Source organism: Ascaphus truei, chromosome 1, assembly GCF_040206685.1.
Source record: "Ascaphus truei isolate aAscTru1 chromosome 1, aAscTru1.hap1, whole genome shotgun sequence".
In the NCBI taxonomy this organism is placed as follows: domain Eukaryota; kingdom Metazoa; phylum Chordata; class Amphibia; order Anura; family Ascaphidae; genus Ascaphus; species Ascaphus truei.
This window is the reverse complement of record NC_134483.1, coordinates 341398967-341537456: the sequence shown is the minus strand read 5'-3', so window position 1 is coordinate 341537456 and position 138490 is coordinate 341398967. Positions and strand designations below refer to the sequence as shown.

Sequence of the window (138490 nt, the reverse complement as noted above, 5' to 3'; positions counted from 1 at the left end):
GTGTGTAGTTGCATGTACTCTGCAACATATGGTGTCAGAAGTGGGATTTTCAAAAGGCCCCTGCAGTTAAAGGGACACACACACACACAAGAATGAGGAAAATGGAATAATTTTTTAAAGAGTTTCTGTGCGAGCAGACCAGACAGCAGGGACAGTTAATGCAGGAGCAGGCAAAAGTTTTTTTGAAACAGCCAAGGGATCGTGACTCCCGTTTTTTTTTTTGGTTGATACAAGCAGAAAGAGATGAAAGACTACAGGCAGCACAGGATGAGCGGATGGCCAGGCTGATAACCCAATTCCAGGGGTCTGCCAATCCAGAACATGCAAACAAACCCCCGGTTTTCCTAGCTAGCTACCACTCCTACATCACAACTCACTGACAAACTGGCAGTTATGATGACCATACAGTAGTTCATTGATAAAACATTAACCTAACTATCCTGAGATCTGGAGCGTTGAGTCTGTATCACCATACATCTGGACATACATTATTTATTATTATATAAAAATGTATTAACTCAGAATGGTCCTTATACCGGATCGCGGGAGATTAGCCAATGAGGAGTGCCGTAGACTATTGACACGCCCCCATTCCCGCCCCCAGGTGGGTATAAATACCCTAGACCATAGGAGTGAAAGGACGCTACTCCCCCCTTGAAGAAGCGCCAAGAGGCGCGAAACGATCGTCGGGCATCAGGCGACGCGCAATTTGATGACGTCAGCCGGTTTCGCTTTCGGAGCGGATGGAGTATAACGCCAATTTGGATACACTGTAGCAGAACGGTTGTATGAACTCTGGGCCCAACTCTGTTACTATGCAGTCATTGCATTCACCATATACTTACCATATAAAGTAACATTTGTATCATGGGCAACATTTATATCAGAATAGCCTAAACTGAATGCATTACGGTGACACACTTGTTATTTGGGGTATTGAAAACTTATTAATGCCCCAATATTGGAAAGTTGAACTTTAGGCTCAGTGTGGCTATTGTGTTTGGAATATAAGATATAGCACATAGCAGACACCGCAGACACGGTATATACTTACCATATGGAGTGATAACCTTTATTATGGATAACACTTGTGTCGCAATAGCCTAATCTGAATTTATTACGGTGACACACATATGTCTTATTTGGATATAAAAAACCTATTTGTGTTCAATGTGTGAAAATTGAATTTCAAACTCAGTGTGGTTATTGCAGTAATAATACAAGATATAGCAGACAATATACCTATACACATGGATCGTTGTAACATCACATTGATTCTGTGAAAGCTGAATTAAAGACCCGCTGTGGCTATCACGGTCACAACATAACATACAGCATATGAAGTGCCTAAATGATTGCTGCAACATCACACTGATTGAATGTGTATTGCCAGATTATACATGTACGTTCACATCTATTGAGATATAAGATAGAATTGCATACTCCAGCGCCATTCATTTTTTAGTTGTTTTTAACCAACCCTATACTGTTGGGGATTTTGTCCCTTTGGTGATTGTTATTATTGAGTAGAGTACAACAAATTGGGAATTCTTTTGGGTGGTCAATCTGGATCACCTGTTTGTAATAAATATGTCTCCATTTCCCATGCACCTCTTTGTGTTTACCTATAGGGCGTAGAATAATAAGGTAGAGCAGTGATTACTATTACCTATGCTACCTGCAGTATATGTATGAAGCTATTTACAGTCCCTGAACTTCTTACATCTGACTCTGAACTCTTGAGCAAAAAGGTAAATAGCACTTCAGACCTGACAGATATAGTTGACAACGGCTTGCATATTTTATTGGTGCACACTTTGATACATCTTATTATACTACAGGCATACCCGGTTTAAGGATACTCACTTTAAGTACACTTGCGAGAAAGGACATATCACCCAATATACAAACGGCATCTCATGCATGCGCCTGTCAACACGTCCTGAACAGCAATTCCGGCTCCCTACCTGTACCGAAGCTGTGCGCAAGCGGGGAGACTATAGAGCCTGTTACAAATGTGTTATTTACATTAGTTATGCCCGTATATGATGATTGCAGTACAGTACATGCGTGGATAAGTGGAAAAAAGGTAGTGCTTCACTTTAAGTACATTTTCGCTTTACATACATGCTCTGGTCCCTTTGCGTACGTTAATGCGGGGTATGCCTGTATTGCTCCAAGGAACTCTTCCCAAAGCTTTTCCAAAAATCATTCCCCACATTGCTAGCTTTTTGACAAAACTGATGCAAAGCAGTCCTTGGTACATTACCTCACATCTAAGTACATAGCACCCAAAACAATTCTCAACAACCTCTTCTTACATTCTCCAGGGTTTACAAAACCTCTCACTTGGGGAATGGATTATTGGAGCACAGACCATTTTAAATTGTGGCACTTCACACAGATGGCAAAATGACCGGAAATTCACTAACGTCAAGAAATTAAATAAACAATGATATTATTAGTGTTTAACAACAATTTTGCTTATCAACCTATTCACTGAAGCCATATCACCACTGTTAAAGCAGTGATTCAGTGCTTTTAACCATGGCATTATCTCAGAGTTTTTTTTTTTAAAGCTGTGTTTGCAACTGAGTATGTGAATTAGTAAATAAACCCACATTACTTATTCACATGCTACTCTCGAAACTTTGATGCATGAGATATCGGGCTACCACCAAAAAATATTGCCAATTTGTATCACCTACCCCAGGCCTATCTTGGCCTATCTTGCCTATGTATATAATGGCCACTGTATACATAGGCAACATACAGTAAGACAATTATTAAACAAGGTACATATTAAGATTATATAACATATTAATACATAATCTTTAGAAACCACAAGTGGCCAATTACTCGTGGTCAACCCATGACTAGGCTGGCTACTTGAGTTACAAAAGCCTTAATATTTGCACATAGGGATTTTATGCCTCTTGTGTTTTATTTGTGGAGTATTTATGTTACATGTTAACTTTACTAGTGCCTTAATGTATTCCTTTGAAATGCATTGGCAGCCATAGGCACTAGAGGGCTTAAATAATTGTCTGACACATAAACAGGTTACATACTGTAAACCTTTGATAGAAAAATGTGATACTGTACCTCCCTTCCACACAACTACATCTCTAAAAGATGATTAATGCTGATATCAAGGATTTATCGTTTATTTGTATCGCTAGCCTTATTTACAGCAGAGTTTTTATTTTTAATAACGCCAAATGTTAAAGCAGTGATATATTGGTGCTTAGTTAACCTAGCCCAAAGTCCATACAGTGGGGATTAATATTACCAAAAGAAAGATAAAAAGCTATGATAGTTTTGCATGCTAGGTTTGGTATGTGTGAAGAAAATATAAATGTAATGTTGTCTCAGTTTGTGCCAATTTATCAAAGGGATTTTTGTCAACTTACCTTAGTATGCACCAGGAGGGAATTGTTGGTTTCTGGAGCAGTCAGAGGAATAGTTGCTTGGGACAATATTATAATTGGATGTATCAAGATGTGTATCTATAAATGGTGGCGTTTTTTTCTCTTTACACCTTTTTATCAATGAGGTATAAGGTAGCTTCTTTGCTTCATAGATTAGCTGCATATTAGCTAAACTGAAATGACAACATTTCATACATTTGCCACTGCGGCAACGCTCCAAAATAAATAGCTTTTTTTTTTTTTTTAAACCATGTTGTGGAGAAAATCTAACCTAATCTGGATATGTACTGTATCTAATAAAAAAAAATCTTCTAGTGGCGAATCTCTTAGCTTCAGGACAACCCCAAAATAGCTCTGTCAACAAAAGCAAAGCAGTGATACCTTGGGTAGCTACAGCCCTTATATGTAAAGTAAAGGGTTAACTGGCAGCATGGGAGCAACTAGAAGGAAACCAGAAATGTATCACCTTACACCCACAGGTCTGTCTACTGTATCTGTATCCCTCTCTAGTAAGCACCTCGCAACACCCTTCATATAAGGATTTGACCTGCTCAGGCGCATTCAGTCCATCTGTGTTATACTAGCCCTGTTAACTGAACAAGGGAGGCTGGATTCCTGGCTACAGATATGTGGATCTTCTATAGTTATTAATGACCCTTTCCTCTCACAGTGGTGTACATAATATTTTGCAGTCACAATGTGTGTATGCCCCAAAGAACGTACAATCTAATTTTGGTGTCTGAGACACAGGGAGCTGAAGTGACTTGCCAAGGTCACAAGAAAATCTGAAACTGGGTTTTGAAGCAGGTTCCCCTGATTCAAAGGAAGTGACATTATCACTATGCTACTCCTTCCTACAGTATGTGAAATAAAAAACAAAAAAAAAAACATTTAAATGTGCCAATTACTTAGAAAGTCAAAAATGGTGTACATTGTATCTGGTGGATTACAACATATGTGCCCTTATTTAATTCAATGTAGCGCCAAATATGAAATGCTGCTGCACAATATATTTGATATCTCTTGCACATAGCTGTTTTTTTAGAAGTAGTACAATGTATTTCCACACTACCTCAAACAAGAATATTGGTCAACCACATCTATCAAACTTGGAAATTTACCCCAAAGAACTCTGCTGTGTTAGCAATTTAAAATGTGTAAAAATACAAGTGCTCTTATTAAGTAAATATGTAAGTTTGGAAATACAGGGTCCATGTTTATTCCTACAGTGCATGTTCTCTGGCCCTGAAATAAAATACCGTTACAGTGCTGTGATGCCAACATTTTGTATAAATGCTGAGCAAGACAGATATGGTCAATTCAATACCAATGTTTGCTTTGAACTTTTGTATTTTTTACTAAATCCCCCCAATCAATGTATAGTTCACAGTTACATTTAAAGAATGATTTCCTAAATATGGTCACTGTTCCACTCATTTCCAGTCCTTTGTGCTTCTATCAAATTCTGTCACTTTTGTTTCTAGTTAAAAAACCATTAACATGGCATCATGCAGTAGTTCAAAATTACTTGAGTGCAAATATTCATATTAAGTTTTGCAAATATGCACACAAAATGTTAAGAATTTTGCCTGATATTTGCTTTATGTTTGTTATATGTTTATACCATGAGGGCGAACTCCTGAGGAAGCCGTTCGATGATTTGGCGAAACGCGTGGAGTGGATCACCCAGACGTTTGATGTGAGGCGGGGAGACACACTGTTGAGGATGGGCACGCCACGGAAGCCTAAACCAGAAGTGACGTACCGGTTGAGAGTCCGCGACAGAGCTGAGCTACCCGAGTGAATCCGGGAAGCAGAGAGCCAAAGCAGACAGCTCAATTCATTACAGTGGACATCCCAACGAAGGCGGAGTGGTGAGCCACAGCATCGAGTGGTCTTTCCGGCTAGCACAAACTAAATGCTGTTTTAAATTTGTTTTCTTGTAAGTGCACAATCTTTGAATATATAAATATTTATTTTTTATCACATTGATTTGCGCTATGGGTGCTTTCCTGTTTTTCTGCATCCCCTTTCCCTGCTGAGTTGCGGTGTGAAGTAAAAGCAGTCCCGAACAAAGAAGTACACATCCCAGTTCACTTTTGCAGCCCTGAACTTCAGTTCATTCTCGTGAGTAGGACACACAGAAGAGCCAAGATTTGAATTTATTCACATAAATTTATCATCTGCACTTAGATTTTTGCACTGTTGTTTTTTCTCCCTACATGATCCGCCTGGATTGTGAAAACGGATGTAGGAGGAAAGAACAGGGGGGGCAATGGAGATAAACAGGGGGCTGCGTTTCGGGGAAAACCCCTTCCTTAGGCCCGTTCCCTCTTGTTCCCAAAAAGGGACAAAAAGTACTTCCCTTACCCCAGTACCCACAAATACAAAACTGTGCCCCTAATGTATAGGATAATTGGTAACCATCTAAGCAATTAGTGCTACAAGAACATGAAACAGCAGTAGAAAAAGAGCGTATATTAATGTCCAAAATAATTCAAAATTAAACCACTGGGAATCTGCCAGCAAATGCTGTGTCTAACACTCTCCTCTCCTGCTGCAGGGGCTGCTGCCTGCATCTGTGTGATCCAGTGTAGATAAGGGCTGACTGCGTGACGTCATCAGGGGGCGTGAGGTGAGTCCATTGCAAGCAGCTGATGAGGTTGTCATCAGTGATAGGAAACAGCTGAGTCTCTCCACGTAGCCTTATGTAAACTGCTCATGTCCCTCTGTGTACAGGTAAACCCCGTTATAACGCGGTCCTCGGGGTCCACCCCGAGACCACCACATTAGTAACAAGGTCGCGCAAAAACAAAATGGCCGCCGCAAAAAAATTAGTTAGAACAGTGTTTCCCAAAGGCCTGAGTTCCTTTCCCTCCCGGCCAAAACCGCCACCCCCCGGCAGCATCGGCGCATCATCACCCTCCCCCCCCGCAGCACCCTTCACTCCGCGGGGCAGGAGATGGGAGCAGGGATGTCCCTCGGGTTCCCGCTTCCCCCTGTCACTGCGTGACAGCCCGCGGGGCAGGAGATGGGAGCGGGGATGTCCCTCCGGTCCCCGCTTCCCCCTGTCACCGCGTGACAGCCCGCGGGGCAGGAGATGGGAGCGGGGATGTCCCTCCGGTACCCGCTTCCCGCTTCCCCCTGTCACCGCGTGACAGCCCGCGGGGCAGGAGATGGGAGCGGGGATGTCCCTCCGGTTCCCGCTTCCCCCTGTCACCGCGTGACAGCCCGCGGGGTAGGAGATGGGAGCGGGGATGTCCCTCCGGTCCCCGCTTCCCCCTGTCACCGCGTGACAGCCCGCGGGGCAGGAGATGGGAGCGGGGATGTCCCTCAGGTTCCCGCTTACCTCTGATCCCCCCCACGTGCCCGGTGCTCCCGCTGCCTGCATGGAGGTGGTAGCGGGGGGGTTTCTTCTCCCCACCGCTGTCCCTGGCGCTCCCGCTGCCTGCGCGGGAGGAGGGGGGGAGCGGGTGGTGGTGCTGGTCGCAGCCTTTCCTCTGTTCCGATCCCCCCCCCGTCTGTGTAGAGTGAGAGAGTGTGTGTGTGTGTGTATGTATATATGGGAGAGAAACTGTGTGTGTGTATATGGGTGTGTGTGTGTGTGTGTGTGTATATGTGTGTGTATATGTGTGTGTGTGTGTGTGTGTGTGTGTGTGTGTGTGTGTACATATGGGTGTGGGTGTGGGTGTGTGTATATGGATGTGTGTGTGTGTGTGTGTGTGTGTGTGTGTGTGTGTGTGTGTGTGTGTGTGTGTGTGTGTGTGTGTGTGTGTGTATATGGATGTGTGTGTGTATATGGGGGGGGGGTGTATATGGGTGTGTGTGTGTGTGTGTGTGTGTGTGTGTGTGTGTGTGTGTGTGTGTGTGTATATATGGGTGTGGGTGTGTGTGTGTATATGGATGTGTGTGTGTGTGTGTGTGTGTGTGTGTGTGTGTGTGTGTGTGTGTGTGTGTGTGTGTGTGTGTGTGTGTGTGTGTGTGTGTGTGTGTGTGTGTGTGTGTGTGTGTGTGTGTGTGTGTGCAGTGAGCAGTGTGTGCAGTGAGCAGTGTGTGCAGGGAGTGTGTGCAGTGAGAGTGTGAAGTGTGCAGTGTGCAGTGAGAGTGTGTGCAGTGTGCACTGTGCAGTGTGTGCAGTGAGAGTGTGTGCAGTGAGCAGTGTGTGCAGTGAGCAGTGTGTGCAGGGATTGTGTGCAGTGTGCTGTGTGCAGTGTGTGCAGTCAGAGTGTGTTCAGTCAGAGTGTGTGCAGTGTGCAGTGAGCACTGTGAGCAGTGTGTGCAGTGAGAGTGTGTGCTGTGAGCAGTGTGTGCCGTGAGCAATGTGCAGTGAGAGTGTGTGCAGTGTGCACTGTGCAGTGTGTGCAGTGAGAGTGTGTGCAGTGAGCAGTGTGTGCAATGAGAGTGTGTGCAGTGAGCAGTGTGCAGTGAGAGTGTGTGCAGTGAGCAGTGTGTGCAGTGAGCAGTGTGTGCAGTGAGCAGTGTGTGCAGGGAGTGTGTGCAGTATGCTGTGTGCAGTGTGTGCAGTAAGAGTGTGTGCAGTGAGAGTGTGTGCAGTGTGCAGTGAGCAGTGTGAGCAGTGTGTGCTGTGAGCAGTGTGTGCAGTGAGCAGTGTGTGCAGTGAGCAGTGTGAGCAGTGTGTGCAGTGAGCAGTGTGTGCAGTGAGCAGTGTGTGCAGTGAGAGTTTGTGCAGTGTGTGCAGTGTGTGCAGTGTGTGCAGTGTGTGCAGTGTGTGCAGTGTGCAAAAAAAATAATTTTTAAATGTAAAAAAAATATATATTTTTTTAAAAACGGGAGCCACGTGAAAACCGCATTATAACCGATTCGCATTATAATGGGTCGCGCTATAACGGGGTTTACCTGTATTTTCTGATGAAAGGAGGATCGTGTCCACGCATCCATTGCGTGCACCTGTGCAGTACAAATGAACATAGAAACCATTGTAAACAGAAGTGTCAGACGAGCGCCCCCGTCCATTCACTGCGCATGCATACTACACATCAGCATGAGCCCCTCTAGAGAGGTAGAAGGCGTGCGTGTGCATCAAACACGAGCGAGCGTGCATGAGCACTCGCGCGCATGCGCACTGCAGGAAAATTAAGTCCAGATAGCAAAGGCTGGAACATGATCTTCCATGGGCGGGCCTGATCGGAGACACACCCACATTTATCCGTGTGTACTCTATGCTCAGTCAAATAAACCCCTTAGGCGTCTGTTTCTCAGTCCCACACAGGATCATAGGAAAATGAGGTTGAGGAAATCCAATGATGCAGGTAGCCCAGTTGAACTACCTAAAGTAAAATGCAGTAAAAAATAGAAATAAATAATGTTAAAACTGTTTTGAGGTGTGAAACTTTGTCCAAACATAAAAGCATATGAATAAAGAAAATGCACAAAAGTATGTACTGTATAGGGGAGCATCACCTGATAGTTGTATAACCAACAATCTATACGGGTAGAGAGATGTCCTGGGATAGAGGTGCGAGGAGACAACCATACATGAGGAATGGATCACTACACAAAGATTGCCACTAGTGACCCCTATTGGACCAGCCACATCCCTCAGATGGAGAGGCAACAGAATCGATGTCGTGCTAGGTCACTGAGGAAAATCATAGAGGCTGCCGGTCATGAGGTGCTATACATACACCATAGGAACAGGTAAGATCAAAGGTAACCAGACATAACATCACACATTAAAAATAACAACTTCGGGCCAGTTCTTTGTTCATTCCCCTTGGGGGTCATGTTTCCTAGAAGCCTGATCCACCTGGATTCCTTCTGGAGTAACAACATTTGTGTGTCTCCACCCCTGCGACTCGTCCTCATGCCATCAGTAACCTGGTGCCGTAGCTGGCTAGCATTATGCCCAGCAAGTGTGAAGTGATAGGCCACAGGTGCTTCTGGATCACATCTCCAGATGGCAGCCTTATGTTGTCTAATCCTATCCTTCACTAACTGTGTCATCTCCCCCACATATCCCAGACCATAGGGACACTTAATAAGATAAACGACCCTTCCATAGAAACATCTGTTTAGGACCTGTACCCCCTATATCTGCTCTAACAAAACAGTCACATAAGTTTCTTCCTCTTTTGTAGGAGAATAAGGGTGGTTCAGAGAAGATGGGGCCAGTAGAGGGTCACTCCGCAAAAGAGCCCAATGGCGCTTAATGATATTTTTGATTCGTCCACTATTTATGCTATAAGTTGACACAAAAGGGACAGAGAATGTTTTACTACGAGGAATCACAGGTGCGTTCTCTTTCCATGATTCTGCCGTTATATGCTGGTTTCTAAGCAATTCATTGGGATAACATCTCCGTAGAAACTTATCCTGCATATTATTTAGGCTGTCCTTGACTTTGGTGGGTGTGCTAATAATGCGCTTAGCTCTCAAAAATTGGCAATATGGTAAGCCAATAGTAGTGCCAGGTGGGTGAAAGCTCGATCCTACTTTCATCAGAAAATACACAGAGGGACATGAGCAGTGTACATAAGGCTACGTGTAGAGACTTTGCTGTTTTCTATCACTGATGACAACCTCATCAGCTGCTGGCAATGGACTCACCTCACGCCCCCTGATGACGTCAAACAGTCAGCCCTTATCTACACTGAATCACACAGATGCAGGCAGCAGCCCCCTGTAGCAGGAAAGGAGAGTGTTAGACACAGCGTTTGCTGGCAGATAGTCCTTGGTTTGATTTTTAACTATTTTGGACATTAATATACACTCTTTTTCTACTGCTGTTTCATGTTCTTGCAGCACTAATTGCTTAGAAGGTTACCAATTATCCTATACATTAGGGGCATAGTTTTGTATTTGGGGGTACTGGGGTAAGGGAAGTACCTTTGTCCCTTTGAGGACAAGAGGCAACGGGCCTGAGTAAGGTGGTTTTCCCCAAAACGTTGCCCCCCTGTTTATCCCCATTTTTTCACCCCTGTTCTTTCCCCCTACACAACCTTGTTTTCCCACTCCCTGTCCCTGAGTTTTGTCCATTCTACCTATTTTTGTGTGTTCTGGTGCTATATCAGTTTGTTTGTTTCACATTGATCCATGTATATAACTTGTGCATATATTAAATCTATTTTTTGATTTGGCATTTTCCCGCTTTTGAGATTTGTTCCATTAGTCAGTGAGTGCTGGAACTATTATTAATATTTTAGTAATTGTTTAGGAGGAAATTGGGTCCTCCTTTTGTTCCTCATTTGCACCCTGCACCTAGACTAAAATTATCGGTCATTTAGAGTGCGGTCTGTCCCTATTTTTGTTTGTGTATAACCCGTGGATAGACCTGCCTGCACCTATATGGTTGACCTTATGTCTATCACAGGTCAACACTGCCCCTCAGATTGCTGCAAATACATTTGTGTACACAGATATTGACGCCAGTTGCATTGCCACATTGTGTGTGGTAGTAAGTATTTTCTTTCAGAAAATAATCCCTGTTAAGTCCCTAAAGATCTAGGAAAAAAAACTGAAGCACAAGTTAAATCTGGAGCTGCATGCGACAACACTCGCAGAATATTTTCGTGTGAAACGAATACCAAGGGACCTCAGATGCAATTTGAGACCACTCTGTTTTCAGATAACAAAGATTATTGTACTAAGTGGGAGGGTATCCTAAATAAGTGTTCATTAGACCTAATAATCTTGACGATTGAACAAATTCAGAAAGAGTTGGTAGAGTCTAAGGTACAGATCAGCAAACTACAGGAGGCATACTCCACCACATTATCTGAGACCGACTTTAATAAATGTAAGCAGGAGTTAGATGAAAATTTGGCAACCTTTGGTAATGAAATTGAAACCCACAAGAGAGATAAATATCTCAGAGACGCTCGTGACTATACCAACAATAGGGTTTACAGTTGGCAATGGAAGGGTCAACAAAGGGAGGGCAGACACTGGAAAGTCGTGAGATCCCAAGAGGGTTCCCAATTAGCACGAGAGATACCAGAATCAACAGAAAGGGACTCCTCTACTGGTGTACCCCATTTTTTAGAGCAGAGACCACCCCGCGGGCATCGCAGAGGACGTGCCGGGCCGGGCGGAAACACCACAGGGCAAGGATAATCCTGGAGGGGGGTGCAAACTCGGTCCAAAGTACATTGGTAATTAATATTTGTGACAAAGTATTGAATGAGCAGATTGAGGTACTTAAAAAGGGGTTGTCTTTCATACCGACCAATTTTACAAATGCCTTTGACTTGGAGGTTGATTTGGCATGCTTCTTCAGAACTCTTAGGCTTAAGGGGTTCTTCACCAAGCATCCATCAACTGCCCGACTCATGAGCGATGAAGTAGAACTTGACACCAATTTTCATCTGTTGACCGAGGAGTGTAAAAATAGAAGTAAATTTAATCCACCCGCTACTAATCATGTTATAGAGACATTCATTACTCGAGTTCAACATGACATGGAGGTTCTCAAAAACAGGAAAAGAACATATAGGCCTATGAATATCACTAAAAGACAACAAAATATTATCAAGGAATTGGAATCAGATCCCAATATAATTATTAAACCCGCTGACAAAGGCAGAGCTGTAGGCGTCATGAATAAGGATGACTAGGTCAGAGATCCTTAGGCAACTAGGGGACGTTAACAGTTACAGGCAGGTAGATCAAAATTCTTCACATGAGGTTGCTAGAAAAATCTTATATCTTTATCCAAAAAGCAAAAATAATTCCTAATTAAAAAAGATCATATAACACATGTATTATATATATTACCCAAAGTTCACAGAAACATCTCCACCGGTAGACCAATTGTGGCAGGGATTGATTCAATCTTTCAGCCGTGTGCTGCCTTTCTTGATAAATTACTGAGGCCTCTAGTCACCAACACCAGATGCTACATCCAGGACACCTCCCATTTTTGGGATAAAATTAAACATTTACCACTACTGGAGGAGACAGCCATTCTTGTGACTTTAGACGTTAATAGTCTATATACATCAATCCCCCACGTAGATGGGATAATGTCAGTAAAAGAGACTCTGAACCAGGAAAATATGTTTACACCAAGGGAAAGGATGTTAATTGTAGATTTATTAGAGATCATCCTGCATGTGAATTTTTTTCTATTTGAAAATAACTTCTATGTACAAATACAGGGGACGGCCATGGGTTCCAATGTCGTACCCACATACGCCAATATCTACATGGCTAAATTCGAAAACGAGCATGTATTTTGTCAACCAGCGTTTTTGGACCATGGGAGTATGTGGGTGCAGTTCATTGATGATATGTTTATGGTGTGGTAGGGAGATGTGTATTGAACTTTGTTGCAGACATCAATATGGCCCGTAGGACCATTGGATTCACATGTACACATGATTGTACTATGGTGAACTTTTTAGATACCACGATCAGACTAGTAAACGGTAGACTAGAGTCAGATATTTTCACTAAGGAAACAGAACAATTTGTTCCACTTTTCGAGCTTTCACCCATCTGGCACTTCTATTGGCTTACCATATAGCTAATTTTTGGGAGCTAAGTGCATTATTAGCACAAAGTCAAGGACAGCCTAAATAATATGCAGGATACATTTCTAAGGAGAGGTTATCTAAATGAATTGCTTAGAAACCAACATATAGGCTGAATCATGAACAGAGACCGCACCTGTAGTGCCTCGTGTAAAACATTCTCTGTCGCTTTTGTGTCAACTTATAGCACAAATAGTAGACGAATCAAAAATATCATTAAGCGCCATTGGCCTCTTTTGCGGAGTGACCCTCTATGGACCCCATCTTCTCTGAACCACACTTATTCTCCTACAAAAGATGAAGAAACCGTTTGGTTAGAGCAGACTTAGGGGGTACAGGTCCTAAACAGATGTTTCTTGGAAAACCTAAATAATGTTGCTACAAATGCTTAGGCTGTAGCCAGTGTGGTAGCATCCAGGAAGGCTCCACATTTCAGTATCCACTTACGTGTCAGGTCTTTCAGTTAAAAGATTTTCTCACATCCTTGTCGAGACATGTAGTTTTGTCTTATTAAGTGTCCCTGTGGTCTGCGATATGTGGGGGAGACGACACAGTTAGTGAAGGATAGGATTAGACAACATAAGGCTGCCATCCAGAGATGTGATCCTGAGCATAGAGTACACACAGATAGGCCAATGGAGGAACATGTTCCAGCTTCTGCTATCTGGACTTCATTTTGCTGCTGTGCTAATGTGCGATCGCTCGTGTTTGATGCGCACACACGCCCTCTACCTCTCTAGAGGTGCTCATGCTGATGTGTAGTACGCATGCGCTGTGAATGGACGAGTGCGCTCTTCTGACACTTCTGTTTACAATGGTTGCGCGCACACGATCCTCCTTTCATCAGAAAATACACAAAGGGACATGAGCAGTATACATAAGGCTACATGGAGAGAAAATGGAAGCATGCACACGGTCTTCTGAAGATGCAATTTAATGTGCCACGAAAGGGTCCAACGTTTCGGCAAAAATTGCCTTTATCAAGGAGAGGGCTACAGGATGCACATAAATCACCACTATATATACACTGATAGGTACTCACATCTCCACAATTACTGCTGCCATGCGCCTGTATGTCGACGCCCACATCGTGACGTCAGGACGCCAGTGCGACGTGGCGCATGACGTCATCACGCCACATCGCGCTAGCATCCTGACGTCACGATGGTGGTGATTTATGTGTATCCTGTAGCCCTCACCTTGATAAAGGCAATTTTTGCCGAAACGTTGGACCCTTTGGTGGCACATTCAATTGCATCTTCAGAAGACTGTGTGCCTGCTTCCATTTTCTTTGCTGATCTCCTTTGGGATGTCTGGACCTCCCTGGACACAATGCACCGGCAGATAAGTACCCCCCTCCAACACCATTTAGCGGTGTGCATGCACTTCCACGTATAGCTACATGGAGAGACTCAGTTGTTTCCTATCGCTGATGACAACCTCATCAGCTATTGGCAACTCACCTCATGCCCCCTGATGACATCATGCAGTCAGCTCTTATCTACACTGGATCACACAGATGCAGACAGCAGCCCCCGCAGCAGGAGAGGAGAGTGTTAGACACAAGGTTTGCTGGCAGATACCCTGTGGTTTGATTTTGAACTATTTTGGACATTAATATACGCTCTTTTTCTACTGCTGTTTCATGTTCTTGTAGCACTAATTGCTTAGAAGGTTACCAATTATCCTATATATTAGGGGCACAGCTTTGTATTTGGGTGTACTGGAGTAAGAAAATAAAAGATATCAATCAGGGATGAATTGCAGACAAATATTGGCCCGGACAATTACACTCAGACCGGCCCTTCTCCTCCTACGACGCTATGTCATGACACCGCATTATCATTGTGACGCAGCACCATGTGATGTCATCCTGTTATGGCAATGCATCGTCAAGTGATGTTGCAGTGTCATTCGAAGTCGGGTCTCCGTGACTATACAACATTACAGGAGGAGATGCTGCTCCGGAAAAGGTAAGAGACAAAGAGACCCTGTGTTCCTCCCTGGCAATTAGTTTAATTGTTTTTGGGAAGAGCTTGGGGTCCTCTGTAATTAAGCGCCCCTTACACTCCCCCTCTCTCTTCCCCTCACTCCTGTACCACTCGCTCACATACCAACACACCCACACACCCAACAATATTATCTTTGGGTGAGCAGGTCTCTTAAATGCACAGAACACAGATAAGTCTGTCAAATTATCTCTGCTTCTGTTCCCACTATAATGTAATATCTGAATCTGCTCTTATTCCTATTTAAATCAGTTCCTTTCAGCTCTAATACAATCACTTGGTCCAATTTTTAAATATTATTCTTTTAACTTTAACCTCCAGTCCTCAGTATAGAGTTCTCACACACATTTTTGGCAGAAAATAAAAAATATTGGGTTATTCTTTCTCAAGCATTCACCGCAAATTCAATTAGTTCACCAAGAGTTTCCACATAAAGTCCTAAACTCTCTCACTAGAATTGCCCCCTAAAACAATACCACTCTCTATTAGACTCTATAACTAAGAACTTTGCAGTCAATAATGCATTGCATACATTAACTGATGCCCAGGCATGGAAGAAACTTTTGTATACTGTAGGGATGGCTACTTCTGCAAATTCAAGGCACAGCTTCAACATTATTGATGTCCGGCCTAAGCTAGGAGGAAAGAAAGAGAATTGCCTGTGATGGTAGGATAATAAAATAAATAAATATGTACTGTATAACATAATAAATATAAATATAATAAAGATTAAGCCTAGCCATTGCCCCATCCACCTTGATGGATTTTCAGGATTTTTCCTGTAAATGTAATTTATTATGGCTCATCTGGCCCAAACCCTAGGTCTACGAATGTCTTAAATGCATATTGTAAAACTTTATTTTATGTAGTGTCTTGTGGTTGCAAGGTATAAAGCCTTTATGTGTTCCCTGGAAATGCAGGACTGGTAAAACTATTGTTCATACATTAGATGAATCCTGGTCAGAGAAAACCAGGAGAAAAGGCCTCCAATGATTGCACTCGACTTAAAAATGATCTATCATATAGTCAGCAAATTGATAATTAGTATAAGGTTGTGAACTAAGTCACTAAGGCTATGTAGTACACAATATGTGCAACAAGACTGATCAAAATCCTCAATTACAACAAAAATAATACAATTGTATTTAATCCACAATAAAGGTGCTAGATATATACATAGTGAAGTTAAAACAGTGTGTAGTGAGATAAAGAACTACGGACATGAACTCAATTGGTGTCAGGGTACTACTGACACATCATTGAGGTACTCTTTGCCAAATCAAATTGGCTTGAAATCATCATAGAAATGATAAACCTTAAATGTATATAACACGGGAATAAAGCATCTGAAATTGCTCAGAGATACATGTCTGTTATTCTAATTTATGTTATGAACAGACTATGAAAAAAAGGCTGAACAGAAAAATGATATACAGCACACACTAGAAGGCAAAAGAATATTTGCAGGGTGCAACGGACTACGGAGGACCCAATACCTCCAATATACAATATAAATAACACAAAGCCCAGCACACACTGTCTTTAGATAATAGAACAAATGAAAAGTGATAATGCCAAGAAGAAATGTAATGACATTTAATATGTAACACAAACCACCAGTATAAGAACCACACCCACTACTGTACATCAAAAATTGATAACATGCAATAATAAAACAGGCAAAAACAAAGGGAAAAATGGTGGGGGTAGAGGGCAGTGAATAAGGTACAAACACACTAGGGTCAAGACAACACATAGGTGGGTACAAACAATGGGGAAGCAGCAGGGGGGCAACGTAATATTTCGGGGAACACCCCTTCGTCAGGCCCGTTCAACCTCTCTTCAATGAGGGCCCTCGGCCTCTGACAGGAGCAGGATTGCTGATTTTCACTAGACTGCCTGTGGTTTGCATTTTTGCCTCACATCATTTATCCTGCTCCTTCTGACTTTGCTATATACTCACCATTTTGGTTGTTCACTAATACCCTATTGAACTGTTTGTGTGGGGGTTATTCAGTCTCTTTGTGGGACTTGATGTTTATATTGTGGGTCTGGGGGACAGGGAAGTACCCCTTTGTTCCATTGGAGAGAGGGGAATGGGCCTGACGAAGGGGTGTTCACCGAATCGTTACATTGCCCCCCTGCTGCTTCCCCATTTTTTGTACCCACCTATGTGTTGTCTTGACCCTTCTGTGTTTGTACCTTATTCACTGCCCTCTCCCCCCTCCATTTTTCCCTTTGTTTTTGCCTGTTTTATTATTGCATGTTATCAATTTTTGATGTAGTGGGTGTGGTTCTTATACTGGTGGCTTGTCTTACATATTAAATGTCATTACATTTCTTCTTGGCATTATCCCTTTTCATTTGTTCTATTATCTAAAGACAGTGTGTGCTGGGCTTTGTGTTATTTATTTGAAAAAAAGGCTTTACGGCTGCTTTCTGATTCTGTATCCTGCAAACTGGGGGGGAGGAAAAGGTACTGGAGAAAGGGGAAGGAGAACCCTCGCTACAGCTAGAGATATGTAATAGTGGTGGTGCTACAATCAGATGTGGGTAGGTAGTGAGCAACAAGAAACAGAACCCCAAGGAGAGCACTCATGCACTGTGAGCCACAGGTACAGATTAAAGTGTAGTGTATGCTGGGTGAAATAATGAAATAGTTAAAACACTTTATTGGGAGTTGTTACTCAAATAAAATAGAACGCTGTGGAGTCAGGATGGTGACTCAGTGAGAGCCAATATGACAGCGAATAATAAAACTGGTCGGATGCACAGTATAGTAGCCAAGTAACTACCCCTTGCTCGGAAGGAGGTACAGGTAAGTATATTGGCTAGGATATTAGCAAGTGTCTGAATACATACTGAAAGAACCTGCGGTCGGTCCGGCCACTAGGGAGTACTAGTATAATTATTGTAGCCTCCTCCCAAATAAAGTGGCTGACCTGTGGTGGTTGGCTCTATATACAGTAGATGTGCACTTATAAGGTCTGGAGTGTGGTTCAGTCTAGGAATGACTGAACTCCAATCCCAGTGTGATCAATAGTAAAGTAATAATGCACAGAGAATCAGCACATAGGAATAGAGTGCCACATCTAGCTAATCTTCTATTTTAGAAGTAGACTAATTAGTCAAACTGCTAGTGTGGCATGCAGTGTCTGCTATGCATAAGTATGGTGAATTGCTGACCTCACTACAAATAGCCCTGGAATAACGAAGTTAGCAGAGGCAGGTGAGTAGGATCACAGGCTAATATCACAGTGTACAAGTAGTGCCTCTTTTAACATGGTGACCCAAGTAGTGGACGCTACAGAGTGCAACCGATCGTGCAATATGCCCCTGGTACTCACACTTAATAGCGGTGCACCATCAGGCTGTTGCAGGGTCCCTGCATGATCAAACAATAGGACCAGTAGGTACTTATAAGGTTAAAATCAATATACTGCATAATGCATATACATAGCTCCACACGGAGTGCTACTGGGAGCGGAGGTGCTCCGATCGCGAGCACTGGTACCGCCCCTTAGAAGTTTTAGGGACAAAAAAGACTTTGAGAAAGAGAAAATCTATAGATTCCATTTAAAAAAAACTGTAGTCCGGCCAGAGGTCTCAGAATCATCTACTGACTGGTAAAACTCAGGTCCCGAAGAGGAACATCCTACCACTTATAAAAAAACACCATATGAAGACACGCCATCAGGGACCACATCTTCCTCCTTTTTTAGAGGATCCCAGGGCGTTATACAGCCAACAAGGGAGAGGAAAACCAGTAGGGGGAAAAGGAGGTTGGGGAAGGGGAAGAGGTACTGGAGACCAGACTCACTGTCGACCGATGCCGAACAACACTAGTGGTGACACAGATCCGGGTCTTATTATTAATATGTCTGACCACCAACTCAATGAATACCATATAAGTGTGTTACTCAAGGGTCTGTCTTTTTCGCCCACCTCCAAAATATCTGAACCTATTCGCAAGGAAATTACTCCTCCACAAAATGTTCAAAAGGAAAGATCTCATGATAACTACTAATCTAGGGATAGAACCCCTTAATGAACTAGATGTTGAGAATCTTAGGTTGCTTACAGACCTTCAGGAGGAATCACAAAGGACAGAGGGTGAAGGCCCTTTTACTTAACTCAGACCCAAATCGAAATGTATGCCACCACTTGATGCTAATTCAAATATAGCAGTTTTCGTTGATCTAGTTACTCTAGAACTGGAAAAATTTAGACACACCCAACAAAGTGCCCACCATAATCTGACACAAAAGGAAGTGGAAGCTTTAGCCGAACTAGAAAAAGATAAATAAATTACCATCAAACCCTCCGACAAGGGGGGGAATCTTGTCATTCTCAAAAGTGAGGACTACGTCAAAGAGAATGTACGGCTATTAGCTGACAGGACGTGCTACGAGGTCCTTACCAATGACCCCACGTTAGAATATCAAAGTGAATTATTCACAATTCTGTCAGAAGCTTTACAAGCCAAACTCATCTCACAGAGAGAAATGGACTTCATACTGATTAGGCACCCCAAAATTGCAACCTTTTATTCCCTACCCAAGATTCATAAAAAAAGGAACCCTCCCCCCGGACGACCGATAGTCTCAGGTATAGGCAATTTAACTGAACATGCCAGTAACTACATAGACCAGATCCTGAGACCTTTTGTGACAGCCCTCCCATCGTATCTAAGGGATACTAAAGATATCCTAAATAAACATGATAACATCACAGTTACAGAGGACACAATTCTGGTATCTCTAGATGTGGAGGGGTTATATACATCTATACCCCACCACACAGGAATAGAGGCAGTGTCATACTTCCTGAAAACTCAGGGATCCTCCTTCAAGGAACACAGCAAGTTTGTACTACGGCTATTATTCTTTGTGCTCACCAAATACTACTTCATATTTAACAAGAAACTTTACCACCAGACCCAGGTAACAGCAATGGGGACTAAATGTGCCCCATCTTATGTCAAACTGTACCTGGTCTGGTGGAACGCAGAAGTGTTTTTTGGTGATGATAACGAAGCCTTTATGGACCACATTGAGTTATGGTATAAGTTCATCGATGATGTGCTTCTACTTTGGCGAGGGCCACTTGCCCTCCTAAAGACATTCATCGATGGACTTAACCATAACACCAATAATGTAAAACTGACTTACGAGGTTGGTCCTAATCAAATTACTTTCCTCGACCTAATCATCAGAATTGAACCTACAGGGAACATTAGTACCACAATATACAGAAAAAGTACCACGACCAACAGTATTTTAAGGGCCAATTGCCACCATCCATCTAATCTGATTAAGGGCATCCCTGTAGGTCAGTTCTTAAGGATAAAATGGAACTGCACCAGTGATTTAGAGTTCGAGGATCAAGCCTCACGGATGAAGGATAGGTTCCTGGCATGTGGATATAGTAAGCATATTATCCATAGAGCATACAGTACAAGCGAGCTAATAAACACACCAAGGATAGATCTATTAAAAGACAGAATAGAGGTAAGACCTCACGACACTATCAGATTCATTGGAAAATTTAATCAACAGTGGGACCAGGCTAAGAATGTTTTTCAAAAACATTGGCACATTCTTAGGGCTGATGAAGACCTCAAAGAAGTGCTAAAACCATACCCCGAGATGACCAGCCGTAGGTCTAGGAACCTACGTGACAGTCTGGTTAAGAGCCATTCCGAGGTGGATGTTACTAAAACATGGCTGCCCAATAAACAATCTGGCTGTTTCAGCTGCCATAGCTGCAAAGCGTGCAAAGTCATCGTAAATGCAAAAACTTTCAATAACTGGGACGACACAAGAACTTTTAAAATCAGAAAGTTTATTAATTGCAAGACATCAGGCTTCATATACATGGCGGAATGTGTATGTACAAAAAAATACATTGGGAAGACCAGACGCCCATTTAGAACTCATGTCCTAGAGCACCTGGGCAACATTAGAAATGGCATAGACACGCCAGTGGCAAGACATGTTAATGAACATCACCATGGGGACCACACTGTACTCACCTTCAAGGGGATCGATCAGCTCTCCATGGGCATAAGGATGGGGAATTGGGACCAGGAACTACTTAAAGTAGAGTCGCGCTGGATCTACACACTACATACTCTGTCCCCTAGGGGACACAATGAGGGATTTGTGTTTAGCCCTTTTATTTAACTGGCCCATTTTCTCCCTTATCCCACCATATTTCACCAAATTGACTGAATCGTTGAGCCCCAATTTGCAATATGGCACCCTTAGATCCTATCCCAACAGCAGGTTTAACTTTTGGCTGTTTATTCAGTGCCTCTATGGAACACTTCGCTCCTTGTTTAAATATGCTAATACACATACCAGCGTCGTCTGCATAGAACGCAATCAACCAATCAGATCGGACTCCCTCTGATATATACTGGGGGCAGTACAAGTGCTCCCGTTCTGCCTTGACAAAGCCCAGCGAAATGTACATCGGTATATGACGTCATCACGTCTAAGGGGCGGTACCAGTGCTCGCGATCGGAGCACCTCCGCTCCCAGTAGCTCTCCATGTGGAGCTATGTATATGCATTATGCAGTATATTGATTTTAACCTTATAAGTACCTATTGTTTGATCATGCATGGACCCTGCAACAGTCCGATGGTGCACCGCTATTAAGTGTGAGTACCAGGGGCATGTTGCACTATCGGTTGCACTCTGTAGTGTCCACTACTTGGGGCACCATGTTTAAACAAGCACTACTTGTGCACTGTGATATTAGCCTGTGATCCTACTAACCTGCCTCTACTAACATTTCGTTATTCCAGGGCTTTATGTAGTGAGGTCAGCACTTCACCATACTTATGCATAGCAGACACTGCATGCCACACTAGCAGTTTGACTAATTAGTCTACTTCTAAAATAGAAGATTAGCTAGATGTGGCACTCTATTCCTATGTGCTGATTCTCTGTGCACTATTACTTTACTATTGGTCACACTGGGATTGGAGTTCAGTCATACCTAGACTGAACCACACTCCAGACCTTATAAGTGCACATCTACTGTATATAGAGCCAACCACCACAGGTCAGCCACTTTATTTTGGAGGGGACTACAATAATTATACTAGTACTCCCTAGTGGCCGGACCGACCGCAGGTTCTTTCAGTATGTATTCAGACACTTGCTGTACCTCCTTCCGAGCAAGGGGTAGTTACTTGGCTACTATACTGTGCATCCGACAGTTTTATCATTCGCTGTCATATTGGCTCTCACTGAGTCACCATCCTGACTCCACAGCGTTCTATTTTATTTGAGTAACTATTCCCAATAAAGTGTTTTAACTATTTCATTATTTCACCCAGCATACACTACACTTTCATCTGTACCTGTGACTCACAGTGCATGAGTGCTCTCCTTGGGGTTCTGTTTCTTGTTGTTCACTGATTCTGTATCCTACCAGATGCTTAAAAAGACCCCATGAAAGAATATGTTCAGTCTTTCAAAGAATTGTTAGATAAAGCTGTTGGAAGTGGTGTATTGATGAAAATGAAATTCAATTTCTTATTTGATCCCAACCCAAAAATACCTATTACGTACCATTTACAAAAAAATTATAAAAAATTGGACAATCCCCCAGGATGTCCCATCATATCTGGGATTATGTCTTTAACTTCAAACACCTTCCAATAAGTAGACTCTTTTTTGCAGAAACATGTGTATAAATTACCCTCTTTTGTTAAGGATTCTACTTCTTTCCTTAACAGCTTTAAGGATTTTAAATGGGAACCTGAATTTAGATGGGTCACGTGTGATGTTCAATCGCTCTACACCTACATCCCCCACCCCAGGGGTACAGAATTGGTGGAACAATTTCTGGTTCAAGACACTACACTTCACTCTTCCAATATTACCTTTATTATTGACTACATCCGGTTTATTTTATCACACAATCATTTTTTGTTTCCGAATCAATTTTATTTACAGGTCTGTGATACAGCGATGGGCTCACGCTTTGCCCCCAGTTAGGCAAATTTGTATATGGGGCATGGGAACATCACTGTATCTGGCATAACAATCCTTTTTCACAACACATTATTATTTAGACGTGCTTCATCGATGATGTGCTCCTGGTGTAGAGGGGTGATGAGTTGACCCTCAATTCCTTTCTTCAATATATCAATTGATTTTCTTGATATTCATTTGGAGGCCTTGAGTGATGGGTCTGTTATATCTAGTACACATTTCAAGGAGGTAGATTCCAGGTAGAAGGAGGAACAGTTTCCTATTAGCTACAAGCAATCACAACAAACAATGGATAGGAACATACCTCTAGGACAGAGAATGTTCAGTCCACGCTCTTGCTTCCTATGGATATGGAAAAGTGATTCCTCTCTTTCCTCTTGCAGCTCCTGTGATTCGAAGTGTCTCCCCTCACTTCAAAGATGGATCCCGGCGGAGAACTCCATCGGCAGAGCCAGGCAACCAAAAAAGAAAACACATGTGTGCACCAAGGTATGAGTAATATAGTGTATTACAACAATAAAAAAGTAAACACTTACATATAATAAAACTTTAATTCATCAGGGTCTGGGCGATACAGTATCCTCTTCTATTAGGCTCCATTATAGATTGTATGAAGGGGCGATGTCAAATTCCCTCCAGATGGCAGTGCCGCGCGCTGGGGCTGGCTCTGTAGCACTGACTGCAATCCTGCCTTCACGGGTGTCGGCGTGGTATGTGGCATGTGTAGGAAAGAAGCCCTCTGTAGCCGTCTGTGGATGCCTGTCCGTTTCAGGAATCGCGGCCGGAATAGATACACTTGTGGAGACAGGATTGCAGTCAGTGCTACAGAGCCAGCCCCAGCGCGCGGCACTGCCGTCTGGAGGGAATTTGACATTGCTCCTTCATACCATCTATAGTGGAGCCTAATAAAAGAGGATATCGCCCAGGCCTGGATGAATTAAAGTTTTATTATATGTAAGTGTTTACTTTTTTATTGTTGTAATACACTATATTACTATTACCTTGGTGCGCACCTGTGTTTTCTTTTCTTTTTTGGATACCTCTAGGACAGTTCATTAGATTGAGGGGAAATTGTAGTAGAGACATAGACTATCAGAAACAGGCTAGTGATTTACGCATGAAATTCTAAGAGAGGTTATAATTCAGATTTAATTCTCAAGGCATGGGAACAGGCAGGGTCTATGAATAGGAAACAATTACTGATACCAAAGATAAAGCCTCAACCAAAATGTGGTCTTTTGGAAACAGGTTTAATATCTGTTCCTTTTGTTACAACGTTTAATTGTAAGACTGTAGACATTCAAAAAATTATACATAAAAACTGGAAGATTTTGGAGAATGATCCTATTTTGGGTTGTAGCTTGCTAGCAAAACCTAGTGTGATCTTTAGGAAAAGCCTTCTTAAAAATTCACTTGTACCATGTGATATCAGTGGGAAAATCACCAATGTTAATACAGTACTAACATGTGAGAGAGAAAGAATAAATTTGGCGCCTAGATATAATCACTAATTTAAATTATACAAACAAATAGAAAATAATAAATATACAACCATGCGATGATGTTGAACACAGGATCCTTGGGAATCCAATGGAAATGACGTGGTCAAATGACCAAATACATGAAAAACAAATAAGAGAAAACATACATAGTGCAACACTGCTAGAAATGTCTATACAAATGACAACCACGAAATGAACTGAAAAACACTTAAAACAATGAACAACACTAATGTGAATAGACGTAGAAGAATCACAAATAAAACAGGTGATTTTAAATTAAAAAAAAACCACATTTATTATAAAAATATATAAATCAATAGCAATTTGTAACAAACAGAATCCCTATAAAACTCTCAGCTGCATTAAGTGCAATTCCCACTTACTAGATGGAAGTGGATTGTAGACAGTCGATAGTTTTAGAGAGTATCCCCTCTCATTCCCGGCACATCTACTGCGAGGCGGCAAATGTCATCTGCAGTGCACGGTTTCTCAGCGGGTGTCCCGTCTGATTTGGTTCCTGGATTGGTAATCACCTCTCACGGTGTGGAGCCCAAGCTGGCAGCCGAATCCATAGTCTCCTCTCACGGACTGGGAAAGATGTAAGCAGACATCAGACTGTTTGCATCTTCTGTGTGTGATTCACTGCCGGTCCTTAGCGTCTCGCGGGAACAAATGGCGGCACTGTAGAATAGTGGTTCCAGTCTGAGACTGTAGCAGAATGTCTTAGCTAGTTTGTAAAGCAGCCAATACATAAAAAATAAAACAGAAGGTGCTGAGAGAAAAGAGTAGGATTAGCCCTACGCGTTTCGAAAGACAAGCTTTCTTCGTCAGGGGTATATCCCTATATATATATATATATATGTGATAAAAAATCACTGGCACTCCAATAGAAATTCAATAATGAATAGGTGCATGTCCCATATAAATAATAAAAGTATAGATTACCGCATAGCAGCAAAAAGGAGACAGCACTCAGGTGAATGAAAATTAATGTATTAAATACAGCACATAACTCCAATGTTTCGATCCTACAGGGGGATCTTCCTCAGAGTGGTGCAACAGACACAGGGGTGTTGGGGTATTGGGGTATATAAGTCACTTACTGTCCTGTGTCTGTTGCACCACCCTGAGGAAGATCCCCCTGTAGGATCGAAACATTGGAGTTATGTGCTGTATTTAATACATTCATTTTCATTCACCTGAGTGCTGTCTCCTTTTTGCTGCTATGCGGTAATCTATACTTTTATATATATATGTATATGAGACTTCTACGGCTATTCATATTAGCGTTGTTCATTGTTTTGTGTTTTTCAGTTAATTTTGGCTTTGTCATTAGTGTAGACATTTCTAGCAGTGTTGTACTATGTATGTTTTCACTTATTTGTTTTTAATGTGTTTGGTCATTTGACCACGTCATTTCCATTAGATTCCAAAGGATCCTGTGTTCAACATCATCGCATGGTTGTATATTTATTATTTTCTATTTGTTTGTATAATTTAAATTAGTGATTATATCTAGTTGCCAAATGTATTCTTTCTCTCTGGCATCTCTCTGACCCGGTGGTCAGTGGTCAATTTGGCAGCCTCCCTCTATTCACATATTGTGAAGTGTTAGGGATTATATCGCTATACAATCAATCATTGTGGCGTTCTTAGGTTTTTAGCGCTACCTTATTTTCCCACCAATACTAACATGTGGTTACCTTCTAAACCTACAGGTAATTTTATATGTGGGAAATGTTTAGCTTGCAAGCATATTCATAACAATCGCAAGAATTTTTCTGGAATAAATTCAGATAAAATCTATAACATCAAAGATTGTATATCACGTAATTCATATGTGGTGTACCTCCTTGAGTGTCCCTGCTGTCTCCTATATGTGGGTAGGACCAGCAGGCACTTGAGCAAGCGCATCTGGGAACATATTTGCAATATTAAAATTGTATTTCTACAACATAATGTCTCTAGATATTTTAAGACCCATCACTCTCAGGACCCTACATATCTTAAATATAAAGGTATTCAGGCTATATCCACTGACAGGAGGGGTGGAGACATAGTACTATCTAGACAAGAGAACTACTGGATATACCAAAATAACACCATGGTCACTATGGGGTTAAATGAAGAGCTTGATATTATGTCACTCCTATAATTTATTTCACGTGTTTCTATAATAGCCTATCTATAAGAAAAAATTATATTTTATTTCTTTATATTCGTTTATACCTGCCGTTAATATTTTGGACCATAATAAAAAAAAAATTCAATTTATGTCCAAATAATAACATCAATATTGGTTCTCTAGTTCTAAGTAATCCATTTGACTCTAATGTTGACTTTTTTTTGTCATTCTAGACTCCCAAGGTTACAATATCTCTTTGCTATGGAATCTTCCAAGTTACTGTATGAAAAGTTAGAATTTTCAGCCAAATGTATAATTTCTGTGATTAGTTCTTTATAAATTATTTTTGTAGGATGTGATGTTGCATGTTCACTTTGAAGTAATTACTACTGTTTGTTTAATTGCTTAATAGATCCACCAATGGGCTATGTGGTGGCTTAATTGTCTTGAAACTCTACGCCCATTTTTAAGTTGCATTTGGGTTTAAATAGCACACATTTCCAGTATCAATAAATCCTGATGAAGTATCTTTAATGATATGAAACGCGTTGGATAGGAAATAGATTGTGTTTTTTATTCCATTTTTACTCTACATATATTGTATGTCTTTATTTATATAGCGCCATTAGTGTACATAGCGCTTCACAGTAGTAATACATGTGGTAATCAAATAAATAACAGATAATATAAATAACAGATCATGGGAATAAGTGCTTTAGACATAAAAGTAACATTTCGGAAGAGGAGTCCCTGCCCCGAGGAGCTTACAGTCTAATTGGTAGGTAGGGAGAACGTACAGAAACAGTAGGAGGGAGTTCTGGTAAGTGCGTCTGCAGGGGGCCAAGCATTATGTATCGTGTTCCGAATATCCACAGTGCTATTCATATGCTTCTTTAAGCAAGTGTGTCTTAAGGTGGGTCTTAAAGGTGGATAGAGAGGGTGCTAGTCGGGTACTGAGGGGAAGGGCATTCCAGAGGTGTGGGGCAGTCAGTGAAAAAGGTTTAAGGCGGGAGAGGGCTTTAGATACAAAGGGGGTAGAAAGAAGAAATCCTTGAGAAGAACGCAAGAGTCTGGATGGTGCATACCGAGAAATTAGGGATGAGATGTAAGGAGGGGCAGAAGAATGTAAAGCTTTAAAAGTGAGGAGAAGAATGGAGTGTGAGATGCGGGATTTGATCGGAAGCCAGGAGAGGGATTTCATGAGGGGAGATGCTGAGACAGATCTAGGAAAGAGTAGAGTGATTCTGGCAGCAGCATTTAGGATAGATTGTAGGGGAGACAGGTGAGAGGCAGGAAGGCCGGACAGCAGGAGGTTACAGTAATCAAGACGGGAGAGAATGAGGGCCTGAGTCAGAGTTTTAGCAGTCGAACAACAGAGGAAAGGGCGTATCTTAGTTATATTGCGGAGGAAAAAGCGACAAGTTTTAGAAATGTTTTGAATGTGAGGGGCGAATGTGAGAGAGGAGTCGAATGTGACCCCTAGGCAGCGTGCTTGGGCTACTGGGTGAATGATTGTAGTTCCAACAGTAATGTGGAAGGAGGTAGTAGGGCCAGGTTTGGGAGGAAGTATGAGGAGCTCTGTTTTAGCCATGTTGAGTTTAAGGCGTCGGAGGGCCATCCAGGATGATATAGCAGAGAGACATTCAGAAACTTTGGCTTGTACAGCACGTGTAAGGTCAAATGTTGAAAAGTATATTTGTGTGTCGTCGGCATAGAGGTGATAATTAAACCCAAAAGATGTTATTAGGTCACCTAGAGAGAGTGTGTACAGAGAAAAGAGAAGAGGTCCCAGGACAGAGCCCTGGGGTACCCCCACAGAGAGATCAATAGAGGAGGAGGAGGTGTTAGCAGAAGATACACTAAAAGTACGATGGGAGAGGTAGGATGAGATCCAGGATAGAGCTTTGTTCCGAATACCTAGAGTATTGAGAATGTGGAGGAGAAGAGGGTGGTCCACGGTGTCAAATGCTGCAGAGAGGTCGAGTAATATGAGCAGAGTGTAATGACCTCTGTCTTTGGCAGCATGGAGGTCGTCAGTTATTTTAGTGAGGGCTGTTTCGGTGGAGTGAGCAGTGCGGAACCCAGATTGTAGAGGGTCTAGGAGAGAATAGGTGTATATATCTAGCTATTTAGTACTTTTTATAATAAATACCCTTTTTGGTGTTTTTTTCCACTTATTCATTCCAAGATTGGGTGGAGCAGTGCAGTGTTCTATGTTTGCAGCTTTATTGAGAGTCTGTGAATCTTTCATTGTGAAGCCACGTGACCACTGGAAACATCATACTGGGAGCGGGTGCCTTACCTGACCGGTACAAGTTGAGGACAGTTAGTCGGGAGCGGGTGCATTCACTATCTGGTGGTGAGTGGAGCAAGATGTGAGGTGCATCAGCTGGTCTACACTGCAAACTACTGAGGTCAACATCATCCTTGACAGTCTAGGCCTGGGTGAGGAGTTCAACCAACTCCTGGGTGGTGATTTCTCCCTCGGTCTCACGGTGCAGTCACACAAGTTGAGCTGCAGGGGGCCATAGACACTCGACTTGTTGGAGGGATCGGGGCCTAACTGGGGCCTTGGGGCAGAGTCCTGACCTAGTCCAGGGGCTTACTAGCACCCTGGACGCGTCTATCCTTTCTGCCGGCTCCCTCAGAACTGGCGAGTGCTCTCTTTCACACCATACTCCTATTTCCCTCTCCTGGAGGATCCTAGGACTTGTAGTCCTTCAATGCCGTGTATGTGGCGCCGTCGACAAGATAGCCGCCGCACTTAACTGACTGCACATGCGCACCGCTCCTGACACTGTGCATGCGCGATATCCTAGATGGTGGCACCCGTACCCATGACCCTGTGCAGAGCTCTGGCGGCACCCTGGTAGTCTGGTAACTCACCCTCCAATACCAGAGGTACGAATGGAGCCCAGCTACACAGATACTAAATGTCACATTAATACACATTATGTATGTAACGGCAGAACAAAGTTCCATAAAAACGGTGCTCCAGAAATTGGTAACCAATCACGTAAACGTAGTATAATGAAAGTAAACTTACTAGTAGAGAAAGAATAATTTTAGCGACATAGAGTCCATCCAACACTTACTAACCACAGGTATATAGCTCATATTAAAGAGGTATAAATCTAATGTCCTGGTTGATAATACAGATTGGTAATGATGTGTCAGCTCCTCTGGTTCTTTTCCTGTATGGACTGCCTCCCTAGAGCCTGAATGTCCCTGTGGTATCCATAACAGTGATTCCCATAATGCTTCAAAGTATAATAGGATTGTGAGTACTCACATATGGTCGCTGTTTCTTCCTCTGTTGGCATGCCTCAAGGAGATGTGACGATGCAGGTGATCCGAAGAAGGAGAGAAAAACCGGAGCACAGCCATGCAAAAAAGTCGATGTCCAGGGCTACAGCATAATGCTAACAAAAGTCTTTAATAAATCGTTGACAACATGGTACAGATAGGCTAAAAAGTTTACTCTTACACATTTCACGCTACATGTAGCGCTTCGTCAGAGAGTACATATAATCCTATTGTCAGTGTCCATTTTTGTAGTCTTTTCCCTGAACCGGAAGTGACGTATCGGCAATAGACCACATGAAGATTGGCTGTCGGACTTGTAAACAAGTCTCTGAACATTCACATCATACACACACTCCTTCTTCAGATTAATACACATTAATATCAGCACCCGAGGCCCCCGGCTATAATCCGATACAATAAAAATGCATTTACAGGCAACTTCTGTAACTTAGCGGCTAACCGCTAAGGCAATGAAAGGGTTAACTACCAGTGCCATGTTGATTGTGGGTGGCGGGTGTGGGTGAATGTGGTATTTGGCCCTTGGTTGGTGTTTAGGCCTTGCGTGGGTTGCGGGTGGAGTTAACCACTTCATTACCTTTGCAGTTACTATTGCTAAGGTAATGAAGGGGTTAACCTCTCCTGCTACCCATCAGGTAGGTATAAACACCCACCAAGGGACAAATACCAACTTCACCAATCCTCGCTACCCATAGCAAAAATGCAAAAAAAAAACAACACTAACCTCCTCTACCCCCAACAACCCCACCCCTCAACACATACAGTACAGTAATGGGCAAAATAACTATTATCCAGCTATGTATACTAGCTCATTTGCCCATTCTAAAGCAAACATTAGCCAGCCAGCAGAAATAAAGTAAATACAACTTTCTACTTACCCCTGCTATCATGAAGGGCATACTAATCACCATACTGCAGGTTCATGTCCTCCGTTGCCAGAAAGAGTACATGAAAAAATACAATCTAATGGTCCCAAACCCCTTAATCACCTTAGCGATTAATAACCGCTATAGTAATTATGGGGTTAAACCACACTACCCCGCAACCCACCCAGGAGGCCTAACCACCCACCCAAGGGTCACTAAAACCACCCTCTATCCATTGATTAACATATCCATATAATAGGGGCATGATAAGCCACTATAGTAGTCAATGGCCAACCTATTAAAACAATCAAGCACAACACTACACAACAATTAAAGAAATAAACAAGCACCTGAACACCACAACAATAATAGAACTAAAAAAGCCTCATATCAATAAAATATGTGCCCCCTCCCCTCCCCCTGAATAATCTTGCACCCCCCAGTTTGCACACCCCTGGGTTAAAGAGCGAAATGAGCAACTTAGGGAATACTGAAATAAAAGTTCAATGACATGAGAGTCAAACACTCTCAGTGGGGAATGCTATAGTACAGAGTACATTTATTTAACTAGGCTTGGTACAGACTGCAGAGGGTTGTTTATAAAGGACAGCACAACGTTTGCTGTCTGTCTGTGTACTGTGTACTATAGCATTATCCCACTGAGTCAATTAGGGCCAACATCCCGGGACAAGGCCACAGGTAAAACTGCATTTCCAACTGCTGTTTGCTGCTGACACCTGAAACCTGTAAGACATGGCAACTTACAGTATGTTTTCAAAGTTAAGAATGTCTAAAGGTAATTTTATGTTAATTGTTCTATTTAGCTCTTTAACTAAAATAAAGGTTTGCAATACAAAAAAAACTTACATCTACATCAGGTAAAATAAATCGATCAAGAAGAAATACAGGTGCAGTATAGGACAATTTAAATAATTTAGACTAAAAACAACTAATTTGGTACGAAAAGTCAGGACACATACAGTAGGGGCTTATTTAGGTAGCTTTGATGTATCACTGCAACATCCAACATTTTAGAATGTTCCTACCATACGGTATGAAATTTGTGAGGAAAAAAAAGGTTTTCAGTATGATATATAGCATTTTAGATACTGTGTTAGAAAAATAACATACCGCACTAGTTTCTAGTTGCTTTCAAGTGATATGCCCCTGAGATTTCCCTCCATCTGAAAGAGCTGTGGAAAGAGAAATTGTATCTCCCTTACAGCGCTTACAGGCGATCGCCCTGTTTTTATTCTAATTTTAATAACAGTGTTGAAGAAAGCAGTCTCCCGAGATGCACCACATTAATTTCAGGCCTGGGGACCACTGTGCGAGAAAAGATGTGTGTACTAGTGTACACACACCTGAGTGCGTAAGGTATGCGCTAGGCAGACATACAGTATAAGGAAATTCTTAGTTGATCTTAAAAAGGACTATTACTGTCTGTGTCTGGGGGGGGGGGTGAAATCACCAATTTATACCCTGCAATAGCACACAATTAAACATAATAATACAATAAACAGTTAATGGGGAAAAAATAATAATAATGTGTAACCACAGATAGCTATGTCCCTAAAGATGCAGACTGATAGCTTGCACAGATAATGGCTTCTTGTCAGTTGTTTGAGTGGAGGTTGCTGAGTCTCCACCCAAAACAATTTGACATATAAAAGAGGATATTTGGAATTGAGTTAAAGTCCTCTTGCGTGTAGAATTAAATCCTATGTGGTTGTTAGTTGATGCTGCCCCAAATGAGAGGATACCGCTCCTCTTCAAAACAAAAACCTCCGGAAAAAGAGAAAAATGTGAAGGTCGCAATCCATATAAATACTTTTATAGAATGTAAATATGAAATATACATATACAATACAATGTGCACTCATACAAAAAATATAAAAGGTATATTCGTCTGATATAAAAGCTCTCAAATCTCTCTCCTCATGCACTTGCTGTTGGCTGGATGTCAAATGTCATACATTTATGTATCTGTACTTGTAACCATGTATTATTTGTTTTACTCTGTGCCCAGGACATACTTGAAAACGAGAGGTAACTCTCAATGTATTACTTCCTGGTAAAATATTTTATAAATAAATAAAATGGGAGTGTTTCCCCTGGGTGTCCTCTGTACTGTCTAGTGGTCTCAGTGTTGAAGCACCACCGGAAATGGTGCGTTCCTATCAGCGGTTCAGTGACGTCAGATCCGGAAGGAGGTGGAACAGAACAAAAAAAACGAATATCAGCTCCAAAAGCAAAAAGGTAAGTGAAATCAAATAACAGTCTTTTAAATTGATAATAGCAATGTCCGGTACATATAAGTATAGATGTAGGCAGAGGGGAGAAAAACCAAGGGGTTAAGCAAGGTATAAGAAGCGGGGGTACTTACAGAGAGGTTGGATTCCCACCAGGCTGTGTGACCCCCTGAGAAACTTCACCTTACCCCCGTCTCCTTCCAAATGAAGTGGTGTAGAGCCGCACGCTCACAAGGTGTCACCACTAATCCATTCCTCCCGCAACAATGGTGAAACCGGTGGTGTCCTCCGATCCAGCCAGCAACAGAAATAAAAAATGATCGAGTGGACTACCGCTTGCTATGAAAAGTAGTTGGGCCACTATGGCGCTTTTTCAAGCGGGCGTAAAACATGTGGGAGGAGGAGTTTTGTCATTTTATATAGTTTTTATTAAAGACTTGTTTAACCTTCATATCTGGTGAGTTACCCAACTTCTTTTCATAGCAAGCGGTAGTCCACTCGATCATTTTTTGTTTCTGCATCACCAAGGACGCCGGAGAGGAGGAAGAGGCAACTGTGGAGCAGAGCTGAAGCCCCAGCCAGAATACAGAGGTTTGCAGATCCATAAGCGGCAACACTGAGACCACTAGATCAGATCGGTGGATGTACCATATGTCTGTCAAATGTGACATCACAATTCTTATTTAAGGCCATGCACATCTCATTTGACAGGAAGAAGACAGCGTGTCAACATTTACTGGATCTGTTCAAAAAATAAGAGAAGTAAAGAAAAGGAAGAAAACATACAGTAAGAAGATCTACACACCAGTGACCAATCTTCATGCACCAGAGGATCGTGGACTTGTGCGCATGATGCTGTACTTCAAGCTGAGGATCATTGATTTATGGGTCAAGAGTTGTTGGTGCCACAGTTGGATGAGGAGGATGAGCCTTCATCCCAGCAAGGGTAATAAAATCTTTGATTAATTATAGGGTGCCCATTGATTGCCAATGTGGTAACTTCTGCCCTCGTTGAGGGCATGGAAATCACAGTGACAATCAATTAATTTTTCGGCTAGAGTTTTTCATGTATTGGTATTTTTATTTCATTTAAATGTGTAAAATTGTTTTACTTTGCATCACAATTGGTCAAAAGCACTATTAGGTAAATTTTGCTGCTAGGCCTTTTGCACATTTGAATATGTGGTGATGGTGGTAGAGGCGGTGTGGGGTCACTTAGCCGGGTCATGGGTAGGACAGAGCAGGATAAGAGATAGTAGCGAAGTTCAATGCAAATGAGGCAAGGCAGGGTGCTTGCGACCAGCAAATGTCACAAGGTTTATGCTCTGCAAACTTCCTGGTTGAATGGCAGAGCCTAAATTGGATGACCAGCGAATCAGATGCCGGATTTCTGCTATACTGTAGGCAGGTGATAACCTGGAACCAACTAGGCGACTGAGCCTTGGCGGGGGCGGAGCCTGCTTCGGATCCTTAAACATTCAATATTTTCTGAAGTGGTCAGGTCACCCCATCAGCCTCAGAAAACTGCCATTCAAATCAATTGAAGATTTTGGTTGATCGCAGTGCCTTCTCGAAAATAATGAATCCATGCCTGAGTAGCTTACTGTACTGCACTGTGCAATTCTAAATGTATCACTACCAGGTAACTTCCAGTTTATGTCACAAATTCATGAACTTTGAATATTATATTGTTCCACCACAATATACCTTAAATAGGTCCCTTAACACCTTGAAGAAACAATACACTGATTTGCAATTACCCCATAACAATTCTCAACATTTAACAGGCACTTACTGTATATGATTATTTAAGAATCTTGTTTTTCATGTGTGTTCTTTATCACTTGTGTATCACTTTGGCTAGAAGAGCAAAACGTAGCAAATTCCCCCTAAATATAGGAAACTTATTCACACTATTATTCTGAAAAACATAGCACTTATAAAACGCCTTGTCTTTTAGCATTATTTTAACCAGCCCCTTACACTTTTAAACAGCAGCCGCCAACTACCCATCACAATTTGTCTTCTTTTTTTATGTTACCCATGTATTTACTTCCACATACTGTATCATCAATCTCCTATGCAGATATCCCACTCTATTCTTTCAAAAGCCATTACCTATTTCAATGCCAGGGCGAGGATGAAGTTCAAGATGCGACCTATTGTGCTCATCGGTGCTTTTTCTTACACTATCATACCATGTTATTATAGACTGACAATCTCCAATCCTTCTAATTGCATCTTACTATAATACTTATTTCCTTCATTGCTACTGTATGCAATAATTTTCATCACACAAACTAATTTCTATTTCTATTTATCACCTGGTATTCAACACATTTATTTAGCTGCAAGACTATTATTCTATGGGGTGTGCGTGCCGGCGATGTGTGGTGGTCTTTCAAATACCAATGGGCATCGGAAAGTCACCTAGCTCTGCAGTTGTGTGGCATGAATTTCCATTACTCACCCTACACTACATTAGACAGAGCTCTGATTAGCAGGAGGAGAGCACTCTGAGCTTGAGCCAGGTGAGGAGGCAGCGCATGTGACATTGTGAGAGGAGCACAACCATGGAGGAATCACTCAGAGAATCCCACCAATCAACCATCAACAGGGAGAGGGAGAGGGAGAGGGAGAGAGGGAGAGAGGGGGAGAGGGGAGAGGGGAGAGGGAGAGAGGGAGAGAGGGAGAGAGGGAGAGAGGGAGAGAGGGAGAGAGGGAGAGGAGAGAGAGGGGGAGAGGGAGAAAGAGAGGAGAGAGAGAGAGAGAAAAGAGAGAGAAAAGAGAGAGAGAAGAGAGATAGGAGAGAGAGGAGAGAGGAGAGAGGAGAGAGGAGAGAGGAGAGAGGAGAGAGGAGAGAGGAGAGAGGAGAGAGAGAGAGAGAGAGAGAGAGAGAGAGAGAGAGAGAGAGAGAGAGAGAGATGAGAAACATCCAAAATCATCTCTCGCTCATTAGTAGGACTTGCCCCAGACACATATTTAATCTAGAGTATGTATATTCCACTCAAGCTGTTAGACTGAAACTGAATCACGTCCGATGCAAGGTGCAACATTGTATGCTAATTGTCCCCTTTTCCACAGAATTCTAATGCTTATAGCCTTTCCAGCCTGTCCAAAGAATTAAATAGTGCAGCATGTTTCTTTCAAGGGACTTCGGTAAAATGTTTCTACCTTATGCAAGCAGTTGCCCTTTGCATTAGGTACAAGGGTCAGCAAAAGTGGCCTTACTCTCAAAGGTAACCCTAGAGACAAGCAATATATTGTTTACACCTCTTGCTGCAATAGTATAGTGTTACTTCCCCATGCTCCCCCTGGATTTCTTGTCTCCTACACCTCTTGCTGGAACATGGTCAGTAGGAGAGGTAATTAAATTATTCAGATCATTGAGCATCAAGGAAGTTTTGTGTCAAATTGACACTCCTGACGCTGCAGATGATGTAGATTTGTATTCTTACCGGTACAGCCAGGCATTTAAAAGATATGAGGCAAGAACTCGTGTGTCTCGGGGTACTTGCCCGATTTTTTTCAATTTATACCAACACCACAATCTGTACTACTGAACACTGAACAATAAACTGACCACAGAATATACGTCCTGCAGTAGTACGGCACTGACTAGTCTGAACTTGTTTCCGCATCTTGTCTCTCGAGTAATTTGCTGGAGATAGCTAATGTACGCCAAAGGCACAAAAGCATAAAGAGAGCTCATGGTCAGAAAAGTCTCAGAGTCATCCACGGTTATAACAGACACGGCAGAGCAGTCAGTGAAAGATATGTGTGTCCCTGAAGTGGATGTTTGAGAATCAGCATTGGTTACACTAGGTACTGCAAAGGGATCTGAGAAATTTACGCTGGTCTCTGAAGTGGCTGTCTGAGGATCAGCAGTGGTTACACTTGGTGCTGCAAAGGAATCAGAGAAAAAGATACGCTGGTCTCTGAAGTGGTTTTCTGAAAATCAGCAGTGACTATACTAAGTACTGCAGAGAGAGCAGAGAAAGATACGCTAGCCTCTGAAGTGGGGGTCTGGGAAACAACAATAGGTATAGGAATTATTGTGGAGAAGTTTAAGGGAAAAGGCTAAAAAAAATCAAGGATATGTGTTTCAAACATAGCAGGGAACTCTGATAAAGAGAAACTTGACTTAGAAACAGGATCCTTAGATGCAATAACAGGGAACTCAGCAGTAGGCAGTTGTCTTAGAAGATTCAGAATTAGGTATATTTAGCAATGTGGGAACATCAGTAAACGGTGAAGTTGGTTTTAAAGCAGGAACCGTAGAATCAGTGAAAAGGACCTCAGACACTGCAGGGGGATCACAGAAAGGGAACCCAGACAATAACGCAGAAGTCTTAGGGGCCTATCCTAGTAGCTATCATAAAACATCTCGCTGGACCTGTTACACCACCAGTTTTGTCAGTGTAGTTATTATGGTATTCAGAAAGACTCTGAGAACGGCGATAGCAAAATTACAAAACTGGCGAGGAGCTGATGGTCGCCTCTCTCAGAAGGCATCAATCGTCTACCTGCAGTGATGTACTGCGATCTGGCCTGCGCTTATCTCACCAGCGATCGCTGCATTTTAATAACAATTTGAATACTAGTGTACATGAGCAAGGGGTCTCCGGAGCAGAACCGCATTGATTTTAGGTCCGGTGACCCCCTGCTTCCCAAGATACAGGCCCGTTATGCGGTGCCGGTATCCCCTATGCATTTAAACATCTAGCATCACGTGACCATGACTATTACTATTATCCATATGGATAATAGCTCATTTGCCCATTCTAAAATCAAACATTAGCCAGCCAGCATAAATAAAGTAAATACAATTTCTACTTACCCCTGCCATGACAAAGGGCATCCTCATCACGATACTCCAGGTCCATGTCCTACGTTGGCAGCAAGAGCACAAGAAAAAATACAATCTTAAGGCCCCTAATCACCTTGGCAGTTAATAACCGCTACCCACCTGGGAGGCCTAACCACCCATCCCGGCCCCACTATACCCACCCTCTACCCATTGATTGGCACAGTGGTACATCATGCCCATATTATATGGGCATGATAAGCCACTATAGCAGTCAATGGTCAACCTAATAAAAATCATTAAGGCCAAAAAGACACAATAATAAAAAAAATACACAAGCACCTAAACACCCGAACACTAAAAGAACTAATATTGATACACATCAATAAAATTAATCTATGACCAAAACAACAAAAGAATTTAAAAAATGTTATTCCAAAACATAAGAATACAATTAAATAAACACATATCCAACAAATCAATTAAAGAAATAAAACCACTAGCCAATAAATCAATTAAATATATTATACAGCTAACCAACAAAACAATTAAATACATAATACCGCTAACCAATCCTAAAATGCACTAAAAACAAGCCATCTAAATACCAAACAATTCAGTGAAAACAATAAACAGAAATAGAAAAAATAACATCAATTAAAAACAAGCATTTGTCAAAAAATGCATTGCCTGTCACTTACCCCTGCCATGACAAAGGGCATCCTCATCACGATACTCCAGGTCCATGTCCTACGTTGGCAGCAAGAGCACAAGAAAAAATACAATCTTAAGGCCCCTAATCACAGAAACAGAAATAGAAAAAATAACATCAATTAAAAACAAGCATTTGTCAAAAAATGCATTGCCTGTCACTTACCCCTGCCATGACAAAGGGCATCCTCATCACGATACTCCAGGTCCATGTCCTACGTTGGCAGCAAGAGCACAAGAAAAAATACAATCTTAAGGCCCCTAATCAAATAAAAATAAAAATCATTAAGACCAAAAAGACACAATAATAAAAAAAATACACAAGCACCTAAACACCCGAACACTAAAAGAACTAATATTGATACACATCAATAAAATTAATCTATGACCAAAACAACAAAAGAATTTAAAAAATGTTATTCCAAAACATAAGAATACAATTAAATAAACACATATCCAACAAATCAATTAAAGAAATAAAACCACTAGCCAATAAATCAATTAAATATATTATACAGCTAACCAACAAAACAATTAAATACATAATACCGCTAACCAATCCTAAAATGCACTAAAAACAAGCCATCTAAATACCAAACAATTCAGTGAAAACAATAAACAGAAATAGAAAAAATAACATCAATTAAAAACAAGCATTTGTCAAAAAATGCATTGCCTGTCACTTACCCCTGCCATGACAAAGGGCATCCTCATCACGATACTCCAGGTCCATGTCCTACGTTGGCAGCAAGAGCACAAGAAAAAATACAATCTTAAGGCCCCTAATCACAGAAACAGAAATAGAAAAAATAACATCAATTAAAAACAAGCATTTGTCAAAAAATGCATTGCCTGTCACTTACCCCTGCCATGACAAAGGGCATCCTCATCACGATACTCCAGGTCCATGTCCTACGTTGGCAGCAAGAGCACAAGAAAAAATACAATCTTAAGGCCCCTAATCACCTTGGCAGTTAATAACCGCTACCCACCTGGGAGGCCTAACCACCCATCCCGGCCCCACTATACCCACCCTCTACCCATTGATTGGCACAGTGGTACATCATGCCCATATTATATGGGCATGATAAGCCACTATAGCAGTCAATGGTCAACCTAATAAAAATCATTAAGGCCAAAAAGACACAATAATAAAAAAAATACACAAGCACCTAAACACCCGAACACTAAAAGAACTAATATTGATACACATCAATAAAATTAATCTATGACCAAAACAACAAAAGAATTTAAAAAATGTTATTCCAAAACATAAGAATACAATTAAATAAACACATATCCAACAAATCAATTAAAGAAATAAAACCACTAGCCAATAAATCAATTAAATATATTATACAGCTAACCAACAAAACAATTAAATACATAATACCGCTAACCAATCCTAAAATGCACTAAAAACAAGCCATCTAAATACCAAACAATTCAGTGAAAACAATAAACAGAAATAGAAAAAATAACATCAATTAAAAACAAGCATTTGTCAAAAAATGCATTGCCTGTCACTGTATTTATCTGTACTCTAAAGGGGCACAAATAAATACATTAGCAGTCAATGGGCAATGAAAAACATAAAAATAAATAAATATAATCAAAAAAACCTGAAAAAAGACAATTACATACATTCAATATTTATCTTACTTTTAGAAGTCTTCACCCACCGAATCCTGGCGTATCTGGAATCTCTCGACCCGCGACGTCATCCACTGCAATCCGACATCATCCTCCTTGGAATCAGCATCAGGTACAAAAATCTTCTTGCACCTTCTATCTTCTTCTGCCATTCTTTTCTTCTTTTCTTTAATCTTCTATCTTCTTTAGTTGTAATCCAAAGTACCTCATGTTAAATCCAGCAACGGAAGTTGCCTGTTGCCTTCTTGAGCTAAAATGAGATGGAACAGACCTTTAATAGGGCCTGTGATGTCACATTTTATGGTCAGAGGGCACAGCTCAAATTCGATTGGATGCTGTATCATGTGAACAAACTTCCAAGGGAGTATGTCACATCCTTACAACCACATGGCTTATATCACATGGTATTACAGCCAATGGGATTGCAGACAATCCCATTGGTTCCTGTACCATGTGATATGTACCATTCGTGTTAAAGGATGTAACATCACTTTAAGGGATGATGTCACATCCTTTAAAACTAATGGCACATATCACATGGTACAGGAACCATGGATTGTCTTAAATCCCATTGGCTGTAATACCATGTGATATGAGCAATGTGATTTTAAGGATATGACATACTCCCTTAGAGATAACGTCACATCCTTAAAAAGAAAAAAAAAAGCTGGTCACATGATACATCTATTGGTAATCCAATATCCTAATAAGGACAGACCAAAATCGTTTGTTAGATATGGTCAAACATAAAGAGGGGGGAGGGAAATATTCCCCTCACAGTTGTTACTGTAGTAAACCTGTCGAAAATACAGGATAGCCTATTATTACAATACAAGACTCGTATGTCTCATGTATATTGGACTCTGGATGTTTATACCCCCATGCATATTAGTATATGTGTTTCGCTAATGATTATCACCCATTCCATATGTGCAGAAAAATACATCGAAAGCCTCAGTGTTCAAAAAGGCACGTTTGTAACAGCAAAAACAGACGGCTGTCTGCCAGTGTGTCAGAGAAACATAATCTGTCCCCCATGTTGAGGAGACTCATCATATAAGTATCACCATTCACCATGAGATGCTTAATCAACATAAACTCATATTAATTCATTAAAAAAGAAAACGATTCCTGTGCTCCTACCAATTAGGCTAAAATAAAATAATGCTCTCATGAAAAAGGGTAATTTTGTTAAACCCTTTGGCCAAAGCTTTTATAAGCCTGCATGCCACGTCAAGGCATACCCATATGCAGGTACCTACACTGAATATATGTAATAATTGTCCCATGGACTAATAATAAAATGTCACAAAGCCCTGAAGGGTTTAATAACGCATATACTTATGTGAGTAGTGCAAAAAAAACTGGCCAAAGTCAGTATCAAAGTTACCTTACTGTAGAGGTAAACATATTGCTTTCTGTCAGCCTTGTACATTCACCTACTCTTCAACTATATTAAAATGCCCTTAGGGAGTATGCAGCAAGGAAAAGGATTGCCTAATATTTGTGAGAAACTGTACATAAAACCGCGCTCCTCCCTATAGAAGTTTGCTGCTGGTAAAAAGATAGGCTTTACATATAGCAAAACAAAAAGAAAGTTCCTACGCTCCTACCAATTAGGTTAAAATAAAATAATGATCTCATGAAAAAGGGTAATTTTGTTAAACACTTTGGCCAAAGCATTTATAAGCCTAACACATTCTTACCATGGCTGAGACCTGCGTCGCGCTTGTGACGTAATCGCCACTGACGTCATCACCCCTCTCTGAGTTATCTGCCAACGGGAACCTCCTGGGCGTTCCAAAGCCTGTAAACCAAAACCAGAAGTGACACAGTACTCACGGAAGTGACGTGGCGGAGGCTGCAATCGAAGCCAGCAACGAGGCTACCAGCTGGGGAGGGTTACCCAGACTACCAGCGTCACAGAGGAGACTGAGGTGGCGAACGGTTCAACTCACGATGTCCAGATATTTGTGATAAATGCCTTTTAATATCGTACAATCCGTAAGTGCGATTTGTACTTTTTTTTATAATATAAAATACTTTGATTTACTGATATGCGCTATAGATGCATTTTCTCTCCTGCCCTGAGGTACATCTCTCCTGAGAATCTACACATGCACAGACTTAGTCACAGTTTTGGAGTTGCGTGTTTATTTTCTACACACTATGAGTATGCACTTCATACTGTATGAGCCAAGACTCACATAGTCTTCCCAGCTTTATGAAAACATCTGCACTTAGATATTGTTTCTTGTTGATTTTCTTCCATGCGCCGCCTGGATTGTGAGAAGAATATTAACCTTTCCCATGTCTTGTACATTTTGTATTGATGTGAGTGAATATCGTACCACCTTTTATCTTGATTGAAACTTTATTTTATTACATTAATACACCATGGAGTTCGTACTTTCTATTTTTCTTATATACAGTATATATATTCTGTATTTATATAAATATATATATAATATATGTAACGGGTGTTCGTGTCTGGTCTGACCCACCCAATCTCACATTGGCCCCTGTGGTCTATCCAGCCCCGTTACATGTCTGTGTTTGGTGGTGCACCTGTAGGCAACAGGACTCCTGAGTCTCCCACTTGATGATATTGGGGGATGTCAAGGTGGACAGGTAGCTGAGGTAGTGTGTGCGAGTCCTACTTATATCCAGTGCAGTGCCTCCACCTCATCAGGATCTCTGCGTCCGCAGGAAGATGGCTCTGATGAGGAACTCCTCTGTTGGGCCTTCCTCTGTGGAGTAACTTCACACTCACACATGGGGGTTGTTGTGAACCAGGGCATCTTTGTTGGCATGATGCAAGGCAAGCTGCCCCTCACAGCTAACAGCTCAGCCGCTCATCTCTTTGCAGCACTCCATTAGGAAGGTCCCTTCTCCTCTAATATAGCTGCTTTCCACCTCTCCTCTCAAAGAGATTCCTCAGCTTCTCTCTGTCTGCTGTGAGCTGCACAGACTCTCAGCTCTTTCTACTGCTCCTATCTCTCTGTCAGCTCCTTCTAACTCTGCTGCGTAGGCTCACTGACTCACAGCTAGCATGAGACCACTGCAACACTGTTGCAGACCCTCACGTGCCTCTCACTGAACAGAGGCAGAACATCAACAGGAAAATGATCTCCTAACTTTAGGCAGTGCTGTGTCTTATATCACCCCCAGAGAACAAACACTCTCTGTGTCACTAAGGGTGGACATAAAGCATGTTGTCACTTCCTTGGGGATATATGACACCTCACCAGGGTTTGAGGGCAAACCTCCATGATTGTTGCTGGCAATCCTGCATACTTACCAGGTTTACTGCCAGCATGAGAAAGAGATATGTACACCACTTTTACACATGGCCATATATATATATATATATATATATATATATATATATATATATATATATATATATATATATACGCACACGAATTTTGTAGCGACTATTGCTCTCTCAACAAGAACATTGTCGTTTGGAGTGTGTTCGCTCCATGCTAACATTAATTTTAGATGCTCTCTGGACTATTTCCATCTGCCTGTGATATAATTCTCAAGCGCCCCTGCATGCCGTCTGTGAGGATTCATGGTATTAGCATGGATGCTTCCTGACTTCACTGGGTGCACCAAAATGGCCACCAAAACAGGAAGACAGCCTCAGATTGAAATGACAATTGGATGCAGCTGACCTTATCTCTATAAGGCTCTCTTTCTCACACTGTCTTTGCCTGTGCAAGGTTCTCATTACCTTGCTCCTACTGAATCCTTGCCTGCCGTTTTTCCTGTCTTAGAACCCTCTCTACTTTGGATTTCCCTGCATATCTCTGGCCCTGAACTTGGAACCGTGACCTCAATCATTCTACCTCTCTCCTGCCCTGACCTTGGAACAATGATTTTGATTCATCATTCTCTCTCCTGCCCCGACCTTGGAACTGTCACCTCAACTAAGCACCGAACTCTGGAATTGGACCCCTCTATCCATACTCATTTAGGATAGATATCCAGGTATGGGTCGGTCTACACACTCCATCTCTGTCTAGCAGGTCTGTCTCATAGACAGCAACAAGCGATGTACTCAAATGTAACACATTGCACAGGCCACGGAATGGACCCTGCAGAGGTGGATAAGGTTGTGTCCTTCCAGGGCTAACTTATGGGGACCCACTACAACAACCTGGCTAAATTGGGTATGAAATTAAACACCACTCCCACCACCTTGCAAACATTCAGTGTCCAATTTTCTCCCCATTCCCTTTTTGTTCATCTTTTTCACCTTCACCTCTGGTGGTGGAGGCTGCACCAATTCCGATTGTTCTCAAGGAACCAACTATCCCCAACCTTGAAAGTTATTCTGGCTCCCTCTCTGGCTGCAGGGGGTTCCTGAACCAGTGCCAGATCCACTTTCATTTTCAGACATCCTCCTTAATTTCCCATTGCTCTGAGTAGGCATTTACCATGTTCCTCCTGGATGGTGAGGCCCTGGAATGGGTGTTGCCATTGTATGAATAGAAATCTTCCTTTCTTGACAGTTCAGCTTCCTTCATCCAGGCTTTACAGAGGCTTTTGATGCTCCAGATCAAGCGGCCACTACTGAGGCCAGCCTTATGTGGATTCACCAAAGGAATAGCCCAGTGGGCCGCTAAACGGTCCAATTCAGGATGTTGGCTATTGACTATGACTGTATAAGGGAGCCCTAAAATCTGCCTTCTGGATGCACATACTTGCAAAGACATCCCTGCAGACCTAGAAGGGCCATAGACCCCACAAGTTCCTCCGGAATTTTGTTCCCTTATTCTCCTTCCTAATTCACATATGGATATAGCAGAACCCATGCTATTGGGAGGTTTTCATCTCTAGGAGGAAGTGGAGCACCTCCGATGTACTACTGGGTTGTGTCTTTACTGTAGCGATAAGAGGCATCTGGCTCTATCCTGCCTGACGACACCTAGAGAAGGTTGGAGGATCTTCTCTGAGCACAATAAATTCCATTCCTCCATCTTCCTGCCATCTGATGTTGCCCATCCACCTCTCCTTGCAGGGGCACTCTTTGTCAAGTCTGGCTCTCATGGACTCGGGTGCTGCAGGCGCCTGTCTGAATCAGGCCTTTGCCATTTGAGCTGGTATTCCACTCAAGAAAAAGTCCTTGCACCTATCCAACATGACCCCAGATGTAAAACAACTGGGTTCTGGCATTATACCTTGTGAGACCTCTCGGCTCCCAGCTACCATCAGGTGTTTCACCAGAAGTTTTTGCAGCTGGATGTCATTAAGTCCCCAGTCGTTGATACCATCCTTGGACTCCCATGGCTGTGAGCACACAACCTACAGATCATCTGGGCCTCGGGTGAGGTAACAGCGTTGGCTCCATCCTTTATGTCCAAGTGTCTGGTCATTTCCCCGCTCACTGGGGAACCCTCGTTATCGAACCACAGGACATATCGACCTTCCTTCCTCCCAAGTAGTTTTTCTAAACATCTTCAATAAAAAGCAGGCGGAGGATCTACCCCCTCATCGTTCTTTTGACTATCCATGTGATCAGCTCCTTGGGATTCAGGTTAATCACCTAGCTACGTTGGACCAGATGCTGGACACCATCACTGCATTTGCCAAGTACAATAGTTGGTGTATGACAGCAATGCGCAAACTGGGGGGTGAGATTGTCTGCGGGGGGCCCAGGGTTTACAGAGGCCCCGCGCACTTCCCAAAGGCACTTAAATTAAGTGCCGGGGAAGCAGTGAAGGCTTCTTAAACTGCACTTACCTTGGCTCAGATGACTTTTGGAGACGCGTCACAATGGCAACGCGGCGTCAAATGGCACTGTGGGGTCATGTGACGTCACATTGCCATGGCAACGTGATGTTATGTCACCGACAAGGATCCGAGGTAAGAGAGGGTGGGGGGGCGCGGAGAGAGACAGGAACAGCCAGCAGCGGAGTGCGGGGAAAAAAGATTGAGCTCCCTGATCTAGCACTACAGAACTGATTATTATTATTTTTAAAACATATAAGATTTCACGTTTTGCTGCTTTCAATGGACACTCCGAAAAATAAAGAAGTGCTCTTGAATTTTTGAGTAGTTGCTCGCATAGCCCAAACAAATATTTCAAACAAACCAGGAGACTTTTCATGTAGTTCTTCTTAGAATCTAATTGGAATATCATATAGACATGTATAACATTACTATTTTATGTTGCATAGTTTAGATCAAGGGTGCACAAACGGGGGGGTGCAAGTCTTTTCTTGGGGGGCACGGTGTTTACAGAGGCCCCGCAATGAGAGCGTGAGGCCTCTGTAAACTTACTTCAGGCACGCATCTCTATGGCAACGTGGCGTCAAATGACGCCCGCTGGCAGAGACGTGACATCAAATAATGCCGTGGGTCATGTGATGTGACATCACATGACCCTGCAGTGTCACTTGACGCAACATTAGAGGTGAGAGGGATGCGACCGAGGAGGAGAGCAGGCAGGCGAGGCTCAGTGCAGGGAGTTTGCACAGCCCTGGTCTATGAGTGCGGTCAGGTAGGTTTACAGATGTCCAGGAGAGACGCATCCAGCTGCTGGTAAATCTTGGCATGGGTCCTCTTGTGGAGTGAGGTAGCCATATCAAGAGCTGCTATGACTTTGGTCCACAATTACGATAAGCCTGATTTTATTTTTCATTCTGTATGTGCAATACTTACCTCTTTTGAATGCTTCTCTTGAATATATAATACTTTACTTTGAATCGTGCATGCTTTTTTTTATATGTACAAATACAATGTATGTGACTGGATCTGACAAATATCTGCTTTATCAGAGTGTGTATACATGGTATATGTAAATCTTTATATGACACAGGGATCTGACTGCAAACTTACAATAGCTGCTGTATTTTAGTATTACAAATAATTTAATTTATTATTATTTAATAATAGATTTTTTATGTGAGGGGGTAAGGGTGTGGTTAGCAAATAATAAAGATCAAATAGGGTCTGAGGTTTTAAGCATATACAGTAGGTAAATGGGCAGACTAGGTGGACCAATTGGTTCTTTGTATCTGCCATCAAATTCTATGCATCTATGTTATTTATTCAATATCAAAAAGGATAAAATATATATATAATATATAACCCTTTCAGAATTAATACCACAATAACCCACCCCAACAGGCACCAGGACTAATAGATCAATTGCAAAAGAGCAATCAGATTACCTAATACTGCTACTAGATCTCCATACACCGCATAGACCATTACATTAATATGTACGGTATGTGTGTATATATGAGAATGCTGTGTGTTATTGCCTGCTCAGATCAATACTACAGGGTTTTACTTCCACACATCTCCTTTCCCCTTTTTCTGTCCTAACCTTATCATGACTTCGCCCATGCTCTACACTTCTCCAGCCAGTGCTTATCTATCATTTATTTCCACTAAACATACCCCTTTTTGGTTTGACAACAGGTCATTTGAATCAGCAGACATGCCACCCTTCATTTATTGGCTCCAGGGCTACCTGTCTTTACAGAAATCCGGGCTGCCATGAGCCTGGCAGATATGTATGTACAGTTGTGTGAAAAAGAAAGTACACCCTCTTTCACACATGACTTCTCCATTTTGGCTTTATTTTGTTAAATAAATCATGACACGGTATAATATGTCATGTGTTGTTGTTCATCTGAGGTTGTATTTACCTAATTTTAAGACCTGCTAAGGAACAGATGATTGTTATTATGTCCTGATATGTAAAACCATAGAATTCAAAGAGGGTGTACTTTCTATTTCACACCACTGTATGTCTTTAATTATATAACGCCATTAATGTGCATAGCGTTTCACAGCAGTAATACACGTGACAATCATATAAATAACAACACATAATGGGAAGAAGTGCTTCAATCATAAAAGTGACACTTAGGAAAATGAGTCCCTGTCCAGAAGAACTCACAATCTAATTGGTAAGTAGGAAGAACATACATAGACAGTAGGAAGGTGTTCTGGTAAATGTGTCTGCAAGGGGCCAAGGTTTATGTATGAGGTGTAAAGTATCAGCCACGGAGCTACTCATATGCTTCGATAAGGAGGTGTGTTTTAAGATGTCTTAAAGGTGGATAGAGAGGGTGCTAGTCAGATATTGAGGGGAAGGACATTCCAGAGGTGTGGGGAAGTCAGTGAGATAGGTTTAAGGCGGGAGAGGGCAGTCAGTGAGATAGGTTTAAGGCGGGAGAGGGCTTTAGACACCAAAGGGGGTAGAGAGAAGACATCCTTGAGCAGAACGCAAGAGTCGGAATGGTGTACAGACAGAGAATAGAGCTGAGATGTAAGGAGGAGCAGAAGAGTGTAAAGATTTAAAAGTGAGGAGAATTGAGTGTGTGATCCAGGATTTGATAGGAAGCTAGGAGATGGATTTCAGCATGGGAGACGCTGAGACAGATTTAGGAAAAAGTAAAGTGAATATGAGGAAAGCCTTAATTGTTCAGTAATTAGGTTTTTAGAAAATAAAGGAGACTGAATAATGAAATTATTCATTACTTGTTATGAACTAGTAGACCATGGACCGCATTCATTTGATATGATTTAGGTTCTTGTTCAGAAAAAAAAAACAATTTCCACACTCATTAGACAGCATACAGTAAAGTTACACATTTTTTTTATATTTATTTTTGTAAATTTCACATTGTTGGTGGAATTAAAACTTTTTTAAACAAGGCGTTTCTAACTCTATACTGAGTCAAAGGAGAATTAGTTAACATTCACAAAGTGTAAATTGTCATCCTGGGTTGGAATTAAGTTTTCCAGTGTTACCATACAGTGCTTTGCTTTAAGGGCCAGAATTATGGAAGTGCAATCATGCAAAAAAAAATAACAAATCATTTAAAATAATTCATTGATTATTTATGAACTATGCAGAAATAAATGATCATGCTAACGTGACTTGTGGTTCTTTGCATGGGTGACAACAAATCAGTACTATTAAATGGTGTTGTGAAATGAAAAGCCAAACGGTGTCAGGATTGTGGAAAGGCAAGTGGAGTTTGTTACTTCTTGACAGCACAGTTTTATAGCCATCTCAAATTCTGAAACTGAATTCAGCATGACATCCAAAGTTTGTCTTCTGTGTCTTCTTGTATATTCATAAGTATACCTGCAAGATTTAAATGATATATGGGTTGTTTATACATGTATTGAAAGAATCGCTTATCTTGTCTTAAAGCTAACTCTTTAGTATAAACTAAAGCTACTAAAATGCTTGAAGATAATTTGCAATAAGTTGTGGGAAGGATTTAGTGACTGTTGGTCTTAATATTTTTTTCTAACATACCATCATCATGATATAATTCCAAAAGTACAAAGTGAACAATGGTTGTTTGTTTAATTGCATTCCACGTAAATCACTTATCAGTTGTTCATTGAACTTCAGATCTTGAAAAACAGTCAATATGTATTCACTAGTTTATACTTGCACAACGAAGATTTCAATAAACCAAGGTTAACTAGTTTGGCATTACAACTAATCAAAATGTGTGGATGTGATAAAATGTGTTGTGGAAGCAAGTTCTTCTGCTATAAGGCACTTGTTCAGTTTCTTGCTTTGAAAGATTTCCAAGAGATATTCACTACAGCAGACTTCCCCACATTTGCATCGTTCCGAGTCTGTTCAAGTGATTGTTTTATACTGCATTGTTACACAATATCGTATTTATAATTTCATGGTCTGTACTCATTGTCAGGAAGAGATGCTCTTTCAGTCAAATGTGCAGATCTAAACATAGATCAGAAAAGTTCCTCTTAAGAACCATGTACACTACATACTTTTGAACTAAGTATTTGAAACTGTACTGTACATGGGCATTGCTTTTGACAAAAACAGAATAGTTCAAAAGTGTAGTAGTTTCACGAGAGTCTAAGAAGAGAGTAGAGAGGTTTAAAAGCTTTGTACAGACTATCTACAACTTTCTTTTTGACTAAAATGTGTAACTACACTTCTATAGGGACAATAATGTTACAGTACTCATACTCCCCAACACCCCTATTCTATGAAATTCATTAGTAAAGGTGTAAAAAGGTTGCTATTTACTGGCCTACACTATTCACTGTCTCTCCTGTGTCATTTAATTAGTTCCAATGAATATTGGCAGAATTCACTACAGTGCTTGGTCAGATTTCTACTGTGAAGACTGCTGTTTGCAAATTTATTTTGGTCTCAGGCAACTTCAAATGTGCGCACAGATGGAAAAAACATGAATCAATGTTTGTGACTGTTGCTGTTTTAATATTGTTTATTTGTATAAATGTATGATATACAAGCCTTTTTCTGTATCATGTGTTATCAAAATGCATTTTAGCAACTGTATTACAACATATATTACCAAGCAGTAAATATTGAAAAATAGTAATTGCTAACCATACTCAAAATCACATTGCATTATAAACAAGGCTAAGATAGCCATACCCAAAAATGATAAACACATATGTACAAAGGAAAGGAACATATTTGATCCAATAATATTAACTGAAAACAAGTCTATCTTTGATTGGACATATTGCTTTGGCTCTTAGTAGGAATTTTGTTGAACCTTCACAGTCACAATCCAGTTACATTTAATAGTAGTTATTATTGTTTAACCCTTTGGGTGTCCAAGGACATCCAAGCAACTACATCACAGGGTCTGGCACTCGAGGTGCATCATAATTTAATAGCTGCTTCATAATCTAATTGCTTGTCTTCTATTCCATGATCAGTGTCAGAGCGAGCATGTGATCAAGAGCACCAGGGAGGCCTTGACAAACCCTTAGTTGCAATCGCAGGTATAAAGATTTTTTTTAATCCTACAATGTCCTGGGACCCCCTAGTTCTGGAGAGGCAAGCTCGGGTTAGACTGTGGGTCCGGCAGGAGTCCCCAAGCAAACTGAGGAAACATATGGCCACTGGGTTATGGCGTTATGGCTCGCTCTGATGACCAAAAGAAAAGCTGCAACGTCATCGGGAGATAACGCTGTGACTGTCCACCACCATATTTGTACGGTTTATTTTAATCAAAACTAGCACACAAAAAACTACAAATACCTTCAGTCCACAGCAGGACTTCAGGGGACCATATATCAGCTTTGTGTCAGGTAAGATAAAAAAAAGAAAATTGTGCTGCTTTAACCACAAAAATTAGCAATAAAGTCACAATAATTATAATAAATGTGTTAATTATATTGTTTCAGTTTACAAAAATGATAATTATATGTGATAGTATAAATATTTAGCAACAAGACTTTTTCCTCCTGGAGGAGAGCGGAAGGAGTGACACAGAGTAAGAGCAAAAGAGAACCCCGTGGCGTGCAGTTGCTGTTTCCATGCGGCCGCAATAGGAAGAAGCACCAGCCCGACATCGGCGTTCATCTGATCCATGCGAGGGGGTGGTGAGATCGCCGTCGCTCCATGATTGATTTTATGTGCCCTTTTATACTGCTCTAATTGTAAGTGCTCACTTTGGAGGGATTATTTTTAACTAATATTTTATTAAATTGAGTTCAGATAGTCTGTGCTATGGTGTCTCCCTCTCTTCTACTTTAAGTATACCCACACAGCGTCCTACCCAAGATGTCATCTTACACAACACTGGATCCTTTCTACACACCCGAACTTTAAGTGTGATATGCTCTACTTACTCATATCTATGTGAGCATAAAGTTTGAAGATTAATATAACGGTCTCTACATTTTTTAATCAGCAATACTACTCTACATTTTTCTTTTACTGATATTTTACATATTACGTATCCCGCTCCTTCATCCTCTTTGACAACTCCCCACTATTGATGTCAGGCTTACAAGTCTGCAATTCCCTGGTTTTAATCTAGCTCCCTTTTTAAACATAGGCACCATGTTTGTTTTACGCCAGTCTTGTGGTACTGAACCTCTGAAAATGGAGTCCTTAAATATTAAATGTAATGGTTTGGCTATTACTGAACTTAGCTCAATGAGAACCCTTGGCTGCATGCCATCGGGACCAGTTGCTTTATTTCACTTAATTTATATCAAGCTGCCTTTGCACTTTTTACTGTGCTAACCAAATGTGATTTACAGGCATACGGGACGCGGGCTGGCCCCCCCCTCCCTCCCGGTGCCTCATGGTTCCCGCAGCCATGGGGCTGGCGGCGCTTGCGCTCCTCCACGTGGAGGGGGGAGCTCTATGGAGAGGCGCACGCGGTCGGGGGAGGGGGGAGCAACCAGCCATGTAGCTGGAGAGGCGGCTGCTCCCGCGGTTCCCCTCTTCACTCCCTTCATTCAGGGGATCGAGAGGGAGTACAAATACTATAGGTATATGGGTTATATATGTGGGCATACATGGGTACGTGTATGTAGATAGGTGGATATCATGCATGTATGCTTTTGGGTAGGTATATATATGTGTGTTGTATATATATGTATACGGATATATAGGTATGTATATATATGTATATGGGTTTATGCGTATGTGTATATATGCATGGGTAGATGTATGTATGTATGGGTATTTATACGGGTATGTATATACATGTGGGTGCATACATGTCTATAGATATGGGGGTCTGAGTATGTAGATATGGGTATTTAGGGGTGACATGTGCAGAGATGTGTGTGTGTGTATATATATATATGTATGTGGGTATATATATGTGTATATGTGTATATATACATATATGTATATGGGTGTATGTGTATATATGTATGGGTAGATGTATGTATAGGTATTTATACGGGTATTTATATGCATGTGGGTGCATACACGTCTATATAGGGGTCTGAGTATGTAGATATGGGTATTTAGGGGTGACATGTGCAGGTATGTGCGTGCAGATGCTTCACGGTCTGCCCCCGCAGTTAAAGTTTCGGCGCAGGGGGGCACGCTGAGGCGCAGGTGCGTGTGCGGGTATATATATATGTATACAGGTACGTATATATATATGTGTACATGGGTGCATGTAAATCTGTGCATACGTATGTGTATGTAGGCATGTATGTGTACTGCTGCGGCAGAGTTTATTCGAGCATTTGCCCGTTCTCTGCCGCAGCAGTAGCCTGGCGCGCGCCCGAGAGTGACGGGCGCGCGCCGAAGCAGCGGAAGAGCGCCCTCCGATCGGGGCGCTCTCCCTACCGCTGCCGGGTCCGACGGGTCCCCCGGAACCCCCTGCCGCTGTCCCGCGATCGCGGGACACCAGGGCTCCCTCGGGGAGCCCCTGGACGCGCGTGCAGGGGGTGCACGCTCCCGATGACGCGTGACCGCGCGTCTATGACGCGCGGCACGCCGAGGGGCGGCCACTAGCAAGCCGGGAGATTTCCCGGCTTGCGGTACCGACCACACTCGGATAAAGTGTGTCGGTACTGTATGCGTATGGGCACATGTAGATGCGTGCGTGTGTGTGGGCACACGTAGATGCGCGCGTGTGTGTGGGCACACGTAGATGTCAATGGAGCTCTTTATCTAGTGACATTATAAACTATATAAATACACTGTAGTATTTATTAGATGATAAATACTTGTTTATGGGAATCACAATGCTTAGCAGTTATGCTTGGTTACTTTTATCTGAATTCCCCAATTAATTTATGTGGAAGGGGTGCAGGTGCGCATGGGTGCACATGGATGCGCGAGTGGGCGCATGTAGATGTGCGCGTGTGTATAGGGGCACACGTAAATGCGTGCGTGTGTATATGGGCACACGTAAATGCGCGCGTGTGTATATGGGCACACGTAAATGCGCGCGTGTGTATAAGGGCACACGTAAATGCGCGCGTGTGCATAAGGGCACACGTAAATGCGCGCGTGTGCATAAGGGCACACGTAAATGCGCGCGTGTGTACAAGGGCACACGTAAATGCGCGCGTGTGTATAAGAGCACACGTAAATGCGCGCGTGGGTATGAGAGCACACGTAAATGCGCGCGTGTGTATATGGGCACACGGAAATGCGGGCGTGTGTATATGGGCACACGGAAATGCGGGCGTGTGTATATGGGCACACGGAAATGCGGGCGTGTTTATATGGGCACACGGAAATGCAGGCGTGTGTATATGGGCACACGGAAATGCGGGCGTGTGTATATGGGCACACGGAAATGCAGGCGTGTGTATATGGGCACACGGAAATGCGCGTGTTGGTATATATGGGCACACGGAAATGTGCGCGTGGGTATATATGGGCACACGGAAATGCGCGCGTGGCTGCTGTGGGGGACTGCGTAGCTGCTATAGGCTTAGAACAGTTTGGCGAGCGCACACGCAGCGTTGAGTAGCTCAGGGCCCAGTTAAGCGAGCATTCACCCCCCCCCACACACAGCACCACACAGCAGCATGGCGTCAATGGCAGAGCAGTTCCGCCTTCTTCAAGTCGAGGCGGGAAACCATGACGAGGCATGGCTGGACCGGCGGCTGCGGGCGCTGTTCTCAGCGAGACCAGCATGTGGCACTAAGGCCGCTCCCCGCGGGAAGGGGACACGGAGGGCGCTGCAGCACAACGCGTCAGGCGACAGTCCTCAGTCAGCATTGCGCGCTAGACAGGCGAAAGGCTGAGAGGCCGCGCTCCACAGGAACGGAGCGCGGAGGGTGCTGCAGTGCAAGGCGGCAGGCGAAGTTCAGCAACCGCGCGCAGGGTGGCAGCCTTCGGTCACGGTACCGCAAGGCAGGGCTTCACAGCGGCCAGGTCGGGCCCCAGCGATGGTGGGGAGGACATTGACCGCTAGGACGCAGGACAAGGCGGATCGGCGCGCAGGTCGGCCCGCCAAGGAGCATTCCCCCCACACAGCAGCATGGCGTCAATGGCAGAGCAGTTCCGCCTTATTCAAGCCGAGGCGGAAAGCCATGACGAGGCATGGTAGAACCGGCGGCGGCGGGCGTTGTTCTCAGCGAGACCAGCACGTGGCACTAAGGCCGCTCCCCGCGAGAAGGGGACCCGGAGGATGCTGCAGCACAATGCGTCAGGCGACATTATTCAGTCAGCATTGCGCGCTAGAGAGGCGGCAGGCAGAGAGGCCGCGCTCCACAGGAAGGGAGCGCGGAGGGTGCTGCAGTGCAAGGCGGCAGGCGAAGTTCAGCAACCGCACGCAGGGCGGCAGCCTTCGGTAACGGTACCGCAAGGCAGGGCGTCACTGCGGCCAGGTCGGGCCCCAGCGATGGTTGGGAGGACTTCGACTGCTAGGACGCAGGACAAGGCGGATCGGCGCGCAGGTCGGCCCGCCAAGGAGGGGCGGCGACTTCCAGCCACCGTGACGTGGAACAGGGCGTCACGGCACGCCACACGGCTGCCCGTTGCTGACACGGGCGGTGTCACTGTCAGGATTTCGCCTGCAGAGTCGGCAGGGCCAAGGAGACCAGGACGGCCAACCGCAACCGCGGTTGGTGCCAGTGTGTTTCGTAGAGCGGAGAATCCAGCATGGTTCGACTACGCGGAGCCGGCATCGGGCGAAGGGCGAACCAGGTCGCTGCCCAGGTCTCTTCATCACGGGAAGCCACGGATGGGTAAGAAACCCGCGGCGTTAAAGAGGGGGCGGCTGCGCGACAGGACGAACGCTTTTAGGCTGTGGCTGGCATCACAGGTGGTCCGCACAGAGCACGAGGGCACAGGCGAGGCTGCAGGGAGGGACATTCCAGGGGGTGCAGCAGGCGTAAGGCAGGCAGCGCCAGGGCTATCCCTGGATCCATCGACGCTTAGTGCAGCAGGGAAGGAGAGCTTCACGGCAGCCTTGGTAGGCATGCTGAAGGCTTTGGAGCCACAGGCGTCAGTCTCCTTCGGTGCAGGGACTTCAACGGGGGCAGGTGAGGCAGTTGCAGCGTTAGGAGTTGCAGCTGCAGGAGGTGCACATCGGCGACGGGGCAGTGGCATCAAACCTCGTCACAACGGCCTCAAGCCTGACCCCGGTGTCTCCTCCTACGGCCGGGGTCATCGGCACCACTTGTTCCCTTCCCATTGCAGCCGGGGGTCCCGGGTTTATTAGCTCCCCCAGCCTCATCGACAACGGTGTCTCTTCTCACGGCCGGGGTCCCGGACGCTGTTTCAACGCCAAAGGTAGCGCTTCCGGCAGGGGCTTTTTCAACGCCACAGTTGTGCATCACTAATGAGTTGGGCACACATTTGACAAAGGAAGAAAAGGAGACTATTTGGGCGGGGGATTTTGTGAAAATCCTGTCACTACTACCCGATTACAGAGAGGCGCTGGCCATTTACGAGGTTGAGGCAATCATTAGCACTCTTTGGAGCATTGCGAGTAGGGGAGCTAGTCTGCGCTTCTAGGAAGGGGGGTGGCGGCTTGCAAGCGGGGGCGTGGGCAGGTTTGTTGCGCAGTGCGGGGGCTGGGGGATAAGACACCCGGATTTCGATGCTAGCGCAGGGGGTTTGTCGATGGCCGATGGGGTACACATGGCAGAGGTGGGGATAGACCTGGTAGATCTCAGCCTACAGGAGGGATGGGAGAGGGTCCTGGAGTGGTTGGCGGCACGACCCTAGTTTAAGGGGGGTTAAATAGGGCCGTCGGTGGCGGCTCGTGGTTGGTAGGTGCTTGTTCTTGCCAGACTGGGAGCTGGGCCGTTTGAGCCCGGGGGGAGCACGAGTGGGCGAGGTCAGATATTCATGACGTCGATAACCCGCTCGCGCAGATGGCAGCAGCGCGGGGCCGGCTGACCCTCCCCTGCCCCTCCTGGGGAAAGTACACTCTGGCGAGGAGTGGCATTTACCCCTCGTAGTTTATGTATTAATAAATAGCCGCGGCCAATTTTACCTCCAGTTTACCGTCTCCTGTCGTTATTTTGGTTATGCAAGGGAACAAAGCGGGCGGGGGGGGGGAACCGCCTGACCGCCTCCCTGGTCATGTCTGTTGAGTCATTTTAATGATGACCCCACACACACGTTTGCCACTATTTGTATCCAACTATAAATACAGGCACCTATATTATATGTCGCAAAATGTCTATACTGTATGTGCACACGCAATACATTTACTCTACAACTCCACTGTTGTTAACTAACTCTAAGCTGTTCCTATTATATAAACATACAATATTATTATGTATTGAAGAAGCAACATTATTTTGATTAAAAACGTATTTCTTTATTTCATAGTATTGCTCAAAGCATTGCTGCTTTTTAACCCCAGTGGTATCAGTAAGAATTGGAAAAAGTAACTATCCACATTTTTATGAGCATATCTATAGCTGCTAGACACAACTATAAAAAGGATGCCAGAGGGAAGTTTTATATTTATAGCAAGGCCATACTAGAGAACAAGCAAACTATGCACTATCCCGTAAGGACAGGAGAAGTGGGGCAAAATACATTAGTCAGAAATAAGAGCCTATCAGTCTCTCTTCGTGCCACTCTGTACATGTACAGAGTACAGTATAGTACACGACTAGTGTAGAATTAAAAAGCAACAGTAGTGATTGATTCTCAGAATATCCAGAATTGTTATGCAAGCCCATGTCGATAACCGAAAAAAATATATATATTTTTTAAAACTTGATTCTCAGAATATCCAGAATTGTTATGCAAGCCCATGTCAATAACCGGAAAAAAAAAATATTTTTAAAACTTGATTCTCAGAATATCCAGAATTGTTATGCAAGCCCATGTCGATAACCAATATATATATATATATATATTTTTTAAACTTGAACTTCTAATTGAATGGGAAATCATATACGCATGCGCAGGAATGGGATGCCACGCTCGGGAAGATTCAAGCCAGAAATGCATCCATTACAAATTAATGGTGTGGGAGAGGTGTAGATAAGAAGTTTAAATACTTTAGCCTTGTGTGTGCAGGGGTGAGGGGGAGAGCGCTGTATGATGGATTACCAGTTCAAATAAATATATTCAAAAGGTCATCATGTTTAATGCACAGAAATGTGATACTGTAACACGCCTATGCATTTCAACAATGTTCCAATGAGACATACATGCATGCGCATAAAATAAAAACAGTATGAAAAGAAGAGCAAGCCTAGTAAAAGTATTGATTAATAAATAATACAAATAGAAATGTGATAATGTTCTTCCTAAGGAGCCTCATACTACTACTGTATACAGTATGAACTCAGAACATTAATTAAACTCTGCTTCAAATATAAATCTTCCAATGTTCAATTACTGCGCGCGCACACACACACTTACAAAAATGTACGGCTGTACTGTAGGTTGAATTGCTATTAGACTTTTAAGACAACAGCTCGCGATGACCCACCTGAGTTTCTAGACGATATTGCAGTATTGCAGACAACGCTAAAATACCAACGCGGTAAAATAACAAAAACCGGTCAGAAAAATAAGAAAACAAAGCGCGTCTGGGCACGGTTATCAGAGTGGCGCGGCTTAGGATGATTTAGAATAAAGGCTGGTGCAGCTGTATGTGTAACTATCTCTGTGTGTATCTGTCTTTACTGTGTGCCCCTTTGGTACGTGTAAACTGTAGTTGTGGGCCCAAACTGAACTATGCTGCCATGTCATATAAAGTGGACAAAAAGGTGGTATTAATGCTTTAAGGATTCCATTAACACATATAAACTATATATTATCTTAGTTAGTAGTTGCTGAGTGCCTTCATCAATTACATGGTCTATTCACTAATGTGTGATAGGCATTACCATTTGTTAACATTCACTTGAACAACCATTAAGGAGTAATAATGGCTTTCAGTGAATAATTACTGAGCATCTGTGGCTAACATTTACTATTTACATAACACATGAAAGAGAACCCAAATAGGTAGATGCAACTCATTATAAGAAACTGAAGCAAGGGTAGAAACAAAATGTGCTGTGAATTAAATATGATGTTCACTTTACCTACCATATAATAAGACTTCCCACATGCACCTTGTGGATTTTACAGAGCTGCTCAGATGTTACATGTATCTGTTCAGAGACGTCCTGTGCTTCTTGGTTTGCAATGTTATTTAGACATATTGCTCTTTGCTGTCCTCTCTCCTGGCAGCAAGCAAGGTGAGCTGCAGAACTTGATTTTGAACAAAACTGCTCAAAAGGGACTTCAGACTGCAGTATCATAGGGAGAAATATCTTTTTTTAAATGGTTCTCTCTTGCAATGTTAAAATAAGTTACAATAAAGGGCAACAAATGCTAGTTACAGCAGAAGTAGTGTCATAGGGAATCCCAGATATACAGCACAATGAAGTAAATATGCCCCATTCCATAATGCAAATCAGGTGTCTTTTTGCAAAGCATATTAGTAGCAAGAATATACTGATGATGCAGTGTACAAGTAATTTTGTCTTAATTGAAATTGTAGAATGTGTTTAAAACTAGGCCTGTGTTTTTCTGTTCATTATCTACATGTAAAAACGATCAGTGGCTTTGTGTCAGTTCTGTGAAAATAAACTATATAGAGTATCTTGTTTTCTCCCCAATGTCATGTTCATAATTAATTACAGATGTAGTCAAGCTTACCATCTTCATTGCCATGGTAACAGCCCGGAAGAATGAATGCTGTAGGGGTCCCATTGAGAAGTATGGACCCCCGCAGCGCAATCGCGGCAGGCACTCTCCCCAGCACCGTAGACTTTTGCTGCGACACTGGGGACAGTAAGTCTTGATACATCTATAATATTACATATCTTAATGAGTTTCAATGAGACAAAATGGAGTGCACTTCAGCCTGCAATTATTACTTACGTCTTCCATAAAACAGTCTGATGTCCATTTAGTTGTATCACAACACTTAGATGCTGATTGTTCATATGCAGTGGAAAATTCAATAGCTTTAATCATTGTGCCGTTAGGATGAAGCAATGTAAAAAACTGTATCCCCCTTCCATGGGAAAAAAATAAAATAAAACCAGTTATATTATATTTTCAGATGGAAGTTTTATCAAACAAGAATGTTTACCAAGTACAGGCATACCCCGGTTTAAGGACACTCACTTTAAGTACACTCGCGAGTAAGTACATCTCGCTCAATAGGCAAATGGCAGCGCACGCATGCGCCTGTCAGCACGTCCTGAACAGCAATACTGGCTCCCTACCTGTACCGAAGCTGTGAGCAAGCGGGGAGACTATAGAGCCTGTTACACATGCCTTATTTACATCAGTTATGCACGTATATGACGATTGCAGTACAGTACAAGCATCAATAAGTGGGAACAAGGTAGTGCTTCACTTTAAGTACATTTTCACTTTACATACATGCTCCGGTCCCATTGCGTACGTTAATGTGGGGTATGCCTGTACTGTTTAACAGGACGGTTTATTTGGACATGTATTTTGAGTAATGATGGGAAGTAGGTAAAGGTATAAAGCGTCCCTATGGGTGATTTTGACATAAAAGAGATGCAATGAAGATGAGCAACTTAGTGCGTCTCTGTGCACCACTGTTTAAAATTAATTTGCATGCATTGTGCAGCACGTCTGCCATTTTTTTTTTTAAATAACACAGAGTTGAAGCAGAGTTTGAATGTTATATGTGGAGCTGACATGAAAATGATATGTAAATATTGAACTTGTGTGTGTCAAAAGCGCATCATAATTGTCCATCAAGGTTTTCTTGGCATAAAAGACAGAAAATATCTGGGGGGGAAGAAAAGAGGTCTCTGTATGTTGCACTCTCATGTAAAGTAAAGAGAATTGCTGTGACAAATTAATAATGAACTTTTAATGAATAATATTAAAATATAGTTGGATTTGAAGAATAAAATGAACTTAGTGATAGTGAATAGTACAATTGTATATAAACTGATTTTAAACAAAATTAAAATGTGCAGTTACCAAGGGCTATAGTAATAAAGTGGTTGTGTCTTATAGTATACTGACAAACTTGTATATGGATATATACAATTAGGTCCGGAAATATTTGGACACTGACACAATTTTCATAATTTTGGCTCTGTACGCCACCACAATGTATTTGAAATGAAACAACCAAGATGCAATAGAAGTGCAGACTTTCAGCTTTAATTCAAGGGGTTGAACAAAAATATCGTATGAAACATTTAGGAATTGCAACCATTTTCATACACAGTCCCCTTATTTCAGAGGCTCAAATGTAATTGGACAAATTAACACAATCATAAATAAAATGTTCATTTTTAATACTTTGTCAAGAATCCTTTGCAGGCAATGACTGCTTGAAGTCTGGAACGCATGGACATCACCAAACGCTGGGTTTCCTCCTTTGTGATGCTTTGCCAGGCCTTTACTGCAGCTGTCTTCAGTTATTGCTTGTTCGTGGGTCTTTCTGCCATAAGTTTTATTTATTATTTATTTATTTATTTATAAAATATTTTACCAGGAAGTAATACATTGAGAGTTACCTCTCGTTTTCAAGTATGTCCTGGGCACAGAGTAAGACAAATAATACATGGTTACAAATACAGTTACATAAATGAACAGGGTATACATTATATACAAGACATTGCATGCACAGTTAAAGAAAATATATATTATGGGCGTATGAAACAGTTACAGACCAGATTAAAATGTGAGACAGCCTTAGATTTGAAAGAACTTAAACTGGTGGTGGATGTGAGAGTCTCTGGTAGGTTGTTTCAGTTTTGGGGTGCATGGTACGAGAGGGAGGAACGGCCAGATACTTTGTTGAGCCTTGGGACCATGAACAGTCTTTTGGAATCTGATCTCAGGTGATAAGTGCTGCAAGTGGTAGGGGTGAGGTGCTTGTTCAGATAGCTGGGTAGCTTGCCCATGAAGAATTTAAAGGCAAGATAGGAAAGGTGAACTTTGCGCCTAGACTCTAGTGATGACCAATCTAGTTCTTTGAGCATTTCGCAGTGATGTGTGTTGTAGTTGCATTAGAGAGCAAAACGACAAATTGAATTGTAGAGGGTGTCAAGTTTGCTAAGGTGGGTTTGAGGTGCCGAGCCATATACTATGTCTCCATAGTCAATAATTGGCATTAGCATCTGCTGTGCGATACGCTTTCTGACCAGGAGACTTAGGAAGGATTTGTTCCTGTAAAGTACCCCTAGTTTGGCATAGGTCTTGGTTGTCAGAGTATCAATGTGCATTCCGAATGTTAAGTGGGAGTCAAACCATAAGCCCAGGTATTTAAAACTAGTGACAGGGGTTAGGGTGGTGTTAGCGTTGGTTCTAATATGGAGCTCAGTCGCTGGAAACTTTAAAAATTTAGTCTTGGTCCCAAATACCATTGTTACATTCTTGTCAGTGTTTAAAAACAGTTTGTTTTGGGAAATCCAGTTTTCAAGTCTGAAAAAGTCAGACTGAAGTATGTGTTGAAGGTCAGAGAGGCTATGGCTGTGTGCATATAGGATTGTGTCATCTGCATACATGTGTAATGAGGTTTCCTTACAAGCTATGGGAAGATCATTAATGAACACTGAGATAAGTAGGGGCCCCAGAACAGAGCCTTGCGGGACACCACAGGTGATATCCAGGGGGTTGGAGTTAGAGCCTGAGATGGACACATGTTGGGATCTTCCTGATAGGTAGGACTGAAACCAGCATGCTTCCCTATTCCAGAGCTCTGGAGTTTGTTAAGCAGGATAGCATGATCAACTGTATCAAAAGCCTTTGCAAAATCTAGGAATACTGCACCAGTGAGTTGTCCCCGTTCCATTCCACACTGGATTTCATTGCAAACTTTTAGCAGGGTAGTTACGGTGGAGTGTTTGGGGCGAAAGCCAGATTGGTATTGGCTAGGGAAATTTGTCTTGGTGTAGTAGTCGTTTAATTGGGAGTGGACACATTTTCCCATGACTTTGGATAGAATTGGGAGAAGTGAGATTGGTCTGTAGTTTGAGACAGTGTTTTTGACCCCACTTTTGAAGATTGGGACAACTCTGGCAGTTTTCCAGGTCTTAGGGATATGGGATATAAAAAAATAATTTTGTCTGCAGCAAGTGAAATGCATGCTCGATCGGGTTGAGATCAGGTGATTGACGCGTCCATTGCAGAAAATTCAGCTTCTTTGCCTTTAAAAACTCCTCGGTTGATTTCGCAGTATGTTTTGGGTCATTGTCCATCTGTAAAGTGAAGCACCGTTCAATCAACTTTGCTGAATTTGGCTGAAGTGAGCAGACAATATATCCCTATACACTTTAGAATTCATCCGGCTGCTTCTGTCTTCTGTCACATCATCAATTAACACTAGTGACCCAGTGCTATTGTAAGCTATGCATGCCCATGCCATCACACTGCCTCCACCATGTTTTACAAATGATGTGGTATGCTTCGGATCATGAGACGTTCCAAGCCTTCTCCATACTTTTTTGTTCCCATCATTCTGGTACAGGTTGATCATATTTCATCTGTCCAAAGAATGCTGTTCCAGAACTGGGCTGGCTTTTTAAAATATTGTTTGGCAAAGTCTAATCTGGCCTTTCTATTCTTGAGGCTTATGAATGGTTTGCCCCTTGTGGTGAACCCTCTGTATTTGCTCTCGTGAAGTCTTCTCTTTATGGTTGACTTGGATAATGGTATGCCTACCTCCTGGAGAGTGTTCTTCACTTGGCTGGATGTTGTGAAGGGGTTTTTATTTACCATGGAAAGGATCCTATGATCATCCAACACTGTTGTCTTCCGTGGACATCCAGGCCTTTTTGTGTTGCAGAGCTCACCAGCGTATTATTTTTTTCTCAGAATGTACCAAAATGTTGATTTGGCCACTCCTAATGTTCCTGCTATCTCTCTGATGGATTTTCTTTTTTTTTTGCAGCCTAAGGATGCCTTGTTTCACTTGCATTGAGACCTCCTTTGACCGCATGTTGTGGGTTCACAGCAACAGGTTCCAAATGTGAATGCCACACCTGGAATAAACTGCAGACCTTTTACCTGCTTAATTGACGATGAAATAATGAAGGAATAGCCCACACCTGTCCATGAAACAGCTTTTGAGTCAACTGTCCAATTACTTTTGGTCCCTTGAAAAAGAGGGGGCTACATATTAAAGAGATGTAATTCGTAAACCCTTCCTCCAATTTGGATGTGAATCCCCTCAAATTAAAGCACTTAAAGCCCATATTCATTCTTTAACAGTAACTAGAATTTATTTTGGTACACAGCCGAAATAACAAAACTTGTATCAGTGTCCAATTATTTCCGGACCTAACTGTAACTATTGTGTATTAATTGATATACTCAAATGCACACATAGGGCTTAAATACCTATTGCCAAATGTGACAATACTCACTATACTGGGTTCAAATATCAACTAGTAGTATCAATATATATATATTGATACTACTAGTTGATATTTGAACCCAGTATAGTGAGTATTGTCACATATGGCAATAGGTATTTAAGCCCTATTTGTGCATTTGAGTATATCAATATATGTATATATATACACACAATATTATGATATATTGTGACAAACGGCTTACTCCAGGCTCCGCCGTCTGTCCGGGACTGTTAGAACACAGTCTTTTAGGGTAGGTTAAATGACGAGGCATAACGTGCTGTTCCTTTAAACAGGCTACTGCCTGGTTTATTCAGTCCCAGGCACTGAGACTGCCACACGGAATACAAAATGATACATAAGCAAACAAAACCCTGCTCACCTGAGCAATAACTTAACTAAGGTTTTCCCTGACTGGGTTTGGAGTGGCTTATCCACTTCCAACAACAAAAATAATGAACTTTGCAGTTTTAGAAAAAAGGAACAGAATGGGCGTTTCCCCTCTCTGCCTCCAGCAGCCTTCCTGCCTCCAGGCTCTTGGGGAGAGGGAAGAGAAACCAGGAAATAAGCCTTAAATACCTGATTTCTAACTAGCAGGACAGGTGACAGAAATCAGGCAGCAGACAAACTCTGGTCTGGATCCCTCATCCCTCCGTTCCAGCACTTGCCAAACTGTGGGATGGAGTGCATGCATTCTGAGGCTGCACTTTTCAGCCTAAACAGGATAGAAACTGTTCAGTATCCTGGGAGCCCTATATAAGGAATTTATTACCATCCCCTGGTTTCTGTCACAATATATATATATAATATATATATATATATATTATAAATATATATTAATTCGCTGATATACCCGGCGTTGCCCGGGAGTATATTTTCCCATTCCCCCTCTGTTTCCGCTCTCCCCCCCCCATTCCCAGCTCCATTCCCCCTGGACACCTCACTGTCCCCTCCCCCCCTTGCACCGGACAGCACTCTCTCCCCCCTAAACTTCACAGCACTCTCTGCACCTCCACCCCACATGACTCTTCCCCCCTGCACCCACATCACTCTCCCCCTGCACCCAACATCACTCTCCCCCTGCACTCCACATCACTCTCCCTCCTGCACCCCACATCACTCTCCCCCCCTTCACGCACATCACTCCCCCCCTGCACTCCACATCACTCTTGCCCCCCTGCACCCCACATCACTCTCCCCCCCTGCACCCCACATCACTCTCCCCCTCCTGCACCCCACATCACTCTCCTAGTGATGTGGCGGCGCTTGTTTCCACCCCTCACCTCGGTCCCCGACACGCTCACCTGTGTCCCTGGCGGTCGATCACCCGTGGGGTAAGGAGAAGAGCCAGAGTGGCCAGGTGGTTGTGTGGCACTTCCCCCCCCCCCCCTCACCTCGGCCTGTGGGCCCATTCCCCCTCCCCCAGTCCCGCTGGGTTTGCAGAGTGGCCTGGCGGCTGTGAGCGGTGAGTGATGTGGCAGCGCTTGTTTCCCCCCCTCACCCACCTAACCTCGGGGTGGAGGGTGTGAGGCTGTGGTGGAGGGTGTGAAGTGAGGCGGTTGGATTGTGCGGTGCAGGCGTGTGGGTCGCCACTGTCTGAGAGGTGCATGCGGTGTGATGGTGGTGTGAGTCTCACGGCCTACGTAGCCCTGGCCGTGACGTCACGCCACCCCTCAGGCCAATGAGATCGAGAGGCGTGGCAGACCCACAGACAAACAAGATTTCACTTTTATATATTGTCACGCCTGTATGCCCGCTGACCTGGCAAGACCCCAGTACTGAGGTGGGAAGGGTATTACCACACACCCACAGCAGTGGGAGCGAGCCTGGAGTGTGGTATGGCGTTGCTGGGCCTGTTGAAAGATAGTTAGTGATACTTGCAACGCCTTGGTGGTATAACGTAAGAATAGTTGTGTCCGTGCGCCAGAGTCCAGGGATCCAGAAGTCAGAATAGTTGAGTTCGTAAGCCAAATCCAGGGGTTACAGAGGTCAGCAAGGTAGCGTTCATAAGCAAGGTTCAAGGGCAACAGAGAGCAGGGTAGTCCAGGACGAGCAGAGGTCAAACCAGGGAAATCCAGAGATAAGCAGGAGCAGGAACAAGCTGGAACACAGAGAGAGCAAAGCATAGGACTGCACACACAGGGATAACAGAAGCTATGCAGAGCAAAAATAGAAAGGACAGACAGGGATTATAAAGGAGGGAACACCAATAGGAGAGAGAGGAGGAGCAGAGGGTGAAGTGGGAAATAGCAGGGATAGGTGAGGAGGAGAAGAGGAGGAGACAGGAGAACAGTAAGGGAGATCGCCTGCAGGACATGGGAGGAGGAGTCAGGAGACTGGAAACCCCTAGAAGAGGAGCGTGTGCGCGGGCCCTCTGTAATCTGAGAGTGTGCGCACAGGCTGCGTCACGAGGCGTGCGGAGCGCCGCGTTGCGGGGGCACCTGCAGAGGGGAATGGAGGAACGGAAGGAACGGCAGCCGGAGGTAAGGACATGGGAGCAGATACCGAGGGGGCCTGAGAGGGGAGAGTGCAGCAGCAGGGGCTCGGGGACCACGCGGGTGCGCGAGTCTTGCGGGGCACGCGCCGTGGTAATGGAATGGCGTCAGAGGCTGCCGGAGAGGGACAGGTGTGGGTAAAAGAAGGGAGGCTGGCAGAGGAAGGGACAGAGAGGATAGGTGAGCGTGTGACATCGGGGACACATGAAGGGGAAGGAATCCTCTGAACCGTCACATATATATAGATATATATAGATAGATAGATATAGGCTGATAATACTAGTTCATATTGAAACCCAATATATTGAGTATTGTCACATTTGGCAATAGGTATTTAAGCCCTATGTGTGCATTTGAGTATATCAATTAATATACAATACATAGTAGTAAAGCTCTCTTACAATCTAATTGAAAGAGCACAATATTAATTATACTGTAGGTCCTAATGTATCCCCTGAAGTGTTAGGTATCGGTATAAGTTTAAGTATATACTTTAGAGTGGCTATGCAGATTAGTAAATAGCCCAAAAGTAATTAGCCAGTAGTCAGGGGGAGCTTGAAAAACAAGCTATCAATACTCAAGAGTGCTGTGTCTAGTCCTGTATATCTAGTCCTGTATATCTAGTCCTGCTCTAATCCCTGTAGGGATAAGGGGAACTGCAATAAAGGACCCTGAACCACTACTATTGAATCCAATATTATATACAAAGTAATAATTGTAAAGGCAACCTGCATTGCTAGTGCTCCGTCGATCTGATAGCCGATAGGAGGAGCGGATACTATCTTGCAGCTCCTGGAAAGGATGCACGACGCATGTTGACGGGATTACGTCAGAGAGGCGACCTGGTGCACGTTTTGCGTCATATGACCCTTTGTCAGGGGTATTTCTAAATTCTTAATGCATTTCATTCATATGTCTGACTCACACCATACAAATATTAAGAAAACATGAGCCAAATGTAAGAACATGAATAATGACATACGAAGATATGCTGATGTTAGGTGAGAAATTCATTTTTTTACACAATAGACTCTTTCGATTAATTTCCAAAATATTTATACATAGCCCGCTAGGAGATTCAAGGGGAGAGGAAAGCGGCAGCTGTGTATGTTTGCAGTCATTGGTTGGTGTGGTTTAAAAAAAAAAAAAAAAAAGAAGTTGTAATCTAGTTGAAAAAAAAGGTAGTGGTATACAGTATATGCTCATGTTGATTTGCAAAATATATTTAAATGACTGAATTAAGCATATCTCCCAGGTATCATACAGTAGGTGGGCTCCTTTTTGTGCACAGGTGTCTCTCCACGTGTTGTATAAAGGTGTGTTTGGGGTGGGGTATATATGCCACCTGGGACTCCATTAATTTCTGACTCCATCCCTCACTCCTCTACCAGCAAAGCCTATATTGCATGTTATGTTTAAACCTCTGTCAAAGGAAATCTCAGTGGCCAAAGGCAGAATTGCATGCTTTTGCGTAATTTGTTTTAAGAACATAATATTTGAATGAATATTCACGGGCCTCTATCATCTCTACTTTTTACCCTTAGCAAAGCGGAGTTTGCTCACTCTGTTAATAAGGGTTTAGTTATATATATATATACACACACACAGTGGTTGACAAATCACCAAAAAATCTACTCGCCACACAAAAAAATCTACTCGACACCTAGTACCAAACGTGTGCTGCTTGGGCCAATAGGAGCTCGCCATGATGTTAAATCCACTCGCCCGGGGCGAGCAAATGTATAGATTTGTCGAACACGGTATATATATATATATATACAGTGTTCGACAAATCACCCAAAAAGCTACTCGCCCAACCAAAAAATCTACTCGCCACCTAATCCCGCCCCCAACCCCGCCCCTAGTCCCGCCCCCAACCCCGCCCCTAGTCCCGCCCCCAACCCCGCTTTAAAATAAAATATATAAATAAAATACATTTAATAAATTCCTAGTCAGAACAACATTCGTTTTTGACATAAATGTATTTATTGTATTACATTATACTACAATTAGTCCTTGTTACATGTGTGTGTGTAAATGTCGGATCTAGAAATAAAAGCCAGGTGTGAATGACTAGTTTCCTGAACCCCTTAACCAATGTCTGGATGTCCCCGCTTCACAATATCTAAAGCAGCAATCCCACCTGGGATCTTACCTGATCCGCAGTCCCTCAATGTCCAGGTACGCTCATTCCCGCAATGTTATACATTGGGGAGGTGTTCATTACCTGTCTTCTGGGTTAGGGGGGGGTTCCGATGTCTTCCGTGTGAAGCTTGAGCCAGATCTGGAAGAAAGCAGTATAGGGTAGTTAAGATTTCGGTGTAGTATAGGGCAGTTAAGATATATAGGGTAAATAAGAGATCCAGAGTGTGAGTGACAGAGAGAGAGAGTGTGGGAGTGACAGAGAGAGAGAGTGTGGGGGAGAGAGAGAGAGTGTGGGGGAGAGAGAGAGAGAGAGAGCGTGTGGGGGAGAGGGAGAGAGAGTGTGGGGGAGAGGGAGAGAGAGTGTTGGGGAGAGAGGGAGAGAGAGTGTGGGGGAGAGAGGGAGAGAGAGTGTGGGGGAGAGAGGGAGAGAGGGTGTGGGGGAGAGAGGGAGAGAGAGTGTGGGGGAGAGAGGGAGAGAGAGTGTGGGGGAGAGAGAGAGAGAGTGTGGGGGAGAGGGAGAGAGAGTGTTGGGGAGAGAGGGAGAGAGAGTGTGGGGGAGAGAGGGAGAGAGAGTGTGGGGGAGAGAGGGAGAGAGAGTGTAGGGGAGAGAGGGAGAGAGAGTGTGGGGGAGAGAGGGAGAGAGAGTGTGGGGGAGAGAGAGAGAGAGTGTGGGGGAGAGAGAGAGAGAGTGGGGGGGGGGAGAGAGAGTGGGGGGAGAGAGGGAGAGAGAGTGTGGGGGAGAGAGGGAGAGAGAGTGTGGGGGAGAGAGGGAGAGAGAGTGTGGGGGAGAGAGGGAGAGAGAGTGTGGGGGAGAGAGAGAGAGAGTGTGGGGGAGAGAGAGAGAGAGTGGGGGGGAGAGAGAGAGTGGGGGGAGAGAGAGTGTGGGGGAGAGGGAGAGAGAGTGTGGGGGAGAGAGAGTGTGGGGGAAGAGAGTGTGGGGGAGAGAGGGAGAGAGAGTGTGGGGGAGAGAGGGAGAGAGAGTGTGGGGGAGAGAGGGAGAGAGAGTGTGGGGGAGAGAGGGAGAGAGAGTGTGGGGGAGAGAGAGAGAGAGTGTGGGGGAGAGAGAGAGAGAGAGTGTGGGGGAGAGAGAGAGAGTGTGGGGGAGAGAGAGAGAGAGGGGGGGGAGATAGAGTGGGGGGGAGAGAGAGAGTGTGGGGGAGAGGGAGAGAGAGTGTGGGGGAGAGAGAGAGTGTGGGGGAGAGAGGGAGAGAGAGTGTGGGGGAGAGAGGGAGAGAGAGTGTGGGGGAGAGAGAGTGTGGGGGGGAGAGAGAGAGAGTGTGGGGGAGAGAGGGAGAGAGAGTGTGGGGGAGAGAGAGAGAGTGTGGGGGGGGAGAGAGAGAGTGTGGGGGGGAGAGAGAGAGAGTGGGGGGGAGAGAGAGAGTGTGGGGGAGAGAGAGTGTGTGGGGGAGAGAGAGAGTGTGTGGGGGAGAGAGGGAGAGAGAGTGTGGGGGAGAGAGGGAGAGAGAGTGTGGGGGAGAGAGGGAGAGAGAGTGTTGGGGAAAGAGAGAGTGTGGGGGGGAGAGAGAGAGAGTGGGGGGGAGAGAGAGAGAGAGAGAGTGGGGGAGAGAGAGAGAGAGAGTGTGGGGGGGAGAGAGAGAGAGTGGGGGGGGAGAGAGAGAGTGGGAGAGAGAGAGAGTGTGGGGGAGAGAGAGAGAGAGTGTGGGGGAGAGAGAGAGAGAGTGTGTGGGAGAGAGAGAGTGTGGGGGGGAGAGAGAGCATGTGGGGGGGAGAGAGAGCGTGTGGGGGGGAGAGAGAGAGTGTGGGGGGGAGAGAGAGAGTGTGGGGGGGAGAGAGAGAGTGTGGGGGGGAGAGAGAGAGTGTGGGGGGGAGAGAGAGTGTGTGGGGGGGAGAGAGAGAGTGTGGGGGAGACAGAGGAGAGAAACGGTGGGTGACACACAGAGGGTGGGTGATACACAGAGAGAGAGGCTGGGTGAGTGACTGGCTGGTTGAGTGGTTTGCTGGGTGAGTGGCTGGGTGGGGCAGGGGTGACTGGGTGGGTGAGTGACTGACACTGACTGGGGGTGGGGGGTAACTGACACTGACTGGGGGTGGGGGGGTGACTGACACTGACTGGGGGTGGGGGGGTGACTGACACTGACTGGGGGTGGGGGGGTGACTGACACTGACTGGGGGTGGGGGGTGACTGACACTGACTGGGGGTGGGGGGGTGACTGACACTGACTGGGGGTGGGGGGGTGACTGACACTGACTGGGGGTGGGGGGTGACTAACACTGACTGGGGGTGGGGGGGTGACTGACACTGACTGGGGGTGGGGGGGTGACTGACACTGACTGGGGGGTGACTGACAGGGGGGGGTGACTGACTGACTGGGGGGAAGGTTACTGACTGGGGGGGTGACTGACTGGTGGGGGGGTTACTGACTGGGGGGGGGTTACTGACTGGGGGGGGTTACTGACTGGGGGTGGGGGGGACCTCTGGTGTCACACACATACACATACTCCCATACACACACACATTCTCCCACACACACACACATACACATTCTCACACACACACAGGGGAGGAAAGGCCGCGACCAGCACCACGCAAATCCCCCACCCACCCGCGCCCATCTCCCGCTCGTGTGGGGGGCAGGCCGACATCCCCCACCCCCAATCAGCAGGGTGGGTGGGTGGCACGTGGCGAGGTATCCCCCACTGGGCGCCCCAGGTGACAGTCAGCCCCGCCGTGGCCGCCACTGCCCTGCTCCCCTCGCCGGCATGTCACAGTGCCTGGCCAAGCTGCAGGCTGCTTCTTCCCCCCCAGCCCGCGGCAGCATGATGCTCGTGGCGGGGGGGGGGGGCCAGGCCGACATCCCCCCACCTCATGTGGCGGCTGCGCCATCATGAAGGTAAGGGACGCATGGGAGGCACGTGGTGAGGGCCGAGCCCCCCCCCCCCCGCAAGCCAACCGGGCTGCAGCAGCGGGGACCTCCCGCCCCTGACATCGATCGGTGGATCGAGGGGAAGGGGACAGGAGAAGGGGAAGGGGACAGGAGCAGGAAGAGGGGAAGGGAGCAGGAGGAGGGGACAGGGGGCAGGAGGAGGGGACAGGAGGAGGGGAATGGGACAGGAGCAGGGGACAGGAGAGCTTCCGCGGTGGGGAGTAGGGAGCCATGTGGGGACCAGGGGGATCGCAGGGAAGGAGCAGAGGGGCCGCAGCATGGAGAGTACTTACCCTCCAACAGAGCTCCAGGCAGAATGTCCGCTCGTTGGGGGCGGGCTCATATAGAGCCTGGCCGCGCGCCCACAAAGCCTGGAGCGCGCCAATCAGGAGTCAGGTAGGGGAGTTTTTTTTTTTTTCAGCGCGAGCAGGGAAATTTCAGTGCGAACGGGGGAATTTAAAAAAAAAAACACGTGTGCTGCTTGGGCCAATAGTTACTCGCCCGGGGGTTAAATCCACCCGCCCCGGGCGAGTAAACGTATACAATTGTCGAACACTGTATATATATATATATATATATATATATATTTATATATCTATATTTAGATATATATATCTATATATATATAGATATATATATATATAATAAAAAAATAAATAGATGATACCGTTCTGTGGCTTTTTTTATTTTTATTTTTTGATATCGTTAGCCACAGAACGGTATCATCTATTTATTTTTTGATTATTGAAGCTCGGCTAACACAGTACTGATACCTCTACATATATATATATATATATATATATATATATATATATATATATATATATATATATATAGATAGATAGATAGATAGATATATATATATATAGATATATATATATATGAGTGTAAGTGTGTGTATCATCTACTGACTTATCTAATATATATGGGCATCTAGCTATAACGGCTGCCTGAAGTAGACGACAATAAAGTGAATACTTCCTTTTATGAACAAATGCATGGAAATGTACATATATTCTTCCATAATTTCTTGTAACGTGTATTATCTGTGACCAGATTTTGAATGACTGTGGCATTTTCTTTCAGAATAAGAAAAACCGCTTATCATAGTTTAATGGATCGAAACATTTAGCTCAATGTACAGAACGTAAGCTTTTCCTTTGGGTACATTGTTTGGCATTAATAAAGCTACAGTTATAAAAATACTACAAATTTTGATAATATAATATTCAATCTTCAGGGTGTGTGTCTTACCATAATAGAATCTTTCCTTTTCCAATCTTTATGTATTCTAGGCAGATTTTATTACCTTCTGCAATTACGGCTTCGGTTGTATTTTTAATTTGTGGAAGCTGCATACAAAAGAAATGTGCTTACGTTGTGGAAGACAATACAGAGGCTTTCAAATGTAAACAATAACATTATTTGACAACACGATGATCATTTAGTTATTTTTATGCCAATATAATGTACTCTAATGCACTGCAATGTATTGCAATGTAATGTACTCCAATACACCATGTACTGCAAAGACAATTAAGCTTGTCTGTTAATCATTTTATTCAGAGATACATTCAACCATCGCTAGGTTCAAGAAGTAGGATATAAGGTTCCTTAACATACAGTATATAGGTTTACTTGAAAGTTATAGGACGCAGGTACCTACAGTATAAATTGCAGTTGATGTAGAGACTACAGCTGTCTTTTTTTAAATTGTTTTAATAGATTATGTTTTTATATAGATCTTGTTTTGATAACATTTGGGTTGGGCTGATATTTATTATTCATGAATGCTATAGTTAAGGAAAGCTTCCTCTCATCTAGTTAACTGGGTTTTTTTAAATTTGCTTGCCTAACAACTAGTGGTTAAAGCTAAATTCACACCATATTTATTAGAAATTAGTCTGTGCTGTGGGGCACCAAAACTGCATAAACAAACCTGCTTTTGTATATTTGCATTAATGTGCATGTAAACAAAGCAGCTGACCTAAATTGCGCTGTGATAACGAAGGTAACGTTTCCAGCAATTTGCTTGAGATTTAGCATTTGTGTCAGTTTATACTGTAGCGTTTGTACCTGAACCCCCTAGTATAAAATGATCACACTGTCCCATTCTATTCAGGCACACCAGCTAAGAGAATGTGAGAGATTTATTCATCTTCTATTGACTTGCAGAGGAAACTTGTTTTTCAGGGTGAAAGTAGAAAAATTATGCATTTTTCAACAAATCGCAAGGGTCTCCATCATAAAGAGATAGTGGGATAATAAGCCCATTGTATTAGTTAATTTCTGAAAACTTGAGAAGATTGTATTGATATTATAACTAGCCTCTGAATGGTCATTTAAAAAAAATAATGCTAATATACTGTAGCATGCAAAGCAACTATGTCCTTCCTTATTTACTAGCTTACCGAGTGTAATAATACACATGGACCCATACGTACTAAGCAGTCTTATCCCATAAGCATAACACATCTGACACTAGAAGACACAGTACAGCCCATTCAGCATTCAGTGTGTGCCTTGTTGCTGAGGAGTGCTTAGTAAATATGGTCAATGGTTTCTGTTTGAAAAGTTTCAAACAGCGCCTCCTACAGTATATTACCCTCCAGAAAGGTGAGGATGTGCAGATAGGGAAGAAATAACAAGAAAGAGAGACAGAGAGACAGAGAGACAGAGAGACAGGGAGACAGGGAGACAGGGAGACAGGGAGACAGGGAGACAGGGAGACAGGGAGACAGGGAGACAGGGAGACAGGGAGGCAGAGACAGGCTACTGTCGTCCATTAGAAATCCTGAAAAATTTAGTAGTCGTTCTAAATCTGCATACAATTGAGGTAGTTTGGAAATGTTACATACAATTAATAATTTCCTGAAGTAGAAGCTCACCAGGAGAGAAAAAAATTAGTATACCATTCTTTTCAGAAAAAGTCTGCTAGATTTAAACCTTTTTGTTGCATGATTGTTGCCCTTTACAGCACATTTTAGTGTTCAAAAATGTTAAATGTGTGTAAATTACGTAATTTGTTTCCAACTAAATAATAAAAAGAACATTATCACAGCCCCGCATTAGTGCATTTTATCCTGATTAGACAAATTATAACAAGATTTACAGTAGATCCAATCACCAGCAATAAGAAAAATGTATAATTCTAAACTAGTCCCCTGCCACTGATGGCCATTGTGAGCAACACAAGAGTTTAAACCTTGCACTGTGGTGTAAAATGGGGCAGCTGATCCTGGCAAAGATTATTTATAATGAATAAGGTGTATTGAATGTTCAATGGCGATTTACAAAAAACAGTGATTTACATGAAATTAAGGCATTTTGTCGATACACACTAAAACTGCTTGGAGAATATGTACAGATGCAGCGGACTTTATTTTAAGGCATCACGCGGTGCACACATCGGAATACCCGTGTCATGGCGCGGGTTACTTCCAACCGTACCGCCTTAAGACGGGAGTGCAGGCGAGTGCAGAAAATGGCATTTTAGTGTTGTGGCTTTTAAACACCTGAAATTGACACAGTAGCACAGTAGCACAGTACTGTACACATTACAATTCATTCATTTCATTGCACACAAAGAAACAGAATCCATGAAATTCAAACAAAGCAACCACGATAAACACGTGTGCCTGGGTCGATTGGCAGCGTTCCTTTCGCATGGAAAACAGCAGCGCATACGAAAACGGCGTCAAGTCACTTATCGACAAGTTTTCAAACATGCAATTCTAGTAGCCCAGGTAAGCTTATCGAGGTTTATCACGGCTCTAAAATAGAGATTTCCTCTCAAAATCCTCCCGCCAGGAAAAGTTGGCAGGAAGGTAATGAGAAGCTGCCGAGAAGCGCTAGAAGGGACTTAGAAAAAAAAATGCATTTTTCCTGCATCGGATTTATGCCTGGAGTCTCCGGAGCTGATACCCATTAATTTCAGCACAGGAGGCCCCCGGCATGAATCGTACAGGCAACTTCATTAACTTAGTGGCTAATTGCTAAGGCAATGGAGGGGTTAAGGAACAACAGCAGTTTTATTGGGGGCAGAGGGGGTGAGTGAAGCGGTTACTTGGCCCTTCACTCACCCCCTATGCCCCCAATAAACATTACAATATGTACTAACCACCAAAACACAACCCACTCACCCCCTGTGCCCCACATAAAAGCATTTTTATTTATTTTTTATGCACAGGATTGATACCAGTGCCGGTAGGGTTCCCTGGGTGATCCCTGCGAGTGTCCTTGGGCCTCCAGGTGTTCCAAGCAGGTGTCTGGTGGCCTTCGGGTGGTCCCTCCGGGTGCCTGTGGGCCCTTGAATGGTCCCCACGGGTGTCCAGGAGTCCTCAAGTGGTCCACATGGGTGTTTGTGGGTCCTCAGGTTGTCCACATGGGTGTCCGGGGGTCCTCACGTGGTCCCACAGGTGTCCAGGGGACCTCTGCTGGTCACCGCAGGTCCCCACTGGCCTGAGGTACCAATCATGTTGCAAAAAAAAAAAGTGAAATACATTGCAATAAATACACCCCCCCACACCCCCAAGACATACAGTACAGTAATGGGCAAAATAACTATTAACCAGATATGGCTAATAGCTCATTTGCCCATTATGAAATCAAACATTAGCAAGTCAGCATAAATAAAGCAAATAAAACGTTCAACTTAACCCTGCCATCATGAAGAGCGACCTTATCAGCATACTACAGGTCCATGTCCTCTGTTGCCAGAAAGAATACAAGAAAAAATACAATCTAATGGCCCCTAACCCTTTAATCCGGACCCACTATACCCACCCTGTACCCATTGATTGGCACACTGGTATATCATACCAATATAATATGGGCATGATAAGCCACAATATCACTCAATAGTCAACCTACTGGTAATAAAAATAATTAAGGCCAAAAATACACAATACAGCTCAACCCCATTATAATGCGGTCCTCGGGGGACCACCCGATCCAACCACTCTATAACCGGGGTCGCGCCAATTTTTTTTAAAAATGGCCGCCGTGCGCCTGATCGGGAGGAGGGGAAGAGGTGGAGTGAGGCGCCAGCAGCCCTACACGTCCCCCAGCAGCCACCGTAACTCCCCTCGCACTTCTCCCAGCAGCCTCACTTCCCCCGCCAGCCCCGCTCCGATGCCAGCCCCGCTCCGATCCCCCCCGCCAGCCCCACTCCGATGTCAGCCCCGCCCCGATCCCCCCCGCCAGCTCCGCTCTGATGCCAGCCCTGTTCCAATCCCCCACCCCCCCACCGGCCCCGCTCTGATTCCCCCTGCCAGCCCCGCTCCAATGCCAACCCCGCTCCAATCCCCCCCCCAGTATTCCCGCTCTGATCCCCCCCTGCCAGCCCTGCTCCGATGCCAGCCCTGCTCCGATCCCCCCCGCGCCAGCCCCACACCGATCCCCCCTGTCAGCCCCGCTCTGATCCCCCCCTCGGCAGCCCTGCACCGCCCCCCCCCCCCCCCCCCCCACCAGCCACGCACCAATCCCTGCCAGCAGCCGACACCAAAGGTAGGGGTGGGGGAGGGGGCTGTGAGTGTGTGCAATGTGCTGTGAGTGTGCAGTGTGCTGTGAGTGTGTGCAGTGTGCTGTGAGTGTGCAGTGTGCTGTGAGTGTGTGCAGTGTGCTGTGAGTGTGTGCTGTGAGTGTGTGCAGTGTGCTGTGAGTGTGTGCTGTGAGTGTGTGCAGTGTGCTGTGAGTGTGTGCTGTGAGTGTGTGCAGTGTGCTGTGAGTGTGTGCTGTGAGTGTGTGCAGTGTGCTGTGAGTGTGTGCAGTGTGCTGTGAGAGTGTCGTGTGTGTATAGTGTGCAGTGTGCTGTGAGAGTGTGCAGTGTGCTGTGAGTGTGTGCTGTGAGTGTGTGCAGTCTGCTGTTAGGGTGTGTAGTGTGCTGTGAGGGTGTGTAGTGTGCTGTGAGTGTGTGCAGTGGGCTGTGAGTGTGTGCAGTGTGCTGTGAGTGTGTGCAGTGTGCTGTGAGTGTGTGCAGTGTGCTGTGAGAGTGTCATGTATGTATAGTGTGCAGTGTGCTGTGAGTGTGTGCTGTGAGTGTGTGCAGTGTGCTGTGAGGGTGTGTAGTTGCTGTAAGTGTTTGTAGAGTGCTGTGAGGGTATGTAGTGTGCTGTGAGGGTGTGTAGTGTGCTGTGAGGGTATATAGTGTGCTGTGAGTGTGTGCAATGGGCTGTGAGTGTGTGCAGTGGGCTGTGAGTGTGTGCAGTGTGCTGTGAGTGTGTGCAGTGTGCTGTGAGTGTTTGGTGTGTGCAGTGTGCTGTGAGTGTTTTGTGTGTGCAGTGTGCTGTGAGTGTTTGGTGTGTGCAGTGTGCTGTGAGTGTGTTCATTGAGTTTGTGCAGTGAGTGTGTGCAGTGAGTGTGTGCAGTGAGTGTATGCAGTGTGTGCAGGGTGTGTGTGCAGTCTGCTGTGAGTGTGTGCAGTGTGTGCAGTGTGTGTGTGCAGTGTGTGCAGTGAGTGTGTATAGTGTGCAGTGTGCTGTGAGTGTGCAGTGTGCTGTGAGTGTGTGCAGTGTGCTGTGAGTGTGTGCAGTGTGCTGTGAGTGCGTGCAGTGTGTTGTGAGTGTGTGCAGTGTGCTGTGAGTGTGTGCAGTGTGCTGTGAGTGTGTGCTGTGAGTGTGTGCAGTGAGTGTGTGCAGTGAGTGTCTGCAATGTGTTCAGTGAGTGTATGCAAATTTATTTATTTATTTTTTAATATTCGAGTCCACGCTCAAACCGCGTTAAAAATGGATCCGCATTATAGCAGATCGCGCTATAACGGAGTTGAGCTGTAATCACAAATAAAGAAACATCTAAACACCCCAACAATAAAATAACTAAATAGCCTAATAGTACACATCACAAATAATTATCTATCGCCAACTACATTATTACAATTATGTTATTCCAAAACAATACAATAAATAAACAACTATCCAAGAGAACTATTAAACAAATAAAACCACTAGCCAACAAAACAATTAATTAATTTACAACACTAGCCAACAAAACAATTAATTAATTAAAAGCAGTAGCCAACAAAACAAATAAATAATTAAAAACGCTAACCAATCCTAAAATGTACTAAAAACAAGCCATCCAAATTCAAAACAATTTAATCCAAACAATAAACAGAAATAAAAAAAATAACAATCAATAGAAAACAAGCATTTGCCAAAAAATGCATAGTCTGCCACTGTATTTATCTGTACCCAAAACGGGCACAGATTAATACATTATTAGTCAATAGGCAATGAAAAACATTAAAAGAAATAAATTCAATTCAATATTTTTCTTACTTTTAGAAGCGTTGACCCACCGAATCCCGGCGATTCTGGAATATCTTGTACCGTGACGCCATCAAAGTCAATCCAATGCCATTGACCTTGAAGATCCGGAACAGGCAACAAAAATCTTCTATCACCATCTTCTTTCTTCATCTGTGATTATTTTCATCTTTTATCTTCTTTCTTCATCTGTCAATCCAAAACCCCATGGTAAATCCAGAATAGGATGTTCTCTTGTTGGCTTCATGAGGTAAAATGAGACATACAGGCCTTTTATATAGCCTGTGACATCATATTTATGGTCAGATGGTACAGCTCCAATCTGATTGGACGCTGTCTTGTGCCCGCCTCTATCTATTTTTTTCAGGATGTGAAGTCATCTCCAGGGAGGTACGTCATATCCTCCAAACCACATGGCTATATTGCATGGTATTAAAGCCAATGGGATTGAGGACAACCCCATTGATTGCTGTACCATGTAATAGGTTACATTAGTTCAAAAGGATGTAACGTCATCCCTTAATGTGATATCACAACCTTTTCAACTAATCTAACCTATCACATGGTACAGCAACCAATGGGATTGTCTTCAATCCCATTGGCTATAATACCATGTGATATAGCCATGTGGTTTTAAGGATGTGACATACCTCCCTTGGAGATGATGTCACATCCTTAAAAAAAATAATAAAGGATGCAGGCACATGATACAGCATCCAATCAGGCCTATAAGGCCTGGACGCCACATTTAGCAGGAAGAAAATGACGAGAGAACACCCTGTTCTGAATTTACCATTAGGTTTTGGATTGACAGATGAAGATAGAAGATTAAAGGTGGGGAGGAGAGAGGTGGGGGGGAGAGGTGAGGGGGGAGGAGAAAAGAGAGAGGTGGGTGGGAGAAGAGAGAGGTGAAGGTTAGATAGAGAGAGGGGGAGATAGAAGAGGGGAGTAGAGAGAGGTAAGGTTTTTTTTTGGATTGACAGATGAAGATAGAAGATTAAAGAAAATAAAGAAATAATGACAGATGAAAGAAGAATGCTGTTACCTATTCCGGATCTTCAAGGTGGATGGCGTTGGATTGACTTTGACTTTGATGACGTTGCGGAACGACAGCTTGCAGAATCATCTGATTCGGAGGATCAACGCTTCTAAAGGTAAGAAAAATATTGAACGTTTGTGTAACAGGCTCTTATCCCTGTTAACAGGCTTGCCTCTAATCCAGCAGTGTGCAGGTTAATTGCAATCAACCACTCCACCTGCCTAATCACAGCTCTGTGAAAAGCCTGTTCCCAGAAACAGGAAGGAGATTTTTCCTCAGTACACAAGGGTGCTGACAAGAGAAAAGCAGGGAAGCCTGCACACAGAGGTCTTGAGCAGAAAGACTCTGCTGAGATCAAGACACCCAGAGACTTATATTCTTGGACACAGGGGACACAGGAACCTACCAGAGACTGACATGAACAGACACCTGCTTTAAGGTATCTATTGAGACTTTGGGGAATAGGGTGGTAATGGGATTATCCCTTCAGTCCTGCATATAGGGACTGGGGAAGTAAGTTAGCCCTTACACAAAATTGATGCAAGACTGTGCTAAAGCAGGGAAACTTTTACAGACGGTAACCGATGCAAGGTACTGATTCCGGGAATTTAAAATGGCCTCCCAGCTGAAGTCAAATACAGACTCTGAAAATGGGGAAGAAAATGTGTTCTTGGTGTAAAGAACCCCACCACACGGAGCAGTACTGCTAATATGGTAAAACTTACCAAAGGGAAGAAAAAGTCTACAGAGATGCCTGTGAGAGCTGCGAACTCTACAAGCAAAATATGCCCACCTCTAGGTCTACCACAATTTGGGGTTCTAGCAAAAACAGTGGCAACAGCTGCAATAGCGCCTCCTGAGGTCAGGAAGAAAAATACACCTGGTCGCCCCAAAATGGAGGACAAGATGCGGCGTTCCTGTAATGAACCCTACCCCACGGAAGAGTGGCCCTTCCAGTCCGATAAGGAGGAAGACATCTCTTACGGGGGACCCAAACCGAATCATACCCACAAAACACCCCAAAGGATGGTGGGGGTGCCTGAACTCGGTACGAACCGAAAAGACCGCTCTCTATGATGACGAATGTGATTGGCAGGAGGAAGAGCGGTAACAGCAGATCGCTGAATATTTATGCCACCTAACGCAACTGCAAGGAAAACATGGCGGATACAGTGAAGCTGCTGAAGTTTCAAATAAAGACGGAGACCCCAGTATCCCTGAAGGGATGGAGTCATCAAAAACAAAAAGACGGAAAAAGAAAAAAGGGTCTTCACTTACCGTGGAAGGAACAGACACATCTGCAGACCCGCGGAGGAAAAGAGGGTCCGAGATGCCCTGCAGCCTAGAGAAAATGGAGAATTCGTCCCGCGGAAGACCGAATATCCAGAGGGCCCAAGGCAGAAGTCTTGTACCCCAAAGAAGTGTCTGTGCTAGTAGTGAGAACCCCTCAACCAACCATACCAGGGAAGCGGAGCCGGAACCAATGAATGACGATCCCTTGACCAGCCCTGAAGATGCCCTGAAAATTGCCAGGCGTTACTGTGATCTGCTCCGGGAACAATTGAAACTGGAGAGGGAAGATAACGCTGAGCTACAGAAGACTGTTCTCGCAATGTACTCTGAATCCGGGACCGACTTGGAGGATCTAAGGACAGATCTAGATACAGCAAATGCTACTATTACCGCCATGGATGAAAAACAGAGCAAATCTGATAGACTGATTGTTAATCTGAAGCAGAAATATGAGGAGGCACTGAAAGAAATTACAATCTTTCAGCAAGAGGTTTGCAAGTGCCATAGAGAGGTGGAAGTCTCTCAGAAAGAGGTTCATACTCTCCGCACAGAACTAGATGCCTCACACCACGAGATCGGCAGCTGGCGCACAAAACTGGAAGTCTCCAAAAAGGAACTTCACAGTCTCGCTGAGGAGCTGGACAATTCTAAAAAAACTATTGTCAATCTTAATATATGGAAAAATGAGTTGCATTGTGCTTCAAACCAAAATATCAGCAAACATTGATCGTAGGTATAAATGTATAGCAAATTACCCCTCCAGAGAAAGCAAAAAATAAGGCTGGATTGTATGGTAGCACCCACAAACCTATAAGATGTTTAACTGGAAAAATAAGGTCCCACATGCACTGAGGTAAGTACAATATACACCTGCCGGTGTCCAGCGTTAATACAACATCATGGTGTAGATATGGGGCAATAAACAAATCCTTGCAGCCACTTTGGGAAAGGAGACTGAAGACGGCTCAATATGGAGTGTTTACTCACGCAATTGAAGAGCCTGATCCGTCACAGTTCCTGGGGTAAACCGTGCCTCCATTGTGTTGGATAGCCAGGAACAAGGAGAAGAGAAACGAAGCACTGGTTCCACTATAGCAAGTGGAATGGTCCATTAAACTTTCATTGTGGGAACGCACCTCTGTGTCAATTTTTGCTATAGTGGAACCAGTGCTTCGTTTCTCTTCTCCTTGTTCCTGTCAATCTTAATATAGATCTCAAAGTCTCCCAGAAGGTGCTTTAGACCCTCAACCTAGAGATGGAAGTCTCACGCAGGAGACAGTCAGTCTCCAACCAGAGGTGTGAAAATGGAAGACGGACCACAAGGAGGCCCTGAATATTACAGAGACTGGAAAAAGAGAAAATTTAAGACTAGAAAAAGAAAATTCTGAGTTGACAGACCACGTCAATGGAAAGAATGAAAAGCTCCATGAGCTGGAAAAAATAAAGAAACTTCTGGAAGGTGAAAAGGTTGAAGCATACACACCTCCAGAATGCAGAGGAGAAGCAGCGAACTCTGCAGGAAGAAAATCTCCAGGCTTTTAAAGAGGTAAAAGCACTGCAGGAACGCCTGAATACCCGGTGTGTCCCCACAGAGCAATATGAGGAGCTAAAGGCCACGCTGCATGTGACCAGCGCATCGTTGGAGGCGGAGCTTCGATACCAGGTAACTCTGTATGAGTGGGAGCGGGAGAAGGCCCAGAAACTAGAGCAAGAGCTGGAGAGACAGAGAGTCTGTTCCATCCCCTTGAGTCAGTACACCAAGGAGAAACAGACGCAGCGGCAACCTTGATGACAAAAATTACAGAGCTCCAGAATATGAAGGAGACACTGATACAAACTCAGAGAAAGCAAAGTGCACAGATAAATTCCCTGAGAAGAGACTTGCACGACGCACTCAAAAAAACAGGGATCTCTCGCGGATGAGATTACACTACTTCAAGGACAAATATTGACCCTGACCAAGCATCAGTATCCCACAGCCACAAAAACCCAAAGGAAAAAGTGTACAGTGAGAGCTGGGAACACCGCTCACCTAAAAAACAAGGTTGCAAAGTCTGAACCACCACAAGCACTAGCTGAACCTTCAGCCACCCAACAGGCAACAAAAAAGGTATACGTGCAGAATCAAAACCAGAAGAATCCTTAGTGGATGAAGCTGAAAAGATGGGACATTCTCTGGAAGTGGAGATGGAATTGCAACTCAATCCCAACGAAGCTGAACTGGCAACACCATGGAGTGGAAAGAGTGCAGGAGGACAGCTTCAAGAGCGGAAAACTCAAAGGATTACTCTCAAATGCTCTGCAAATGTCGCCATACAATCTGCCTACAAAAAGAGGAGCGCCCGACGCAAGGGAAATCTCATGACCGCACACTGGAAAAAGTTCTCTTCGAGCGAATGAGGAGTGCTGATATCAAGCACCTTCGGGAGGAGACACAAATAAACTGGAGAAAGTATCCACAGGTTAACTTGATCCAGATGATAGGTGTGTCTCTTCACACTTGTTCCACTTTAAGAAAAGAAAATAGAGAGGGACATGGGATAATAACGTTAATTACAGGAAAAGATAAAAGTAGGAACACTCACAAACGAGCTATACAGCAGTGCACTGGTGCATAGCTTGCCAGCTCCTGTTGTCTTTGTTAGGCAGATCTTCCTTCACTTGTCCTCTGTTGATTTCCTTGCAGGGGGGGTTTAACCAGCCTCTCTGCTTCCAGCAGGCTGCTTCTCCTCTCCTGCTCCAGAGTGCACGAGAGCACGTGACCTGGCTCCAACAGCTGCGTGAGTGTGCTCTCAGACAACTAATGGTGGCTGTGAGTGCCCAAAACACATCAGACGCGTTTCGGCAATGCCTTCCTCAGTGATGTAAGTATGCAGGGGTTAGGAGTCCTTTTATAGAGCGTCCTCAATTAAATCTTTGATTATTCAAAATGTGAGTGAAATTGTTGCAGGCTGTTCTTTAAAAGAGTAAAAGAAGCTCTACACTACCGACACACTTAATCCGAGCAGGGCTAGTTCCGCAAGCCGGGGGATGCCCCGGCTTGCTAGCCCCACTCCCTCGGCGTGCCGCGCGTCACCGATGCGCGGTCACGCGTCATCGGGTGCCAGCGCCCCGTGCACGCGCGTCCATGGCTCCCCGAGGGAGCCCTGGTGTCCCGCGATGTGGGGGACGGCGGCAGGGGGTTCCGGGGGACCCGGCGGACCCGGCAGCGGGAGGGAGAGCGCCCCGATCGGAGGGCGCTCTTCCGCTGCTTCGGCACGCGCCCGGCACCCTCCGGCGCGCGCTAGGTTACTGCTGCGGCCGAGAACGGGCAAATGCTCGAATAAACTCGGCCGCAGCAGTATAGCCACACAAATAAAATTAATAAAATTGGTACATACCATAAAAAGAAAAGGGGTCCCAGTATAACATTTATATCCATATAGATCATATATCTTACTTAGTAGAGGAAAAGGGCAGAGTCCCTACTGCAATGTAACCCTAAGGGTTAAAGATTAAATGCCAGTAGCATTGCAGAGGTCCCTGCTGAGGTGAAAAATACAGTATAAGCATAGAAAGCACACCTAGGATATTCACTTCTGATAGGGACTATGCATACATGCTAGAGAAGGGCTGCAATATCCACATCATAATTTAACCCTTTAGGTGCCAGTGTTTGCAGGGTGAAAATCCAAAATGTTTCTCATTTGGAGATTTTTTGTGTAAAATCACCCCCTCTCCAATCATGTAACACATGCTCTATGCCCCAAAATTTCAAACATTTTGGATCTTGTTGGTGTTTTATTTTGTAATGCTTTGAAACAGTATTTAACCCTATCGTTATATTCCTATATGTTCGCTGATTCTAATTTTCAACTTCCGTGTTGTTCTGCCCACGTATTGCAAATGGCAACTGCACTCTAGTGCATACACAATGCCCTTGCTATTGCATGAAATATTAGATTTTATTACAAAATTTGTTAATGTAGCAGTGCATACAAATTCCTTCATTTTTGTTTCCTGATTTTTGTTATTCTTACATGCTTTGCAGTTCAAGCATTTGAAGAAGCCTTTTGAGGCTCTATTTAGCTAGCTTTCATCTTTTCTAGTGGCCAGAAAACTGGGTACCAACTTTTGCTTCAAGTTTGGGGCCCTTGAAAATAAGACGTCAAGCTTCTCACTAATGACATCCTTAAGCCATTGGTCCTGCTGTAATATATGCCAATGCTTGCTCAGGATTCCCTTTACTTGCTTTGACGGTTTGCTGTATCTCTACTCTGCCCCATTCACCTCAGAAAGTTTCCCTGGAGCTAGCTATAATTGTGGGGGTCACAGGCAATCCACGAAGGGCCACTCACCTTGCTGAATTCACCCGCAGTCTCTGCGTTTAATCGGGTAGGCCACATGCCTGCGATGGCGGAATCCAACAGGCCTATGGCGTGCCAGGCTCCAATTCCGCTAATTTCTATCCGATTTTTATAAAAGAGATATTGATGCGTTTGTAAGGATTTGCTCTTTATTGGGGATTTTAGCTGTATAGGTATGAGAATGTTAGTGGATTTTTAATCTCTTATTAAGGAGCTCCAGCTTTCAGGGGCCATTTTGCAGTGCTCCAGGCCACGCCCCAGATTGTTGTTTGTGCAAATGGCAGGGAATTTGTATCATAATGGTGGAATTTGTTGCAAGACAGGGAGGCGAAATTCTTATTTGCGCCAGTACTATATGTATGAAGCTTGTTAACTTTGACTCTTATATTTGTTACAGAACTATTAGGAGCATAGGTTCACGCGATCTAAGCCTGGACGATTTATTTCAAGCAAAGAGAAAGGAATAGGATGCCATGCTGGGGCAAAAAAAACTGCACTATCAATCAACAGAACATTTTCATTGATACATTACATCTGGAGCATTGTTTTTGCCCTGTATTGCACTACTGTTTACTTACTACATATTCCCCTGTATTAAACCTCTCCTCAAATAGCCTCAGCTATGCTCTTTCAAAGATAACAAACCAATCACACATTTGATAAGTGCATACAAAAGACATTGCTACAGACACTGCATAAAACGTATTTACATCATTATAATGTTACTCTGAAATACAAAACTAAAGTATACATCTATGTACACTATATGCAATCATAATGAAATGGGGGTGTACCAGCTAAGTGGTAGTTTTATTAGAGATTAGAGTAAGTTAACTGTTATGTTTTGTACCATGTACATAAATGTGTAACTCAGTTTAGTATACACTATACAACGACTCAATAAAGTTACTCAAAAGCTACAGAGCTATTTCCATTCAGAAAGTGATTAAGAAAAAACTACTGATAGATTGTCTATTCCTTTCTACTTACCAACTCTTTTAAGCAGGAATAGCGGAAATAATCTTTGCAGCATTTATCGTATTTTTTCAGGGATGCAATTATAATTTTAGCCATTGTCCTGGGTGGAAATATTCGATATTGTCTTGAAAAATCATAAAGATGTCTATGGATAGAGGAGAAATACAAACTATTTAAGGAAAAGGACAGCAGGACTTGTTCACATCCCCTGGAAGAAGTCTTTGTCAAGACGAAACGCGTTGGGACTTTATTTCACTCATATACGATTAGCAGGAGATTCTTGGGAGCTGTCTAGAGCACTGTCACCTTCTCTGTCCTTAACCCCTGGGGTATGGCCATCACTGGGGTTTATGGGAGTTGTGATTACAGTTGTTCCTTGTATAGCTTCTGTGGCCGTCTGGTTTTTGTGTTTTTATATTTTATATTATAAAGATTGGATCCTGTTTTTCCTGCGTCCTTTTCCTGTGTTCTTGGAAGTTTCCAGCGATTCCAGTATAACCTGGTTGGTTACTTTAACAACCATAAGTCTTTTTAATTCTATTCTAATGTGAGTGTCCATTTGGCTTGAGCAATTAACCAATTCTGTTTACAGTATTATCCTGATGCTGAGGAGCTTACATTTACGCTGCAAGTCTTGCGATTGGAGGAGAATATCCTGCTGATGAGGTACCTGCAATAACGCTGCGAGTCCTGCTATTAGAGAAGGTCTGCACTACCCGATATTTATTTATTTATTTATAAAATATTTTACCAGGAAGTAATACATTGAGAGTTACCTCTCGTTTTCAAGTATGTCCTGGGATATATCCTATCAACAGAGATTCCTGCTCATCAGTGTGGTTCACTTAACAACCGAAATGCTCATCTAACCTTTCCTAATGTGAGTGCATTACTTTTTACCTTGACTGTTGCATACAATATTACACTATTGTGTTTTTTCTTCTTCATATATATTTCCTAATTTGATGAGTTTGTGCGCAATCGGAACTTCACTCCCCTATGGATAGAGGAGGTCAAGGCAAATGGTATAAATCGCAGCTTTATTGCCCATGTCTAATCTCTGTAGCTTGTTCATGACTCAAATAAACTGCTTCATACACCTTAACCAAATATTTCCCTCTAGGTCCTGCAGCCATGACAGATCGCAAACATATTTAGTGAATTAGAATTTCACATGAATACACGTTAAAGGAAAAACAAGTATCAATCACCTACAGTAGCTTTAATCTACATGAAATATAACTACCAGTAGTTCAACCTGTTCTTTCATGGCACTGTCCTTCTGAATTTCTGTTTTCAAGTATGTATGTATATGTATGTACTGTATATCTTTATTCATATGGTACCCACAGTGTACTCAGAGCTTTACAAAGACAATTGTATAGGGAATTATAATACAATAAGTGGGATAAAGTGGGACAATAGGAAAGTAAATCCCTGCCCCAGAGAGTTTACAATCTAAGTGGAATGTACGGAAATTACAGAGACAGCGGGTGAGGGAATAAGTGAAGTAAATGGCATTTATAATGTTTAATCCTTTCACTGTATCTGGCTTAAATGTCAATATTTGGTTTCAATATATGTCAAAACCTATACAAATACATGTAGCATGTGAACATTTAGGGCACTCTTTCTTACTGACTCATAGGAACCAAAATATGGGACTCAAAACAGCATCAGTCATACGTAAGAAAAAATCCCAACGGAGGCATCGGGATCTTTTTTCTTTCATGAATATTGTACTGGTTTTGTATCATCATCGTCCTCATGGTTTTAAAGCTTAAGACTTTCACACATACTGTAGCCCCAAAGAGGGAATGCATTATGAAGATACACCTTCTGTTGATTTTAATTAATGTAAACAAAGTGACCAATGTATCAGTAAGATGGAATTACAAAACTAGGACTGGATCATTATCACACAGGTGATGTGGAGTCACATGGACGGTATGACAGAGAATGCAGAGTTCCACAAGTTCAGTCCTCTGGAGAGCTCAACGGACAAGGTTTTCAGCACATACTTACAGTATGCAAGTGGTCTTAATAATATTTGGAGCTAAAGTTCATTGGTTAATAACAGTAACTTTTATTTAGCAGAAATCTGAAAACTTATCCTGTTTGCTCTCGTAGCCTGAATTCAGAGAATTAGAATTGATTTGTAGTCTTAATACCTTAGATTACATTTGATACTACTGTATTTATTCGCAAAATGTAAAGTTTAATTCGGAAGCTCGAGTCAAACTTTAAACCAAAACCCCCAAAAAGCCCTCGGATTTATTCCTTTTTTGTAAGTTTTTTTTTTTTTTTTTTTTTAAATAAACTAAGAAAACTTTTGGGTTTGCAAATTAAAAAGCATTCAAACTTTTGCATATCTCCAGCTTATTTTGAGGTTTTTTTTTCCATAATTAAACAAAATTCAAAATCAAAAGTGAATCTAGTTCCAGCTAAACCAAAATAGTTTTTAAAACAAAACATCAGTTATAGTGTACGTTTTAATGATTTACTTTCTAAGAGTGCTTACGTTTCTACAAATGTGCGGTGGTCACCAACATAAGACAAGCATTCTGACCAGAAAGGAGTAAAGTTGTCGATTTCAGTCATGTTTACTGGAGTGCCATGCTGTACACTCTTAAAGCATGCTTCTCTTGCGGCACTCCTTTGGCTACAGCATGCAGTTACTTCTTGGTTCTTGAACTGTGAAAGGTTATCTTCACAGGCTCTGTCAAGGAAGATATTGTTCTGTAAAGCATAACAGGACATAAATAAATGTTTGTGTGTGAAATTCAACACAATACCCCTATGAATGTCATATACATTATACAAAACACTCCAATTTTCATTAAGATAAGAACTTGAAGAATGTTGATCCAATAAATTATAACAAAAAATACAATGTAGTGTTGTCACTAGCCAATAAAGCTAAAAGAGCTCTAGTTTATTTTGACTTAATTGAAGAAATAATACAACATTTATTTGGTGAGCATAAACCATTGCAAACAAGGTAGCTTACAGCAAATACATTAATTGGCTACTGCCAGTCCCTTGGATTGAGGAGATAGTTAATGTCGTAAAGCATAGAGTATGCTAGTGAACGAGAACATCTAGACAGTACTGAATGAAAGAAACAATTAACAATATTTCATTCTGAAATAACTGGATGCAAAAAATACTTGATAAAATAGTCTAAAAAGCTATGCTTTATTAAGCTAATAAGACCTCACATAATATGCACACCAGCCATCTTACATGCATGTTTACTTACATAATAGACTGAAAGCTATGGTAATTATACTTTCTTTAACACACCACACTCACATCCCAAGAACAATCCCAGTCAATCAGGTCGATGTTTGTTATTTGATGGCAGCAATATTTATTGCAGTGTCAGCAGACAAACAGACTCCTGTAGATGGCACTGTTGAACATGAAATATACCTCCACTTTTCATCTGTTCCATTATCAAATGAATTCAGATCAGCAGGAGCTACTTTTACATAATCATTGGACCATGAATGTATCTACACATGCTTATCTTTGAAAGGCATATTGTCTCTGCTGGGCCTCTACTGCTTATCTTGAAGATTTCTGTAGCATGACTTTCCAGAGAATCAGCAGAAATTCAGACCTGAAGAAGCTATATGTTTAATTATTTTCCAATTGTAATGTTGAGATATATACTGTTTCTGAAATGTCCATGTCTTTCAAGAGGTATATATAAAAACAATTCCTTTTCACATTCTGACATAGTAATTTAATTGTATGTAGTGCTATAGAAAATGTAGGGCTTGACAAATTACAAAAAAAGCTATTCGCCCAACCGAAAAAGCTACTCGCCCCCTGCCCCCACCCCAGGTCCCTCCCCCCAATTTTTTTAATGGGCATACATTCCTAATAACTTTTGTTTTTGATAATATAGTACATTTATTGTATTACATTTATACAATACTACAATCAGTGTTTGAAATACATTTATTATATTAAAATGTATAAATGAGAATTTATATCATAACAATATATATCTCTCACAACCCCTCCCAAGGTCTCTCCACTGCCCCCCTCCCCAGGTCTCTCTCACTGTCCTCCCCCCTCCTCAGGTCTCTCTCACTGCCCCCCTCCCCAGGTCTCTCTCACTGCCCCCCTCCCCAGGTCTCTCTCAATGCCCCCTTCCCCAGGTCCCTCTCAGTGTCCTCCAATCCTCCCCAGGTCTCTCTCACTGTCACCCCCCCCCCCCCACCCCAGGTCTCTCACTGTCACCCCCGCCCTCTCCAGGTCTCTCACTGTCCCCCCCCCACTCCCTATGTCTCCTTTACTGCCCACTCCCCTCCCAGATCTCTCTCACTGTCCTCCCCATGTCTCTCTCACTCCCCCACCACCTCCCCCCTCCCCAGGTCTCTCTCACTGTCCTCCCCGGGTCTCTCTCACTCCCCCACCACCTCCCCCCTGTCCAGGTCTCTCTCACTGTCCTCCCCGGGTCTCTCTCACTCCCCATCACCTCCCCCCTCCCCAGGTCTCTCTCACTGCCCTCCCCCTCCCCAGTTTCCTCTCACTGCCCTCCCCTCCTCCTCAGGTCTCTCTCACTGTCCTCCTCCCCCCCACGTCTCTCACTGCCTTTCCCCCTCTACAGGTCTCTCTCACTTCCCACCCTACCCATGTCTCTCACTGCCTCCCCCCCTCTCCAGGTATCTCTCACTGCCTCGCCCCCATCCCCAGGTATCTCTCACTGCCTCCCCACCCCCTCAGGTCTTTCTAACTGCCCCCCTGGTCTCTCTCACTGCCCTCTCAGGTCTCTCTCACTTCCCGCCCTCAGGTCTCTAACTGCCCCACTCAGGTTTCTCTCACAGCAAGACAGTCGAAAAAAACGACTACAGTGGGAGAACAACAAGGCTTATTAGTGTGCATAACACAGCAAAGGTAAAGAACAAATTTAGGGAGAGAAAGTTAATCAAATATGCTCATATAATAGTTCATCCTTCTAGTAACTCGTGCCCCACTTCAATGTTTAAAGGATCAACTGAATTGACAGTACAAATACTACAATGTACAGTATATGTTTTGTGGGTACAATCTTGAGGATTAATGCCTTTAAAAACCAGACACATATAAATATTCTAAATAAGGGGTCTGCAAATTCAGTCCTCAAGTGCCACCAGCAGACCAGGTCAGTTGATACAAAAAGGTGACAAACAAGGCGCTCTTATAGCTAACTTAAGTGAAATAATGCTGTGCAATAAACACTAATATATTAATATAGTGAAAAATAGACAACTAATAGTGCATAAAGTCGTTGAATATATGGCTATGACTCCGCTGCTCAAACCCTCTGGTAGGGACTATCTCTGTTGGTCCCAAAAAGGCTGCAATGTTCTTCAAATTCCAGGGAGAGCATGGGATATATTCAGCAAGAGAAAAACATCATATAAGTGCAGTTATTAAAAAAAAATGGTTGTTATCTTGGCTCATATGTTGTGCCTACTTACAGTGAAGACAAAGATATATACGCAAATCCAAAACTGTGGTAAATGTTGTTACTATAATCATTTTTGTGCATATTTTCTGCCCATACTACTGGCTTTTTGGGGGTTCTGACTTGCTCTCCACGTGTTTACTTTTTGACTTGATTCTCTATATTTTTGGAACATTTTTTAGTTCTTTTACTCACTGTAACAGGGACATAATCCTGTTTCAATAAAGCAGCCTCAGAGTTCTGAGAATCCAGCAGAGAGATTGTTAATTGCAGCCACTCTATTAACTAGTCTCCACCTGGACTAATGAGGGTTCTGTAAAAAGCCTCATGTAAGACACAGGAGAGAGATTCCTTAGCTCACATTTGGACTCACAGAAGGAGAGCAGAGAAGCTTGCACACAGACACTGTCTTGAGCACAAAGGCTGTGCTGAGATCAAGACACCCAGACATCTATATTTTCTGGACACTGAGGATCCAGGAACCTGCCAGAGATTGACATGGAGGGCCACCTACTTAAGGTACCTCCTGAGACTTTGGGGTGATAGGCTGGTAATTGGAATATCCCTACAGTCCTGCAGATAGAGTCTGAGGAAGTAAGTTAGTCCTTACAAAGGGATAGCAGTTAGTTATTTTGTTGTTTTTGGATGTTTTGCCTGGATAAAGGAACAGGCTCAATAAAACCAAAATATAGTTTCACCCAAATCGGTCTCCATTATCTGTACCTCTGCACACATCTCTTACACTCACGCTGCTGCTTTATCCTAACCACTTTGGGTTAAGTACTGTAGCTACATTGTTGGAGCCTCTGGCTTCTTGTCACCTTGGTCCTGTGATCTCCCTCAGCTTTCATGCTAATTACACCAAATGATTTGGCTACATTGTTGGTGTCACCCTCACAGCTGATCTCACTTTTATTGGGACTTCAATCTATACTAGCAACTATGTTGCGGTCCTTGCTATTATAACTATTTGCAGTTAGTGTAAGGATTGTAAGCATTCTGCCAGATCCGTGCCGGGTTTTGCTGCAGTTTGCGTTTCCTAGGTTGCCTGCCCTATTGCCTCAGTTCGGCCATTTTGGTTACTGGCAGCCTGCTATATACTGTAAGGCTGCAGTTACCAGAGGGAGTCACCGAGCAAAGTTCTAAGTTTTGCAGCTCCTGTCGGTCTTCGCTGGCACGCCTTTCCCTGTTGCCCATTTGGATTCCTTGTTGCTGACCCCGGACGTAACCCTGACCTCGCTGCTTTCTGCCTGCCCTGACCTTTTGCCTGTCGCCTGGACTATACACCACTACCGCCATCCCTGACCTTGCCTGCTTACTGACTACGGATACTCTAACAGGACTCTGTCCCTGGGCTCTGGTCAGTTATTCTGGATACCTACCTCAGCCCTGCGGTTTCGCTTCCTGATTGGAGGTGAAACACCATTGTGACTGCAACTATCTATCATATGACTTGCCACTATCTACTTGACTTGGTATATTAGTAGGACTCCCTACCAACAGGACAGATTTTCATAGGATCACTTCCACCTTATACTTCACATTGGGGTATCTGACCATTTCCCCCCCTTTCCTACCCTCTGTATTTGATATAAATACCTACGTGGTGTTCAATTAGGACAGTTGTAAAATACAATCATATTTATCTATCCCATAAATAATTACAAATCCGGATTTCTTATCATAGCACTCTCCTCAGGATCAATTGTGCGTCATTCCTTGTTGTTATTTTTAATGCCCTACATTTTATTCTACGTATAAATAAAAATGATTAAACTTATCATTAATCATCCAGTTTGGTGATAGAGTGCCCTTATTGGGTTTCTGTGTCTTGTCTTGTATATCTAATACTCAAGGAGGACCTCCACCCAATACATCATTAGCTGACGCGGGGGCATCTGACCTAGTTTATCTTGTACATGAGTTTTCAATGTTATAATATGCACACATGCTCTGAACAGCTAACAAGCTTTAATACCTATGGGAAAAACATCATAATAGTTCATGTGATTCATGAACCATGCACCATGGTCCAAATAAACAAATGAATGAGATTTGAGGTTCCGGAACAATTTTCATGGGGTTATTCTGACTACAAAAGAATAAGACTACAATAAAATCAATGAGGCTGCTGAGAGAACTGTTGAGCTGGACCATGTATACATTCTTATGAATGGGCTGTAAGGTGCTTTACAGCTTAGCACTGTACAGTATATACGGTCCGGTGTCTTTAATGCACTTGGTATGTGGTAAGTGATTTTTAAATAAAAACACACATACAGTATATACATGTACCACCCCTGTGGGAATATTACTTTACTTAAGGGCCCTAGAGGATTGGGTAGGGTGACTAGGCAGAACCTAGCCCCACCCACATTCTAGAAGATGCCTGGCGGTGATTAAATAATGGTACGTTGTAGAATCTAAACCACTCCCCTAGAAGTAAAAGTGACTAGTGATGCCACTATGGGATATATATTGTTGGGATGGAATATTCTAGTTCAGCTCCCAGGAGGAGACCAAGATGGGAGATCTCAATGTAAATAGTGTTTGTCTTGTGATTCTGTAACTATGTGTATTAGTATCAGGGCCCCTTTGTTATTTTCCAGATTAGGGAAAGTGTCACTTGTAAATAGTGTCACTAGAGCCCCTCGATATGGTCCTGAGTTGTATTCCACCAACAAAAGGGGATGGACAGGTACTCAGAGGAGGTTCCTTAGTAAGGGCCATGGACTTACACCTTAGAATTACAAAGGGGTAAGAGTCTCCTTGGTTCTATCAGAGGTGATAGGATGTGATCTCTCATGCCACTGGGCACCCTGCCTAGGGATTCCAGTAAAGGTAAGAACAGCCATCATCCAGGCATTGGATTGCCACAGATTGTTATAACAAAGGGAAATAATGTACCACTTGGGGAACGCTGCATGAGCAAGAAAGAAGTTTTTTTCTGTGAATAAATTTCAAGAAAAATTATCTCTATAATTTCTTATAAATGCTTACCATACCAGCTCTGCATGAATTCCAGCACCCTGAGAATATGGTACTGTAAATAAGAGACTCAGAGGGGCCTACAGTGGCGGACGCCTTTACCCTAGTGCGGCCGTAGTGGCGCAACTCTGATAACCGCGGGCAGGTGCAATCTGGTTTTTTTTTTCCGGAGTATATTGCGGTATTTTAGTGCTCGTGATATTAGCATTTAATTATCGCTGTCTGCAATACTGCAATACCGTCTAAAAACTCAGGGGGGCGTTCGCGAGCTGTTGTCTTCAAAGTCTAATAGTTTAGCAGTTCAACCTACGTCAGTACACAGTCTGCGTGTGCGAGCGCAGTAATTGTAAATTTTCATATTTATACATGCATTTGCAGTGCTGTATGTCTCATTTGAAAATTGTTGAAACGCATAGGCGTGTACAGTACTGTAACAGTATCACATTTCAGCATATACAGCGCTCTCTCCTCGCTCGCCCCCGCACACAGGATAATTTACTGCACTGCAGTATTTCAACTTTGTATCTTATCTACAGTACAGTACACCTCTCCCACACCATTCCTTTGAATGTGTGTCTTTCTGGTTTCAATCACATTGCTGCATGATAGCTAATGATTACTGCGCATGCGTCTGTAACTTCGCCACTGCTTGCGTGCAAAGTTCAAGAGTGAGTGACCAAAAAAAAAAAAAAAATTCTCCTCATTTTTTATTTTTATTTTCTCCACAAGCCTACCTAAACCATCTTGATATTACGATATTCAATCTGTGCTGTAGCTTTTGACTGCGAAACTGTGCGTTTGACTGCACATGGTTGATTTGTGTGCTTTTTATGTATTTGGGGGTGTAGAGATCAAATTATTATGATGACCTGCCTTTTGAAAATATGCCATTTCTTTGAACTGCAGTACAGCTAATCCTTCATGCAGCTGTACCCTGTACCCCCCCCCCCCCCCCCACGCACACACACACACGGCTCTCTCAAGGATTTGAACCTCTTATCCACACCTCTCAAGAGCCATTCCGTTTCTAAAGCTTGTCATTGTGTTTTTAATCATCCGTCCCTAGCCGAGCATCACCTCTCTGCGCCTGCGTGCCTAATTTTCCTATTGTTGGCTTTGAGTCACCTCCCTGTAATCCTCTTTGGGAAGAGAGCTAGCAGGTGATTACTGCGCATGACTCACCCATCCACCCCCCCAACCCTTTGAGGCTTTGTTTACAGTAACGCTTTTGATAATCCCTTCATGAATTTGATAGGTAAATCTGATTTGCACAGGACTGTGAAATTGAGAGTTAAAAAAAACATTATCTGATTCATGTTGTTGATGCAGTAAATTACCACTTTTTGTCATTCTTTATTTTTCTTTGGTGTAGGTGTGGGGGGTGGGTTGTCAATGATTATGATTATCATGAATGTAAAGAAATATTTATTTTATTAGGAACAAAAAATACAAATATAAAAATAATCATGAATAATACAAAATGCAGTCTTTATTCAGTTCTTCTGTCAGATGAAAATTGAGGGCCGGTGGATAATCATGAATAATGCACATTGATAATAATATTAATTAATAATATATAATATATAATAATATATATATAATAATATATTTTTTTCCGTCTTTATCTTCTTCCTCATTCTGTGTACAGTACAGTAGTTCATTGAGAGAGGAGAGGTTTTGTGTACATCATGACTGCAGTTTAGATACACTTAACTGTACAAACAGTTCACAAACTTTACACGATACCCCCTCTCCCCCAGTTCATCCTTTTTTTCTGAAAAGACAAGAAAACAAAAAATGAGTGCAGTTATGTGCATACTGTATTATGGCATTGTGTGCTGTATAGTACTGTCAAACTAGTCTATACTGGAACTACTGTATATTGTGACTACTGTTAAATACTTTGCAACCAGATGGTTGGTGCTGCTCTCTCAGGAAAGAAAAAAATTGAGCAGTTAGGTGCATATTCTGGCATTGTGTACTGTATAGCTACTCCATATTTGACTACAGTATGCAGTTAGTACTGTCAAACTAGTCTATACTGGAACTACTGTATACTGTGACTACTATTAAATACTTTGTAACCAGATGGCTTGTGCTGCTCTCTCAGGGAAAAAAATCTGTGTCATACTTACCTGTATCATACTGTACTTACAATACTACAGTTCAGTACTATACCATACTACCTTCCTGATGCTTGCCCATTACGCGCGATCACAATGGGCAACACAGTCGCAATATGGTCAATATATTTATTGCATCGTTCCACGGTGAGTACATCGTTCCAAAAACTCATTATGCCTTGCGCCAACTCATCCTTTTTGGAGGGTTTCAAGACTTTTCGGATATGGTCCTTCAGCTGATGCCAGATCATTTCGATAGGATTGAAGTCTGGCGATCTGTCATTGGAGGGAGGGGAAAAAATGATCAATTAGCTAAAGAGATACAGTACACAGTAAAAATAGTGGGAAAAAATGAGACACGGTTACCGCACTTACTCCGCTGGCGTCTTCACCCAGTTGATACCGCGCTCAAGAATATGCGCTGTTGACGCGGTGTGCTTCGGATTGTTGTCCTGGTAGAAACGGTGACCATCTGGGAACTCACATGTGATGTATTCCACAATCTGAGGCACAATTTTCTCTTGGAAAAAAGCTTTATTCATGATTCCTATAACAAGAAAAGAAAAGTGCTCAAAAAACTGCACACTAGTACAGTACAGTGCATAAGGCAAAAGCGTGTGACATACATTTTACTGTACCTTCAAAGATGACGATGCATCCTGGTCCACGCTTAGTGATGGCACCCCACATATGCATCTTCACTGGGTGTTTCGGACGCGGCTTTATAGATATGCGACCTTTTTTGTGGAATGCAAAGGTGGCAAATCTCTCCAGCGAAACAGTAGACTCGTCAGTGAAGATGCAATCCTGAAAAGTTTCTCCACTGTCAATCCGTGCCTGGGCCTGGACCACTCTCTTGATCTTGTTAACGTCCCTTATCATAGGGTACGCTCTCTAATGACAAGGAATAATTTTATAGGCATAGTACAGTTTCTTAAACAACACTTTAACCTCCTGTAATGTCCAGTACTAACCTCACACGTCCATATTTCCATCCAATACTGCGTCTCATCTTCTTTATGCTGGTCTCGGATACAGTGAGATTGTGATTTTTCTGCAGAGTGTATTTGACCCTTAATGCACTCTTCTCATCATTCTCTTCACTTATTTTGTCGACCAGAAGAGTTGTCTCCCTACAGTGTACAGAAAAACAACAATCCGGTAAGTTACAGTGCAGTAGGCCACAAGTACAGCACATCATTTACAGTAAAAATAGTATAAAATTAGATAGATCTACACAATATATAGTTCAATTAATATGCAGCAATATAAACAATAGATATACTGTATTATATACTGTAGTTATATAAATATACCGAAATAACTATAATATGAGATAGATCTACACAATATATAGTTCTATTACTATGCAGCAATATAAACAATAATAGATATACTGTATTATATACAGTAGAGGCAACGTTTATTCTAACATTTGCCGTAAACTAGCCGGGTTACATTCTGGGTATGTGCTGGGTATGTGCTGGGTAAGTTCTGGGCTAGTTTGAGGCACGTTTAAGGCATTTCTGCATTGACTAACGACCCATAGGATTAACACAGCAGGGATCCCTGGCAGTCCAATTCAGTTTGAATGAGACTGCCAGGGACCCCCGCTGTTAATCTGATAGGCCATTAATCAATGCAGAAATGCTGGGGCTAGTTTAAGGAAAGTTTAAGGCATGTCTTCAGAATGTACCTGGGTGTTTCCTGGGTTTTTTGGGGAATTGCCACTGGTTTTTGTTCGAATAAGAGTTGCCTTTACTGTAGTTATATAAATATACTTATGCGTTAGTTTCCGTTGGTGTCATCATGCATTGTTTGGTTTTTCCATGTGCATGATAGCACACGGTGGTTGATGGCACAACGAGGCCAGAAGCAGCTAACCAGCGTTGGATATCTGCAATTCGTTGTCCGCTCGTGTACATCTCCTTAATTCTCATGCTGAGATCCTTTGAAATCTTTTTAACAGGCATTGCTGCGAGTAGAAAGAAATACAAACACAGAAATGTATATTCGATGTTTAGTCGATGTGTATTCAATGTGCAGTGAATCCACAAAATGGATGGTGTATTTATACGTTAATGACTCACACTAGAGTACGCCCACTTTTAACACCTGAACCTCATCGCCATGCATAAAAGGTTACTCACTTTGCATAGCCTCCCACTCGATGATCTGTATCTGAACTTGCCCTTGTCCAGATACTGCATTGTGCCATCTGCTTCCATGGATCAACCCCGATTCTACGGACGCAAGAAGCCTCTGCCGTGCCTATCACACAGAAAAAGCGAAAGGTGGCAGCCGTTTCCAAACCATGGCCAAAGCGACAGGCTAAGGCTAATAAAGAAAACCTTCTGCTGACCCCAAAGGCTAATGGTTTTAATACACGTAAGCCTTATTATGTCAAGAAGAAATTCGGTGGTGTACACTCAACGCAAAACAAATGGAAGCCAGCCCATCGAACCCGCAGGCCACTTCCTTGATTACGCTTCGACGACTCTGCCGCCGCTCTCCCGGAAATCTACAGCCCATCTTCTCCACTACTCGTCCACGACACTGCTTCCACTCTCCCGGAAACCCACAGCCCATCTTCTCCACTGCTCTTCGACGACGCTGCCGCTGTTGTCCCTGAAATCCACGGGTCACTTTCTCCATTACGCTTAGACGACTCTGCCGCTTCTCGCCCGGAAATCCACAGGTTGCTTTCTCCATCCCTCTTCGACGATGCTGCCGCTTCTCTCCATGGAACCCCCATCTCATCCTCCGTAGCACCCATCCAACCAGATGTCCACAGCACGCCATGCACAAGAACCAGCTCGTTAGACCGCATGTTGAATCGGTTAAGTGTGGATATCCCCGGGAACTCTACTATGCTGGTAAAGATAGATCTGCTTTTAGAGACTATGCTAAATATGGATCAACGGATGAAGAAGATGGATCGACGGGTGGAGAAGATAGAGACTGACATAGAGGGGATACATAATTTGCTCGGTGTTCATGCCCATGTATCCCCGACGCCGGAGCAGGAGGGTGGCATGGATGTGATGAATGGGACCTTCGACCGCCTTCCAACACCAAGCGCACCCCCTCCACCAGAAGAATTTGTGTACATGTATGCCGTTGAGGAGGAGGATAACATGACAACCCCATCAAGACCACGCCAGGAGACAACATGGCGACCAAGACAGGAGGAAAGCTTCCTCCCAGACAACCTACCCTCGCCCGCTGCCACAAGCACACCCGCTCACAGAAGAACACCCACTCCCAGAACACAACCTACATACGCTTGCATCGATACGGTGCCCGACATCATCCTGCGCGAGCTGCCACCGGCACTTAGGGAGAAGTATAGGGTGATGAGTGCTAGTTTACCCCAGAAGTATGCCATGTTAATTTTTAAGCACCACGTGTCCTACTTGGTGTACTGCGGGTGGGTCTACAGTGTAAACTACGAAGGAAATCGTGAAAAAACGGCGCTTCCTGAAAATTTAAGAAGCACTATTGTGGAGGAATTGCGGCGCTATTTTTCAATTTCAGATCCTTTAATGAAAATCGTTCGAGACTCCATTAATGGCATTTTGCGCCATATAAGGCATCGGCCCTGGAAGGACAATCTGGTGGGGATCGAATTTGCGTGACTGTTCAACTGTTGTTTATTTTTTGTAAATCTTTTTGTTAATGTTTTGACTTTCTGTACAGGAGATGTTGCATGTTTTAACTTGTATTAATAAAGAAATGTTTTTACTTACTGTACACAAGACCTGCACAATTCCAGTCCCCGAGGGCTGCAAACAGGCCCGGTTTTCAAGGTTATCCTTAAAACCGGGCCTGTTTGCGGCCCTCGAGGACTGGAGTTGTGCAGGCCTGACTGACTGTTCTGTACACGATCCTACTGTAAATGTTTTGACTATCTGTATTTTAATAAAGGAGATGTTGCGTTTTTTAAATGTTATGAATAAAGATTTTTTTTTAATAACACCATACTGTTGTGCTGTACATGTTTTGACTTTCTGTACTTGCATGCTCAGCACTGTACAGTACATCACAAGAGTATTAAAACAATATATGCTGTACATGTATAGAATACACACATGTACTGGAATACATGTAGAATAAATGCATACTTTTTATTTTTCGGGTTTGTTATACAGTATATATAAAAAAGTATTGTATACGGTCTGAAAACAACAGCATACTGTTTCAGGTATTCTATCCTAATCAATAATAACGGCCACTAAACTGTAGACTCCGGTACGTGTTTTTTTTAAATCAGATTCAGCAATGTGCAGGCATTGTAACACAAACCGATATTATCCATCGAAATCCCGCCATTTGCCGTTTTCCGCATGAGATGACAAAGTTTTATTTTCTGAGGAAAAAAAAGTTAAAGTTTTACTGTAATGGTCAGTCCCCTAAAGAAGTTCCCACAGTCAATCCCACCAATAATTTTCTGGGGGGGACGTCTCCTGTTCACATGCGCATGCGCATGCGCCTACTGTTGATGTGATGACACGCATATGCGTTTCAAGAAGTTTCCAATGCGCATGCGCCTAGTGTTCCACCAATTGTTCAGTAGCTACTGTAGAAGCTGCTCAGCCAATTATATTGCTTATAGGAGACTCGCTTGACTGTGCATTGATATTTCAAAAATAGAATAAAATACGGCAACATTACTCACCATAGACTTTGCCAATCAGCTGGCGCCAAGCCACTGCCAGTCCCATATTCTTGATCATACACGTAGTTGCCAGGTGACAGCGGGACTACAACACCTGTAGTCAGCTGATGAGGCTGGAAATCGCTTAGGTACATGCAAGCTTGCTGGAATCTGTACTCAAAATACGGCTCAGGCTGCAGGTATCCGGGTGGGGACAGACAGCAAGGGTTGTCGGTCACCAGGTTTTAACTGACGGTCGGACCGTATTGGAAGCCGGTGCTGGTGCTGGTGCTGGTGCTGGCGCATTGCTTGCCTGCGACTGATGTTTCTTAGTTGGTTTTAACATGACCTTTCACCTTTTGAAGTGTCCATGATCATAGATACGGAAAAAACCCGATGATACACACCAATACCCTCCAATAACATCGGGATCAATACGAAAAAAACATGGATCGATACATAACTTTTTCCTTATTGCACGCTTCCACACACGAGCATCTGGTGAAAATTTGTAAAATTCATAGTTTTCGTTAAAATACTGATAAATTTGAACAACTGTTGCCATCTTATCATCAGTTGCATTAATTGCGGCCCATATTAAATAAGCGTACGTTCTGTCGGGTTTTTGGAACACGGACTGCAGTGGTGCACTCATCTCGGAACTCTCAGGAGAATAGGACACCAGACACTGCGCGTTTAGTTTTAATATGAAAAGCCTAAATTGATACATTGTAACTTCTTCCGTCCCAAGGCCAATTTACAATGGACCACTGTGGTGTTCTTTTAAACACCTGCAAGTCGACACATTACTGAGGCGCATGCGCATTAAAATTCATGAATATCTGCCATCTGGCGGATACGTGAAGAATTACAACCAATTAAATCCGAACCATTATCAATAAACACATCAACCGCGTATCAACCGCAGGTGTGACTGCGGTATGAATGCGGTCAGAATGCGGCATGAACGTGGTGAAGTGCGGTGAAGTGCGTGGCATTCGGAAAAAATCCCGAAAAAATTCGGAGATGATGGAGAATAAAAAGGACTGCAGCTGTATTCACAATTATTTGATAAAATCAGTGCATTGCCGAACGACTTTGCACTGATTTATTGCGCACTAAAACATGTTGGTAAAAGTTTTTTAAAGTGTGACAAGGTGATAGTGTAGAAACAGGCGCTGAAACAATACTAGTGATCACCAATGTTTAAGTGAATAAATAATTATTATACTTATAATAAAGTGCGTAAATATAAGTGACAAATAATAGTGCAATAAAACACGTGTAGATAAAAAGTTGTAACCCCTGCTCAAACCCTCCGGAAGGGACTGACTTCAATGGTCCCAGATGATCGATATATGTTCTCACAACCAAGGGGGAGGATGAAGGAAAAAACAACAGAAAAAACACAAACTAAGTGCAGACTGTGTAATACAGTGTGACAATGTGTGAAGAAACTTGGCTGTCGTGTGCAGCCTACTCACAGGATAGCAGTAAGGTATGGGCAAATACAGGATCTGTGGAATCTGTAGTGTCTTCTAGGTGTAGACAGGATACCACTCACATTCATAAATCAGGTAGATGGGAACATGGAAGAATAGAAAAAAATCTCCATGGTGCAGATCAATGATAAAAGGGTAACTTTATAATGTAGCTAAAAAATGCGTACTTACAATGTAAAAATCAAACATAAGCATTTGGCACTATGACAAGTGACTCAGGAGTGATAGGATTATGGCCGCCGCTCACCGCTCACCGCACCGCCGTTGCTTCTTTGCTATACGCCGTGGTACTGTCGAGTTCACCTCCAGTGCGTTCCCCGATGCGATACTTCCCTTCCGGTTCGCGCACTGAGCTCCGTCACGTCACTTCTGGTGCTGCTCTTATCATTGATCTGCACCATGGAGATTTTTTTCTATTCTTCCATGTTCCCATCTACCTGATTTATGAATGTGAGTGGTATCAATGATAAGAGCAGCACCGGAAGTGACGTGACGGAGCTCAGTGCGCGAACCGGAAGTGACGTATCGCATCGTGGAATGCACTGGAGGTGATCCCGACAGTACCACGGCGTATAGCGAAGAAGCAACGGCGGTGTGGTGAGCGGTGGCCATAATCCTATCATAATCATATCATAATCCTATCACTCCTGAGTCACTTGTCATAGTGCCAAATGCTTATGTTTGATTTTTACATTGTAAGTGCGCATTTTTTAGCTACATTATAAAGTTACCCTTTTATCATTGATCTGCACCATGGAGATTTTTTTCTATTCTTCCATGTTCCCATCTACCTGATTTATGAATGTGAGTGGTATCCTGTCTACACCTAGAAGACACTACAGATTCCACAGATCCTGTATTTGCCCATACTTTACTGCTATCCTGTGAGTAGGCTGTACACGAGAGCCAAGTTTATTCACACATTGTCACACTGTATTACACAGTCTGCACTTAGTTTGTGTTTTTTTTGTTGTTTTTTCCTTCATGCTCCCCCTGGGTTGTGAGAACAAAAGTTTTTTAAAGTTCAATAAAAAAATGCACCATCAAAATAATTATTTTTTTTGTAAGTGGTATCACACTATGGGGGCACTAAGCTCCGATAAGTCACTTTTAGACCGCAAAGTGCTCTTCAAACGTGATTTTTTTGCTCAACCCTATGCACTAAGAAACGCAAACAGGCACTTTGCGATCTAAAAATGACTTTTTTCAGGAATTTTTTCTAAGTTCAACTTTGCTTGATCGCAAACCTGTTTGCGTTAAATTCTGCCCTTAAGCGGGATGTACTAAGCAATGCAATCTTATCAAACGCGAAAGTTGCGTTGATCAGAACACGTCAGATCAGAGTAGACGCAAAGAAATCTGGACTTAGAAAAAATTCTTGCATTTTATTTTTGCATGCGCAAAACCCATACTGCAGGCCGGCGGGTGTCCCCGGCTGACCCGGCGGGTGTCCCCAGCTGACCCTGTGGGGGTCCCCAAGGGAGCCCGGGGGTCACGCGGGTGTCCCCGGCTGACCCCACGGGTGTCCCCGCAGGAGTGCGGGAATCCCTGCGGGAGTCCGGGGGTCCCCGCGGCCGTCCCGGGGTCCCCGCGGGCCTGCGATACCAATGTTGCACATCCAAAAATAATAAACAATAATTATAACTAAATACACCCCCCTAACACATACTATACAGTAATGGCCAAAATTACTATTATCCAAATATGGATAATAATGCATTTGGCCATTTTAAATACATATAACATTTAATAAATACAGTCAAAACATATTACACTTACCTTTTACAGTCACCCACGATGAAGGCCGTCTTCATCCTCATCTTCATTTTGCCCATGCCCCTACGGTGCTGCAAAACATGCACAACAATTACAATAGCCAATGTAATGTCCCCTAACCCCTTAATCACCATCGCGGTTATTAACCGCTACAGTCATTAAGGGGTTAACCCACCTTCACCCACCACTCGGGAGGCCTACATACCCTCCACACTACCCCACCCCGTGAGGCCTAACCACCCTCACCCACTACCCACAAGGGAGGCCTACCCACATACCCCTGGGGCCAATACTCCCTCCCCCCACCCCCAGTACCCACAATAAAAAGAATACACTGCCCCACAATAAACATCATTCTATTTATTAAATACATAACCCACCCCCTGTGCCCCCCCATGAATACATGATTTATTCTTTTACATACAGGTTCATACCCCAGCCCTACGCGAGTCCCTGGCGGGCCTGGCGGGACAGACCTACAGGGTACCAGCAACTTGTTTCATACAGGTTCTGGAGGCCTGTTGGTGGGTCCCGCCAAGCGCCATGGCCCCCATGTGGCCTCCTTGGTTAACCGTGGGCCACAATTGGGTCCCCACGGTAGGCCCGCGGATGTCTGGGAGCCCCGGGTCAGACCCACAGGTGTCTGCGGAGCCTCGGGTGGTTCTCACGGGGGTCTGGAGACTCATGAGTGCTCACTATGTGTCTGCGGTGCCCCCACTGATGTGAGGCCACCAGTTCTTCCCCGCAGGTGTCACCCATGGAACCACCAGCCTGATACCCGTGAGGTACTCGAGGATACTGCAGGTGGTCTCCAGAGGTCTCACGCAGAACCAAGGAACCAACCCTGAATGTAAAATAAATAAACCGGACCTATACATACATTTCCCCCCCCCCCCCCCCCCCAACACCTACAGTACACTAATGTGTCAAATAACTATTATCCAGATATGGATAATAGATTATTTGCCCATTATTAAACACATAAAACATGCATAAATCAAAACATGAATTTTTAATCTTAAAATCACCACATTGCATTTTAAAATAAATCCAGCAGCCATTGTAAATATAAAAAAAACAAACTGCAGCTACACAAATGTCTATGAAATGTCACACAATTGCATAGAGTGTGTACATGATGCAATTAATCTGTGCATCATGTAACACTATGCAAAATATATGTAACAATAAAATACACTATGAACAATGTCCCCTAACCAGCAATGCCATCATGAAAATCAATTATAAACTAAGAAACATCAATACAAATAGCATCAATCAATTAATCCATTTCCTCAAACAATTACAATACAATACAAATCAATTATACAATTCCCAATTCAATTCCTAAAGCCAAACCATTGCCAAAACAATTCTAATTTAAAGTAACCACCATCATTCTAATCTAAGTACCATAAAGAAGCCATTACCTAAATACAAATTACATTATTCACAACAATTACAAAATAAAGCTGATAAATACATTAGCCATACATGAAAAGAACATAAACATTAGCAAACCAATCAATTATTATCCCTGTATGTCTATCCATATAGAGAGATATACATAAAATACAGGGGCAAAAATACAGCATAAAAAACAATGCATTTGCATACAAAAGTCACATAGAATACACCCAGTCAGTGTCCGTCAATGTATTATATACATAGATACATTAACGGACATTAAATGGGACTGAAAAAATAAAAGATGTAAATGAAAAATCATAAAAACCTGTAAAAGTAAAAATAATACACTTTTCTTTTGTTTACTCACCATTAGATGCCCACTCACCGAAATCCAGGCGACCCGGAAGCACAGGAACCAATCCACAGGTAAGCCATAAAATAAAAAACCATAACAAATCCACGTCTGTGTCTTTTTCTTCTATTTGTATTCCTTCCCGTCTGTCTTGGGGTCTTCTTTTCAGCTTTGGGGTCTTCTCCGGCTTCTTCCGTCTTCTTCTGTCTTCTTACACCATGCCCTTCTTCTCTTCTTAGGAGGGGAGATGTTCCCTCGGCGACTAGCTTCAAAATGAGGCGACATAGGCTTTTATAGGCCTTTGACGTCACATTTTGGTCAAATGTTTCCCACGGTCCTGATTGAGCCGTGAAAAACGTGTGATTTGGCCGATCCAAAAAAAAATGACGACGTCATTTAAAGGCAATGAAAGCACAGCCAATCAGAATGGCTTTGCTTCCATTGCCTTTAAGATAACATCATTAAAAGAAACTTGGCCGGTCTCACATGGTACGGTAGCCAATCAGAGAGTGGGAAATACATCCCAACTCTGATTGGCTCTAGTACCATGTGACAGGCTTTCAAAGACGTCACATCCGTTCTTCCCCAAGCCTCTGTCACATGGTCTACTAGAGCCAATCAGAGATGGGATGTATTTCCCATGCTCTAATTGGCTACCGTACCATGTGAGACCAGCCATGTTTCTTTTAATGACGTCATCTTAAAGGCAATTGAAGCAAAGCCATTCTGATTGGCTGTGCTTTCATTACCTTTAAATGACGTCATCATTTATTTTTATTTTTTTTTCTCGGCCAAATCCGGACCATGGGAAACATTTGACAAAAATGTGACGTCATAGGCCTATAAAAGCCTATGTCTCCTCATTTTGAAGCTTGTCGCCGAGGAGGGAACATCTCCCCTCCTAAGAAGAGAAGAAGGGCGTGGCGTAAGAAGACGGAAGAAGACGGAAGAAGACCCCAGAAGACCCCAAAAGACCCCAAAGAAGAAAGAAGACACAGCCGTGGATTTGTTATGGTTTTTTATTTTATGGCTTACCTGTGGATTGGTTCCTGTGCTTCCGGGCCACTTGGATTTTAGTGAGTGGACATCTAATGGTGAGTAAACAAAAGAAAAGTTTATTATTTTTACTTTTACAGGTTTTTATAATTTTTGATTCATGTCTTTTATTTTTTCACTCCCATTTAATGCTCGTTAATGTATCTATGTATATAATACATTCACGGACACTGAATGGGTGGATTGTATGTGAATTTTGTATGTAAATGCATTGTATTTTATGCTGTATTATTGCCCCTGTATGTTATGTTTATCTATCTGTATGGATAGACATACAGGGATAATAATTGATTGTTTGGCTCATGTTTATGTTCTTTTCATGTATGCTAATGTATTTATCAGCTTTATTTTGTCATTGTTGTGAATAATGTATTTTGTATTTAGGTAATGGCTTCTTTATGGTACTTAGATTAGAATGATGGTGGTTACTTTAAATTAGAATTGTTTTGGCAATGGTTTGGCTTTAGGAATTGAATAGGGAATTGTATGATTGATTTGTATTGTATTGTAATTGTTTGAGGAAATGGATTAATTGATTGATGCTAATTGTATTGATGTTGGTTAGTTTCTAATTGATTTTCATGATGGCATTGGTGGTTAGCGGACATTGTTCATAGTGTATTTTATTGTTACATATATTTTGCAGTGTTAGATGATGCACAGATTAATTGCATCATGTACACACTCTATGCAATTATGTGACATTTCATATACATTTGTGGAGCAGCCGATTTGTTGGCTTATATTTACAATAGATGCTGGATTTATTTTAACATGCAATGTGGTGATTTTAAGATTAAAAATTCATGTTTTGATTTATGCATGTTTTATGTGTTTCATAATGGCCAAATAATATACTATCCATATCTGGATAATAGTTATTTTGCACATTATTGTACTGTATGTGTTGGGGGGGGGGGTGTATTGGCCCCAAGGGTATGTGGGTAGGCCTCCCTTGTGGGTAGTGGGTGAGGGTGGTTGGTCCTCACGGGGTGGGGAGTTAGTGTGGGAGGGTATGCAGGCCTCCCGAGTGGTGGGTGAGGGTGGGTTAACCCCTTAATGACTGTAGCAGTTAATAACCGCTATGGTGATTAAGGGGTTAGGGGACATTACATTGGCAATTGTGATTGTTGTGCATGTTGTGCATGTTTTGCAGTACTGGAGAGGCATGGGCAGAATGAAGATGTGCAGAGGGTCTCCTGAGCTGAACCGCATTGGTTTCAGGTCAGAGGACCCCCTACTTCAGGATATACAGGCCCCTTTATGGGTTGCCGGTATCCCCTGCAGAATGTAAATAACCCGGTCACGTGACGCGGGAGCTTTAAACTGCAGGGGATACCGGCACCCCATAACAGGGCCTATATCTCCTGAAGTAGGGGGTCCTCGGACCTGAAACCAATGCGGTTCAGCTCAGGAGACCCCCTGCTCATGTACACTATTATTAAAATGTTTTTATTTAGTGTATGATCGCCTGTAACAGTATTGCATGGAGATGGCAAATCTCCATGCAAATGTTACATGCGGCTTTTTTTTCTATCAGCTAGCGAACGGAAAGGTTTACTGTAACTATTACCATGTTATGGAAAACCTTTTAATTTTTTTATATTTGGGTCTATAGTCCCGATTCTATTTGTTGTGATTCTGTCTTCCCTGTGCTGGAGAATAATACAGCTCTATTTAAATTGATGAGACAAAATTCTTCTGCAGCGTAGGAGAGAGCCGGGCTCTTTAAATGCTGTCTAGGACATTTGGTCGAGGCAGTTTTGCCCCAACTAAGTCGCCACCGGCATTTAACTCGGAGCACCAGCAGCAAGGTATGTTGATGAGGGCTCTCGGACACGAAGGACATTGACGGAGCAGTGGCATGAGACAGGGAGCACAAGACCTGTTGCACCCGGCAGCTCCGTCAATGCCCTGCATGACCAACTGCGTCGTCAATGTCCCTTGCTGCTGCCGTGGCCGCCGCTTCAAGTTCCGTGCCCACCGCTGCGATGCGCAATCCTTAAATGTCCACCGACATTGACGAGGCTTCGCAGGACTCAAACATTTAAAGATGGCGCTGGGGTTGGAGCACACGTGGCAAAAAGAATGTTGCATTTAGCTTTTTACCGCCTCCTCTTTCTCCGTCCCGACGTCACATGGCGATGTATTTACATGACAATGGGACATCATGTGGCATTGTGTTGTCATGGTAACGCATCACCAATTATGTCGCGACACTGCAGGAGGAGGGGCAACACGTTTTTTGCCCATCCAGGGCGCGATACTGTCTTGGTCCGTCCCTGTGTATATGGTATGAATTCTCATGCCTGGTAATGTACATGCAAAATACTGAAATATAATAATTCTCAAGTCTTTAAATGTCTCCAAAATGATATTACAATGAGCTTATTTCAAAGGGGCCTATTCACTAAACTTTGCTAAGTTCAGTGCACTGCTGAGCCGGTTGGCATTTTCTTACTGCACTATAAGAAATGTTCTATCCCCAAAATTAAAAGACAACAACACTGATACCCAACCCCTCTACTCCCAACCCCCGATTCCCCCCAACACATACAGTACAATAATGTGCAAAATTCCTATTATCCATATCTGGATAATAGCTCATTTGCTCATTAAAAATAAAACATTAGCCAGCCAGCATAAAGTTAATTAAAGTTAAACTTACCTGTGCTAGGATGAAGGCCATCCTCATTTGCATCACCATCCTCCACGTCCTCTGGGTAGCAACATTACAATAAAAAAAAAACTAACTACTGGCCACTAACCCCTTAATCACCTTAGCAGTTAGTAACCATTACAGTAATTAAGGAATTAACCCTTTAAAAAATAACAAAAAATACAATACATAACAATTAAATAAAAACAAACATTTGCCAAATAATGCATTCATTGTCACTGTGCTTATCTATACCCAGAAAGAGGCGTAGATAAGCACATTGGCAGTCAATGGGCAACCTAAAAAACGTATGGTAATACAATCAATGTGTTTCTTACCTTTGCTGGATTCACCCACGTCCTACTCCAGCACCAACTGTTCACCCTCTATGCAATGCTCAACAGCCTGATGCGCAGAAGTCCATGGTCCTCTGTTGATTGAAGAGGACTCTCCGGTGAGTTCTTTCCTTTTCTTTTTTCTATTTTCTTTTCTTCTGTCTTCTCTTCTCTAATCCAACGGGGCCCAGAGATGTTGCCCCTGAGGCTTCTTGAGCTCAAGTGAGATGGGACAGGCCTTATACTGTATAAGGCCTGTAACGTCACATTTGAGTGTCAAATGGTACACCCCCAATCTGATTGGTTGGTGTACCATGTGACAGCTTCCACTTTTTAAAGATATGACATCATCAAAAAGGGAGGGAAGCCAGCCAATTAGGTAATATATGCTTCCCTCCCTTTAATATGACATCACCAGCAAAAAAAATAATAGAAGCCAGTACATGGAATAGCCACCAATCGTATTGGCGGATATAACATGTGATGCCTTTTTTGGAGTGATGTGACATCATCAAATGGGAGGGAGGCATGCTACATTATTGGCTATCTTCCCTCCATTTTTGATGATGTAAAAAGGAAAGGCATCACGTGGTATATGTAGCAATCCGATTTATGGGTATACCATTTGATGGCTTCCATTTTTTTTTTTTACATCTTAAAGGGAGGGAAGCATATACTACCCAATTGGCTGGCTTCCCTCCCTTTTTGATAACATCACAACCGTTGTCCAAAACTGGCACATGGTTCACCAACCAATTGGATTGGGGGTGTACCATTTGATACTCAAATGTGACATCACAGGCCTTATACAAGGACTGTTCCATCTCATTTGAGTCCAAGAAGCCATCTGGGCAAAATTTCCTGGCACCCATGGATTATAAAGAATAAGAAAAGAAGGATAAAACTTACCAGAGACGTTTCTTCAATCAACAGAAGACCATGGACTTCTGCGCATTATGCTGTTGAGCATTGCGTCGAGGGTGACCAGTGGTGCCGGAGTAGGACGTGGGTATATGCAGCAAGGGTAAGAAACACATGGATTGTATTTTTTTTAATTGCGTATTTTTTTGGGCTGCCCATTGACTGCCAAAGTTAATGCTCCTAATCTATGCTCCTTTCTGGGTATAGATAAGCGCAGTGACAAGCAATGCATTTTTTGACAAATGTATATTTTAATTTAATTGTAATATCTTGTCTTTTGTGTTATTGTTTTATTTAGGTTGTCCATTCATTGTCATTGTGGCAATCAATGCCCATATTCAGGGCATGGTTTACCACTGTGGCAATCAATGGGTAGAGGGGGTGCGTTAGTTGCCCCAGGTAAGGTGGTTAGGTCACCCGAGTGGGTAGCGGGGGGGTGGGGGGGTTAACCCCTAATTACCATAGCGGTTACTAACCGCTAAGGTGATTAAGGGGTTAGTACCAGTAGTTAGATTTTTATTGTATTGTTGCTGCCCATGGAAGAAACAGAGGATGCAGAGGAAGACGAGGACAGCCTTCATCCTGGCAGGGGTAAACCTAACTTTAATTTAATTATGCTGGCTGAGAATTTTTTTTATTGGGCAAATATGCTATTATACATATCTGTATAATAGGAATTTTGCCCATTAGAGTGTGTATTGGGTAGGATAAGGGAGTTGGTTGTATTTATTTTTATTGGATTGCACTGTTATGTTTTTTGAATGGGGAAAAGCGCAATTAGCATCTTTGGCTAATAACACTTTTACCCTTGCTGGTGTTCTTTTGCTGGTATAGGGATTGTGTAAAGGTCATAGTTGCCCCAGGGTGGATGTTTAGGCCTTGCAGGAGGGTAGCGTGAGGGGTTAACCCCTTCATTACCTTAGCAGTTATAGCTGCAAAGGTAATGAAGGTATTAACTTCTACTGCCACCCTCCCGCAAGGCCTAAACACCCACCATTGGGCAACAACAAGCTTCACCCACCTCCTGTACCAACAACAAAGCAGTGCCAGCTATTTAACCCCCTCATTACCTTAGAAGTTAGCCTCTAAGGTAATAAAACTGTCTGTAATTTAATTTTTATTACATAGGATTGAATTCAGAGGATTCCAGAGCTGAGATAAATATACGGGTGAGCTCCAGAGGCCCCAGGAAACCCCCGGAGGATGCAATCCTATGAAGTAAAAATAAAAGAAACTCCTTGATATGGAAATCGCGGTTCTGATCTCCCCACCCTTTGGATTCCGAGAAAAGAATGCAAGTTTTTATAGAACGATCTGCATATCAGAGTTTAATGAATAGTGGTTTGTAACAGAGGACTTATCTCTGTTCAGAAATGTGCCTCTAATCCAGCAGTGTGGTGGTTAACTGATGGTAGACAATTAACCAACACCACCTGGCTGATTACAGGTGTCAAAAAAGCCTGCCTCAGAGACAGGAAGGGAGATTTTCCTCAGTACACAAGGGTGCTGACAAGAAGAAAGAGGTATTGAACAGAAAGGCTCTGCTGAGATTAAGTCACCCAAAGACCTATATTCCTGGACACAGGGGATCCAGGAACCTACCAGAGACTGACATGAAGGACCACCTGCTTTAAGGTATCACTTGAGACTTTGGGGAATAGGGTGGTAATGGGATTATCCCTCCAGCCCTGGAGAAAGGGACTGGGGAAGTAAATGAGCCCTTAAACAGGGATAGGCGTTTGTTGTTTTCATATGTTTTGCTATGTTAAAAGGGACAGGCGCAATAAAGCCTTATTTTAATTTCACCTTAAAAACGGTCTCCATTGCATACCTCTGCACACATCTCTTACATAAGTGGGATGAGAGGTGGCACTTGAAGTTCAAAGGGGCCCCGGAGAATGCCTGTGAAAATTGTTGTGCTTTTGCTTGCATAGTTCCTGCAAACAAAACCAAAGAAACACATCCAGGCAGCAAAACTGCACTGCCTGTGAAAAATGTTGTGCTTATTTTCCTGCATATAGTTCCTGCAAACAGCCTGAGCTACAAAGCAAAGAATCACATGCAGCAGAGACCAGAATTAAAGGGATACACATCCAGGCAGGAAATCTACACTGCACTGAAGAAAGCCACAATACCACAGATGGATACTTTTCCCCAATCCCTAGAGGAGACAGAGAGACTGCTGAAGCAGGTAAACCTTTCTTGCCTATCACAATAATGTGTAATATGGTTGTTGAAAAAGGGGTTTTGACTTCCTGCCGTAGTCAGGGTTCAAGAAGCGAGTTAGCGCTCCAGAGGAGCTAGGCTTTGTTTATTGTTTTCTTTAAAAAAAAATTGCGCTGAAGCAGTGAATACAGACAGTGACCCACGAGTAGTACTGATTCTGGAAGTAAAGGCTGCCACACCGCATAGGACTACTAGCTGTGAATGGAGTATATGCAGAAAAGTGTGAAAATTGATGCAAGACTGTGCTGGAGCAGGGAAACTTTTACAAATGTGACCGACGCAAGGTACTGATTCTGGGAATTTAAAATGGCCAACCAGCAGAAGTAAAATACAAACTCTGCAAAAATGGGGAAGAAAATGTGTTCCTGGTGTAAAGAACCCCACCACACGGAGCAGTGTCCCTTCAGGCCTTATTCAGACGATGAGTGAATGCATGCACAGTAATGATAATATTGTAAAACGTACCCAAGGGAAGAAAAAGTCTACAGAGATGCCTGTGAGAGCTGCGACCTCTACAAGCAAAATAGGCCCACCTGTAGGGCTACCACAATTTGGGGTTCTAGCAAATACAGTGATAACAGTTGCAATAGCGCCTCCTGAGGTCAGGAAGAAAAATACACCTAGTCGCCCCAAAATGGAGGACAAGATGCGGCGTTCCTGTAATGAACCCTACCCCACAGAAGAGTGGCCCTTCCGGTCCGATAAGGATGAAGACATCTCTTACAGGGGACCCGAACTGAATCACACCCACAGAACACCCCAAGAATTTTGGGGGTGTCTGAACTCGGTACGAACCGAAAAGACCGCTCTCTATGATGACGAATGTGATCGGCAGGAGGAAGAGCGGGAACAGCAGATCGCTGAATATTTACGCCACCTAATGCAACTGCAAGGAAAACATGGCGGATACAGTGAAGCTGCTGAAATTTCAAATAAAGATGGAGACCCCAGTGTCCCTAATGAGACAGAGTCATCAAAAACAAAAAGGCGGAAAAAGAAAAAAGGGTCTTCACTTACCGTGGAAGGAATAGACACATCTGCAGATCCCGCGGAGGAAAAGGGGGTCCGAGATGCCCTGCAGCCTAGAGAAAATGGAGAATTCGTCCCGCGGAAGATCGAATATCCAGAGGGCCCAAGGCAGAAGTCGTGTACCCCAAAGAAGTGTCTGTCCGGTGCTAATAGTGAGAAACCCTCAACCAACCATACCAGGGAAGCGGAGCCGGAACCAATGAGTGACGATCCCTTGACCAGCCCTGAAGATGCCATGAAAATTGCCAGGCGTGACTGTGATCTGCTCGGGAACAATTGAAACTCAAGAAAGATGATTACACAGAGCTACTGAAAAATAATGTGGAGCTACAGAAGAATGTGCTCACGATGTACTCTTTGGCCAGGACAGAATTGGACAATCTCAAGACTGAGCTAGATACTGCAAACACTACTATTGCCGCCATGGATGAAAAGCAGAGTCAATCCGATAGAATGATTGCTAATCTGAAGCAGAAGTATGAGGAGGCACTGAAGGAAATTGCAGCATTTCAGCAGGAGTTTCGCAAGTGCCATAAAGAGGTGGAAGTCTCTCAAAATGAGGTTCACACTCTCCGCATAGAACTGAATGCCACACACCAGGAGGTCAACAGTGTCCGGACAGAGGTGGACATATCCCAGAAGGAGGTTCACACTCTCTCCACAGCACTGGATGCCTCACACCAAGAGATCATCAGTTGCCGCACAGAACTGGAAGTCTCTAAAAAGGAACTTTACAGTCTCACCAAGGAACTGGACATCTCTCAAAAAACTATCCTCAGTCTTAATACGCATCTTAAAGACTCTCAGAAGGAGCTTCAGACCCTCAACCTAGAGATGGAAGTCTCACGCCAGGAGTCTCAAAGCCGAAGTGCGTAAATGGAAGGGGGACTACAAGGAGGCCCTATATATTACAGAGACTGCAAAAAGAGACAATTTAAGACTAAATGAAGAAAATTTGAATTTGACAGACCACATCAATGAAAAGAATGAAAAGCTGCACGAGCTTGAAAAAATAAAGAAACTTTGAGGATGAAAAGTTTGAAGCAGAGCACCGACTGCAGAACCAACTGCAAGGTCTGCATACACACCTCCAGAATGCAGAGGAGAAGCAGCGAACACTGCAGGAAGAAAATCTGCAGGCTGCTAAGGAAATACAAGTGCTGCAGGAACTTTTGATTACCCAGTGTGTCCTCGCAAAGCAGCATGATAAACTGAAGGCTACCCTGACCTTCACCAAAGCATCGCTTGAGGCTAAGTTTAGAGACCAGGTGACTCGGTACAAGAGGGAGAGCAAAAAGGTCCAGAAACTGAGACGAGTATCTGCGGCCCAAGCGAAGAAGTTCACAGTGCTCCACAAAATAATGAATGATAGGTGGAAGCAAGCTCAGAGAAAGCACAGGGAAGAAATAAAGACCCTGAAAGGAGAATGGCAGGAAACACTCAAGAAACAAAGTGAGACTCTGCAGACTAGTAACTTACAGATGCCTCCAATATGGGAAAAGGTACTGGCTCTGCCCAAGCATTGGTATCCAACAGTAACTAATGCCCATGAGGACAAGGGTACAGTGAGAGCTGGGGACACCACTCACCTTCAAAACAAGATTACGAAGTTTGAGCCACCTAAGAAAGCACTAGCCAAACCTGCAACCGCCCAACAGGCAACAAACATAGGTAGGAGTGCAGAATCAAAGCAAGGAGAATCCTTAGCTGAGGAAGCTGAAAAGATAGGACATTTTCTGGAAATGGAGCTGGAATCGCAACTCAATCCCAAAGAAGCTGAACTGGTGACTACATTGAATGGGAAAAGTGCAGGAAGACAGCTTCAAGAACTGAGGGCTCAGGTGGCTGTTCTTGGGTTCTCTTGTGATACCATGAAATGGACATTTGGTGCTAAAGTGGAGTACATGGGAAAGATGGCGAGAGAAAGCGATTTGCATAAACGCTCTGCGACTGTCATACAGTCTGCCTACAAAAAGAAGAGCGTCCGACACATGGGTAAGCTCATGACCACGTGGTCAGTAGAAAGACTGGAAAAAGTTCTCCTTGAGCGACTGAGGACTGCTGATCTCAAGCACCTTCTGGAGGAGACACTACTAAACTGGAGGAAGGGCTCCAATCCCAGCGGGACTGAGGGTTCTCCTCCATCCATTCTAATTCAAGTCACTGAGATATCTCAAATGAGAGTGGAAGGATGGGCTTTGGCCATGGCAAGCCCGAGCTTCCCACAAACAGGGGAGGTATGTAACAGGGGACTTATCCCTGTTCAGAAATGTGCCTCTAATCCAGCAGTGTGGTGGTTAACTGCTGGTAGACAATTAACCAACACCACCTGGCTGATTACAGATGTCAAAAAAGCCTGCCTCAGAGACAGGAAGGGAGATTTTCCTCAGTACACAAGGGTGCTGACAAGAGGAAAGAGGTACTGAGCAGAAATTCTCTGCTAAGGTCAAGACCCAAAGAACTATATTCCTGGACACAGGGGACCCAGGAACCTACCAGAGACTGACATGAAAGGCCACCTGCTTTAAGGTATCACTTGAGACTTTGGGGAATAGGGTGGTAATGGGATTATCCCTCCAGCCCTGGAGAAAGGGACTGGGGAAGTAAATGAGCCCTTAAACAGGGATAGGCGTTTGTTGTTTTCATATGTTTTGCTGTGTTAAAAGGGCAATAAAGCCTTATTTTAATTTCACCTTAAAAACGGTCTCCATTGCATACCTCTGCACACATCTCTTACACAGTTGCTGGCAAAAAAATGCGAGTTTGGGCCTTTTTCCATTACCGCACTACTTGTCATAGCCAGAGTGTTATAGCTCATTAAAAAGCCGTTTTAGTGTAATATTGATAGCAGAAAAAAGACCGGGGCGCTCGCTATCGTGAGAAAAAAATTGAATCAACGGATACTACCTTAAGGAGAACCTGGAATGCCCACCATGAGGAGTCACTCATGGGGGAATATGTCCTGCAGCTCACCCAAAGAAGGATCTACCTGGATCCTTGAGATAATGGTGAAAAAACAACAAGAGCGCTGGTATGTAGGCAGAATCTAGACACAATATAATAGTGACACACAAGTGATCAAGGCACAGGTGGGAAAAGGGATGTGGACAAATAAATAATAATAATAATAACTTACACGGCCATGTGTGAGTACACGGAATTCAATGGTATCTTTCTTGTCTTGAAAAAGACCCAGGGGCTGTAAAACCTCCGCAGACTGCGATTCAATTCACAGCGTGGTGAGTAGAAATACAGGATGAGAGGCTCACGTCACTCCCGCAGTGTAAATAGGGAAGAGGCGCACGTCAAAGATGTATACAATTTATTCAGCAGCACAAAAAATAAAAGCACTCACACTTCAGAAAAGCACAGTTCAGCTACGGTACTCTCCACGGGTCTTCCAGGTCACGGTGAAACCCTGCAGACCACGTTCGACCGCAGGACCACTTGTGGAGAACTTCCTGGAGAGACGGTGGCAGATAGTGGACACGTCTTTGCACACACCAGCAGGGAACTACGCGTTTCGCTAATTGCTTCCTCAGGTTCCTGCCGGATGTGTGCATCTCTCCCTCTATAAATACCCTACAAGTTGATTAATTAATTAATTAAGGTCTGAGGGCCATTATAAACCGTAGCAGCCTAGGGTATTGTTACATACATTACCCCATGAATGGTATTATTGATGTAAAAATATCATAACACAACGCAATGTCTCTTATGTGAAGGAGTTTCACATAGAGCTCCACTGCTCTTTGGAAAAAACACTTCCACTCTATAGATAATGGCTAAGCATAAAGCTCAAATGCTCCCTCTGGTGGCCTTTTTCCATTACTGCACTACTTGTTATAGCCAGAATGTTATAGCTTGTTAAAAATCCATTTTAGTGTAATATTGACCTGTTATCAAAGCTTTGTGAATAGCTACACATGCAATATCGCTCTAAAAGGGCACTTATAGTGCATTACTGCGCTTATTGAAGTTTAGTTAATGAGCCCGTAAGTGTTTTCTTATCTGACCACTTTACAGAAATGGCTGTAGAGGGCCATAGGCATTAAAGTGGTAGTTCCTTCTATGACAAAAATAAAATAAGGGCAGTGGCATGTTTAATAGGTTAGATGTAGCTGACTGACATCTTAAAAATGTAGATATATAAGTACTTTTAAATAATTTTTAAAACTTTTAACTCGTCAGTGGTAAACAAAATCTTTGGGTCGTCTTTCCAATCTGATATGTTTTGGTGATCAGACAATTTCTCAGTCCTCATAACTAAAGGGGAATTCTTGTCATTGCTTTGTGCATTGTTTGCATAGTATATGACGTCCTCACTCAAACAGATAAACATAAGTTGTTAATATGCTTGAGTTTAGTGGTCCATGGGAAAAAACATGATCATTTTTAACAATATGCAGCCACTTTTATAATCCTTGAAAGAGAGATGTTTAAAACAATAACTCACCAAAATAGAAATCTCTTGAAATATTTTACAAACTATAATGTAATCAGAATGAGAAAGGGAGAAATACAGTGTACGTGCTACTGCATCTTAATCTGTACAAAATTACAAGTGATGTAAAAATCAAGTAGTTTGTGTCAATCATAATTACCTTATCTTCAAAGCACTCAGCTCCTGCCTCATTCATGCAGCAGTTTGATATAAATGCCATGAGGTTGTTCACCAGTCGCTTCACATCTTCTAAAGAGTTGTTCACTAAAATCTGACTATAGAAAATCAGGGCACTAAAAGAGAACGTTGACATAGTTAATCTCTTAAGTAAGAATCTTTCCATGATTTCTTTATCTGCTCCGATTATTCGCTCAGAAGAAGGGCACACAAAAGTCAGAGAGGCAGTCAATGCACTTGACACCTTTTACTGGCAGTTCTGGCCGCAAGAGAGGCTAACAATGAAGTCAAGGTCACCCAAGGTCACCAAAATGTAACCGGTTACAAACTCTCAAAGTCTTTAGATTAAGCTGTTATATATTTTTTTTTGCATACCAATTTCATTTTCTACACTCCAAACTAGTAATAAAATGCTATCAGTCTCTGGAAACAATAAAGTTTTGCCTTCCTGACTCCATATCATCAGGAGAAGGTGCTCCAGTCCTTCTTTCTACCTATAATTACATTTATAGTAATCCCGAATCCTTATGAAAACTTGAGGTTTACAAAACAAGTACAACTGCACTTCCGTGTCATGACCTACTGATCCAAGCTTTCCATACTGATGATGGTTTGCAACAGATTTAGTGTCATCTTTGTATTCAAGGGTGGTAATGCAGTGCAACACTGAGATGACAGCCTCTTTCATTACCAATATTCTTTCTATTTAATTTCATAACAATTTGACCGAAAAGACCCTACTAAATTGCACTCTATGGTTGTATAGGTATACTGATAATAGTATGAATGTTTAAGCCACTTCGACTCTTTCCAAGGAGTAGGGTCTATTTAAAAAAAAAAAACAATAAAATGTTATTACATCCAAAAAATATATATGGGACATTGGTGAGATAAGTATTAAAATAACTTAAAAGTCCCCATAGTGGAGTAGTAGGAATTTCCTGTTGTACAGAAAATGTTGGGCAAATTTAATGTATTTTAACCTTATTGGTTATTAACCCAAAACACTACTGCGACATCCAGATAAGACTAATGCATCCAAATTTGTTTCCAAATTTGACCTGAGAAACACCTCTATAGTACAGTATATTAATAAACTGTTTGTGACCCTAGGCCAATCTTAGGACATGCAATCGGAGTCCCTGGTGGGGTACTCAATGTACCTCAGTTGTTAGTGTGTATATAGATATTCTCATATCAAAGGGTTAAGCAGTACTCGTAATCTCAGTATGTTGATACTGCTCTCCTTTTCCAAGAGACCAGAGAAGGTTGTTATTTATGGCTGCCCATACTATATTTCTCATATTTACAATTAGCTCAGTAAAAAGACTGCATGTAAATCTTACAGCCTCACCCAGCAGAAATGGTTGTAAACTACAAATGCAATGATAAACTTACTTGTTATGAAAAACTGCTCCCATGTTGTATGTCAGCTCACATCCTGTATTTTTCTTTGCTTTATTTGTAAAAAAAAAAAAAAACACAAATCATCTCAACAATTACTCAATTATAAATTATTTATTCACGGTTACAAAACGTGGTTCTTTTTTAAAGTGATAACATAAACGTAATGAAGTCCATAAACCCATGTACAGTCAAAAGAACAGATTGGCAAATGGTTTTGCATCATATTAGCAAAATTGTTTGCCTAAGTTATTAATGCCAATTAGATTAAAAAAACGGCCACAAGGTTTTCCCAGTGGGTGCTCATTTGCATGTCCCTAACAAGAATCCTTGTCTGCCGCTTAAAAATGTAGACTATCATGAAAGCAAGCTTCATGTTATGCCCTTCAAAGAAAATTACATACTTCATTTTCTTATTTATATATATATATATATATATATATATATATATATATATATGCAGGGGTGTTCCTCAAAGCAGTGGTGCAGCCGCAGCAGCACAATAGGAACGAGACAGCACTCAGAGGTAATTTTCAAAAACTCTTCTTTTAATTCCTGGAATGTTTTAACCCTATCTGCTTTCATCACATCCCAGATTCTCCTCAGACCTTTTTCTCACCATATTTTAAATGCTCTTGATTCGAGAGCTGGAGCAAACCCCGGGTTAGACAGTGTTGGAGTCAGGGGTGAGCGAATGGATGAAGCAGTGTAGGTCTTACATAGTTTGTCCCATAATTTTAAAGAGTGTGAAATGCCTCCGTTGCTGTTTACGCTGTGCATAGAAGCGCTGGCATCCAAAATAAGAGGGAATTGCGATATAAAGGGAGTAACGATAGGAGATAGGGAATACAAGGTGTCTCTATTCGCAGACGAAGTCTTACTATCACTCACAAGCCCCAAAACATCACTACATAAACTATTTGACACAGTAGAAATTGGAGGCTCTAAGTTTAAATATTTCGACAGAGGATGAGCGACACATGAAAAAACAATTTCCCGTTAGATGGAGCCCAGACATGATTAAATATTTAGGAGTATATATAACAAAAACATATGACAAACTTTACGAGACAAATTTCACAGCACTTATCAAAGAGCTGAAAAAAGATTTAAGGTCCTGGGATAAATACCAAATATCATTGTCAGGCAGAATAAACTCGGTGAAAATGAATGCATTACCCAGAATGCTATATTTATTCCAAGTGCTACCTGTCTCAGTCCCACAAAAAGATATTAAAGATCTAGAAAAAGAGATAACAAAGTTTATATGGCATGGCAGAAAGCCAAAAATAAAGAGAAGGTTAATGAGTACACCAACAATATTAGGAGGTATGTCCCAACCAGACCTAATCAAATATTACGAGGCAGCCAGGTTAGCCCCCCTGATATACTGGTCAATGGAGGAGGGAGAAAGACCTTGGGTGGATATAGAAAGAGCAGAGACTTAGGATATGGCAACGCTACTTTGGTTAAAAAAAGGAGACCAGACCCGAATCTATTATGACATTTTTTTTAATGAAACCTGTGTTGTTGAAGAAAACTTCAAATTAGGAAATAAAATAACTGTATGCATTTTTAAGGCCAGTGTTCCATTTTCACAAATTTTTCACTATACTATATGTTATGGTTTTCATGTTACTTGCTTGCCGGCGGCGCGTGCAATTCACTGCACCGCGATCTGCGGTCTGGAGTGAATTTTTTCCGGAGCGGGGGGCGTGGCCAAAACGGGTGGGGGGGCGCAGCCATGACATGAGGGGGCGGGACCGCCCCACAGCGCAGCACTGCAGCCGGCCCTCGGCACCCTCCGCCCCTCAGCACCCTCAGCCCCTGCAGCCCCTCGGCCCCATGACTCCCTCGGCCCCCTCCGCCTCTCTGCCCCCTCACACACACAGGCTCACAGGCACTCACACACACACAGGCACTCACACACACACAGGCACTCACACACACAGGCACTCAAACACACACACATGCACTCACAACACACAAATACACATGGGGGGGGTGAATCGGAGGGGGATCAGAGCAGGAGGGGAATCCTTAGGGGATTGGAGCAGAGGGTGCAAATCGGAGCGGGGGGGTTGATCGGAGCAGGGGGGTTGATCGGAGCAGGGGGGTTGATCAGAGCAGTGGGGAGAATCGGAAGGGGGGAATCGGATTGGCTGCCTTGCGTGTCACGTGACGCGGCACTCGCCGAAACCACAAGCTCCTTGTAGCTCTGGCTGGCTGACGCGTCACAGCACGCAGTCAGCCATGCCGGAAGGAGCCAGCGGGGACATCCAGACTGGAGGCAGGCAGCTGGTGGACCGCGGCCGTGCGCGCGCGTTGCCGGCTGCAGCGGGACCAAAGCCTAACTTGTCACAGATATAATGTGCACATGTTAGCATGTTACATGCTATTAAGATACCATATATTGTGTAGTTATATGTAAATACCATAGTATGATTACCTGTCCCACTTAGAATAAGAATGTATGCCCACTTACCAACGCTTCTGGGAAATCCTGACTTCTCACTGAAGCTTTTAGGTTGCCCAGTATGTACGAGCAAAATGATGAGAAAAATAGCATAGCACAACTTCTGCATCTTCAGCATGCACTGCTCCATGGAAGGAAAAGACTTCAATGTCACGACTCACTGACATGGAATCCTTATTATAGTGTTTCCTTATTTCCTGTAATTTATTAATCAATTTCGTTCTAATTTTGACTTTCTGTGCTCATGGAAGAGCTTTCTAAGCATTGCACATTCAAGGTAATTTAGTTTAAATCAATAATGTCTTACCCTTTTCAATGATGTTCAGAGGTTTGCATGATAGAGAACAAGATTGTTTAGCTATGTAGCACTGAAGTAAATATAGCTTTGTGTATTATATTGGTATTTAGTAAATCTCCTAAAACACAAATAATTTTCTGTTAATACTGTACACAGTAAGATAAAAAGAGATTTAAAAAAAATGTTGATAACAGACTACATTATGCAGCCAGAGTACACTGTGCAGCGGATTCAAATCAAACTGACCCATCTCTTCACAGAGCATCATGACCTAGTATAAAACTGTCATTTAGGTCAAATTTCTGCATTCAATAGTATGCCTCTACTGTGTGATTGTAATAGGGCACAGAACGTCCTGAAACACTTTTTTTTTAAAAAGTCTGCCCAGTAGTATTAGAAAACAAAAATTTAAGTTGAACCAAAGTTTACAATGTCAGCTCAATAATGGGAAATCTCAGTTGGGTTTCTATTTTGAACCAATTTAATCAGTTGCATGATTATAACAATTTATCATTTATTTACAGTGAATTTGCTTTCATGCCCCCACTGTGGGGTGTGATGAGCTGTAAAATATGTAAAGGTAGACAGTGAAAAACATGAAACTTTTTGGTGTGTCCCTTTCTCTGTATATGAAGCTAATTTCACTTAAATCAATCTAACCTCAGTGTAACAGAGCTAATACTGTACCAAATTAACATCTCTTTGGTATGTTCTTCTGTCTCTAACAATATCACATAACTGTAGCAAGGAAAAGGAAGGGAGGGGTTGTGACTAATTAATAGAGTATTTAAGTTATTCTCTGTTGGCTATGCCCCCTTCTTGAGTCTCTGTGGAATTAAACTGGAGTTGAATTGGTGGTGAACAAGAAAATAACTAGATTCAGCACTTTACAAACAACTCTGCAACTGTGAGAACTTACTTTTTAAAATAGTCTGAATTTATGCACTGCTTAAATACTATATCTTGCTACACTGCCCTATCAGGCCTGATTTATAGATCTACTCTCTCAAATCATACTCCTCAATACCTGAATTCTGTCCTCATACCTTTCTGTCCCTACTTCCCCACACTTCTCTTATCCACATTTCTTCATATTTTTCCTCCACCTTTGCCTGTGCCCAGACACCGCCACTATTTGCATTCCTCTATCCCAGCTAGGATGATATCAGAGCATATTATGCTCTAGGAAACCGGTGCTCAAGAGTCACTCACAGATAAGAAAATAAGGCAGAAGTTCCGCTGTATAGTAACAGAACACACATCAATGGGTAATAGTACTCACGACTTGGCAAATGGGCTGCTGGAGAGGGGGGGAGCATCTGCTATATCAAATAATTATTGCACGCCTTACATCAGGGAGTAATTCTCGACTGGCACATCTCTCATGGCACTGTTGATGTCGACTGTGGTGTCCACGCCTCCCGCGTTGCTAAACTCAGCTCTGTAGCAGCTCTCACAACTCCGCGTCACAGCCAGAAGTATTCAGCGTCAGAACCCTCAGACCTCTCTGCCCAAGCTGCGTGATGTCATCTCTCTCAATGGATGAAGTAAAGGTATGGTGGCTTGTAGTTGCCAAATAAACACAGCATAGTGGATCCTCTGCTTAGCGTGCTCCCTGGTATCTGCATGCAGTATATGAACAACTCCCCAGCAGGGGAGAAACCGGTGCACAGCGAAGGGATGAATGAATAATCAGAGGGATTTATTTAGATAAAAAACATGGACAAAGAAAGCCCTGATACAGTCACTCTAACATGTTTCACACGCAGGGTGTTTTATACATATATAAAGGTGCTATATATAAAGCATGGAGCTTTCAGTGCTGCCTTGATTGAACAAGTTACAGAAAAGCTCCCAGAAGAAGCTCTATCTGAAGTTGGACGTAATAGCTACAATGGAGTATGCCTCTAAGGCCTGGGACATAGTAGGGTGAGCCGTGCTGAGCCGCGCTGAGCAGATGCACATACCCCCCGCATTTAGCAGCCGCTTCCGCATGCGTGCGGATGCGTGCTGAGGCTCAGGTATTTTGGCGAGACGGGCAAATTTAAAATTTGCCGCTCAGGGAAGCGGAGGAGCGGTCACGTGACCGCTCACATCCAGTGGGAGCAAGGGACTAGCCCTGCCTCCAGCCTGCCTCTGCCCTGCCTATGCACCGCCCCCAAAGCACGCTCACTGCCTCGTCTGCCAGGACACAAAAAAGCTCCAGTTTGAGCAGGTGAGGCAGAGCAGGAGCGCTGATCAGCACGGCCCGAGGCACCATGTCCGAGGCCTAAGGCTGCTATTCAAAAAGCCTAAAATAAGCCCAAGGGAGTGAGTTAGTTTTATGAATATTTTTTTTTTAAGTATTTCGGGGGGGGTTTTAGGGGGGGTAATTTGAAAGAGAAAGACCAACACTTCAGACATCCAATCAGAAGAAGTGTTTGCCAGACCAGTTGAGCCTACAGTAAGGTGAGATCTAATAAGAAAATGAAAAACGGTTCTACACTCGAAGGTAAAAAGTCTGCAACGGTTCTCTTAAAGCTGTCGTTTTTAAAAAATATATTTTTTTTTTTCCCTTTTCAATATGTGCATCAATACAATCTGCACACTGACAAGTGATTAGCTAAGCTGCAGATTCCGTTCTCCTGTAATCTATAGCTTGCTCCGGGTTATTTAATTCAGTTCTTGCACAGCATTGTGGGCAATGTAGTCCTGGAATATGATTGACTGGGCAGTTATAGATACATGTGGTGCACTGCTAGAGAGAGGGTGGAGCTCAAGAGCCAGAGCCAATCAGAAGGGGATTGTCACTTTAGAAATGCTTCCTACATTAGAAACATTAAAAATGTCTTTTAAACATTTTTTTCTTTAAATACTACAAGTATTTTCTCATAGTACAGAACTGATTTATTAAAAAAAACACACATGTAGGATATTGCTTGAACTGCTGCTTTAAAGAGGCAGCAAGAGAACCAGCAGGACCCATGGAGAATGCATTTAGCTGGATAAAAGATGCAGTGATGCAGGCCATAGAAGCTGCATCGTCTCAGTCCAGAACTAAAGGACACAAACGACATAGATCCTGTACTAGCCTGCATAGACCAATGATGTCTTCAGAGGATTCGGAGGAGGATCAGTATGTTTGATGTGGGAACGAACTGGTTTTGCTGCTGATAAAAGCAGTTGAGATTGTTTAGATATTTTAGAAATCGATGATCAAGACTAACTCTCCAATCCTAAAGATTGCATGTTTAGAGGATTTCAAAGAAAGCCAAGGATGTTTTCAGTCAACAAAGTGATTAAGGAGATCATAAAAAAATAGTATGCCATGCCTAATAAGAATGTATCAATTTGGTAAGAAATGTAAGGTAATGAATGGGTTACCTCCTCTCGTAACTCTCCCGGTAGGCCTAAACACCCACCTTGGGCAACTCCAACCATCACCTACCACCAACAAACTTGGCACTGGTATTTAACCCCTTCATTACCTTAGCGGTGAACCGCTAAGGTAATGAAGCTGCCAGTCAATGTATTTTTATTACATAGAATTGAAGCAGGGGTCTCCGGAGCTGGTATTAATGTGTGTCAGCTCCGGAGACTCTCGGCTTCAATCCGATGTAGTGAAAATATGTATTTTCTTCAGAGTCAAATCACGGATCTCATCTCGCCATCCTTGAGGTGGCAAGATCAGAACCTGCGAGTTACAGCCACGATGTGCATCTCGGAGCTACCTGAATACTGTAGCTCAATTTGTTTTAAAAATGCGAGTTTGATCATTATTTGAGCTACCGCTCAGTTGGACATTGCAAGAGTGCTACCAATCGGGAAGAAGTGGTTTTCTAGTGAGTTTGGCACGTTATCGAATCTCTCTGAATAGCTGCAATTGCAAACTCACTATAAAAGTGCTCAAAACTGTCGATAAGTCACTTATCTAAGTTTACTGAATAGGCCCCTTTACTTATTTCCTAGAAGGTAAACCAATTCCTAAGCAAATGTAATAAATTAATGATCACTCACATAAGTGTTGTGATAGCTGTTTGGCTGCCTGCAGCTGGAGTATCAGATAACTGCTACTTTTACTCCACTTTTACTCACCTTCTGTATGTCTGGGACCTCTGGGATGTGGGAGCCCTTTGGTGTTGTCAGGGTGGTGGGAGCTTGATGGTGCATGTGGCATCCCCTGTTTGTCCACAGGGTCATTCCTGTGCTCTGTGTTGGCTCTCCGTCTCCTCCACCGTGTCCCGGTCGTTATGGTAACAGAACCGGAAGTGAAATCTTCTCCCGGAATTAGGGATTCCATTCAGGCGCTCAGGTGACCAGCGGCGCTGTGAGTGCTTCATTCTCACTCAGACTTTCTGGTCTGCTGCAATGGCTGGGCTGGATCTCCAATGTGGCTGCTGGCAAACACTGTGTTTGTGCTGCTGCTGCTTGCTGCTGATGCTGCTGCTGCTGCTGCTGCTGCACAATCCAACGCGTTTCCTCCACTTCACTGTGGCTTTGTCAGGGATATGCTATGTCCACGATTGGCAGACATTTTATAGGGCGCAGTTAAATTAATAATTAGATTATTGATTGATTGTATCATATGCTATCCATTTTGATGACCGTTGTATATTCACTTTGATTTAATAAAGACATCATTTTACTTATTGTGTTTATGATCAGAGGCTAAAACAAATTCTCCAAACACAAAAGAAGTTAAAAAAGATTAGAGCATGAAGTTGCAGAGGGGAAAAAAGTTACAGCAAAAAAAGGAGGCAAAAAGATTGAAGAATGAAGGGTCAAATGGTATCTTTAATCTGTCAAAACTAACACTTAATGATAACCAGAAAAAGGTCTTCAATAAAGGGCTGTCATTAGCTCTCACAAGCAACCCAATTATTTTTGAACTTTTTATTGACCTCCACAGGTTTACACGCAAGTTAACACTCAAACGTCATTTTTTTAAATAGGAGCCAAAGAGCAAGAGCCAATTTTTGATATTAATTAACAAATAAAGGGGAAAGAATGTTTAATGTCCAATGTAGCCCTTCTCGAGGAAAACGAGGGGGAACAGGAACATGAAGAAGCTGGGGAACTGCCACCTCACACGCCTGCTCCTTTTCACAACACTAATTTAAAATATACTCATTTTAAACCTAGGTCAACGTTTTATCCTGTCCGGTCAAAGGGGCAGAACATAAAAGTATTTCACCAATTGGTTTTTAATGATTTTAAAACCTTGTGCAATACTAAAAAAAAACATTTAAATCTAATTTAACATGAGAGGAAAAAGTAGCACTTTAGGACCTTAAAAACAATAATGACCCCCCCCCCCCCCTATCCCCTCCTCCCCCCCTCTCCCTCCTTTTCCTCCCCCGGATTTCCCTTTTCTTTTTCGGGAGTCTGCTCCTAGGGATCACTGCACGACCCTGGAGGTCAACCACACACCAGTGTGGTCAGTCGGTGTCCCCTCCCCTCTCTACCCTCCCCCTGTCAACCAAAAATGTTAAAAAACATTATTATGGTGTTAGTTTATGATCATTCTGGAATGTCTGCAATGTTACATATCAATGCCAACAGTAATGAAATTGTGATCAGGCAAGCAGACAAAGGCAGAGGGTTGTTTGTGCAAAACAGATCAGACTACGTCCAAGAGGCTCCTAGATTACTAGGTGACGAGTCATCATATTTACTATTGGACAAGGATTCTCTTCCAAGTATTCAGATTAAGCTCAAAACTCTCCTAAAAAATGGTTTGATGGTTTGATAAATAAATTGGAGAATACATTTCTTGATAACCAGCAGCCAATAACACCAATTTTGTACCACCTGCCTAAAATTCATAAAAGTCTTGACAATCCTCCAGGTAGGCCAATTATTTCGGGTATCAATTCCATTAAGTCCAACATGTCAGAATACGTAGATTTATTTTTACGGATATGAGCAATTTGTGTTCCCACCTCAGAGATACATAACACCTTTTAAAACTTTGTAATGAAATTAAGTGGTACAAAGATTTTATCTGGGTTACATGTGATGTCGCAGCATTATATACGAGCATTGAACACCTTAAAGGGATCAATGCAACAGTTTCCTTTTTAAATGCAGATCCTTCACTCAATGAGTTACAAAATAATTTTATTCTGGAAAACATTGATTTTATACTAAAAAAAACAATTATTTTTTGTTCGAAGGAAAATTTTACCTCCAAACTTGCGGAACAGCTACGGAGACAAGTTTCTCAAATTTATGCATGGGGTTTTGGAAGAAGAACTACATTTGGGAAAACAATCCCTCCTCAGAGAACATAATTTTGTACAAAAGGTTCATTGACGACCTAATATTCATATGGAAAGGGAGCGAAAGCTCCCAAATGAAATGTGTCTCTTTTTTGAACAAAAATGAACTAAATTTGAAATTCACACACCAGTTTGATACTAACACTATAGACTTCCTGGATGTGGTTTTATTTCATGAAGAGGGTAAGGCTTTAACAAAAACAAACAAAACTAAAGTGTACTCTAATAGTTATCTCAATTATCAAAGTAATCATCTGTGAACTTGGAAAAACAACATCTCATATGGGCAGTTCTTAAGTGTGTGAAGATACTGCTTCTCCTACCCTGAAGAAGCGTGCAAGTTCACGAGAAACGGTCGTCGGTTTTTATGAACACATCCTAAGGACGTCAGCGGTGAGGATGTTTTGAGCTGCGAGCCGCACTACAGAGATAACAGGTCGTACATCGATAGTTCCCTTACACAATTCTTCATGTGTTTGCCTCTCTTTATACAAGTTACCCATGTAAATATACTTTGTGGGTGAAGGAGGAGCTCCAAACACTTAACACTAAGTATTAGAGGCAACAACGCGGTGTATATCAGTGTCAATAGGCATGGGAATATTGCGTTATCCTTATGAGAAGTTCAAGAGTACTAACTTTGGTCATCTACCAATGGGTTAGTAATAAAATAGACCACCATACACATCAATACCTGAATTTATTCTCATATCATAGATGATTCTTGTGCTTGTGTATGTATGGTAACATCTACAGTATCTATAGTTGGCATAAGGTTTACCTTTGAATTGTTACTCAGTTTTAAATACTGCTGAGGATTGCTATACTATATCTGTTGACTGTAACAACTGCGATACAGTGATATACACAACTATATATGTATGCAAGAATTTGTTCAATACGCTATCACAATAGAGCGTTTGTGTACATATCTATAAAGACCTTTGGAGAGAATTATTGAGAGGGTACACCTCTAATAATTGCTCGGACTAACAGATGGGTTATTAACCCCTTACGATTTAGCTGCCTTTTACTTCGGTTTATGTGAAACCTACTTTGGGCTCGTTGCTCACATCCCTAACCCCCGTAATTTAAATTTATACCCTATGTCTTGTGTTTGTATATATGATATATGTAAATTAAGTATTTTAGTATTCATCTTTTGGCATATGTAGTGAATTTACCAAACCAGACTATACATTTATCCTAGCTACCTATGCAATCACTGAGTGCAACAATAGGGATTTCTTTCTGGCCAGTATCTTTTACTGACCTTCTCTGTACCTATATGCAACTATTTCCCTTTGCACCATGATAATTCAAGTACCATTTTGTGAATGGTGAGCGATAGGCAACACCCTGTGTATATATGAGGAGAACTTGCACCAGAGAAACAGATTTTAATGAACAAATAGGGGTGTTGTCAAATAAATTTAGGGAAAGGGGATATGACCAGAAAATTACTGACGGTGTAGCCCAAAAGGCAAGAAACACTGACAGACTGTCCCTTGTACAACATTCAAAACCGAACAAGCAGAAAAAGAATGAAATATCATCTGATAAGTGTCTGTTCATCACAAAACACAACAGAGCAGCACCAGAAATATATTGGATTTTCAAACTTCAGACTTTATATCCAGAAGAATCAAATAAAAGAGAAAAGATCAGAAGCACTGCCACTCCTTACAGCTCCATAAAGAAGATACAGCTTCTCAAGTGAGAAAGCGCCCGAGTAGGCATGAAACACGTGGGAGGAGGATTCTGTTTGTCAATGGAAGCTGTATCCTTTATGTAGTTTAAATAATTAGTTTTTTATTTTTTTGGCTGGTGAGTTCCGATCTTTTCTCTTTTATTGGATGTTACATGGATCGGAAAGACGTCATTGAAGGATGCTGGATACTTCTGATCTTTTCTCTTTTATTGGATGTTACATGGATCGGAAAGACGTCATTGAAGGATGCTGGATACTTTTCAAGTTACTGCATGGCCATGAGGAGAGGGGACAGTGAGCCTTTGTGAGTATATTTTGTGTTATTAATCCACACCAGAAGGAATAGGACACGTGATAATAATTGTGATAGCTGCAGCTGACTACCGTGGACAACATATCTCTGTGTCGGCATACAGTCAGGTAATTGCGGGTCCACCCGGTCCTTTACACTCTATTAACCTCACAATAGTGCCTATACTCTACATTTTGCTCTCTTGGTTAATATTATATTGGAATTGACTATATATCCCTTCAGTACATTCCTGGTAGTTCACAGCCAGTTTTTTTGCTTTGTATCCAGAAGGTCTAAATGAAGTGTTAGATCTAGCAGCTTTTCCATGAAAGGAATAGATGTGTTGGCACTAGGTGCTACGTCATGACAGAAAGAGTATCCCACCACATATATGACAGGGTATTATTACCGCACTGACCCAACCACATCTATAAACTCATAACTGTATCATGTGTTTTTTTGTTAATGTTTATATTTTACATTTTGCATTAGACAGGATCAAAGAGAATGTGTTTTTAGCTTTTTGGAGTTTAACATGTACGGTTTTGTGAAAAAAAGAAAGTACACCCTCTTTGAATTCTATGGTTTTACATATCAGAACATAATAACAATCATTTGTTCCTTACCAGGTCTAAAAATTAGGTAAATACAACCTCTGATGAACAACAACACATGACATATTACACCGTGTCATGGTTTATTTAACAAAAATAAAGCCAAAATGGAGAAACTATGTGTGAAAAACTAAGTACACACTTACTGCTTCCATAGGAATTAAGATGCTAAGTAGCAGACAGGTGCTGCTAATCAAAAGCCCTTGAATAATTGATCATCAGCAAGTGTGACCACCTCTATAAAAGCCGAAGTTTTAGCAGTTTGCTGGTCTGGAGCATTCAGGTGTGTGTTAACACAATGCCAAGGAGGAAAGAAATCAGCAATGATCTTAGAGAAGCAATTGATGCTGCCCATCAATGTGGGAAGGGTTATAAGGTCATTTCCAAACAATTTAAAGTCCATCATTCTACAGGGAGAAAGATTATTCAAAAGTGGAAAACATTCAAGACAGTTGCCAATCTTCCCAGGAGTGAACGTCCCGGCAAATTCACCCCAAGGTCAGACCTTGCAATGCTCAGAGAAATTGAAAAAAAAAAACAAGAGTTACATCTCAGACTCTACATGCCTCACGGTAGCATGTTAAATGTTAAAGTTCATGACAGTACAAGTAGAAAAAGAATGAACAAGTATGGTTTGTTTGGAGGGGTTGAATGAACAAAGGAACATAGGGCACAACGGATTTAGCATATCCAAACTCATTTATTGAGCCAACACAACGTTTCGACCATGATGGTCTTTATCAAGTGGCAATGTGTGGTGATGGTATCCATGTGCTGAATCAGTCCCTTTAACCAATGTCTAGTCTGTATCCTTGAGTAGGCAATCCCTAGCAGATGTTAGTCCTCCTCTGAACATCGTGGTGTTCAAATCCACCCCACTTCCGTGTTGTTCGGCATCCACCTTGTTGACGTCATCAATCTGGGTCCTCAGTAGTTGGAATGCATCTGGGTCCTCGTGCGTTTCAAGTCCGTGCATGCGCGGTGAATATCCATTCGATCTTCTTCATCCCTTCTCAATTTGGAACGCATAAAGCGCAGACTGCATGTCAGTCATTGCGCATGCGTTCAACCTGCAGTCCTGCAAGTATAAGGGGGATTTGCTGATCTTCGGTTTTCATCTGTAGAGGTCCATCCGTGCGTTATCTTCTTCTGTCAATCAATTGGGGGGATATCTTCGTAATCACAAGTCCACGATGTTTGAAAAAAAGGAAAAAAGGGGGAATAAGTCAGCAATCCACTATATGAACTAGCTGCTAATATATTATCTTACTGTGAAAAGTGAGTGATAATAAAAATAAATTAAAAAAAGGTTGATCTTTGTCAATTTTTAGAAATACATAGCCCCAGGGGTATACTGACCTGACAGTTTAAATCCTTTTAGCTAATACAGCAAGCAGTTGCAGCAACCTATGGAAGAATAATTTTATCTTTCCTCAATGAAACAACCTAATGACAAAAAGTCGTTCAGTCCATTTGGAAATACAGTGTCTAATGTGTGAATCCAGAAGGATTCACGTTGTAATAATAAAACCTCCTTTTCTAGTCCTGCCCTATCTTTTTTAATATGTTCAATGCCCATTAGTTTAAATGATGATATTGGGTGACTAAATTCACAGCAATGTCTAATAAGAGCGGTATCCTCTGCACGATTACTGATTTTACTCTTATGTTCAATAAATCTAGTTTTGAGCATACAATTGCTCTTACCAATATAACATAGTCCACAAGGACATTTAATCATGTAGACTATGTTCCTAGTTGTGCAGGTGATACGCTCCTTGATATTGAACAATTTGCCACTTCTGGGATGGTAAAACTTATCTCCAGTGTTCAGACTGTTACAAATGTTACATCCATAACATTTATAGCAGCCTACCTTGGGTGAACTCAAGAAATGTGGAGTGATATAATGTTTCTCATTATTAGCCTTAATCAGGATGTCCTTAAGATTGTCTCCACGTTTATAAGCAAAACGTGGGAAATCCCTACAGACGTCCTTCAGTGTATCGTCAGTCTGTAGTACTTTCCAGTGCTTTTTAAGTGTTTGTTTAATAAAACCACTGGCTGTTGTGAATTTACTTACAAATGTGAGACGATCACTTTTAGGAATTGATTGCGGAGTTATATTAAAAGCTGTAATAACTTCAGACCTGTTGTGTCCCCTCTCAACAAACCTTGATTTGTGTCCCCTCTCAACATTGCTCTGAATTTAGTCACCCAATATCATCATTAAAACTAATGGGCATTGAACATATTAAAAAAGCTAGGGCAGGACTAGAAAAGGATGTTTTATTATTACAGCGTGAATCCTTCTGGATTCACACATTAGACACTGTATTTCCTAATGGACTGAACGACTTTTTGTCATTAGGTTGTTTTATTGAGGAAAGATAAAATTACTTCTTCCATAGGTTGCTGCCACTGCTTGCTGTATTAGCTAAAAGGATTTAAACTGTCAGGTCAGTATACCCCTGGGGCTATGTATTTCTAAAAATTGACAAAGACCAACCTTTTTTTAATTTTTTTTATTATCACTCACTTTTCACAGTAAGATAATATATTAGCAGCTAGTTCATATAGTGGTGTGCTGACTTATTCCCCCTTTTTTTCAAACATCGTGGACTTCTGATTAGGAAGATATCCCCCTATTGATTGACAGAAGAAGATAACGCACGGATGGACCTCTACAGATGAAAACCAAAGATCAGCTAATCCCCCTTATAGTTGCAGGACTGCAGGTTGAATGACTAACGCATGCGCAATGACTGACATGCAGTCTGCGCTTTATGCATTCCAAATTGAGAAGGGATGAAGAAGATCGAACGGATATTCACCGCGCATGCACGGACTTGAAACGCACGAGGACCCGGATGCGTTCCAACTACTGAGGACCCGGATTGATGACGTCAACAAGGTGGATGCCGAACAACACGGAAGTGGGGTGGATTTGAACACCACGATGTTCAGAGGAGGACTAACATCTGCTGGGGATTGCCTACTCAAGGATACAGACTAGACATTGGTTAAAGGGACTGATTCAGCACATGGATACCATCCCCACTAATTGAACAGGTTGCATTGTGGGGGTTTGGGGCACTATTTATATGTTGTTAGAAGGGATTTTGTTTATGCCATTGTCACTTGATAAAGACCATAATGGTCGAAACGTTGTGTTGGCTCAATAAATGAGTTTGGATATGCTAAATCCGTTGTGCCCTATGTTCCTTTGTTCATATATCCAGGACTGATTGCAGGCTTTCGTTCTAACACTGGATCACCGGTAATTGTATCAATTTTTTCTATTTTGAGGTATGCAGCATTTCTCTCTATTGTTTGGAGGGGTTGCAAGGAGAAAGCCTCTTCTCTCTAAAAAGAACATGGCAGCACGACTTAGGTTTGCAAAGTTGAATCTGAACAAACCACAAGACTTCTGGAACAATGTCCTTTGGGCAGATGAGATCAAAGTGGAGATGTTTGGCCATAATGCACAGCATCACGTTTGGCGAAAACCAAACACAGCATAACAGCACAAACACCTCATACCAACTGTCAAGCACGGTGGTGGAGGGGTGATGATTTGGGCTTGTTTTGCAGCCACAGGACCTGGGAACCTTGCAGTCATTGAATTGACCATGAACTCCTCTGCATACCAAAGTATTCTAGTGTCAAATAGGAGGTCATCTGTCCGACAGCTAAAGCTTGGCCGACAATGGGTCATGCATCAGGACAATGATCCCAAGCACACCAGCAAATCTACAACAAAATGGCTGAAAAAGAAAAGAATCAAGGTGTTGCAATGTATTTTATCTATCAGTGGTTTTCATGATATTCTATTATATCAGTTTATGTCATTATCCTCATTTATATGTTTAATTTATGTATGCATACACTTTTATGTCATTTGAGATTTATCCACTAAGATCTGTCTAATACCTATATCTACAACCCTAACTCAGACCCAGCTCACCTTATTAATTATTAATTAGGTGTTCATTTGTTCTCCTACGCAAATGGCTGATGCCAATATAGCATTTATATATAAAAGATAGGGACCCATTGAGTTGTAGGAGCTATAGGCCAATCTCTGTTCTAAATTCGGACCTCAAAATTTATAGCAAAATTCTGGTTAATAGATTAAATACGATGTTACCTAAAATTCATATTGACCCAGTAGGTTTTATTAGCAAAAGGCATGCTTCTGACAATGGCAGGAAGATTGTAAATATAATTGAACACATTAATTCCACCAAATCCAAATCTATCTTGTTGAGCATGGACTCTGTAAAAGCATTGGACAGAATTAGTTTGCCAATTCTAAATAGGAGACTGAGGCCTTTTGTTTCACTGGCCCTATTTGAAGGGAATCCAAGCATTGTACCACCACACGACAACAACCTTAAAATGACCTGGATGAAACCTAAAAAAAAAATAATAACTACAGTAACATTACCAGACAAGGTTACCCGCTTAACTCCTTTTTGCCCTCTGGCCTGAAAAATTACTGAGAATCTGAATATCCAGGGTATACAAATTGAGGCTGAGAACTACAAACTCCATTTTGCAGACAACGTTATTTTGTCCCTCCCAAATTTACAGGTGGTACTCTCTGATTTTGAGGTATTATCTGGTTACAACTTATAAGGTAAACTCGAAAAAGTCTCAGGCTTTGAACCAGAGGCTGCCAAAACATGAGGGGAAGTCACTATAGCTAAACTTTTAATTATAATTGGAGTCACATAAAATTTATAGGTATTTTTCTTACAAAAACTATCAAGGGTTGTTTAAGCACAATTTGTGGAAGTGTTTGCCCAAATTAAGAAGAACATATTGGAGTGTAACAAATTCCCGATTATTATTTTTTTGACTGGGGCGAATAACCTCAGTTAAGATGAACATTTTGTCAAGACTCTTGTATCATTTTTGGATTCTTCCAGTAGCTAACACTCTTAAACATTGTGACATAGTCCCAGGATAATGAGCAGCTTTCTGTCTAATTTATAGTAGAAAGTGCAGATTTAGTGTGGAAGTGATCCACTCCACAGATTCATCTTCACTAAGCTGGCGGATAGGAAACCCATACCAGACTTTACAAGGGTTCTGGTTTCTCACTCACCTGCTCACATAATTACTAGACAATTTCTCAAACAATCCAGGGGGAGCATGTAAGGGAAGAAAAGACAAGAGAACACACAAATAAGTGTAGATGTATGGAAAAATAATTAATAAGGCACGTGATGGTTTCTTGGCTCGTATGTCTTGTCTTGGAGGAGTGAAGGGAAAGGAAGGGAGGGAAGGGAAGGGGAAAGGAAGAAAAACAATAAGAAGCATATGAAATTCCTAAGAAATATACAATACAACAATGTTTCCTTTCGTGTTTTACATATTCTAGTCCCACATTATTCTCTGATACCTTAATTAGTGATATTGTTGATGATTTTACATTATTATATATTGTGTCATATTAGTTATCTCCATTTATTAGCTGTTAGTGTTGTTTGTTTTTTTAATAACTTGTTTTTAACATTGTTGTATTGTATATTTCTTAGGATTTTCATATGCTTCTTATTGTTTTTCTTCCTTTCCCCTTCC

At 42.8% G+C, this 138490-nt stretch overlaps 1 protein-coding gene across 2 annotated transcripts; it reads right to left on the bottom strand.

Annotated features, from left to right (window-relative positions):
- Nucleotides 1-48783: 48783 nt before the first annotated feature.
- On the bottom strand, nt 48784-123866 carry LOC142470946 (vitamin D-binding protein-like). 2 transcript variants are annotated; one of them, XM_075577755.1, is made up of 9 exons: nt 123736-123866; nt 121245-121302; nt 119830-119962; nt 89249-89466; nt 86740-86872; nt 73061-73158; nt 59807-59942; nt 58967-59169; nt 48784-49300 (listed from the first exon to the last, which is right to left on the bottom strand). In XM_075577755.1, exons 1-9 carry the CDS (start codon nt 123854-123856, stop codon nt 49129-49131), a joined length of 1272 nt encoding a protein of 423 aa, XP_075433870.1. In that variant the 5' UTR covers nt 123857-123866; the 3' UTR covers nt 48784-49128. The 2 variants fall into 2 exon arrangements, with proteins under 2 accessions (XP_075433870.1, XP_075433877.1); XM_075577762.1 differs by lacking the exons at nt 58967-59169; nt 59807-59942.
- Between the last annotated feature and the right edge of the window lie 14624 nt (nt 123867-138490).

Bases quoted from the DNA above. Each gene is read 5' to 3' on its own strand.
- LOC142470946 (XM_075577755.1), bottom strand. From the start codon at position 123,856: ATGGAGCAGTGCATGCTGAAGATGCAGAAGTTGTGCTATGCTATTTTT. The intron at 121,303-123,735 runs GTAAGTGGGCAT...TTACAAATAAAG, and splicing joins AGGATTTCCCAGAAGCGTTG to CAAAGAAAAATACAGGATGT. The intron at 59,170-59,806 runs GTAAGTAATAAT...ATGATACTGCAG, and splicing joins CAGACTGTTTTATGGAAGAC to TCTGAAGTCCCTTTTGAGCA.